This window comes from Brachycentrus maculatus, unplaced genomic scaffold (assembly GCF_059751285.1).
Source record: "Brachycentrus maculatus isolate JH-2025_06_01 unplaced genomic scaffold, ASM5975128v1 h1tg000010l, whole genome shotgun sequence".
Lineage (NCBI taxonomy): Eukaryota > Metazoa > Arthropoda > Insecta > Trichoptera > Brachycentridae > Brachycentrus > Brachycentrus maculatus.
This window is the reverse complement of record NW_028280764.1, coordinates 1,592,091-1,713,986: the sequence shown is the minus strand read 5'-3', so window position 1 is coordinate 1,713,986 and position 121,896 is coordinate 1,592,091. Positions and strand designations below refer to the sequence as shown.

Below are 121,896 nucleotides of genomic sequence, written 5' to 3'. Positions count from 1 at the left end.
TTTTGCAGACACCCATCAAGCCACCTTATGTGTATTGCCTACTCTTAATATTGTCAAGTTACAACTATGTTAATATCATCAGACAAATGAAAAAGTTTGAGTGAAGTAAAATCCTCGAGGTTCAACCCTGAACAGAAAAATATATTTGGGTAGGTATCTACCATAAATATATTATACACAATAGGTAGGTATTGGTTATATGCGCTCCGGCGCTAGGCGCCCGCTACCTACTACACACAACCCATCGCCCCACTGTGCGGCCAGTTTCAGTCTTGCCATAGTTCTGTTTAGTTCTACGACGGTGCTGACGGTGGTAGGGTCGTTTGCCGCGCTTTTCACTTCCCGCGCAGTGCATGTTCCGAATTTGAATCGACCTGTCATTTGAAAAAATCATAATAACTGATCAATTTTCGCTAAAAACGTAACTGAGTGCCTACCTACTCAATATTATTTATTATTCATCAAAAATAAAACTTGATACATCACAGAGCTGTAATATATTATATAAAAACAAGTTTAATATTACAGTGTAAAAAAACGCGATTATAAATAATCTAAACAAACAAAAATATAAAAATATATTTTTTAAATATTTTATTGTAATTTCAGGCTCTGCTATGAGTAAAAGAGGCCCACTATAATAAAAGTTTAACTGTGCAAAATTAATGATAAAGTTATGTATTATTTGTGTATGTACTGAAGTATAATTTTTGCAAGTGCGTATCGAGGAGGCTTATCATAGCCTTGTAATTTGATCGTAAGGATAATTAGAAGACGGACAAAGTGTAAGCCGATCAGGGAAGTGAAAATGAATTACTTACGTACTTCTCAGGCTTCCTTATACGATTAAGTTATCCAATAAAACTTAGGGAAGCTTAGCTCACAGCTAAAAAAGGAATAACAGTCATGGGGCAGCCAAGTATAGTCTCGAAATGTTCCCTTCAGCGGGCCGGAAAATGCGTTCGGGAAATGCGTGTGTTCACTTTGGTGCCTTAAAAGCGATGTGTTCAGTTCACGTTGTTGTAGTTGTGATAAGGTTATTTCGCCAGTGGGTTATGTGAAATAGTAAAATGAGTGCGGGTGCGAGCCCGACAAGGACAACCAGCGATTGTTGCACTTCTCCCTCCAGATGGCTGGTACTGTGGTGTCTGGTCCTCGGGGTCTGCAATATTGCTATCTGCGGTTACATCGGTATGTACGAGTATGATATAACCGCGTTACCTGTCTCATCGTGCTCATTACTGGATACTGTATCCTATTTTCTTGTATCTGATACCGATTCGAAAAGGGATAATAGAGCCTACTGGTCAACCAATGTATTTACGTACAAATGAATAAATGGTTTTGCTACTAATAAATGAACGAGTGAATTATAAAATGAAACTTTAAAAAATAATTTTCATAAAAAAACAATTCCATTGTGATGTAATACCTGAAGTCATGGAGCTTACAATTGCTAAGAAAATGAAATAAAAATGGTTGAAGAGAAAAAAGAGATGTTTATACACACACACACACACACACACACACACACATATATATATATATATATATATACATATATATATATATATATATATATATATATATATATACATATATATATATATATATATATATATATATATATATATATATATATATATATATATATATATATATATATATATATATATATATATATATATATATATATATATATATATAAATTGTCCAGTTTTGCATTTACAAATGCCAAAATGAAAAAAAATCAACAATTAAAAAAAACATCAAGAAGTTGTATATATAACGTGCATATATATTATTTGTATTCTTAATTTGTATCAATCGATTGTAAAGTTTTATTTATAAATATAAGTTTTTCTTCCTAAAGTTTATTCATACTTTGCTTAGATTCATGTTTAAAAGTATAGCTTACGATTAGCTGAATTGTAATACAAAATTGAAGAAAATTAATGAAAAGCAAAGAAACTCGATAATACTCGTAACAAAAAATATATATGTCATTTTGTAACTATCAATTTTCATACACACATGTGTTTTAAATACGTCCATTTATTATAATTTAATAATAATAATTCTAGAGACTATAATGCTTGCATAACATATGTATTAGAGTACACGTGTTTTGTATCGAATATAGAGATCGTATCTGTGAGTTATGGAGCGCATTAATGGTTTTGTGTAGACATTTCGGGCATTCCCTGATTGCGTTTTGCTGCATTATATCCGTATGTAGATATCTGTAGTGGGGTTCTACAAACAGCCAGGAGGTGTGTGTGTATCTGTATTCCGTAGTTATGGCAACAAGCACTGGGGGGTTGAAATTATCCACCCCTTGCGATAAAGACCGTTTAGTTCCTCCCTCAAACTCCCGCGCAAAATTTGTGACATTCATTTCAGTTTTATGGTTATTCGCTGAATATACTCAGTGTTAACTTTAAATTAATGATATCGTCTGGCTACATTTTACACATTATTCGGAAATAGGCTGTATGTTCTAAACAATTTTCTGAGATACATATATATTGTGCTCTACTTTGTAAAGAAATAATTAATTTTCTTCAGTATAAAGTAGATTGCTAGGTAACTAATACACATCCAACATTTTGTAAACATGTTATTTAACATGAATTTACATGAGACAATGCCACGAATTAGACCTATAGTAGTCCACCATGCTTTATTGGAGAGCTCCTTTGATGTACTACAATTGTTACCATCGCAGTTCGTCTTAAATATTCGAGTAAAATATTAAAATAAAAAATAAGAATAATAAATTTGTATTAACGTTTTTCACATTAGTACTTATAAAAAATCCTTTTTGTATTGAATTTTATTATTATTATTGACGAAATACTAGAAGATTTGTCATTTGATTTTCATAAAAAAATCTCGCTTACATTTAATATAAATTAAGGCGCAGATTCAGCGAAAGAATAATTGACATTTGTTTAAAAAATGAAAAAAAATGTACACATACAAATATTAAAGAAATGCAAAATACGAATGATACACAAAATACATAAAATGGGTCAAATTTGTAACTTGAGATTCTGTAATTCTACGACCACACGTTGTCAATTTGGAAGCAAAATATTTTATTTTATGTCATATTCATAGTAATAGATACCTATCAGAATCTATGAAGGTGCGTCAAATAAGTATTATGAATTTTAGTTCGATTTTGAGTATGTTATTAATAAAAATATGTATGAAATCATTTAAAAATGTGCATATAATAATATCCATGTAATGATTTTATGACACCGATGTTTTGATTATAAAAATGGGTCTCTACGTGTATTTTTTTACTATGTTGTGTGTTAGTTACTTTTTGTATGTCTTTACTTTTATCTATCTTTTTCATACAGCTTTCTTCCACATTTTATAATGTTTCTGTTTATTATGTATTACTATCCTACTATGCAACATATTATTCTCAAATAACGTTTTATTTTCTTGATAAACTGGCTGTGGCCTTAAAATAACATAAGTATGGAAAAAATGTGGTAATAATATTTAGTGTCAACTTTCGTGTTGAATTCAAGAAATAAAATAAAATGAACAACTTATTTATGGATTCAAAATCCCTAAATAAGTTTTCCATTATAAAAATGGGGCTGAGATAACCGATTTTTTTTTCATTCTTTCTTTTAATTTACAATAATCAGAATATAAAATGGAAGACATTCGAAATTTAATTTAATATCGTGATAGTGAAATCAACATTTTATGTTTTACCCTTAAAGATCGGGGTAGTACTTAATATTATGCATATATATATATAACTAACACTAATAATATAACTACATATAAATAATATAACACATACAAAAATTTGGTTTGAAAAGAAGTGCTTCGCATACGCTATTATTTCGAATAAAACTACTGTTCAGCGGGAGTTCAAATATGTCTTTGGTATTTTTACAAATAAAAAGAGATAATAATTAATACCCTTTTTATATTCTGAATTGTTTCTTTCAAACATAAAAAAACCCTTATCCACACCAAATGGTGCATAGGGCACTGCTTCATATAAACGCAGTGTTATCTTGATCGTTTACACATGAAGGAAAGGTGATAAGCCCTCCGCTTCAGGTACCAGTCCAGGGTAATATTAAATAAATATTACAGTGAAAAAAAGTGTCCGCCTCCGTAGTGTAATGGTCAGCACGCTCGCCTACCGTTCTGGAGGTCCTGGCTTCGATTCCCAGGGGGGTAAAATAAATATAAGTGATTTTTTCACTGTAATATTTATCAAACATAAATTGATATATTTAATTTAAAAAATATTGTGGATTAAATATGAAATAAAATTTAACATGATCGCGTAGGAATTTTCGACTTGTATCTCTCCGTATGTATGAATCCAATGTGAAATACATACCTTCTAGAAGCTTATATTTTTAATTATATAATATATTCTAGACGTGGGTAACCTGAATTCAAATTTAAATTGGGTTTCAAATGCAAAGGGGAGTTTGATCTTTTGGACGCCCTTCCTCTCTCCTCTCTCCAAACCCTCTTCACTCTCTCAGCCTTTTAATCAATGGAACCAACCAAAGTTCAGCGAGGTACTCCGATGCACCTCTTTGTGTTACTTGAATATATCGGGTTGTCGAACAAAGAGGTGGTCGACGTCTTCCTGATTTTAGATATAGGGGACAGGGACAGGATACTAATAGGAGATAACACACGAGTTGAGAGGTGATGCGCATTACTTGTGGGAACACAACTAGTGCTTACCAATAGGGCTATTCATATTACGCAGGAGAATGGACGACTTCCATTTCTCTTTTCATATTCATATTTTTATTGACAGAAGGCCATTACCCTCAGAGGGTGGCCCATTCAAAAAATAATTATATTGTTAGGTTTTAATCTAGGTACATAAATGCCATCCACTCCTATATTCCATTCTTATTATAATGTAATATCAGTAATATTTTGAAATAATTTACAAAACGCCATTTTCGTAAAATAAGGGTGTATATCTAAGAAGTGCATGATAACATTACCTTCATGTAATCAGTGATCAAGTTAACACTGGCCAGGTCCGGTACAGTGCCCAATTCACCATCTGGCTGCGGATGTTTAAGAAAAAAGAAAAAGATGGTACATACCATATTTAAAATACATGAATCTGTAGAAAAAGTTTACTTTTAAAACTTAATAAAATAATATTTTTAATAGTTTTGTTAATGATTACTGTTAATTTTATAATTTCAGTAAGATATATACTTTTTACATCTATAAAATAGCATGCGTCAACAAAAACATTTAGTTTAGAACAACGTATAAACATAAAAATACTTTTACAATTTGTTAGCAGTGTTTACAAATTAATCAGCATCACTTGATTACATTTTGCGCTTTGATACAACAGTTTACATTCAGCAATCTTCAATCAATCGCCGATTGATGGGTAACTGATCCAATATTATCTGAACTGGATCTATAAGTAATTTTTTAACTAACTTTTAGACAAGAAAATAGTATGTCGATCTTTTAAGTAAAAATTATATTTCACAGTTATTGTATCAAGGTAATATGTAATATTATAACACCCGATGAAAAGTAGAAGACAAGTGAAGCTATAAGATAAAATCGACTTTGACTCGTGTATAACTAAATGCTTTTATATTATTCTAGCTGTATCCGGCCATGTGTTCTTGTGGCTCAGTCTGGTTAAATGGAAAAGAAAGAAAGTAGAATACATACATTTATAATATGTTTAATTTCATGATGCAAGTAAATCTATGAATATACATATGTATTAAAATCTATGAGACAACAATGCAATCAAAAACGTTAAAATGCATAAGAAATCGCGCTGCTATTTGAGTAAAAAAAGTATTTGAAAAAGAAACATATTTTTACCTGTCACATGTAAAAACACGGCCGTATTTTAATGCAACGTTGTGTCAAATTTTCAAAGGAATCGGATGATAAATTGAGGAGATTTGAGATTATGAACAAACTAACACCAACATTTTATTATTTATATAGATATACGATATATCTATAGGTTTTAATTTAAATTTTTAAGGAATCCAACATTCAAATATGCATGTCAATGTCTGTAGATTTTTTTAAAACGTCCTGTCGTGGCTCTGAATAATCATTGTATATTGTACACCTACATTAATGCAAAGCACAATGCATAATAGAGCTTTGAGCTTTAATGTCCATGACTTGTTGACATTAAAGCCAAGCTTCCGAAAGTGAATGATGGATGCTTTTCTGCGGTATTGTGTAAAGCTTTTATCCCAAGATCGAATGCGCAACAATTCGTTTTTATGTTGTAAATATGAATAGGCATTTATCTACATATGAAAATAAAATGGTAATATGCGTAAAATGCATAACATAAAACTCGTGGGAAATAACACAGATAATTTATATATATATATATATATATATATATATATATATATATATATATATATATATATATATATATATATATATATATATATATATATATATATATATATATATATATATATATATATATATATATATATATATATATATATATATATATATATATATATGTATATATATATAAAATACAGATTATGTTGGTTCAATTGAATATATTGTGAAATTAATGGAATTGTTTTCATTTCTTTTACAGGAGTATGTCATTATCCCTGATTTCCTTCAGTTACATCAACTGTATCCAATAAAATAAATTCCACTCCTTACATTTCAGAATTTTGAGTGGATAACTGATTACCCAGCCTTGATCAGTAGACCAAAAAAATGATCATCACGAACATCCAAAGCGGTGCCTTTTGCACCACTGATAAGGGAAATAATGAATGAATTATTTCCAAAAAATATAATAAGAATACTTTACTTAAATATAAAAAGTAATGAAAATGAGATTAGTATTATTTAAGTTTTCTTAAGCTCAGAGTACATTACCGACATTCTAGCCATGATGTGTGCATGGTTGTGAAATTAATACATTATTTTACGGAATAATCATTATTCGTTTGAATGAACAAAAGCCCTACAAATTTTAAATCTAGGATAATATAACATAACACTATTTATTGTAGTACTCGCATACTCGCATATGTACCACGTATTACCTTTTTACACCCTATCAATTTTGTTGAGTATCAATGTGACTATACGAGTATAAAAAAGACAGCTTTGCGGCCACTTTGCGGTTTAGAAATGAATTGTATTGTGAAATCAATATGTAGGTACATATACGAGTATGTATTCTATACTTTTGAAGTATAACTGTACAGTAAGTATCAAAACATTTTTTTTTTAAATATACGGAGATAACTATTCATATTGATATGATACATACCAGAAAAAATGTACTGTGAAAATGTGTATTTTTGCCAATTAAAAAAAAGTTTTTCTAATTAAATCCTAAAAATTCATGTCATGTACTTTTATATATAGTGTTTACTTCCCTTATGTAGTTGTCTCATATTATTTGAAAATAAAAATTGATTTCCAACTGAATAACGTTATTTACAAAAAAAACTGGTATAATTTTTTTATCATAAAGTATGATATTGGGTTAGACTTAATTTTTTAGTGTTTTAGAAATAAAAGATTAATTGTCGATATCAAAATCGTTCATGATCTATTTGACTTGATTAGTATTGGTGGGATTTTAATTTCATCATTATAACATTTTCTGTACAAAAATGACTACATTAAATTACTGTCAATTTTATAACAATATATTTTGCATAGTATTAATTTCTTGTGTATTGTATATGGTTAAATAATGTATATATATTTATATATATATATATATATATAAATATTTATATAAATATATATATATATATATATATATATGTATATATATATATATATATATATATATATATATATATATATATATATATATATATATATATATATATATATATATATATATATATATATATATATATATATATATATATATATATATATATATATATATATATAAATATATATATATATATATATATATATATATATATATATATATATATATATATATATATATATATATATATATATATATATATATATATATATATATATAAATATATATATATTAACATACATATTGTGGAGTTATTAAAATTATTAAATTATTTCCAAAGTGGACGATATCTTTCCCTTGGTTACGTTAAAGGGATCCTACAAGACAATTGTGAAAATTTGCAGTAAAATCAGAGATATCTAGTGCTACAATACATATCGACTAAAAACCTTTGAAAATATGTAAATTAAATATATTATTGTCAACATTTCTATCGAAACTAATTTTAGAATAGTCGCGTCATAATAAAGTTTTGCGAACACCAAAAGCTAAAGTACTTAATGCCTAATACAAAATTTCCACTGATGTGTTTTGAATAGGAACGGTGGCTATTGTGACATTGACACGATTCGACCATGGAGCCTATAGCCCACACTCTACTTTGTGTATGTAATACAAATTAGCGTAAAACAGAACACGGTTGAGTGCCCACAGATCTGATAATATTTGTGGCAGAGTTTGTAACCCGAGAGATTTGACATTTTGAGTTATTTATTAATCATAACACGTAGAACCTGCCTGATCTAATAATACTTTCATCGTCCTGTATCAATACTCCGATACTAGGGCATTATTCGTTGGTCCACGAGAGTTCTTTTGGTATATACTAGTATACTACGTGAAGATCAATATAATCTTTTCCTGGTATTCAATAGAACGGTGAATCCGAAAAATCAAGAATGATATAATATGTAAACCAATCACTTCAGGAAATACAAAACAAAACATTTAAATATCTAAGATAAAAAATTTCTTGTTTTTTATGTTTATAATTAAAGATCAAGATTGACACGGTAATTCTAAAATGATATGATACAATTTTGTATTCTACTTTTTCATACGCTATCTAACTATTATACATTATTTAAAAAAAAACAACACAATCAATATAATATATTAATAAGCAGTGATAAGATTTTAAAAAAATATAATCCCTTATATTCAACTAACACCCCTTATATTCAACTAACACTTAACTTGGATAAGAAAAAATTGAGAAAAAAAGCTTTTGAAAACCATTGGATCTAAATTTCCAGGAAAAAGTTTCATCCAAAATAGTTTTTTTGTATTGTTTTCAGAAAAGGAGGTAAGGAATATGAACCGTTTCGAATCCAAATGATACTTTCCTTGAAATGGTTTTTAAGGTAATCGTTCTTTTATTGATGCAGTTATGGCTCGTGACTTGAATTCTGTTTGATGAAATTCGGATAAAGTTCTTGATTTGAAATAATAAAATAGGAAATATATTTGGCTGAAAATCGTACGTAGTAGGAACAAAAAAACTTATTATATCACGTGTTATGTAAAAACCTGCCAAAATCCTTAATATTATATGTATTAAATTATAATATAGTAAAAGCAGAATATTATAAGTATTAAAACATGAATATTATATTATCACAATTCACAGGGTGCTTTAGAAACATATTTTAATCTGAGAAGAACCTAAAGATGTCGATGAAAAGAATCCCAATACTTTCCGCAAATATTTGTGGTCTTATTGAAAATCGTAGACCGTAGGCGATGAAATACTGATCCGACCCGTTCGACTTCTTCAAAAGATTTATACTACCCCGATCGGACATTACGTGCTTATTACTATTCCGTACATTTATATCTAAATTTAGGTAATTAAAAATAGAAAACACAGAGAACACTGAAGTGCAAAGTTGATATCTGCCGATAAGCTGCCGCTTGTAGGAAGATTTCACACTAAATAATGATCCTTCACATGAAGGAGATAAGTAGCAAATGTTCTACTTCTTCTTCTTCAAACCCTTATCCGTACCCCTAATGGTGCATAGGGCAGTGCATCATATAAACGCAGTGTTATCTTGATCGTTAACACATGAAGAAAAGGTTATCAGCCTTCCGCTTCACGTACCAGTCCAGGGTAGTATTGAATACATATTAGAGTGAAAAAATCACATATATTTATGTTACCCTTCCTGGGAATCGAACCCGGGACCTCCAGTACGGTAGCCGAGGTGGACAAATTATTACCTATTTTATATTATTTATTGATTCGGCATTAACTTTGTAGAATGACACGTTGATTGTTAAAAAAATAAATAAACACTTGTGTAATACCACTTCATGAGTTTTACTTTTTTACCCTCGACTAGTTTCGAAAACTACAGATGTTTTCATCTACTAGTATAGGTGAAAAGTAAAACTAACGAGCAAAAAAATATTTAGGTATACTTATATAGAGGTTCCTTAACCGCCTTCTCTATTACCCTACCAACTTCTATATAAACCTAAAAAAAAATTGCTCTTTAGTTTTCCTTTTCACCTATAGATGAAAACATTTGTAGTTCTCGAAACAAGTCGTATGTAATGAAATAAAACTCACTGAGTGGTTTATTTCAAGTGTTTAATTAAAAAAATACCCATTTTAATGTTATTATGACATGAGATTAAATACCCCACTAGATAAAAATTCTTATACGAATTTCCTTTAAAGTATATATCCTTGCTTTTCTTTTCACATCATCCGACCGAAGAAAAGCTTTTAGTTTACAAAGTTTCCGTGTTAGCTTTATCTCACTAAATGTTAATGTTCTGTCGCTAAATTCTCATGCATGTAATGCCAAAAGTTTTCATCTAAATTTATTCAAATTCATTTACTTTATTTTCTCCTCTTTATACAATTTATATATAAAGTTTTTCGCAAACTGATTATAGCTTCGTCTCTGTGAGTTATATAAAAAAAATGGTAACAATCTTTTCGAAAATAAATTCGGTATTTGTGATTTGGACACGTTGAACATATTAGGGATTTATTTTAATACATATGTACTAGCTTTTATAAGCAATCGGTGAGTGAGGTACATTCGGGATTTAATATTTTGAACCAACAAAAATTTACGTTTTTAAGAGTATTTAAATGCAATGATCAACATATTTACAGATACGAAGTAATTAGAATATAAAACTAGGAATTTTAACGTTTTTTCGTCGAATAAATTAAAATAAAAAATACGAAATTCTCTATGAGAATAGTTCTTGTTAGATTTATTATATATTTAATATGAATCTTAATATGAATATGAGTTTCTCGATTCGAACCCACTCTACCACAATTTGATACCTATTTCTAATAATGAGACGCTTAGGCTCACAGAAATAGTATGAAATTGAAATAATTAAATAAATAATAAAATCTCAAATATATTTTTTAAAATAAAATATAAATATAATAAATACCACTTTTACTTAAAATCTATTGTATCAAACGTATTTGAAAATGATGCGGAATGCATCGAAACACGTGTCACAATAGATATTAAGAAATAGTGGTATATACTGAGTAAAACTTTAATTATAAATGTTAGGTTACCTGGGTTTAAAGAAAATTAAGTTGTGATTTATCGTATATTGGGCCTTGACATATTTTTTTATATTTTTTTAACGAATGTAAGTTCAAATTATAACGCACATTTTTACCTTTCACAGAAATAGTAGAGCAGCAAGCCTGTCATGACAACGAGTTTCGTCTGACGTGTCCGTCACTGGATACTCACCTCGCCATCCTGGAAGCCACCTTCACCCCGGAGAACTCCACGGACTTGGGAAACTCGAGCCAGGACTCCCTGGAGTCCAACTTCTCCACACCGTGCAGCATCAGCTACTCGCTACTCAGCTACCCTCACACGACTGCAGAGAAGTACACGTTTCCTAGAAAGATAGTAGCCGCAGATCGAAGCGACGAAAGGAATATAAGAGGACCCATTAGCCACAGGTGATAAAAAAATTAAGATCTTATTCGCAATCCCATACTTCAATAAGCTTCCGGCAGCGTTAGAAGCCTCACGTGTTTTCGTTCCCATTTAAAAAAAAATGTATTTTAATTTTGATAAAGGTAAGACTGAGATAAAACATGGCACGATCAGGTATACCAAATACTTGAAAGTGGTCAGGTTAGGAGTCGTAACAATCGGCGGGTATGTATGAGGAGATGCATGAACGTGGAAGAGGCGAAGAAAGTTTGCAAAGACAGTGTGGTGTGGCGTTCTATTCTCTCTGCCTACCCCTGCGGAGAAGCGGCGTGATGGTTAGTTAGTTAGTTTATTTTTTTTTTTTCAAAGAATATATGTTGAATTTTTTAACTCCTTACCTTTCAATATCTCTTTTATTATAAAACCATATATTTATTTCGAAAAAAAACTTGTTATTTCAATTCGAAAACGGTATTTTAAGAACAAAATTTAATTACATTTATTGTGTGCTGGGTTAGAAGAAAATTAATTTGCGCGTTTTTGATTACTGGGCCTTAGTAAAAAGTATTTTTGGGCAATTGTTATGTTTGTCGTTAATTATGATAAAAATAAATCATGTAAAAATAGTAGTAAAATGAAAAATCTAACTAACCATCACAGGGGTGGGCAGAGAGAATAAAACGCCACACCACTCTGTATCTGTTGACCCGACCGCTTTCAAGTATTTGGCATGCCTGATCATGACAAGTTTTCCTCGGTCTTCCTCTGCTCCTTTTTCCAACTATATTTGTAATATATAAATATGTTTTACGGTTATTTCTTCATTCGTTCCATACGTCCTAACCATCTTAAAACAACGTTTCTTATTTTTATCGATAATACTTAATACTATCTCAGCTTTGCATTCTTTCTTTATCACCGTTCAATCATCTATCATACATCGTTTTGCCGCACATTCGTCTAAGGGATTGTATTTAAACTGCATTCAGTCTACTCACATCCTTCTTTTGCCAACTCCATGCTTAACTTCCAAACATAGGTTTGGAACCAGTACTCCGTTGTGTACTGCAAGTTGAGCTTTCACTGATGGGTTTTTATTTGCCATAACTGATTTCAGTGCACCATTCACTCTGATTCCAGCATTCATCCTCCTTTCTATACTTTATAAATTTTTCCATCCTTAGAAAACATTCTTTCCAAATATACGAAATCATTAAGCTGTTCCACAATTTCCCCATTTACCAAAAACCTGGTAGTAAAATGTATCTTTCTAAAACTTATTTATAAATTTTATCGAACGACAAAATGAATGAGATTATATAAAATATTTAATAAAGTGTTTTACGCGTTAATTTTTCATTCTAGATTGCTTTCAAAATCCGTATTCGTAACATTGAATTAATTCACTAACATCGATAGTAAAATTTTGACGTCGATAAAATACATGAAATATGAGTTGATATTTTTATTTGTGGTTTTCAGTAGGCATTCGGTATATTTTGGCGAGCGTGGTTTCACCTCGTACGTCAAACAGTGCAGAAAATACGTGCTAGATAGTAAAAAACGTTATTTTTAAGTAATATTTATGCAAAAATAACATTTCTATACTATTTTCAAATGCGGTTTATTACACTACGTTAAAAAATACGAAGTAAGCTCTAAATCGAATCTCGAACCTCATATCTTAAATATTTTATTACTAAACCTGTTTTAATTCTAATACCATAACAAAGCCAAAGACTAGATATCTTATAAAAATATTTATCAGATATCTATAACACCCTTATCCGCACCCCAATGGTGCATAGGGCACTGCGTCATATAAACGCAGTGTTATCTTGATCGTTTACACATAAAGGAAAGGTGATCAGCCCTCCGCTTCAGGTACCAGTCCAGGGTAATATTGAATAAATATGACAGTGAAAAAAATCACTCATATTTATTTTACCCCCTTTGGGAATCGAACCCGGGACCTCCAGAACGGTAGCCGAGCATGCTGACCATTACACTACGGAGGCGGACAGATATCTAGTCTATATATAATTATATTTATAACTTTTAATATTTTTTGGTTAAAAAAGCACACACCGCGATAGATGTAGGGAGTTTTTAAATAATCGCTCTTCGTAAACTTATGAAAACTACATGGTTTATATTTCATACTTACTACATAAATTTCTATGATTTCACTCTCATTTCCAAGGACTGGGTGTCTTAGAAAGATAGTATGTCACACAAGTCACACCTACCCCAAGATAACGTCCGAGGGTTGATTCCAAGGGAAAGTGAATGCGTTGACTGCGTAGTGTACATAAATTTGATTTTACTTGTATTCTGTAAAAAAACTCAATCTTGAATAATATTTGTTTCGTAACCGTAACTTCTTGATAAAGTAGAATTACGACCGAATTATAAATGTCTCCGTTGTTAGAAATAAACATCCAGAAAAAACAACATTTCGTCCAAATTAAAACTTTTAATCATATTTTCAAGCGTTTCCCTGTGGGTAAAAAAATCAAGTTAGGATCTTGCATGCATCTAAATTAAAAAGTTTCTGCTAAATAAAAGCTTTCTCAACCAACCATGGATGGCACTAGTGAACTCACACATAAAGCGTATTGCATATATGTAGGAGTTTCAAAAAATGATAAGTGTGGTTGTCAATCACGGGTAGAATATTACACGTGTGTAAATTGATCACTTTACCATCCTATGATATGACATTTGACTTTCAAATTATCCTTCGTCTATGATGAGATACCAAATTCCAGAAGTAAGTTTAAAGTTATCTACATACAAAACGTAGTTGATGCAATGTCTTTTATTATAATATAATATCACTTTATACATATTCAAATATGGTACATATTCAAATATGTACTACTACTACTACTACTACCATCACGCCGTTTCTCCGCAGGGGTAGGCAGAGAGGATGGAACGCCACACTCTTCTGTCCTGACATACACTCCTATAGTCATACATGCCCTCCGATTACGCAGACTTTTGACACCGCCAGATTTTAGGTTCTGATTGATCTGATCGTGCCAAGTCTTTTTCGGTCGTCCACGTTCTGTTTTCCCTCTCACATTCGCCACATATATTTTCTTAGTCATTCTCTCGCTATCCATTCGCTCCACATGTCCATACCACCGCAAAGAACTCTTCCTAATCTTTTCAATTATTCCTCGTTCAGCCTTACATTCCTTTCTTATATCGTCGTTTTTAATTCTGTCATACAATGATTTTCCACACATTCGTCTGAGGGAGCGCATTTCAACAGCGTTCACTCTGCTTTCATCCTTCCTTTGCCAGTTCCATGTTTCGCTTCCAAACATTAGTGTCGGTACTAGCACGGTACAGCACAGTAAATATGTATAATATATACATTTAAATACGGTACACTTTTTTCATAGGTATATGGTATTTTCGTATTAGATTTTGGTATTACATATAAATATACATGTAAAAAAATAAATTATTTTCTGTATTTTAATACAATATTCACCCACACAGTATTAATTAACCTTCATATCAAGTCTCCTATAAAATATTGAAGGGAACATGTTTCCCAAGTGTTTTCTTTCAATTTCAAAATGACGCCTGTTTTCTTTTATCTGTTTTCCCAAATTGACAGAACATTACCAAAGTATCGCTTCAGGCGTGAAATAGAGCCGCGTTACGGATTCCGTAAATATATCAGAGTAGTTCTTGGGCCATAACATCCAAAACGATTGACCGGGTAAGATGGGAAGAGAAATATAAACAAACATTTGGATCGAATAAAAATATAGTGTAATGACGTCATGAACATATTATTTATATACAATCCTAATATTATTGGTACTTTGAAAAGCAAAAGTAATAAATATTTATAAAAAATAATAATTTATACGAATTACGTATGATGAAAGCATTAATATTTTAATTAACTGAACGTTACCCAAATAGATGAATTCTAATAAATAGTATATGTGTAAATGTGTATATGTATATATGTGTATATATATATATATATATATATATATATATATATATATATATATATATATATATGTATAAATATATATATGTATATATATATATATATATATATATATATATATATATATATATATATATATATATATATATATATATATATATATATACATACATACATATATCAAATATAATATAATAATTTTACAAGTCCAGCATCTCAGTTTTCGTTATGTATTGATTGGCAAATTAGATGGATTTATGGAACATAGAATATTTTCAGAAAAAAATATGAAATGACTACGTGAATAACTAGATAAATCTTTTAAATATAATTATGGATGAGATAAAGATTCCTCAATTCACTTTGGGGTCCCACATATAATATTTTATGTGCAGTATATAAAAAAAATCGTCAGTCTGAATTATAATACTCATTTCGTGAGTCCAGTAAATACACACACGGTAGTAAATTTTCAAAATTATATTTTACGATACTTTACAAATTTAGATGTAAATAAATTATTATTATTTTTTGACATCTCATCAAAGATGAAGAAGAATATGGAAGTCTGGGCATTTACGGGGCTGACGACCGTCATAGGCTGGTTTAAGTGCTCACTTTACACACGTGTAACATTCACCAATTCTACTTAATTCTTAAACCAGCCTATGACGGTCATCAGCCCTGTAAATGCCAAGACTTCCATATTTTTCTTTATCTTTGATGAAAAAATTATACGAAAATAATTCCTATAATTGGAGATAATCCAGATTTTGTGAACAAGTATTTGGACACACTCAAAATGTTGTAAATAAATTCTTTTCAATGGGTTAACAAATAAAGGATTTCCCGATTCCCGCCAATTACCAGTCTGTATCCATCTCACATCGAGTAGGTAATTGAATGCGGTCGGTCCAGTTTATTAGCAGAACAATATCAGTTCCACAATAGGAGTACAATGCAAAGTGGAACGCGGTTACAATAAGAGGTATTTGTACCTAATACACGTCGACGCTTACAGTGTTTGACCAATTTATCGTAATCTCTTTTTTCATTATGATCCGACATATCGCTCACTCCTTTGACAACGTCATATATCAGTAAACACGATTTTTCAGGAGATCGTTTTTAAAGTTTAAAAATATAATTAAATGTATTAAAATAAATATCAAGACACTTATTGAACTTTTTACTGAGCAACACATATTTTTTGGTAAAACCTGAATATTTTTTCTCCATTTGAAGAACATTTAGTTAGTATAAAAAAATGTTAAATAATACCTTTTCTTCAAAATGCAAAAACAAAACTTTCTGCCCTGTAGCGGGTAAATATTAAGTTTAAAATATGTCGCTTTTGCTGGGATAAAGTACATTTTATGGGCATTTCGTAAACATGCACAACTGAAAATTGACGATTTTTAAATATGTATGACCTTGTTGAAAAGAGTGAGCAATATCGTCATCATTTGGCTAAAGTCAATACGAATGACAGTATAAAATCCATACCCCCCGTATCAACGCTCAAGTTGTAAGATTCTCTACCAAAATATTAATACTCATTTGTCAAAAAAAGGGAAAATGGACTTTAACTAGAGGATAGGCCTAGAATTCTCCTTTTGTATGGAGTTACGTTACAAGGTTAAATTTTAACAGAACTTGTGAATACCGATGTAAGTATATTTGTAAAATTGAGACAAGAAAATTTTAATAAAAACATTTTCCAAAACAGAAAAAAACTTTTTAGCCGTCTTGTCTTAGCCGTAATATCTTCAAAATAAATCTTATGAACAAAATCATATTTCTAGATCGATTTATATTTTAAACGTCTTCTGTTACAAAAGGTAGTTTGTAGATGTTTAATATTTTTTTCCTATGTCGAATTTCATCATCCATATAGCTCATATATTCTTAGTCTCAGAAATTAATAATTATACTACTTGCAAAGTACCTGCTTACTTTGTATGCTGTTACTGAAATATGTGTCAAAGTTTTAGTATGGATTATTTGAACTTTCGTAATTCCACATTATTTTTGCAAACATTACGCACGTATTCTAACAATCTAAAAATGCCTAAAACATTTCACGTGGTAGGTAACATTACGGAGGCTGAATCTACGGCAATTTTTTGCTTTTACATTTAAGCCTTGCGATAATGTTAATAATAAATAATAGAAAAATGGCCAGAGTCTGTAGTTATAGCGTATAACAGTTAGTATACGGTTCAGGTTTGGAGAGAAATTATGTCTCGGCGCCACACTCATCCCTTCGGTTATAGTTTTGTTCACCAAAGGGGGTTGATTGGTAACCCCTTGCCATATGCTCTCTCGCAAGGCCAAAATCAATATTAGGGGAGCTCTTTTTCTTATTTGCGAACGACACGAATTATTTAAAATTAGGGGTGAGATTGAGTGGTATCAAGTGCAAGTGAAGTCGGTGAATTGGGGCTACTGGGTTACGCGATCGATATCTTTTTTCTAAATGTTAAAATAATATTTTGTTTGCGTAGGGTACGCGTTTCATTTTTTTTATATTTTATCTTTGTAAATCAAATATAAATGATTGTTAATAATCCATTTACAAATATCTTGCAAAATTAATGAAAATATTGATCTTAATATAATATAAAGGATTTTGGCGTGTTTATTTTAATTCCATCAATAAAACTGTCTAGGGTTTTTACTGAAGTTATTTATTAAATTATTATTTTGTTTTTAACTAATTCTGACAATCCTGACCGTGAAAATTTTAAAATTCAAGTTATTGTATGTTACGAATTGTGCATTAATTAAAATTATGAGTTAATGCGCAAATTCATACATTTAGAAAAGTTTCAAAAGCGTTTATGTTTAGATCGCTAAATATTTGTGATTTTGTAAAATAAATATTCGTTCTTTTTAATATTCAACAGAATAATGTACAAAAAGTTTAAAAAGGCTATATGTACGTCATTACTGATAAATCGTTTGAACTTACCTTTTTTATATTAGTTTTAATATGCACTCTGCACTGGTTTCATAGAAAAACTATGCATTTATTTAATCTGTAAATTCTACGTGATTTAGGTACCTACTATTTTTTTATTCAAAATAATTCAGCGTTTTCGAGTAGTTCTATATTGAAAATTCCGACGTGTAGTTAAATTAACACCCATGTTTATTTTTTCTTCGTTTTATTTAACATTTTTGCGAATAACTTTCATAGATTAACCCATAAAACGTTCATGATTTAATAAATGCAATCGTTGGCGAAAGTACGAGGGGTAAATATTTACCGAAGTATTTTAGACTCCAGAAGCTCTAGAAGCTTCAGAAAGTATGCAAATTTTGTATTCAGAGCAGATCCGGTGTCACGTGGTGCGCCACGGGGACAAGGAATTATATTAAGAGGGGAGACTTGCTCAGTCGTTTACCAAAAACAAGATGGGAAAATACAAAAATGGTCTAAAAGTAGATATTCAATGAAATATTGGATGCATTAAGATAATATGAGGACAATATTTTTAAACGATGGACGTATTTTTATTACTTCGACAGATTAGAAATAAAAAATTGATAACGTGTTTGCTGTTGTTTGTTTTTAAATATATGAAAATGCAAATGAACCTATTTCTAAAATTGTTAACAAAGACAGCTTTTATTTGTTTCCAAAGAGAAGTATTGACGACAAAAATAGAAAAAATACTAAAAAAATGCACGTGGTCGTTTGGTTATTATAAAATCAGATAATTAAAAAAAGGAAATATTTGGTTAGTTATTTTTACAGTAAAGTTTTAACAAAAATTTTCCATGTGGACTTACCTCTTAAGTATCTACTTGTGTATTTCAATGGGACGTTGAAATTTTATGTAAATATATATTTTAAGTGATTTAAAAACATTTATATCTTGATAAAAAAGGACAATAGACTGTAGAATAAGAAATAGGTTGGGGGAAAAAGCTGAAAATAAGGAATTCAGTTCCTTTGTCAGACGTGATTTGATAATGTCGAAAACAACGCAAAATCTTCAATATATATTTTATGTTAACTTGAGATTATTGTTGTTGTCCAATGAATTAATTTCAGGATCATATTTAAGATACTAAATATTCAAAATGCTTAGTTATCACTTTTTATTACATTACAAAAAAAAACGTTGTCAGTTTATTGAAAACTTTTAACTGAAAGAAGTACTTTAAATACATCTTCTAACATCAAAGACATTATCAATGTCTATTTTCGCAAAATAAACAAATTGATTCGATTTTATTAAAACAACATGTTGTTTCGCGAGATCTCCATTTCTTTAAATCCTTTTTACGACGTAATAACAATAATCATTCGGATTGTTTTTAATACGTAGATGAAAATAGTGCCAAAATGTGTTTAATTTAAGAAATGGAAAATGTTTATTTAGAACTAATCACCTTCCTAAAATCCGGGCACGAGTCAGAAACGTATGTATTATATGGGTTCTAAAAAAAACTCATAAAATACTTTATTTGAAGTTTGAAAAAAAATGAGTAGAGTACAGGGCGTTAAATTTTTAGGTAAGTATAATAATCAAGAAACAACGACTGAAAATATGTTATAATGAATCAACACGCCACGCTATTAAATTCGTAGTACCTAACAAAAACTGTGTCTTTCTCCAAGGAACCAAAAAAAGATAATGTGGACTGTATTAAGTGGTGTTTGTATTTTATTGAAATAGTGATGTGAAAAAAACTCAGAATAATGTATTGTATATAATGTAATCATTTCGAACTTTTCACAGAGGAAATAGTGGGTTTTCGTATTCTAAGGATGCATTAATTTAAAGTTGTATAAAGTTATAAATAGGAGAGTGATTTAGTGATAGTTGTTTTACAACATTTTGAGTGTGCCCAAATACTTGTTCACAAAATCTGGATTGTCTCCAATTACAGGAGTTATTTTCATATCATTTTTTGACATCTCATCAAAGATGAAGAAGATTATGGAAGTCTGGGCATTTACGGGGCTGACGACAGTCATAGAAAAGAATTAGTTGTTTTAGATTAGAAATGTTTATCGATTTACTACTAATATCAATATTAATAATACACACACAGCAACACACATTTAAGTACCAATTACATGTATGTTATATATTTAAATATACTATACATATATATATATATATATATATATATATATATATATATATATATATATATATATATATATATATATATATATATTTATTTATATATATATATATATATATATATATACATATATATATATCTATATATATATATATATATATATATATATATATATATATATATTTATATATATATATATATATATATATATATATATATATATTTATATATATATATATATATATATATATATATATATATATATTTATATATATATATATATATATATATATATATATATATATATATATATATATATATATATATATATATATATATATATATATATATATATATATATATATATATATATATATATATATATATATATATATATATATATATATATATATATATATATATATATATATATATATATATATATATATATATATATATATATATATATATATATATATATATATATATATATATATATATATATATATATATATATATATATATATATATATATATATATATATATATATATATATATATATATATATATATATATATATAAATATATATATATGTACATATATACATATATTAATAAAATAAAAAAAAATTTGACCAAAAATACTAGTAATTCTGTGAAAAAAAATATATATACGAACCTACTTATAAGTTTCTGTTCGTGTACGTGTCTAATATTTTATTTCACTTCGTTTTACGACAAATTTCTAGTCCAGCATTACTTTTTATCTAAATACACTCATATCTACGTGCCCTGAAACTGGAATTTAGTATCTAAGGTTAGTTTTAGTAAACAAGGACAAAGGCAGAATGATGAAAAAAGTTATTATGCTAATTCTAAATGGAAATATTATTCCAACTATTTTTTATTGCAGCCTTCACTTTTATTCCAAAAAAATAGTATCCATACAGATCGATTATCCATGTAATATATTTTTACACATATTATACATACGAACGTTAAAATTCAAACCGATGTCGTTTAAAAAATAAGAACACGAGTTTTTTTATTGGGGGAAAGTTCTTAGTGTTTTTTGACATTATCAAAGATAAAGAAGAATATGGAAGCTGGGCATTTACGTAAATGTCCAGACTTCCATATTCCTCTTCACCTTTGATGAGATGTCAAAAAATAATAATATTATTATAGTATACTTTGAAAGAGGAAGACTTTAAATATCTTAACCAAGTCTTGATTGATGGTCTTATGCTTATAAAGTTATCATTATGATAATATGTCCAGTATAAATTTCATGTGATCTTGGTGCTTTGTGTAATTTCCTGTGAGTATAAATACAATATATCGGTACTAGTAATACCGCTTTGCAGTCGATCACAAAATTTGTAATTTATGTTTTTAGTGTGTCGCATCAGTACGAATGACTGATGCACTTCGATTGGGGAAATTAGCAAACACGTGTTGTAGTATCGGCCCCCAGATAATAGAGCCCTATTATTCGATAAATTATTAGGGTAACACGCGGTGTAAAGCGCCCATGCATGACGTTCGTACCGATCATTATTTTCACCAAAATTTTAACCGCACTGCATGATCGAATCAATAAGCAGAGTAGTTGAATAATGTATGTATGTTGTGAAAATGGAAGTAATAAAATATCCTTACTGTAGTTTTTATCGTTGTCGAATATTCACGCTGAATAAGTTTGAACTTTTATTGTTTCTAATGAGCTATGATCCTGTGATCATGGATAGTTATCTGCTACCTTAGTGTACTAGTAAGAGTGTTTAGCTACTGTGTTTTAGGTCTCGGGTAAATAAATATTAGTGATTTTACACTCTTTTAATATTTATTTCAAATAACTCTGGACTGGAAGCGCAGGAGAGATCGCCCTGCCAAGTAACAGTATTGTGAAAAACGATTAAGATAACACTGCGTCAATACGATGCAGTGCCCTATACACTATTGGGTGCGGATATGGGTTAGGTGAAGATCTACAATTAAATTAAATGTCATTTAAATGTAATGATTCGGTAAAAAACTTACTTATAATGATTATTAAAATTTTGATCGGTATATAAAAAAAGTTTTTACGTAACAATCTGGAAAAAATGTTCTTCGTCTTCTTCTTGGTGTAGGCCTAGTGGCCTGTTTTAAAGAGGGATTAGCCTCACGGGATGTCGATTCCCAGAAAAGAAATTGAAAAAATATTGTATGTAAATATTTTTACGTAGGTACTTGGCATGAAGTTTCACCATTGTAGGTGACTCAATTTCAAGAAACCTTTTGGAAAATATTTTTATATATCCGTACGAAAAGCATGTTGTCAGCGCTCCATCAGTTTAGGAAAAATAATCCGTCAGTACGATGACAGATTATGATTAATTGGAAATCGAAGATGCTATAATTTATTATTTATTTGATATTATTGATATGCTTACGTTATCTCATTATTTGAGGTTCAAATGACCTGCAAAATATTTATATAAACAATAATTATTTACGAATACAAAAACGAAAGAACAATGAATGACATGGGTGTGTTTTTTAATGATTATGTCTCGACGCATGGGTTTGTATTCGAATGCATTATGCAATATACTCGTAGTTAGACTGTTTTATTTCCATTGATACATTTATCGATGTATAGTTTAATTGGTCCGCGTGGGATACTAAAACAATTAGAAACACACGACACATGGCTGGTAGCTTTGTGTTTCCTTGTACTGTAAAAATATACAAGGGGCATAAAACCCCACCGCTTGGGACATAAAAATAAATTTGATTGCAAACTATAAAAAAGTGTGTGGATCTGCCCTTCTATATATTGAAATATGCCCGACTTTCACACGCTTCAGTGGCAATTTCCTTATAATAGTATGGTGCGTATTGCGAACACCTTTGAGGTTTTTTATTACACAATATTTATTATGTTTTATAAGCTATGATTATTTATTAGTTTTTTATATCACGAATTTATATGTTTTCGTCGGTATATCAGCTAATCATAAATCAAGTAGGTAATATATTTTTCTTTCCTTTTTTATCTCCATATTATAGTGTATGGGTCATTGCTTTGTATAAATATATTAATACATTATTATTTTTATCGTAAATAAACACAGTTATTTACACCATATGAGCCAGAAAAAATAAGCTGCTCTGGCTTGAACCCATGAGTCCAGTTAAACAGATAATTATGTGATATAAAGCTTGCAATATATTGTAGAATTGTAGAAAAATAATTATGTATTTTAAGAATTGTTTTAAGATACTATGTATAGATAACTTACCATCACGCCGCTCACCCGTAGGGGTAGGCAGAGAAAAAACGCCACACCAATCTGTCTTTGTACACAATCTTCGGTTCATCCACGTTCACACATCTTCTCATACACACATGCCGATTATTCCGACTCCTGACCTGACCACTTTCAAGTATTCTAAATAATTGGTCATGTCAAGTTTACTTCCTCTGCTTGGAAGAGGTCTTCCTCTGCTTCTATTGCCAACCACATTCGCCTCATAAATTTATTTTTAACTATCCTTTCTTCACTCATTCGATTCACATGCCTTAACCATCCCAACATAACTTTCTTTATTGTACCGATAATGCTTATCTCATCCTTGCATTATTTCCTTATATCACAATTCGAACATCTATCATACGACGTTTTGCCACTCATTTTTTTGAGAGAACGCATTTCGACTGCATTCAGTCTACTTTCATCCTTTTGCCTACCCCATGCTTCTATTCCATGCATTATACGTAAAAATTAAGTAAAATTTGTAAAGGGACCCACGGAGAACGCAACGATAAAAATAATGAATTTTATAAAAAAAAGGTACCTGCACAAAACGGAGGCACGTGTGTTTTTTGAAATCCTATAGATTTTACGCTCGAGTGAATAATGGCGTATAAATATAACAACATAAAAATACACAAAACAAATTCATACTGTTTTTGTATACATTCGGTAAATATTTTTCCAAATTAGCTCCAACCGTGAAGGCCCCATTTACTGGTGAATCGTTTTAGATACAAAAAGATAAGTTGAGAAAAAAGAAAATGTATTTTTTGGCGTTTCGTGCAGGGGCGTAATATCATTATGGCTACGCGGTTCAAAGCAGGTACTTCCGAGGTCTATTCTGTACGCTTAGGTTAAAAATTGCCGTTAATAAAACCAAATGATGAAAGGAAAAAATATCACAATGAAAATCACGTAATTACAATAAAAAGACCGTTAATAAATAAATGAGAGTTACGTACAAATTCGGTTTGTATTTCAACATTTTTTATCACCCTACAGGAATTATCCTATTAATACATAAACATGGACTTTAATATTTTTTTAAAGTTTCGTGCTGACATTCCTTGGTGGAATTGCATTTTATATAATAAAATAACAATATAGATTTAAGTTTTGTACTGCCATTTCTTAGTGGAACTGTATTTGTAGAATAAAATTACAACTACATACTTGTATAGTTTTTTCCACATAAATTAAATTATAAGATTGTTAGTTTAGACGTAAAAACAAGTTCCTAATATAAAATTTCAATCAATGTTGGTATACTTATTTAACGTACGTGAGATGAGTGATAACGTAGAATTTAGTTTAAAAATATTGTAGATTCATGAACGATTATTAAGGCACATAATTGATGTTTTCAAAATAAATCAGAAAGTCTACAAAAGAAGAATATGTAGAATGTTTTTTTTCATAATTGTTGAAAAATGTCTGTGAATGTTTTATTTTTGTTAAGTTTTGGAATCCTAAGCGTAGCTATAGAATATTCACTATCCACATAAATAAGCCTATAATTTGGTTAGCCATTTATGTTCCCATATCGAACATTGTATTCATTGTAATTTAAGCTTACGTTGAAATGGAAAGCTTTTCAAATGGTGCCATAGCCCTAATCCGGGAAGTGTGTTTCTGAACAAAGCACGGCCTAATTCTTATTTATGAGGCTTCTTTATAATACAAGCTACCGTACAATTATGCGATTGTTTTTATCCATTGAAATAAACGATAAAAAAATATAATACGTACGCCTTTTATTGGTACACAAAAATCTACAGTCTGAACTAGGTTATTGACCCTCTATTTTTTTTCACGAAAATTGAACCTAGGTAATGTAGTGATTTAATTTATGAAGGAGACAGCAAAAAATTTGAAGAATAATTCTCTTCAGTCTCAATTTTTTTTGGAAATTCTATGTATAATTTTTTCATAAAACATGTATTTCGTATAGACTAGAGGTTCCCAAACTCTTTTGGCCCACGGACCCCTTTTCATAGTCAAAACTTGCCCATGGACCCTGGGTGAAATACTACTGACTACTTTACCTGCTACAAAGTCGGTTTACATAGCTCGCAAACTATTGTTTCAATAAATGTCCTCTTGTGCCGAAATTGAAAAATAGTCCTTAAAACACGTTTCGGGAGGCTTATTTTTCAATTTCTGCCCGTTTGATGTCGTACTGTTATGATGTTTTGATGTCCAGATTAAAAATAATATAAATAGTTAAAAGATGGATCATTACTGTTCACAAAATTCATTTTAAAATTAGCTAATAATTTATTCCATTTTATTTATAAGTTCTATATTAGTAAAAATATGTCACAATTTTTTTTTATTTCGAACAAAACCTTGCGCGGAACCCCTGACGTTATTCAGGGACCGCCTGAATGATCCCGGGGACTCTTTTGGGGACCACTTTGAGAACCACTGGTGTAGGCGAACCTTTGAATGTTGTCTCACTGAAGAGGTGGGGGGTGCGGGGCAAGGAATGTTGCACACTAATATTCAATGAATTTCTTTACAGTGTATTATTCTTATTAATTTTCTTATAAAAGGGTACGATTTTTGCCAAATACAAAATATTAGTATTTATTTATAGTCACAATCAAGAGCATCTTGGAAACTTTTGGGGTCTTCCCCTGAAACACGGTGTATAGAAATCCATATGAAGAAAATTGGTATTTATTACAAATATTTAATGTTCATAAATACAAGATGGAATTTCATAAATATTTTTTCATTTTCGGTTTTTTGTACCTACTTTAATTTTTGTAAAGAATAAATAATATATCGTATAAAATACATAAATCAATATATAAGCATCTTAATCCTTTTTTTAAAATATTGCCATGCTCAATTTTCAAAAAAGTCAAAACTGCGTACATTTTTTTGGTATATATTTAGCTGATGAGAAAATTGTTCGACACAGAATAAAAGTGATCACATGTAGCTTACGAAAATCGAAAGAAATAAAAGGGGAGTGAGAGATAGTAACCAGGAAAAATTCTAGAACCGCATTCATGTGTCGCGCGTCGTTGTTTTGATATTATTTTAAAATTTATTATCATGATAATAGAATAACACGTAATTCAGAGCTTATTTATACGTCTATTGCACTGCAAATTTTACATTTCAATTATGAGACTATCACCCCAGTCGGTAATTAAAGCCACGCAGTTCTTTTGTTGGAAGATTCCATCCCCCTAGCGACAGAAGTGTTTCATATTTATTTCTCTATTGAAGGTACACTCGGTACGCCGACAGTGGCTGCCACATCCAGGGTGCCAGTTTTTCACAATGACTGCACAATTTATTTAATGTTCTTCCATCGCTTACTATTATTATTTGTCACTGCTGTTTGTAACTGCTACAGGCTACAGTTCGCGTGATCCAAAGCTGTTTTGATGAATGGTCCGGGCGATAGCGGGCTTAGGGTAGAATAGGAGATGTCGTTTTGTTTAGTATACAGGGGTTGACATACTGAATACAGACGCGGATGTTTGTTATAGAATAATGCACCGAGGGTGTTAATGTGAGGTGTTGGAGATGAAATGGCTAACGCGTAATGGCAGTGTTAAAACAGTCAACAAACCGTATTCGTGGCAACTAATTATTACCTTTTGTTTTCTATTTCTAATACGCATTTCCGTAATGTGATCTAATCTCTCTTGATGCCTGTCCGGAATGCCATGTGTTATGTTAGGTGTACTCAAATAATAAGTCAATTTTAATTAATTAGGAATTGACATCCGCTATAAGTAATTATTAAATTATTCTACGTAATGTTTCTTCACCCCATCACAAGTTCAAGTTCCACAAAATCAAGGTGTTTTAAATACTTGTGTTCAGCACAAATTTCTTCGTGGGTGTAACGCTAATAGTAGAAAACTAAATGTTCTTTTATTTTTGATCAAAGGGGTCCCAAAAATTGTATACTGAATACGAAAATTTACAAAAATGGCACAATTCGCATGTATGTACCGATTTGTGCAATGTATGACCAACTTTTTTTTTCAGTTTATACTGAAACGTTTAAAAAATTCATGAATTTTTTATGTAACTTGAAAAAAAAAAGTTATAAGCAATCAAAATGAAATAATTAGAGGGTAAATTTTCACAGAAATGAGTAAGTCCTCATGGGGGTTGGGTTCCATTATGTCCATTACACTTATCTGATGGAAATAAATGTTTTGAATCGCATTGCATGCTACATGATACTTACAATAATACCTTTAAAATTTAACATTGTTGTAATACTTATTCTCTGATTTCAGTGAATGAAATGGTTAAGGCTGCGTTGAGAGCCGGACGTTATTTCTCGGCCGATTTTTTTTCGAATAAAGATTGGATTTTTTTGTTGTTTTTAGAACATATATTGAAAAAATATTTGTATGTATCTTTTAACTCCTTACTTGTCAATGACATTTTTCTTTTCAAAACCATGCATTTGTTTCGAAGAAAAACTTTTTTTCCAATAAACGGTGCTTTAAGAAAAAAAAAATCAAATACAACAATTGTAACCTGGGTTTAAAGATAATTAAGTTATCGTATGTTGGGCCTCAATGTATAGGAAAACAATCTTATATTCGGAACTCGTAGTATAAGGAATAATACGAAAAATGTCACAATATTTTTGTATGAAGCTTAAAAATATAAGATTATTGGTACCGAATAAAATCACAAGATGGCGCTACTTACGTTCCCAGTGCGGTCACAGATGGGCACCAACATTATGATAAAGAGCCAGAGTTACGAATGCTCGGTAGGACTGTACTTCACAGGATCATTTCTGTAGTACTTCCTCCCTCGTAACGTGTACACTCTACCAGAGTGACATTCCGCGATGAGGAGACGTGGCGCGGCCCCTTGAGCGTGAGGCAGGTCTCGAGTAAGCCCTTGTGGCGGACTCCCGACCATCGATGATCGTTCGCTGCACGTGGTTTACCACGGCAGTTAGGGGGTCGTCGCTATCTGAGCGGCCCTTGTCTTTCATTTTAATTTTTATCTTTCGCCATTCGAGTTTCTATAGATAGACAAGAAACGAACTCCTAGATCCATCTTGGTACTTCATCATTGGTTAATTTTTACATGCAAATTTTATATTCGTGAGTTCTTTAATGTTTTGATCTATGACTTGGCTAAGTTTAACTTTTATTTTAAGTTTGGTTTTTTGTTTTGTTTTTCGGCTATTGTTTGTATTTGATCTTTTGGTTTAAAGCTTGGTTGCTAAGCTTATCGTTATTTTTTTTTTGTTTTTTCGAAGCCAATTTCAGGATTATTATGAAATTCAAAAAATATTGACAGTTGAGAGCGAGTTTTCCAACAAGGAACTGACTTTTTGTTGATGTTTTTTCATCGTTTTCTCGATTTCAGGATGAAAGTCTACCCTTTCTTAGGGAGGCAAATCAAACGAAATTTCTGGTCTACCGAGTTTTATTCTATCTTTATGGCAATACTGCTTTTGAGTAAAGTACTGTACCTATTCGTTGCTTTCGCATGGCAAAAAGTACTTGTTATATCCGATTATGATAAACGAATATTTTTTTAAATGTGAGAACTTGATAAAGTAGCCTTTTCACAAGCCAGTCTGTATTTTTATTTACTATCCTGAGTAATCGGACTCCAGATGTTCGAGAGTTTTTAGTGATAATATTTTGCTAATTTTTTTCCTTCTTTTTTCTAGATGTTCTGGTGTCAACCACTGCAGTTTCATCCTTAATGTGGACCACGAGGAATCAATTTCATGGGGACCTGGATTTATTTATATGAAATATGCGTGTATGGATGGTAGGTTCACCATAATATATGCATGATAGCTTAGGCTTAATTAATATTGCACCTTCTTATGGATATGTTACTAAAAAAATTATATAAAAAAGTTTATTTTTGTTAAGAAATTTACTAAGAAATTATAGAAAACCAAAATACGAATAAATCTTAAATTGGCGTCTTTTAAGCTTAATACAATTTATGTTATGCTTAGACCAATGGTAGGTAAAAGCCTGTTTATGGGCAGAATATAAAATTATTTGGCCTGCTACAATTTTTATTTTTATTTCGATCATTATCAAATAAAACATGAATTAATATTTAATTTTAAATAAAGTTAACAAGAATTAATATTTAACATGAAATATACTTTTTACTGTGCAACAGGTCTTTTTAGGTAAAACCTGAATGTTTTTTCTCCATTTGAAAAATATTAACTAAATTTAAAAAAATAATTATATAAAACATTCTTCTTCAAAATGCAAAAACAACGCTTTCTGCCATGTAGCGGGTAAATATTAAGTTAAAAATATGCCGCTTTTGCTGCGATATAGTACATTTTCTAGGCATTCCGAAAACATGCACAACTCAAATTGTTGATTTTTAATATATGAAGTTGTTGAAAGAAGTGAGCGTTATGTAAGTCACTCATTCAATCAACCAAGCTACGTTTATATTTTTGGCTTTAGCTTTGCTTCACGAACCGACGGTTCAAGAAATAAGAAATAATCAATCAATCACCTGCCCTCTGAAATAATTCTATACCCCTGGCATGTTGTTATAATATTCTATATATTATTACTATCCAGCATAATGTTTGTGAAAAAACCACTAAATGAATAATTATAGTTATTTAAGTGGCTGAGGAATTTAATATAGGTGGAACCGTCATAATTCAAGGCAGAAAAATAATTGAACGAATAAGAATAATGTGATTAATAACTCAATTAAAACCAAAGTTTCATTTCAAGACTTTAATAGCATTCTGGCATTACTTCGAGATAAAAATACTAAATAAAATACAGTAATTATTTTATTCGTGTGGAAATGTATATTTTATACGAGCATTACAGGTTCTTCTTACGGCCACTTTTACAGTATTGCGTGACTAATAAAGATTTCTTTATTTTCAAGTGTTCGAATTCCGGATTAGAGACATTTACATAATGTCACAATGAAACGGTAGATAGAGTTTCCGTGGGGTGAGTTGCGAAACCGTGACCTTCCTCCGTAGATGATTAATGACGTATTTTCAGTAACACGTGAATGTTGCTCGTTACAATTTTGTGAATAATCATGTTTTACATTGTGGCAGACATACCATGCATTAAGATTAATAGCGGGCGCTGAAAAAGTTTTTTTTTCAGAAAATGTTTGTTATTTATCTCAGGCATGTTCGTCCTTTAAATATTTTATATTAAGATTTATTATTTTGTTCATATTCCTTACATCGTTCTGAGAATGTTTTTTTAATGGATAAGATCCCAGTATTCAAGACATGAAAAAAAAAATTTCAGGTGTAATATTTTTTAACAAGCTTTATCCGCACCCAATGGTGCATAGGGCACTGAATCGTATTGAAGCAGTGTTATATTGATCGTTATTTACATAAAGGCAGGGTTATCATTCCTGTGCTTCAGGAACCAGTCCAGGGTAATATTAAATAAATTTACAGTGTAAAATCTCCAATATTTATTTTCACCCCCTCCTCTAGGAATCGAACACGGGATCTTCCGCACGGTATCTCAACACGCTAACCATTCAGCACGGTATCTAAACACCCCGGAGGCGGTACATAATAGTTAAGTTTTAAGAAACGCTAAGAAGATTTTAAGATTCATTTTAGGGATATAGTATGTATTTTTTTAGTAGAAAGTCGTATTCGTTAGAAAATAATATTTATTAAATAATTTTTAATTCTTTGGCATTTCACAACTTAATATAAGTACAAGTACAAAAAAATATATAAATACAAAAAAAAATCCCACGAAGGCATGGCCTGTGTGTGGGTATACATTATATTTTAGGTCATAGTAAAAGGGTACTGGCAAGAATACAATAGATATTATTAGAAGAAAAATTAAAAATAAATGAGTTAATATAAACTACAAATACTTGATTTTAACAGAAAACAAAAAATAAAAAAATAAAAAAGATTAAAAAGAAAAAAGTTAACAAACATGTAATACATGAATGATATGAGTGATATACTCGTAAATCAACTTATTTCGTAAATTTAGAAAAGTTTACTCATATCTGAGTAAGATTTAAAACTGTAATTATATTTCAACTCAGTCAGAATTAAGATGAAGGTAGTAAGTGAAAAATAGAAGTGGAAACGATCATTTTTAATATAAAATTAAACAACCTAGGACAAGTGCGCTGTTGAAGACCTGATAAAATTTCGTTCGTGGATGAAACAAAATTACTTCACGTAAGAAACTCGAACGCAAGGATCGTCGGCGGTAAATGTCTCAACTTAGTTTATAGACGGCATTAGCGTCTATCCTCTATCGAATTAGTGGGGAGGTCACGGCTTTGCAATTCCAAAAATGTCAGGAACTTGATATTACGTCCGATAGACGTAATTTATGTGTGGCTTTAGGGCTAAGGTCGGATAAGGTGTCTTTTCTGAGGCACGCCCAAAGTTTAACGTTTTTATTTTATTTCACGTGGTGCCTTCACAAATTAAGATTCGTCTACCGTACACCACTCATGTAAAAGACATTTATTTGAGCACTAACATAATACATTTTGACATTCTACCAACTTATGAGATTACAAATACAATGCTTCAAATAATGTTTAAAACGACTCACAGCAACACCATACCGATTTTTAACAATCATAAAACACGAGGAAACAAAATACACGTGGAGCCGATAAACACTACTAAATTTGGAGTAAGATCCTCAAATTATATTGCCAATACCCATATTAACCAGCTGCCTGACATATCGCTCACTCCTTTCAAGAACGTCAAAAATAAAACTTGATTTTTCAGGAGAACGTTTTTAAAGTATGAAAATATAACACAATGTATTAAAAATAAATATTAAGCCACTTATTGAACGTTTTACTGTGCAACAGATTTTTTAGGTAAAACCTGAAGGTTTTTTCTCCATTTGAAAAATATTAAGTTTATTTAAGAAAATAATTAAACAATACATTTTCTTAAAAATGCAAAAACAACATTTTATGCCCTGTAGCGGGTAAATATTAAGTTAAAAATATGCCTCTTTTGCTGGGATATAGTATATTTTTTGGGCATTCCGAAAACATGCACAAGTGAAAATTGACAAATTTTGATTTATGACGTTCTTGAAAGGAGTGAGCGATATATAAAATTAAACCCATTCGGGGATCCAAAATAAATGATCTGAGAAGGTACTTTATGAAAAGATATATATGTAGTGATTAGTCATATTTTCTTTTTTTGTTTTTACCTTATGTTTTTTTATATTTTCTCGTTTGTTATATTTTCTCATTTGTTTATTTTGAATATGATTCTTACTTTGTGTTTACTCATTAATTTATTTTAAATATGCTTCATGTGCCTATTTATTATACCTGTTAATTGTTTTAATATTTTGCCATGTATTAGATATAGTAAAGATAGTTTTGGTTATTTAAAAGAAATCTTTTTTGTAACTTTATTATTTGTGTTCCAGTCTTGTTAACCTTAATCCTATGTCCCAAAATGAGAAATAGAAATTACTCATTGGGAATATTATATGTATATATGATTTATGTATGTAATATGTTTTAAAAAAAATATATAAATGTAAATATACAGATCACTTTTAATTTAAAATGCCCATAGAACAGTCGTTTGAATATTTACACATCTTAGAACTGAAAAAAAATATCAGAGAAAGCTAAACTGGCATTACTCAATGGAGTCCTAGTTCTAAATTCTAACATCTAAACCCAATGTATGGAAGTGAAGCAAGGAGTTGGCAAAAGAATGATGAAAGTGGACTGAATGCAGTCGAAATGCATTCTCTCAGACGAATGTGTGGCAAAACGTTGGTTGATATATGTTAGAATGGTGATAGAAGGAAAGAATTCGAAGTTGAGATAAGCATTGTCGATAAAACTAAGACAGGTGTGTTGAGATGGTTTAGGCATGTGAATCAGATGAGTGAATAAGGGTTAGTCAGAGAGATTTATGAGGCGAATGTAGTTAGTAATAGAATCAGAGGAAGACCGAGAATAAATTGGCATGATCAAACATTGCGAATACTTGAAAGTAGTCAGATCAGGAGTCGGAATAATCGGCGTGTATGTATGAGGAGATGTATGAATGTGTAAGAGACGAAGATTGTGTGCAAAGACAGATTGATGTAGTGTTCTATTCTCTCTGTCTACCCCTGCGGGGAAGCGTCGTGATGCTTAGTTAGTTAGTTTTTCTTAAGGACCAATAAATTGTTTAACTCAAATTTAAAGTGAGTAATTCATGCGGTTAGAAACTGCATAGGATGCATAATAGATCCTTAATGATAATATAATAGAATCATTCGTTTAGATTTTTTTCTCTCTTCATTTTGAAGGTTATGATTGTTTTGGATATTCCTACATTATTTTCATTACATTGATTTTAAGAAAGTTTATATAAAATGAGTATAAAAGGGATAAAAAAAACTAGATTTCAGAGTCTCTTGGACGTTAGGTAATTAAAAAAAAATAAAAATGTCAATTGCATTATTGCTCAGAATCTCGGGTGACCAAGTTCTGCAATGAAGAGATCCTGGCTGGCGAGGGCTTCGTGCAAACCCCCGGTTACCCTCGGTACTACGTGGGGGACGGCTCCTGCCGCTGGCTGCTCCGCGCGCCACGCGGTCAGTCTCTGAGTCTCTCCATTCTAGACCTGTCGCTCAGAAGTAAGTACCAACGTTTGCTTTTATTTTTCCTGCCCGAATTTCATTTGGGATGGATCTATGTATATGATTGGTAGAGATTTAATGTACAATTATTTCGGGCTACTCGCCAACGACCATACCATGTTGAATGCACCGGTTCTCGTCCGATCACCGAAGTTAAGCAACATTGGGCGCGGTCAGTACTTGGATGGGTGACCGCTTGGGAACACCGCGTGCCGTTGGCCCCTTTTTTGTTTTATATCTTTTTAAATTCTCATTATTTCATTATGAAGGAAAATCTCCCTACTCCACTCGCCAACGACCATACCATGTTGAACGCACCGGTTCTCGTCCGATCACCGAAGTTAAGCAACATTGGGCGCGGTCAGTACTTGGATGGGTGACCGCTTGGGAACACCGCGTGCCGTTGGCCCCTTTTTTGTTTTATATCTTTTTAAATTCTCATTATTTCATTATGAAGGAAAATCTCCCTACTCCACTCGCCAACGACCATACCATGTTGAACGCACCGGTTCTCGTCCGATCACCGAAGTTAAGCAACATTGGGCGCGGTCAGTACTTGGATGGGTGACCGCTTGGGAACACCGCGTGCCGTTGGCCCTCTTTTTTTGGTTAAAATTTTATTTTGATGAAAATAATGAGAAGGTGAAATCCTCCATATCAGTGTGAAAGGTCTACCATATTTTCATGAATAAATCATGATTTCGAAATCGAAACGTAAAACGCCAGTTATCCGTATCCATTGAATAAGTCTAACGCTTAAGATGGTATGGACATGTGATAATGACATGTCGCTCACTCCTTTCAAGAACGTCATAAATCAAAATACTTGATTTCTCAGGAGAACGATTTTAAAGTTTAAAAATATAACACAATGTATTAAAAATAAATATCAAGCCACTTATTGAACTTTTTACTGTGCAACAAATCTTTTTAGGTAAAACCTGAAGGTTTTTTCTACATTTGAAAAATATTTAATTTATTTCTAAAAATAATTAAACATTACATTTTCTTCAAAATGCAAAAACAACATTTTCTGCCCTGTAGCGGGTAAATATTAAGTTTAAAATATGCCTCTTTTGCTGGGATATAGTACATTTTCTGGGCATTCTGAAAACATACACAACTGAAAATTGACGATTTTTGATTTATGACGTTCTTGAAAGGAGTGAGCGATGTGGTATGGATACGGATATGATATGGATATAAGTGAGCCTACGGTGAGCCGGAAAAGACTTTTCACTATCGCTAATTAGTAGTCAACCAATGAAAAAAAAAAATGGTTACATTTTGTGATGATTTTATTATATTTTGATAATTTAAAAAATAATTACAAAAATCATTTAAAATGATTACATTCTGTGTTGATTTAAAACTTTTTTTTTCATTGAAAAAAATTATTCACACCAAAGAAATTTAAAAATTTGTAAAATCTTTCAAGATAATCGACCGTTTCAAAATCAGCCTAGCAGATACATATTGTATAATCGGTCAATTTCAAACTCGATAATATTTTTTAATTCAGTTTTAAAATAATTGTAACTTTTATTTATTACTTTTATAATTATGTTTTATTGTTATTACTCTTTTTTCACGACCACATTTCTATTCATTCATTATATATATATATATATATATATATATATATATATATATATATATATATATATATATATATATATATATATATATATATATTTATATATATATATGTATATATATATATATATATATATATATATATATATATATATATATATATATATATATATATATATATATATATACATATATATGCATATATATATATATATATATATATATATATATATATATATATATAAATATATATTTATATATATATATATATATATATATATATATATATATATATATATATATATATATATATATATATATTTTTATTTTTTTTTTAACCTGTGCTTTTGCTTGTTTCTGTAAGTTTGTTGTGTTCTCATCTTATTAATGAAAAACATTTAAACGATTTGTATTGCACTATATTTCATTTCATGTTATGTGTTTTTCATTGTTTGCGAACCATACATAAATAAACAAATAAATACGATAAAAGTAACGAGCGTGACTTAAAAATTCTTATCATTCTATCGCAAGATTCGATAAATATTTCATACCAAGGCCATATCGGCGCCGACGCCAGTATCGCCGTCGTGGCGCCATAAATAATAAATTTCGTGTAGGCATTTTGTTACCGACTTGTACCTAACATAGTTATAGCAAAATTCTATAGATGCCGCTAGTCGACAAAACAATTATGTTTTTTGAAGTACACATTATTATGTGATAAAATACTATACTTAACTAAAATACAAATTCATTAATTATTATTTTATGAAATATATGGAATTGTTAAGGTTAATTCATAATGTTTTTGCATGTGGCTTAGGGTTAAATTTAAGGCATATTAAAAGTCTTAATACCTTTCCGGGATGGGGTGTACAATGTTAGGTGTACTCAAATAAAAAGTCAAATAATACCTACTTTATTTAGTTAGAATTGACATCCGCTTTAAGTCCAAAAAAACAAGGTGGTTTTAATACTTGTTTTCAGTACATGTCACAGTGTCACGCTCAAAGTAGAAAAATAAATATTCTTTTAATTTTTGATCAAAGGGTCCCAAAAAATATATTTTCACGTGAGCTTCAGGGTTAAAAACAGTATTCAAACCCTTATTCGTTACCCCTATGGTGCATAGGGCACTGCACCATATAAACGCAGTGTTATCTTGATCGTTGTTAACACACGAAGGAAAGGTGATCAGCCTTCCGCTACAGGTAATATTGAATACATATTAGAGTGACAAAAAATCTCTAAGTGTTCAGGGGTAAGGTCTCTAAGTCCCTGAAAAAGTTTGGAAAAATACTTATGCTTATTGTGTTTCAGGTGTAGGGCCGTACGAGGAGGACTGCGTGGACCGGCTCAGCATCCAGGACGGCTGGAGCGGGCAGCAGATCCTGTCCACGTGCGAGCAGGTCGAGCAGCCGCTCGTGCTGCACTCCGAGGGGGAGACCCTAGACATCCTAGTCAGGACCAAGTCCAAGAAGATGTATCCCAAGCGGGGAATCCTGCTGCATTATAAAGGTTATAAGCTTATTTCGTATATTCTAATATTTTGCTAGACGAAGAATCTTATTTCATCTCCGCTAACGGGCTAGTAATGGAGGTATGTATAATAACCATGGCAAATAAATAGGTATGTAGTAACCCCTTTGATGTAATATATTTTTTTTAAAAACTTAAAAAATCTTAATATTTATTACGATTCGGTTAAAATAATGAGGGCATTTTTTTTTGTTTTCAAACCATTTTATAACTAGCTATTTATTCCTTGATTAGCTATTGATCAGGGGCTCCCAAAGTGCGCGCCGTAGAAAGTAAAGAGGGGAGCTGTGAGTCGATCCTCATTCTCCGAACCTTGCTGAAACCAAATATTCTTGGGTACCTAGACTTCTTTCGACTATAATATTATATATATATATATATATATATATATATATATATATATATATATATATATATATATATATATATATATATATATATACATATATATATATATATATATATATATATATATATATATATATATATATATATATATATATATATATATATATATATATATATATATATATATATATATATATTTATATACATATATATATATATATATATATATGTATATTTTTTAGTTATTCTACAATGTAAAAACTAGGGATTATCTAGTTGTATGTATTATGAAATGTTACATTATACTTATTTATTTTTTTACAAAAATGTTAATAAAATTAGTATAAAACCACTCAACTCGGTGAGTGGTTATATACTAATTTTATTAACATTTTTGTAAAAAAATAAATAAGTAAAAATGACTAACCACAAAGTAAATGCTTTAAATATTAATAATATTGAGAATGTTACATTATATTATTATGTATTATGCGATATATTCCTACTTTGGAGTGTCAGCGCTTGTTAAGATAATAACATGTACCTACATATCGCTCACTACTTTCAAGAACGTCATAAATCAAAAACGTAAATTTTCAGTTATGCATGTTTTCGTAATGCCCAGAAAATGTACTGTATCCCAGCAAAAGAGGCATATTTTAAACTCAATATTTACCCGCTACAGGGCAGAAAGTGTTGTTTTTGCATTTTGAAGAAAAGGTATTGTTTAATTATTTTTTTAAAAATAAACTAGTTATTTTTCAAATGGTGAAAAAACCTTCAAGTTTAACCTAAAAAGATCGGTTGCGCAGTAAAAAGTTAAATAAGCGGCTTGATATCTATTTTAATAAATTGTTTTATATTTTTAAACTTTAAAAACGTTCTCCTGAAAAATCACTTTTTGATTTATGACGTTCTTGAAAGGAGTGAGCGATATGTTACGTTAAAGTTATAAAAAAAAGAAAACCACTACAATAGGTTTGTTTTATGTTAGGTTAATATTTTATGATCCTCATATTTTCGGATATTAAAAAAGCTAATTTTTAACGTTTAATTAAAAAAAATCAACATCATATTTATTTTAGCATAGGGTGTGGATATAGAAAATACGTGGTTGTACCTTTGCATAAATTCGTAAAATTTAAAATATAATACAGGGTGGCACAAAATTAATCACCCTACCGGAAAATGTTATATGTTATAATTTTTGCAATACGCATTTTTCATTTTGCATTTTCCTGTAGGGTGATCATAATTTGTGCCACCCTGTACATATTTCGGTATTAGATTACTCCGGTTTGCGTATCAGGCATAACTTAATAACAAACTACATGTCTTAGTATGTAATATGCACGTGTAGGTTTATGTTTATTCATAGACTTCTAGCAGTATCTTGTGTAAGTTCTTAATGCTATCGTGGAGAATGGTTTGTAATAACGCGCTACACAGAATAAACCATCGCTCGGGGTTTATGGAATATGCACATTGTGCATTACTTAAGATACCATGGAATGTATTGCAAGTTGTGGGTGCTTAAATGTACATGTAAATGGGAAATAGTTTCTATGTTACACATAGTTATACATAGCTGTATTTCAATGTTACACGAGCTTATACATATAACAGTATAAGGTCCCCGTAAAGTATGAATAAATGTCATTTAATACTAAACAATTACTACTACTACTTACCTTTTCCGTATCCAATGGTGTAAAGGTTACTGAAAACAATTGATGTGGTGTTAATTATATGATGGTAAATTTATATTATCCACTGACACTTCGTGATGGAATTGCATTTTTAATATATTATTAGATTAAAACCAATATTTTTAACTTTTCCACTTTATTTTTATTTGATTAGCGACCGGGTTTCATCGTTACCGACATCATCAGACTGGTCTGATGATGACCAGACCAGTCTGATGATGTCGGTAACGATGAAACCCGGTCGCTGGTCAAATAAAAATAAAGTGGAAAAGTTAAAAATATTGGTTTTAATCTAATAATATATATGATGGTAAGGTAATCAGTCCTGCGCTTCGGTACCAGTCCAGAGTAGGTAATATTAAATAAATATTACAGAGAACAAAACTCTTTTATTATGACCCCCCTGTGAATCGAACCTGGGACCTCAAATATGCTAAGCACTATATTGTAAGGGCGGACTAAGAAATGGCTGATCTATATGTCTCAATTGTTTTTGGCACTATTGTATTATTTCCCATTTCAAGACCAGAATTAATGCATAGGTATCCACTAATTAAAAAAAAGGGTGATTTACTCAAAAAAAATATCATGGGCCAAAATGTAAGTTAAACAATGTTGTAATACAAATCAGTCTATATTTTAATACATTTTCATTTTTAAGAAAATGGTTTTATTTCTACCTGATTAATATTTTAAAAGTCTAACCTCCATACGAAAATAATGGACTGTAAAACACAATAGAATTTTTAATTCTAATTTCAAATTTAATTCCGCTTCGGTCTCTGTATTTTTTTCCAGAGCACAAAAAATGCCTAGAGTAAAGATAGCACAAGGGGAGGGGGAGTTACATTAATTATTCAGGTTAAGAGAACACTTAGCGTTGTTTCAGTCAGCTTCTTATATTCCCAGGAATCTACCCTACCTTTCTACTTTTACCCTCAGGAGAAAGTGCCAAATTTCAAGTGTTTTTTTTCTTCATCTTATCGTTTTAATTTTTCTACAATCAAATTAAGGGATGCCTTATTTAAAGAAATTATTCAAAGTTTTATAATTGAATTTTTAGAGGGTTGTTTTAGACGCTCAAGAAATATAAAAATACCAAAAATACTAAAGCGAATTGATGTTCAAAAATCAAAATCGGAAATATGTTTCAAAGCATCGATTTGTTTAAATACTCATTGGTAATTTAAAAAATATGGGTTATATCTATATAATATTCGCCTCCGTAGCGTAGTGGTCAGCGCGTTTAAGTACCATGTTGGAAGTCCTCGGTTCGATTCACAGGGGGTGAGAATAATTATAAATGATTTTTCATTCTAATATTTATTTGGTATTACCCTGACTGGTACCTGAAGCGCAGGGCTCATCACCTTCATGTATTTAACGTTAAAGATAGAACTGTTAAAAAACGATGCAGTGCCCTATGTACTATTGAGTGTAGATAAGGTTTATCAAGAAGATGAAAAAATTAAGAACATTATTTTTATGTTTTCAAAAATTACTACCTTCAAATTTTAAACACTTCCTCAAATAAACGATAAATTATTCAATTCTTGTAATATTCTTTCATTATATTTATCTTATCTCCATCAATATAATTTAAAAGAAATCATCTTGAGATGTTATATGTACCTAAATGCTGGGTAACGATGTTTTTGTTTTTGTTTTAAATGTAAAATAATAATAAAAAAAGCGATATTAGTTCGAAATGTAACTTTGTTTTAAAATCACCATAATAATATTTATAGTGATTTTAAAACAATGTTATATTTCAATCATAAATAGAAAATCACAATGTTAGTGCTTCAAATATAAATTATATAAAAAAACATTAGTTTACTTGAATAGGAAAGGAACAGATATATTTTATTACAATAATTTGTTTGCTTATCCTAATGTTAGGAAGACCTTCGTCCTTTCTTTCTGAGGGTAGAAGTTCAGATTTTACAATGATTATTAAAAGTTACGATTCTGCTAAAGATTGTGTAGTTAAGTACTTACCGTTAGGACACGGTTCGGTAAGTTAGCCTTCTGACCTACTTGCTATCTAACCCAGTGCTTACCATTAAGCTCGGTACTTTTCTAAAGATTAGGATTAAGTAGCCACTTCAAATTTGGCTTGAAGTTTGAGCACCATTATAATACCATAGTGATTTGGTTAAAGTTTTTCGAGGAAGATGATAGACATCAGAAGGTGTATTCACTGAAATAATTTTAGGATTTTTTTAAAAATAAAAGCAGTATACTGGAAAAAATTAAGCCTAAATTTTATTCTGTGTCTTTTAAAAAAATTAAGCCTAAATTTTTTTCTGTGTCTTTGTGATATTTATACAATACAGGTTGATTTTTTATTGGATCTAATCTCCATATAATTTTATATCGAGTATTATAATGTGTTGGGTTTATCCCTTTAAATATTTTCTATAAAATATTACGTTATAACATGATAAATATGAAATAATACATATGATGAATAATTTATAACTACAGAGAGTGTAATTAATATTACATAAATAAAGTAATAGGTAATAAATTATTTTAAATGAGATAATTTCTACTTTTTTGTGAGTTTAAAAGAGTTCTATTCAAACCCCAAACAACAAAGGTACACCCAACATAAAGGAGGGAAGAATTATATTTTTAACAAGCATATTCCCATCCTTTTTAAGAATATGACAAGGCACTAGATTCTGCTCTTTTTCTACTAATACAGCTTTTATTTGAATTATGTAAACTATTTCACAATCGGTTATTGAGAAATTATAGATTAGGTAAATAATTCCTATCGGATTTTTTTTACATTAATTGAAAGTCACAATAAAAAACAATATAACTGCATTATTTCAACGATTTATCAAATATTACTTTAAAAAAATCTGTTTATGTATTTAGTAGTTTACAAAAAAAAAAAAAAAAGTAATTCTGTGCATTACAAACGTCATTCTCTTTAGTTGTATCTATTTGATCAATATTATCCAACATATAAAATTCAGATTTTCATGAAAAATGTTTTAAAAACAATCGGTTTGAAGTTACCGTTATCGAATATAAAAAAATCCTCTTATAACATATTTAATGTAATAATGATTGTTATTTAATGAGGTAATACGCTGTTGTTGTCTGATCATCTAGTCATGGTAAGATCGTTAAATTTTTAAAAAATAATGGTTCTGAATTTCAGGTTTTTTAACGGTTTCAGATTTGTAAATGGCGGCAAAACTGACGTTTCATATTTTTTTGTTGGCAGCACTGGGTTGCGTGACGCCGGCAGCGCCGCGGGACGGCTATCTCGTGTACCGCGATGGCGGCCGCGCGCATTACATGTGTTGTGTTGGGCACGTTTTTCCAGACACCAAGAGGCGGGAGAGATCTCTTCGTTGCTTGAGGCACAATACTTGGGACGACAGCCTGCCGGACTGCATCAGTGAGTTTTAAACGCTACCATATCAATCCATTTTATTATTAGGATTTATTCACACACGTTTAAGTAAATATTATTTTTGTTTTATTTTGAGGCAAGTCATATGAATGCTCCGCGCCAAAATCTAAAATCAACCGTGTTGTGAAAAACTATTTCTGTATCTTACACAATCCACATTTTTACTATTTGTCTTTTCTACTTGATGTCAAAATGTACCATTTTTAAAAAATATGAGCAAAATTGGCGCCATGAATTTATTGCTCCACATTTATAGAAAGAATAGTGTAAACATTTTTCATCGTATATAGGTATAGGAATGCAATAATTTATTGATATATATATTTTTAATTTAAGCTATATAGGACTTTTCAAGCTTCTTGCAGCCATTCCCCTCTATTTGTCAAAAACTCCCCTTTGCAATAATAATAAGACCGTACTGTCTCGTATCGGGCTCGACTTTCAGTAGGTAGTTTTATGAAATCCAATGAAATTTTTGCCGCTAGTCAAAAATTCCTCACACAATTTGATTTTTTACATCGAATTCAGTTTTCAGTTGGAGTACAAATATTTTAATATATTCTTTTTTATATTTGCACTTCATCTTGGTAGTAATATGGAGAGATATAAAATTGGTAGTAAATGGCAATATATTATATGTTCTGATTTTTATTTAATCATTATTTTTTGTTTCAAAATCCTAGAAAACGTGTAAAAGGTTTTTAAAAGTATTTATTCCTTTTAAATCAGATTATTTATAAAATATTTTCATATTATCTAGGTGTGTTTTATAAAATTTATTTAAAAATATGTAATGTTTTTTTCAAATCTAAGAAAATATAAACTATATAATTTTGATACTGGTTTTGTGTGGCACAGTCAGTCAACATTTTAGTGTTACTCCATGTATAAAATCTGTTGCTTTTTTGTCTTATTATTGAGTGATTTGTAAGTTTTTTCTTCTTCAAATATATACTTATTTTTGCAACAAATAATTGGAATATTTTTTACGATAAATAATAGTATTTTTTCCTTCCTAAGACTACACTTTTCTTTCTTTCTTCAAAGATCATTTCTACCTTTTTTCGAACTATCATTAAAAATCTTCTAAAGTCTTCATCTTCATTTCTCGTTTATCTTCATTAAAGTCTTCAGGTAGTTTCCCGTACCCATAAATCGTAATCATAATTTTTATGATGTACAACCCCGCTCAACCATTCAATGCGTAGATTAAGTACATACCAAACATTTATTTATTTAAATTAAATTCCTTTAATTACGCAAAATTTATGTCTGCAAATTCATCAGACATCTTTTTCGACTCGGTGCCCGCCACCAGCTCTAGCCCTCGCCTCCTGCGGGATAGGTCTTTTGTCTCGCCGATTGTTGCTCTCCTGGTTCCGTAGAGGCAGGACGTGTCTGATCAGAATACTTTTGTCTGCGCTGTCTGGTGAGTTAAATTATTGCACATATTAATTCTTTTCATTTCGGTACTAATAACTGATAACAATTTATCTACAAAGTGTCACGTACAACTGATTTAAATGAAAGATTTCTATAAAAATACTTATATACCGGGACAAAAGTTGTGTCCAGACGCACAAAAGTAAATCTGATATGAATTAAATAAATTATTTATTTATAATCCTTTTATACAACTTTTGATGATCTTGAATCAATTTAAATCCTCTATTAGATTTTGAGAAAAAGCTCATCAAACCCACGATAGTAGATAATTATTGTTTTAAGCCATGGAAAAATTTATTTTTCATGTTTATATTTATTAAATTATTTGAAAATATTGGGTATGTGTTATAATTCATTTGGTTAGATCTGCAAAATATTAGAACATATTTTTTCTTATCTTTACAAATGTGGCCTGTTGGCTATTAATATATTTAAAAAAAAATATGTGTATAAATGTTTTCGTTTGTAATTCGTGATTAATTTATTTATATTTATATCAACAAATGTATACATATTATAATTAGAGGTATGCGAAAAAAAAACAACGTAAAAACGTTATAGGGATGTGTCCTCATCGAAATATGCCGTGCTGGGGATTTCCCGTGTTTGAGATATCCCCCTTTGCTCGGGATATTTACGTGCATATGTAACGTTTTTAGTAAAGGGGATTTTTTGTTAAAATATGAGACGAATTCCTCAACACAGCATTTATTGTTCTTTACCACGTGTTTCGAATGTTGAGTATACATAAAAATACACACATAATGCATTGACAACAAAAAGTATTTTTATCACCATCTGTATTTCAATGTGAGGTCATAACCATCGCACCCGTCTTATCTTTTATCGAGAACCACATCCATTTCAGCGTGAAATACTAGGGTTGTCCGAATTCACGTAAATTTGAATTAAAATAATTCAAACTGAACATTTTGTGTACTAAAAATAGGATTGTTATTATTTCATGTATTATATTTATTTAAAGCATTAGTCATTTAAAAAAATCAGCATAAGTCATCACTTTTTTTTATATATTGGCGTAATATTCACATTTTTTTCCAAATATCTGGATATGTGTCGGTATTTATAGACATTTCGCTCACTCCTTTCAACAACGTCATAAATAAAAAACTAGATTTTTCAGGAGATCGTTTTCAAAGCTTAAAAATATAATACAATGTATTAAAAATAAATATCAAGCCACTTATTGAACTTTTTACTGTGCAACAGATCTTTTAGGGCTTATAATTTATTTAACCTGAATGTTTTTTCTCCATTTTAAGAATATTTAGTATATTTAAAAAACTAACAATATATTTTCTTCAAAATGCAAAAACAACATTTTCTGCCCTGTAGCGGGCAAATATTAAGTTATTGGCGCTTTTGCTGGGATATAGTACATTTTCTGGGCATTCCGAAAATATGCACAGCTGAAAATTTGAAAGGAATGAGATGAAATAACAATGAAAATAGGCGGAATCCTTTAAAAACCGGCTCTTTTGTCAATATATAGTTAAAAATAGACATTGTTTAAGATGTCAACTGATAATGTAAACGTGTTGTAGTCCCGAAAAAATAGATTTAGACTCCTAATGACTCAACGATTATAAATGAAAAAAAAAATGCCGTGTTTAAACAATGCAATTTCAGTATGCCGTGCTAAATATAGATGCGGTATTAAAAATGTGCAATATTTTTTTTAACGTTATAATAATGTATTATATATTATATACAGTTATTTTATTTTTATTTGTTTATTTGATATCAATAATATCAAAAGTGTTTAGTTCGTCATGATTTAACTTTGCCTTGTAATTTTTCTTAGCAAATTGGTGAAATTTCTAAACTAGATATTTTCATGTTATTACCGAATTTCTATTGAATCGAAATTAATCTTTACCCTTCTACAAGTTAAATTACGTACCTTCTATATAATTTACAAGGAAATTGAAATATTTATACGGATCAATACTTTTTTGTAACAAAAGTAAACTTGTTCCAACTTTCATCGCCTCGAAATAACAGATAATCAATATCCGATGTACGTCAGCACCATACTGAACATAAATTTAGAAATTTTAACTATACTCCTGTGTACATAAATTTTGAACTTGGGTAATAATACAAGTATTTTATCGAAGCGTAATTAGGTCTGCTGATTGAAGCTTTTATTTTATGTACAACCTCATTATTTTTTAAATATTTCATTCTTTGTTTTTGGATTTTTAAAATTACAGTTTTCTTTATTTTTTGCAATAACACTACAGTGTACTACTACGCAGTACAGTACGTAATTATAATATGATAATGATTTCGGTAAATTTCATTTAAAATTAGAGGAATTAATTTAGTATCACAAAACATTAAAACTAATTTATTTTTGTGTCATTTTTCACCCGGATATTTGATGTAATAAGTAATCATATTTAGTTGGTTGTAATATTTTTTGAGTGACTTATTATTGGCAGATATAAATTCCGATTGATAACGTTTCCACCCGATAGCGATTTACAAACTTTTTTAAAGGTTCAAAGGAAACCTTTCGTATTTGTACTAACAACAAAATTAACATCTAATTTATAGATTCCCATTGGATTATCCTAACGCGTGAATCCAATTAGGTATTCAAATGAAGCTTATAATTTATTTACACAGTCACTTTATACAGGTTCATAGGAGGTGGGATCTAAGGATTTACACCGTGCCTTGTTCGTTCCTAATTACGCTGAAAGTTCGCCTTTTCAGGAGAACCAGCATGAAAAAGAACTGCCACATAGCCCGTTGGTATGCAAATGATTTGTTTTTTACTGCGAGGGTTCTTTCAGAATAGAGAATTCACTTCGTTTGTTTAGGATTTGGTGTACCGAATGGAGTAAATGAATAACCTATTGAATCGAAAGATTACTCGTGAAATCGAAGGTTTAATAAAATTAATGAAATACTATTTATTTATCTATTCAAATAAATAGTATTTCCTTAATCGATTCGGCAGTCACTTGTGGTAATATCTATCTATTTTTAATTTAACTTTTGCGTGGTAAATACGACTGTTTATTAAAATGTATTGTGACACGTGTTTCTAGGCATTCCGCACGATTTTCAAACACCGTATGTGAAGCTTAGTCTGAATTTTAGAGTCCTTAGAATGTTGAAGGATGATTACATTGCGATTGAAACAATAGAAATTCGTTAAAATTTAAATTATAATAAACCTATAATTAATAATATGACAATGGCTAAAGCCTCTCTTCTATTGTACATGTTTCCACTGATAAAAAGAAACGGCTTCTACCCCCTCTTCATCCTTTAACGTCCCAAGGACACAACTCTAAAATTTAGACGTTGCTGCGCATACGGTGTGAAACACGTGTAACAATACATTTTACGAAATAGTGGTATTTACCAAGTAAAACATTAATTAAAAATTGATAGATTACCACAAAGTGACAATTAAGAAAATACTATTTATTAAAAAATATTAAAATATTTAATTATCTTCACCATTTCCCTGTAGGTACCTAGTATTTTTTTAAATTTAATTTAATTAATATGTATTATATATTATTTACTTTCCAAACATTTCCTTGAAGTAATAAAAATACTAGAAGGTAACATTCTCAATAATATTTTATTCTCACATTAATCAAAACTGTAAGGGTAAGCTTATTATATCTCACCTATAACTTATCGCAAGTGATATGCTTCGCAATAAACTAAGGGTGCCTAAATAAGCATTATTCCTCAAATATTTTCATTTAATGAGGATAAATTTCTTTACTTACTAAAATATTATTATATTTCTAATAATTACTAGGCACATGAAGTACAATAAAATGAACACCGTTGACTTAATTAAATAAGATTATGATGCGAATGTATTTGAAATTAGGAGTAGAGGAAGACCGAGGAAAACTTGGTATGATTGAGTATTTTAAATACTTGAAATTGGTCAGGACGGAAGTCGGAATAATTGGCGGGTATATAGAAGAGAAGCTTCTATGTGGAAGAGGCGAAGAACGTTTATTGGTGGTTTTGCGTTGTATTGCGTGGGCGATGGTTAGTAAGTTAGTTATATTATTATTTGAAAAAAATTAAATCTGATTTCAATATTTAAGGATAAATAATAACTAAGTACCCTTTACCACGTTTATTTTATTTGACCAGCAACCGGGTTTCGTCATCACCGCCATCACCAGACTAGTGAAAGGCAAATTTCATTGCATATACGAAACAACGCAGGGGATTAGAACCATAATTTTATCCAAAATTATCTATTGTAAAATTATAGTTTAAACTTTTCCTCCCCCCAGTCTGATGATGTCGGTTATGACGAAACCCGGTTGCTGGTCACGAGAATAGAAGCGAAAAAGGGTGTTTTTCAATGTTTTATTCTCATATAAAATGAAGTTCTACCAAGATATGTCGGTTAAAAACATAAATTTAATATCAATATAGGTGTATAAATATTGAGAAAAAAACCTTTTCATGTGGTATCTAAAAATTTTTTTTTTCATTTTGTCTAAATTTTAATTATGATAGTAATTGGGGAAAATTTTGCCTAGTCTCATTTTATAAATGAGTTTTTAATTACCCCGAATGTAATTTAATCGGGCTGAAATGTTTTCAGATGGGGGAATGGAATATTTTTTTTGATGAAAAATTTACAGGGCGTTCCAACGTTACTACTGACTGAGATATTGATTCTGTAAATTTATTGTTGAACCTCTCAAAAGTGTATTTTACTTAATTAAAATGGGGCTTAATGGACGCCCAGGGCCCCCCTCATTTGAATGTGACATATTTTTATGTGTACCATAAAAAGTGTTACACTTAAGAGTTCACTTAACATAATATTTATATAATCTCTTAAGTTCACTTAAGAGTTCATATTCCTGTATTTACAGTTAAAATCTCAAACTGAACGAGGACACAACATTGTAAATTTAAAACTGTTATTTTGTGTATGATAAAATGAATAAATAAAATTTTATGAAGGCATGATAATATTTTCCGCTTCCGTAGGAAAATGGTTAGCGCGTGTGGCTCGGATGCTTGAGGTACCGAGATCGATTCCAAGAGGGGTTCATAATAAATTGTGTTTTCCACATTAATATTTATTTAATATTTCCATGATTGGTGCTTGAAGCGCAGGAGATACCATTGCCTTCATCTAATAAAACGATAGATAAATAATGCACCAATTTGACGCAGTGCCTTATGCACCATTAAGTACGGAGAAAGGTCGGTAGTAGTATTTTTTTTACAAAAACAAATTTCGCATTGTTCATCAAAAACATTTTTCAAAATTTTGTTACATTAACATCCATAACATTCTTTTACACTCGTAAAATGCTTTGGTTTTTCTTTTGTATGTAGGCGTTATTTACGAATTATGGTTTACGCGCATAAATTATTCTCTGTGTGGGCTTTATCGATTTGTTTAACAAAAAGGCTTCACTAAATGGAATTGAAATATTACGATTGATGATTTTTGTTGATATTTTTCGGCGAAACCATAATAATATTAAATAAACACCAATGTGTAGGATGTGAGAATTTTATTTTCAATATATTTTTCTTAAGAATATTACTTGTTTGCATTTTTATTCTCATTTGGAATTTTTCCTTTTTAAAAAGGACTTAAAAACAAATCTTTTACTATTATTTAGTACTAGCTTATGTACTACATGATAAAAATACAGGTATCTGTATTTCACACAGTGTTGAGTGGATAAATGTAATGGAAATTAAAATTTCTTACCCAAAAAGCTTTTATGTAAACATTTCTACTAAGCCAATCATGAAAATTTGCAAATGGATTTTACATGACTTTTTATTCTACTTACATATTTAACGGTTGGAATGTATTTTATCTCAATTTGTCCTCATTTGCGTGCATTTTCTAATAAATAAAATAATAAAATATTTAAAGTTATGCTTTTTGGGGTTGAAAATTTAAAAGTGCAATATATTGTATGATGTAATGTATGTGTAATGTATTATGTCCGCCTCCGTAGTGTAATGGTCAGCACGCTCGGCTACCGTTCTGGAGGTCCCGGGTTCGATTCCCAAGGGGGGTAAAATAAATATAAGTGATTTTTTTACTGTAATATTTATTCAATATTACTATGGACTGGTACCTGAAGCGGAGGGCTGATCACCCTTCCTTCATGTGTAAACGATCAAGATAACACTGCGTTTATATGACACAGTGCCCTATGCACCATTGGGGTGCGGATAAGGGTTTTATAATATTATTATATAATGTATTACACATTATTATTATAATGTAGATTAAAAATATTTTTAGTTTTTAATTATTTAAATATGAAATACATACATGCATATTCATGACTATAAAACCATATTTAACTCTTATTCGCACAAATTATAGTTCATAGGGCATTTAATTGGCTCGACACGGTGTCAATATAATAATGAATTATTATTTACTGTAAGTTCTACACACCAGGAATAGTGTACGCCATATATTGTTTTACGAATATTTTGTTGTATCATTTTTTTTGCAAGCGCAGCTGCGGTTCGATGTTTATGTGAGGAAGTTTTGGAATCGGATTTCTACGATGTATTTTTTTTCAAATACACCTTTTTTAAATATATTTTACTTAAGTGTACGAAGTTTCAGATCGATTCAATGGAGGGAAAAAGATTAAAATCGCGACAATTTTTGTATCCAATAAGTAATCGTCTTATTAAAAGGTATAAAAACGATGTTTAAAATCTATAAAAAAACGTTACTCCGGTTCTAGAATTTGAATAGTGAGTCAGATTTTCAAACAAAAATACAATCAAGGTTTAAAAAAATCACTTTGATGTAGTAGCGAATGCATCATTGGTTTGAATAAATAGCGGTAGAGGAAATTTAAAGAGCTTAATATAAATAATAAAATTCTTTCGGCTTAGCGTTATTTGAGCCGAAAGTTAAATATGGCTTCATTCTATATTTACCTGCGTATTTCCCGTCTGGAGTCCCTTCCTACCTGTATGTACGTCCTGTAAATATGTACGGAGGGAGGTTTTTCCTGGGGTAGCTCACCCACACGTGCCCTCTGCTGGCTGACTAGTCTACCTACACTCGTGGGAAATCCCCGGATCGTGTCCGTTACATTCATAAATGATTAAAATAAAGGAAGCATCCCTGTCGAATTTCCTCTCGCCTTTCTGTGTATTGTCAAATATTCATTCCCGTTTTCCTTTGGCGGGTGTTTGGTGTTCAGCTACGGACCTGCCATTACGAGTATAGTGTGTACATAAATAATAATACTCACACGTCAAACAGCTGTGTTTATTTCTTAAACACGTAACAACAATTAAAATAACTCATGGAAATGGAGTGAAATTCCCTACAGTATGCTTTTAGTTCTATTGTTTACTTTATATCATTCGCCAGGAAACGGACAATGACATCATAAAAAACGGAATTATTTGAATACTGTTCAATATTTTACGAGACGTGCTAAAACTACTCCTGCTTCAAGTTGTTTATGGTGTTGACTATTTATTTTTTGCAATACTAAGTAACCGAGAGATCTTTGTAAATACTTGGCTATTTTTTTCCTTAACTAACTAACTAACTCACCATCACGCCACACCACTCTTGTCTTTGCAAACATTCTTCGCCTCTTTCACGTTCATCTCCTGATACATACTCGCCGATTGTTTCGACTCTTAACCTTACCGATTTCAAGTATTTGGCATACCTGATCGTGCCAAGTTTTTCTCGGTCTTCCTCTGCTCCTTTTTACAATAACATTCGCCTCATATTTTTTTTACGGTTCTTTCCTCACTCATTCATTACATACATGTCCAAACCATCTCGACACACCTTTCTTAATTTTATCGATAATACTTATCACAGTTTTGCATTCTTTCCTTATTTCACTATTCGAACAACTATCATACATCGTTCTGTCGCACATTCTTCTGAGAGATCACATTCCAACTGCATTCAGTCTACTTTCATCCTTCTTTTGCCAACTTATAGAGTTACTTGACTAAAATTAATATTTTCATTTAATTGATTCGTCCGGTTAAATATATGTATTATACATTGATGCTCGGTATCAATAGTTTGTTTATTTTTACTCATTCCATTTGATAACATCCACTTCTAACAGCTTGATTATCATTTTTTATTTGCTATCATTCACCACATTTCCATATGTAACTTCAGGAAAACGAATAAAATTCGCGTATGCACGCGCCATTCCTCCGCTTTCGACCGTAAATCCTTCTACTCAACTTGTTCCTCAATTTTATCCACCCAGTACAAGACGGTACCGCGAAATAATACTCAAATTTATACTCGGCTTCCATTCCACTTGCTTTATATAATTTATGTATATTTTCCACTTGAGCAAGTAGTTCTCTAAAATATGTTTATAAATACAGGGCGTTCCTTTAGGAAAGGGTGGTTTGGTTATTGCGAGAGTAACCCCGAGTGAAACGACGGTTTCGAGTGCAGATTAACTGCGGCTCTAATTAGAGAGAAAATTGAATTATGAGAACCATACAGTGCTATTAATTCAATATTAAACCAGTCTGGAGCTTAAAATTATTTGGAATTCATTTGGAAACTTAGTATCTCATACCAAGAAATAATTAATGTAAATACGCGGATACTATAAGTATTGGAATCGATAGACAGTGGAGTCTTTGTTTAGAAATTAAATTTGTAATTTCTTGAAACTGGGTGTTATAGTTTGGTTGATATTAATGGTTGATAGTTCTAATTTTACGACCTATTGCATTCCTCAATTTCGTTAAGGTCAAAGTGCGCATGAGATGTATCAATTGATGCTTCAGAGTGTGGTAGTCAATAATATGTAGTCAGATGTATCCTGGTCTATTAAGTAATTGAATCTTCCCGCCTGTTTTATTACAAATAGAATCTGAACATTTATGTATCAATACAAAGGATTTTATTTCCTCCATTAAAATACCCTTTTCTTTGTATTAAAATTTATATAACCAGCATTAAATTTTCATTTATAAGGAGCATAGTATATTATAGTTTGTGTTGAAGTTTTTGAGTCGGGTGGTAATATCGCTTACTTTGAGATTGGACTCCTATTTTTAAATACAAGCCGCATAGCTTTACGTGAATATATTATTGAATGGAAATGTTTCAGTATAACATAATAACTCAATTTTCCTTTCTTCAAAAATTGTAGAAAAGTGTTGTATATCGAACAAGACCTAAGCTTGGGAATTTAAATAAAGGTCTCCGGATATGGTTTTGAATTGGGTCGATATTTTTATATGCGAATGAATCTATTATACGAGTGTTTTTGCAAATGTTAGAGTTTTTTATAGCATATATGCAAATATATAATTGCTAACGTTCAGTCAGCGGATTCAGCAATTTAGCAAAATAATTTTGCTATTGATTTGGAAACATATTACCGAGAATTTTACGCATGACATATCGCTCACTCCTTTCAAGAACGTCATAAATCAAAAATCGTCAATTTTCAGTTGTGCATGTTTTCGGAATGCCCAGAAAATGTACTATATCCCAGCAAAAGCGGCATATTTTAAACTTAATATTTACCCGCTACAGGTAAGAAAGTTTATTTTTGCATTTTGAAGAAAAGGTATTGTTTATTTATTTTTTTTAAATATACTAAATATTTTTCAAATGGAGAAAAAACCTTCAGATTTACCTAAAGAGATCTGTTGCATAATAAAAGGTTCAATAAGTGTCTTGATATTTATTTTTTAAAACATTGTATTATATTTTTAAACTTTAAAAACGTTCTCCTGAGAAATCAAGTTTTTTGATTTATGACGTTCTTGAAAGGAGTGAGCGATATGTAGTCGACATTTATAAATTTATTTCGATATGATTCTATATATTATATATCACTGACATTATAGCATAGTTTTTTTTACTCCCGTAATTACAACATTTAAAATTATTATTTCACATTCTTTGATTAAATGAACGACTTATTTCAAATAATATTTAAAATACCTTAATTTACCTCGAGCCATTTTGAAATATTTGAACAAATTACAAAATGGATAAGCTGGAGGCTAAAAATATTTTTTACCTTTCTCATTAATTAAAAAAAAGTCCCACTAATCCCAGGGGCTGTTACACCATGTAACCAGAATTTCATGAAATTTTGTTTTACCTAGTTCGTAATTTCTAGAATTTATATTTCTGTGAGCCCATGGTAGTGACAATTTATTTTTGTAATGCCTCCGGAAGAATTAAATATTTGATAAAGTTAGATAATTGTGAATATAAAGTTATCTAATTTTTTGACATCTCATCAAAGATGAAGAAGAATATAGAATTTCATTAATTGATTCGGCAGTCACTTTGTGGTAAAATCTATCCATTTTTAATTAATGTTTCACTTAGTAAATACCACTATTTCTTAAAATCTACTGTGATAAAATCTACTTAAAATCTACATACGGTGTTTGAAAATGATGCGGAATGCATCGAAACACGTGTCACAGTAGATTTTAAGAAATAATTGTATTTACTAAGTAAAACATTATTTAAAAAAAAGAATATAGAAGTCTGGGTATTTATGGGGCTGACGACCGTCATAGGCTGGTTCAAGTGATCACTTTACACACGTGTAACATTCACCAATTCTACTCATTATTGACAACCACACTACTCAAATTCTTGGAAGTTCCATTTACATGAACCAATTTAGAAACCTTGTTCTTGAATCGCTAGAACTTCACTAGAGACATGTGTATATACATATATACTCACAAAGCTTTAAAATCGGAAAGTTTTATCCGTATCAGAATTGCACTTTTGTGCATGACATTCTAGCATGTGTTCTGTAAAATAATCATAATATTATCGCTTATCATATGTAAATAAATATTAATGCATCAATGTTTATAATAACTTAACAATGGCACTAAACTTAATCACAATAGGTATTAAATTGTATTATTGCATACCGATCTGTAAACATTTACACTGTAAAACGCTTCACTAGAAAATCGGTTAGCAAGAAAAAATAGAAATATTCTATTAATTATTCCCAATGTAATTTTTATCCTCCTCCATAGTGTAGTGCTACCATGCTGGTGGTTCCGGGTTCGATTCCCGAGAGGGTCAAAATAAATATTAGAGGTTTTTCAGTCTAATATTTATTTATTATCACCCTGGACGCAACCTAAAGCGCAAGGCTAATCACCTTTCCTTGGCGTATTAAACAATCAAGATGACACTCCTTCCATACGATGCAGTGCCCTATGCACCATTGGGTGCGGATGAGGGTTAGAATAGAATAATTGTAATTCGATGCGATCTCGTCAAATGTTTCATAGTTTAAAAAAAATAGCTTTCAGGATTATAGTTTAATTCTTTTATTTCCATATAGAGAAGATTAGTTATTCTTTAAATTTGCAAAGTACGTAGTACAAAAAATTTCGATCCATTATGGTAATAAAGAAATGAAATATTTAAGGGCTGTACGGCTGAAATCTCGGACAGTATTATCTAATGTGACACGGATTAACTAATTTATCCCAAGCACGTTCGTGAGCATCTCCCCTAGCACCATTAGGTACATAATTTAACAGACATACGTAACTTCATTCCATGTCACTGTATTTAGCATATCATGTGAGAACTTCATACTCGTATATGAATTATTATCCGCTAGAAAACGATATATTTGGTCGCTATTTTTACTGCAGTTAACTAAAAAATACAGTAAATTTCAAGTTATTTCACAGACAGGCGCCGTGGCGTAGTTGGGTAGACGCTCGACTGCGAAACTGGCGTCGCGGGTTCGATTCTCGCCAATTGCAAAATAAATTCAAGAAAGATATCTTTTCAATTGGTCTGGGTATTTGTGATGTGTTTTTCACATTCGCCTTTCCTATCCTTACTTTCCTACCTGCTGACTTGAAAAGTAGAGGCTTTGCGGGTTATTCTTTAAAAAAAAATCCGATCAGATTTCACACCTACTCAAATATATTATACCAGGGTTCTCAGATTAGTAGGGAAGTATATTCAGACTACAGTTTTATTGAGGGGTGTTTTTTTCCAATTACTGGGATACTTTTAAATAGTAAAAAAACGTTTGATTCTGATATTCTAAAAAAAATTCGCAGAGCTATCGTGAAATATTTTACTACCAAAATAAGACGAATGCTTTTGAACCGAATCACTAGACTTTTTTAGTTACCGTTTCATTAGGGTATATACCATATGTATACAAGGCACATTTATGACCGACACCGTACCTACTGACTTTACGCATTCCGTTTGTACAAGTCACGTAAGGTGGCAGTGTCTATAACGAAACGTGCAGTGTAGGCTCATTTGAGTCCACACTAAGTTACAAAGTGTCCGGTTTAAATCGGTCGCCCGGTTAATACCAGACATCTGACAACCCTGATACATATGGTATATATTATAATAGAGTATCGTCACTTTTCTCGTCTGGTGGTACAGACACTAAAGTAGTATGTGTACTGAACGTAATACGAGTATTATGTAGGCGGGCTGAAAGGGGATGAAGAACGGTCACCCCGACGTAGAGGTGATAAAGACACAAGTTCGACGAACTCTCTGATACAGCAAAATGTCTAAAGAGATTTATGTAAAAAAAGTACATTGGGTTTTAAATATCAATGAATGCAGCAGATTTTTTATAGACTTATTTTTGTTGTGGTCCATTTTTCAGATAAAAAAAGACGGATTTCTGAGAGACGCAAAGCATTGGTATAAAAAAAAACGATACATGTTTTAAACTGTCAAACTAAATCATTTTATGCGCGTCCACGTGGCTTGTTACATTGTTTTATATAACCGATTTCTGTGTATTTCATACAATTTGAGATATATATTTAGAGCGATTTATGAACCCTCCGGGAAACAGGAAATTGCCGAGCGACAGCTAGATGAAACGGAAATTACAGGCAATCATATACCGTACGAAAAATAACTTTCTAAATTGTCGATTTCTCGTTCTTTATTCGGTAACATGAATACATTTACTATCGATATCAAATGAGCAAAAAAGTCAACTTGTCCCATATTACAATAAATTGTTGATTTATTTTAAACGCTTTGTAAACAATTTTATGTACCTACCTTAGCTGTTTTGAAATTGAATTCTTTCAGATATTAAAGAAAGTGTAAAGTTCGTTTTTAAATTTTATCATAGAATAAAAACATGAACAATACCAATGTCTCGCATAAAACCAGAATATAGAAGAAAATTTCTTACTGTAGTAATTCAAGTCAAGTTTATACTTCTTACTGATATTTAAAACCGTATTTCTTCGTCTAATCTAGGCCGATGATCAACCAATTAGCCAATTTGCAATTTCGTGATTTCAGCTCTCGACTGTCTAATGTCTGATCAGTAAGCGGAAGAGTCGAGGAGTAATGTTATTGACACCAAATATGACAAAAAGTGTTCTATAGCTTCGCCTGAAAGTAGCCTTAGTAATTTCTAGAGTCCTGAGAAACCCGATTTATTTTTGTATTAAACGGTACTATGTTCTATCAAAATCGGCATTATTCTAGTTATTGTAAAAGTGTAAAATTTTAATCTATGTACATTAAAAACGATGGCCAATTCTTATTTTCCCGTTCGGAAAAACCACACCCCTTTTGGCGCCTTTTGCCAAATGCATATACTTATTCCGTACATATTGTATGTATGTACATACCTAACATACATGGGTGTAAATCTACCGTGACGCCGCCATGTTGGCGCCATAATAAATACCTATTCTTGGAATTCTACTTCCCTAAGAATACCTTACATTATCAAGATTTAAACAAAAAAATACGAAACTAATTACCACGAGACAAAACTCCGCTGGTTCAGAGAAAACGAGCTTGCAACATTTTTTTTGCAACTAATTAAAAAATAAATGGATTTTGCATAAGATCTACGATACATGAATTGATTCTTATAAAATTGAATGGTTTAAAACGGGAATTGGTTTAGAAACGTGCTGAAATTTTATTTACAACATTTTGAGAGTGTCCAAATACTTGTTCACAAAATCTGGATTATCTCCAATTACAGGAGTTATTTTCATATTATTTTTTGACATCTCATCAAAGATGATGAAAATATGGAAGTCTGGGCATTTACGGGGCTGACGACCGTCATAGGCTGGTTTAAGTGATCACTTTACACACGTGTAACATTCACCAATTCTACCCATTATTGACAACCACACTACTCAAATTCTCGGAAGCTCAATATATATGAACTAATTTAGAAACCTAAATTGGTACATATATATGTCAAAAAATAATATGATTTTTTTTTAATGTATGATTGCCGAGACTATAATGTAGACCTATAATGGTCACATTATTCAAATATCTACTTAAGAGTTGAGGTTTTTTAAAATAATAATTTAAATTTGTATGTGTGAGGGAAAACGAGATTTTGGTAGATACGAACTCTGTATTAAGTATATACATATGTATTATAGAAATATAAATATTACAGCTTTGGACGCTTTAGAAAAACGAGAGTGTGTTTTTTTGTCAGAGTTGACTCTGCGTAGACAAAGTTTAATATATGTTGTATTTCTTGTATACCTACCAATTTATACTAAGCACTATCGCTTTGAATTTTCACCCTAGATTACATTTTATTAGAAATGGTTCACTTTAATGAAAACCAATAAGTTGCTTGAGACTCTTCTTTCTCTCTCCCTCCCTCTCTCGGAAGCGAATTCTCAGTGAAAAATAACATAATGAAGTATGGCAGACTGGGGGAATTCAATACCAGTCAATATTCCTCGATAAATATTAAGAAACTTTATTGCTTTCTGTGTTGCTTATTTGTACGATTCCTGAAAAAGATTAATGTTAGTTCAAAATTTATTACGGTTTTTTCTTATTTTATATTTTATTATGAAAAAAAACTACTTTTTACTTTTTATTTTTATTTTGCACCGTAACAAACCATTAAAAAATTAACCATGTGTTATATTCACATCATCATTTTCATGATGGAGAGTGACGGAGCAGTAATTTATACAAAAAAAAATCAATATTTTTCTCGCCAGTACAAGTTATCAGGTCTAGAATAATGAACTGAATAATTAAATATGTAGGTACTTCAAATATGATTTTTTAAAAGAAAAAAAGCACATATAAATTTACCAAGTTTAATTTTTTTGTAGTTACGATTTCAAAGCACTAAATGAAATGCGAGTGATAAAAATGTTGAAACAATTACTTGGTTGGGATATAAAAGATGACTACCAACCTCTACACACTGATCGGGCATGATACAAATATTGATTATGAATAAATAAATAGCAGTTCCTGATATCAACTGAACAATGAAGCCAATATATATATGATTTAGGTTTGACAATAAAGGAAATCGAATCGGTTCATTGATTGTCCAGAAAACAATGCTATTTAAAATGATTTAATGGCAATATTACACGATACTTATAAGCTTGATTTTAGCAAAAGCAAAGGTTTTCCTTTTCTGTCGTTCGTTCTTTCTTTTAACTACTCTGCTAGATGTTTATAACTTACGGTAGTTTTAGATAATCTTTTACTCGACATGGGCGATCGAATTTAAAAAAAATACTGAGTTAAATGACGACTTTTTAAAAAGAAAATATCATCATTTCGGTTTTTGGATTCGATGATTTAAAGCTTCTTACGCCAATTAGTGGACAAATTTTGTTTCGTATTACGTATTACTAGCTCTTGGTGCATTTCACAATTTTACATAAAAAATTTAAGCTTGAAAGAAATACAAACAGAGAAAAATTAACGAATACCATCCTAATCGGTCACACGAAATACTAACACTTGCCATTAGTCACATCTCTAATTTATACTCGTATACTGTAGGCGTTTCTAGATTAGTAAAATTTCACAACATGTTTTGAAGTTTGAAAATCGCCATTTTACCTTTAAAGCTTTAAAAAATTACGTAACTGCTTATTGTTGGTTTAAAAAAAAACTAATATTTCATAAATCCACATTCACATTGTTAAAAATCACATATAAGTACTAGTTAGTATTTATAATATTATTTTGGAATCTTATATGACTTTCCACAGTCTAAATAAATGATTTTTATTTGATTAACGATTAGCTATCTGTCAATAATATACGAAAGGAACTAATGTGTAAAGTTATACTGTTTTTTTTAAATTTTATTAAAACATTATTTTTATCCATTTTCTTATGGTCCTTATAATTACACAGAAAATATCAAAATTGAGTTCAAATAATTTGGGCAAATACCTATTTTTGATTTTAATGCAAAGATCATTAATCCAAGAATCATAGCCAACAGATCAATACATTTTTGAATTTTAATCGAAATTTAAGAAAAGCTTCCTTTAAATGGCATTTCTTTTTTAATCGAAATTTAAGAAAAGCTTCCTTTAAATGGCATTTCATTTTTTCTAACTTTTGACAGCCAAGGGTTGAATTTGTATCTTAGAATATCCCAAGCTACTTTTAAATGGTCTGAAAATTTTATAGAATGGCCACGTATGCCATTTGTTTTCGTTAAATTTCAGTTTCAGATCAAAATTAATGTTCATTAAAGTTGAGAAATATGCACATAAATATTACGAATTCCATGTTGCTGAAATATTATAAACGTTTAGCCCGAAAATTATTCATGAAAAATCTTAATCTTTCTTCATTCCTTGTTTCTTAATGTCTCTACCGTAATTTTATCGTGATATTTTATTTTCTGGAAGCAAAAAATTATAATAAATTTATCAAATTATGCACGCTATTAATGTTATTATATAATTTATTATTCGTTTATTTAAGAAAGTAAGTAGATGATTCTATTTTCTTTTCCACTCAGTTAAATATTTTTCTAAGGCTAACTCATTTTTATTTATCTTCTCGAGTCCCCCGTAACTAATACAAAACGGTAACTTTTGTTTTTTGTTTGTTTAAAAGCATTTAATTTTAAAAGTATTTAAAAAAATATTTGGGGAAGATAAGTCGATTTAAAAAGGAACGCGTTGAAAAATGTCATATTGACATATTTATTCTTGAAGTGGATTAAAAAAAAATGGAAATCCGTGCCTTTTTTTTAGATGATGAGGAACAAAAATGTAAAATAATTACAAATAGTACGAGAGGGATTGCCTTATTGTAATTTATCAGTTTTTTTTTAGGTACATACTCGTATATAGATTTTCAAATACACGTATGTAAATTATTTTTATTCACATGCTAGCTGTACCCGTCCACGCGTTCTTGTAGCTCAGTCTGATTAAATGGAATAGAAAAAAAATAAAGCACACATTACAGAAATGTTCCATTCAAAGCTTGTGGAGCAATGAAAATATTGAATATGTTTGCAGTATACTCCGTATTCATGAGACAACCCTTATATTAAGCGTAATTTGTAAGTAGTTAGTACAAAAACCAAATGTTTCTAAGTTGCTCGAGCTTATCCGCCTGTTAAATCTTCATTGAATTTGGGTAAAGAGAGAGATAAATGATCAATGTACATAGGTACTTATGGTATCACCAGGGTTGGCTGGAGATTGCTTAAAAGAGTTTCTTTTGAAAATTAAGTTTGATTGGCGATCCTCTCATGAAATGAAAGTAAATATATATATTTTTAAATTGTCATGTCAGTATTAAAAAAATAACATACTTAAATTAAGAAATAACTTTGTGCCAGAACAACACATTTATACTATTTTTCCTAATTAAATAATAATATTTTTAAAAAAAGTAATATTTTTATTACAATAAATCACTTGTATTAGACCACTTTTTTGAGTTTATTGATATGAATACGACTAGTTTTGAGAACTTTATAAGTTCCCTATCGACTGGTGAATACACAAAACTGTTTTATATTTTCTTATGTTAATAAGAATATCTGTAGTTCTCGAAACTAGTAATGCCTACATTAACAAACTCAAAAAACTGGTCTTACGCAAGTGTTTTATTTTTATATTTAAATCATGTTACATATACCACAAATTTAATACCAAATAATTAAAAAAAAAAATTAAATGGTAATTTAGCTTTTATTTGACGAATTAAAAAATTATTCTTACTGTAAGAAAATGTACCTTCAGATATACATTTCCTTAACTTAGATATATTTTCACATATGCCTTTCCTTCTCTAACTATCCTACCTGCCGACAAGCCTCTTAAATAGAGGCTTTGGTGGTTATTCCTTAAAATAAACATATTTTGATCTTTGATCTAAGGATTTTACATATTTTCATTATTTAATATAATTTTTGCATTTTGGAAAATAATAATTTTTTACCACCAACCCCTCTCTCTCCACCCCTTGTGAGCCCATTGTTAAAACATTGTTAGTCCACCCCTGCTTATCTCCCAAGTTATCTCAAGCTGTCTTAAAAGAGGTTTAGAAGGAGATGGATGGTAGAACAGTGACATGATACCACGGGGTCTATTCCAAATGGATGATAACGTGTTAACTACGGACCGTAGATAACTTCAAATTCCGTTTGGTGTACCTATCTATTCTTCTTCTATTCTTATCTTTATTCGCGCCCAATGGTGCATAGGGCACTGCATCGCATTGACGCAGTAATATCTTTATCGTTATTTACATAAAGGCAAGGTGATCATTCCTGCGCTTCAGAGACCAGTTCAGGGTAATATTAAATAAATATTCGAGTGTTAACTCACTAATATTTATTTTCGAACCCGGTACCTACAGCACGATAGACACGCTAACCATTACACCACGGTAGCAAACACCTACAGTTTTATTCTGTAACAATAATTTCTGACAATACGGATCAACAACCGGTTTCAAAAGGACAGGCGCAGGCGCCTCGGCGTACTTGGGTAGACGCTCGGCTGCGAAACTGGCGCCGCGGGTTCGATACCCGCCAATTGCAAAATGAATTCAAGAAAGATTTATTTTCAATTAGTCTGGGTGTTTGTGATGTATTTTTCACATTTACCTTCCCTATCCTTACTATCCTACCTGCAGACAACCATCTAAAATAGACGCTTTGCGGGTTATTCCTGAATAATAATAAAAAAGTCGTTAGTAATAAAAGTTATGTTGAATTATGTACAATACGTTTATAACGCGTTATATTTACTTTGGGGCAATCATTGATGATATCTTTTACAAATAGGAGATAGATAATAGGCCAAGCTTCTATAACAACCCTTCAAATTGACCAATCCATTTTAAGTGAAATCGAAGAATTTCAAATTTGATTATATAATTGGTGCCAAAAATGATTTCAATTAAGTAATACCACTCGAAAATATTTATTTTAATGCTTGTAACTACCCCATATTCTATTATCTATTGATTAAGCATTAACTTTATGGAATGACATGTTGATTATTTAAAAAAATTAGCACTTGTATGATACCATTTAATGATATGGTATTATACAAGTATTACGTTATTTAAAAAAAAATATCCCATTTTGAACCCGAAAATAGTGTTCTACTTAGTATTCCAGGACTCGTTTTTGTAAATTTAAATATTATCAATGTTTTATTCTTAACTTTAATTTTCAGGAAATCGATATTATAACGTTAATATTATTATTACATTGGCCATAAGATGGCAACTACTAATTAACAATGGTTGTAAAATGACCTTTGCGTATTGAATTCTCCCTCATTTCGTGTTCCGTTCATGTTCTGTCTATATTTCCGAACGTTTTTAATGAAAATAAACATCAGTTTCGTTCAAATATGGTTCATATTAAATTATTTTGTTATCAAAATCAAATTTAGGGGATGGAATTAGAATCTTATACCTTTTAGCTTATGATATAACCTTGTCTCACCCTCGTTTAATATCAATCTGAAGTCATGTTAAATAATTTATTGTTTATCCTATAACAGCTTGACAGCTAGCACATGAATAGTGGTTTCCTTGACCTACAGCTTAGGGTTGTATACGCAATTAACTTACGACACAGTATGTTGATTGGCTAATGTTATAATAGGGAAAGGGATGAAGGGCACAGGTCAGAGAAATTGACCTCATCGCAGTAAAAAAATCCAAGGATACTTATCGACACAAAAGCTAATTGCTAAAGTAAAATTATAGCCATTTGAAACACAACATTTTAAATAGGGTGTTTTTTTAGGTTTAGTTTTTAAACAGGCAAAATTGTTTTCTACAGACTGTCAATTTTACAGTTGATTTGTAGTCAGTACGTTTTGCTATTTCACCATGAATAGATAAAATGACCATTATACGCGTCGTAGGTTCGATGAATGAGCCGAAAACAATATTCGTTTTGATCCTCTTTTTCAACGCAAAATTTTGTTCACCGATGAGGCACATGACGATGGATGCCGACAGAATGTTATAGTCAATGGAGAGCGCTACAGAACCATGATTACTGACTTCTTCGTAACTCAATAGAATGGCATTGATGTGATAGAGCTGTGGTTTCAACAATATGGCGCAACATGCCACACGGCGGGAGCCACCATCAATTTATTGCGGAAAATTTGAATTTGTATACCTCTAAAAATAACACCCTTTACTTTGCTTAAGCAGGATAAAACACAACGAATAATTTAATATTCTAATCACCCGTATTTGCTGCCCGTATTCGAGTAAAACCTATGACTTGTTTCCAGAATATCCAAGTTGACTCGAAACAATATTGTTGACCTTTATGTATTCAAAGCTCTAAGTCTATTGAAGCTCAAACAATAATAATTACTGTTGAAAGCTCTATTTACTCGCCAGTTATTTGAGGGTCGTAGTTTTTTTCTTTTCTTATTTGTACTTTATTAGTTCCCTTGACCAAGTATTGGGAAATGTTCTTTATTTTGTTGTATTATTATTTACCTTTTCCCCATGAAAGTTGATTGATTTTTTTAAAAGGTTTTCAATGACTTTGATAAATTGAAAAAGTTACCTTAATGCCATTCCGCTAAAAGAAAATATCCACGCCTAATGTGAAAGAAAATTATTTTTTAAAGAATGTTAAATTTTCGCACTATGTATTATAAGTTCCTATAATAGAAACAACATTTTCTGATTTATTTAGGAATCAAGCGTTTTTTTAAAAAAAAATTGTTGCAATTCGAAAAAACTGTCAAATCATTTCTTAAGAATATGAACCGTTTTGAATGTGATTGAAATATTTACTAACTAACTAACTATCACGTAGCTTCCTCGCAAGGGTAGGCAGAGCTAATAGAATGCCACACCCCTCTGTATTTTCAAACATTCTTCACCTCTTCCACATTCATGCGTCATACATACCCGCCGATTATTTCAACTCCTGACCCAGCCGGTTTCAAATATTTGACATATCTGATCGTGCCAAGTTTTCCTCGGATTTCCTCTGCTTCATTTTTACACCTTTCTTAATTTATTTATACACGATTTACAAACGAAATTATTATTTTGCAATGTTCTGATTTGCAATATACTCTTTTATTTTTATTTTGGTATAATTTTTTTTTCCCTATTTTTTCGGATAACTTAGTTTATTTATATTATTATTTCAGTTACTGCTTTTTATTTTCTACTTGCAAAACTTAAATTTTGTTTTTATCTTTCAATTTTTAATTTGTACTTTTAATCTTTAAAATATAAATAAATGTTTATACTTTTTACCTTTGAATTTAAAATGCTTAAGGCTTGTTCGTCATTTTAATGTAATGGTGGGGACTGGACGGAGCCATCTATTTTGGATATTTCACATAAAAATCTATGTTATATTAACCAAATAGTAAATTAAACACCTTTTATGGTAAATATATTGATTTCTCCATCGCATATTCCGATTACATTTTCTCTTTAGAAATATGTTTAATGTGATAGCTCGTAATTTGTGGTTTATCCACGTTTAATGTAACGCAACTAGTATAATTTGTGAATATAAAGGGAAAGAAGGTAAGTAACCCTTTCCAAGATGCGAATAAAAAGAAATGTTCACAAGCACAAATATGCTAAATGGCTCTCATAACGGAATAACTCCTTGGATTATTGTTACGAGCACGAAAGGGATTAATGCTCCTACGTTTTGCTGTCATATACCTGATTTAATTCAACATTCCATTGTCATTCCGTCTTGAATAGTTGTGACATGAGCTTTTGTTATTTTGTATTTCTAATTATTTGACAGTAATGCCAAATATTTAATGCTCTCAGCTTATTGTGTTTACCCGTTTCTTACGCTGATGAGACTTGCTTTATTAATTTCCAGACATTTCTCGACATAACAGACTTTATTCCTTTATATTAACGTAATACCTGTGCATATTTAATATCAAAATATCACATATCGCTCACTCCTTTCAACAACGTCATATATAAAAAAATCGTCAATTTTCAGTTGTGCATGTTTTCGATGCCCAGCAATGTACTTTATCCCAGCAAAAGTGGCTATGTTTTTAACTTAATATTTACCCGCTACAGGGCAGAAAGTGTTGTTTTCCATTTTGAAGAAAAGGTATTGTTTAATTATTTTTTTAAATATACTAAATATTTTTCAAATGGAGAAAAAACATTAAGGTTTTACCTAAAAAGATCTGTTGGCCAGTAAAAAGTTCAATAAGTGGCTTGATATTTATTTTTAACACATTTTATTAAATTTTTAAACTTTAAAAACGATCTCCTGACGTTGTTGAAAGGAATGAGCGATATATTTCTGGACATATTCTTATTGTTTATTATAAAATAGAGTAATCTATACTTTGGGAAATTAATTGAATATGAAATGAATCTCAGGTTTATTACGAAATACCCGATTCTTATATTTCGATTCCTTCTGATTTCAATTATATTTGGTTTAGATTAGTTGCCGACAATCACTGTGGTGACTTTTTCTGTTCATTTCACACTAGTGTATTTTTTTGTTTGAACGTGAACTTCCACAATTATGTTGACTATTATATTATAATCTGATTGTGATTATATTGAGAACGTAAAACCACATTTTTTGGGATTTTAATTTTTTAAAAATTAGTCTTATTGAATGTTGTTTAAACAGGAATACCATATATCAGGTTACTTAGAAGCTAGTATAAAGTCCTGTGGGTTAAAGTGGACTCCGATGGGTTACATGGAGTTTCTCGAACCTAATAATGTTTTCCCACCTTAAAACGTATTCAAAACTTTCCTCTAATTGCGCATAACTTTTCCAACTTGAGAAGGTTTTATTGCTAAGTGTTCTTCAGCATCTTTTTCCATTAGCCTGAGTAAAATATTTTATTTAAAGAATGAAATATTTCTTTCCAACATTTACGCGTATACCTCGAACCAATTTTTCAAAGAAAAATAAACCACAGGCTTTGATTCCTTTTTTCCGATATCACCGATATAGTTTTTTTTGTATTTTCTGTATTTTCTGTAAACCCTTTGACGTAATTTATCAATCTCAAACACTATATAATCGAATCCCGAAGCATTGTCCATATGTTCATATTGTCCAATATACAATAATGGTAATTGTATACAATATAGTCCGTCAAAAGATAAACTAGGTACATTTTCCGGCAGTTATCATATTTTTATTTTATTATTTACTATTTTTTTTAACTAAAGATATTTCTTATTGTATTTTTATGATTATAAACTAGTCTATGGTAGTTATTTTGTATTATATTATATCCCTTTTAAATTTTCTTAATGAGTTCATTTTAGACCTTAATAATGATGTCAAAATAAATTCAAAAAAGTATATTTGTTGTAACTACCTACTATATATATAGACTAACTGTCATCGGTGTTTTAAACCAAATTATGTATTTACACAACCCCAATATAAATATTTTATATGTTGGAATTATTATTATCATAATTACTAAATAACAAATTTCGGCTAAATTTGACTATAAAAATCGTTTGTATGTTTGTAGGAAGAAATATAAAGGATGATTTAAAAAAAAAAATTATACTCGTTTATATTAGTTGGTAAGATGGCTGTCGATAGAAGTATGGGTACATTCTTTAAAAAAAGTCAAATTAGAAATTCGTTAGTAAAGCTGTTGAAGTGTTCTGTAATGAAACTAATTATTTTTCAATCTAAATCCGATTAATTGGAGATTTGGTGAAGTTGTACTCAAGATGGCGTAGATTAATAATTAATGTTGAGTACGTACGACTACAGATTAATAACTAGGTTAAGTACGTCGTTGAGGGTAATGTAGGCTTCGCGGGGTGAATAAAGGTTTATGGCTAGTTGAGATGCCTGTACTGGGATCGGCGTGAAGGGTGGGATTGGAAACAAAGTAACCTAAGATAATCGTAAAAAATAATTAATGACCAATTTATAAACCGCCATTAAAAGAAATACGCCAAGGGTGCAAGCCTATTATATTAGCCTGTCACCAATTAAATTAAGTGGGTTGAAATTAGCTTCAGAAAGTCTTTTTCGTGAAAATAGGGGCTTGCTTTCTATGCTCTTATGCCTTATCAGTTGGTACATTTATCATATGAAATTACCAACAGCAGTTTGTTTTCGTAAAATAACGAAGAATTATAATTTTTCTATGACCCCTATCCGCCTCCAAATGGTGCATAAGCCACTGAATTAGATTGTTGCGATGTTAACTCGACTATTAAGTATACCAAGGCAACATCTCACGCTGCAGATACTGATACAGATGCGCGAGTGAAGGACACGACTGATATATTGGAAAGGAACTTGAGATTGATTGATTTATTGCAGGTAGGACAAGGAGAATAGTAAAATGCTTTGGTTACTCGGGGTTGCATACGAATAATTATAAAATTATATATTTTTAAAACACGTGGTCGAAGTTGGTCTGCTCTAGATGTGAAACTTGGAAGCTGTTTTACCTTTATAGTTTTTCTCGTTTCGTATAACGAATTATGTCAAATATATACACTTGTTCATTCTTTACAAAACGATTTCCTGGTCGGAAGTTTATTTTTGTCCCTTCGTCTCGCCCGGTACGTTTTTTCAAGTGACTATTTTTGCTGACGTATTTGTATTGAATATGTTTGCGTAGAAACATCAATGTGTTTATCAATATATGTAAAAAACCTTCGTGTTATTGATTGGTCAAATATTTAATAAATACGGTTTTTTATAGTAAAATATTATTTGCGACTAGCAAATTATACGAGTAATAAAATAATTAAAAAGACTGCTTAAAATACAAAAAGTATTTTTTTAAACTTGAATATCATTTTGATGTATAATAGCTAGAAATGTCGTATCAAATGTACAAGATGTACGAGGCATGAATTTTTGTTTATTTGTGTTTTTACTGCTTATTTCGTTAAAAATATTTAGATTCGTAAGAAAGAAAAAAAATGTCGCTTCAGAAAAAGTGAATCGAAATTATTTACTGAATAATCTTTGTTAGTATGTATGTGGATACTATCTTTCACCTATCGGGAAAAAGAAGGAAAAATCTAGATGAATTAACATCCGTCGAAAATTGACAGAACTTATTTTTTAATCGAAGAGCACACGTTTGCTGCTTTTATTATTTAACATTAGTAAACACTGATAAATATATTTGTAGATACTACGCCAGATTTTTAAAATATTTTTCCAATTTCGATAAAATATTTTTCCATTTTTTTGTCCACGCTCAGCACGCTCGGCTACCGTTCTGGAGGTCCCGGGTTCGATTCCCAGGGGGGTTCAAATAAAAACAAGTGATTTTTGCACTGTAATATTTATTCAATATTACCCTGGACTGGTACCTGAAGCGGAGGGCTGATTACCTTTCCTTCATGTGTAAACGATCAAGATAACACTGCGTTTGTATGATGCAGTGCCCTATGCACTATTGGGGTGCGGATAAGGGCTTTATTATATTATTATTAAACACTGATAAATAAATTTGTAGATACAACGCCAGATTTTGAAAATGTTTTTCCAATTTCGATAAAGCTTCGAAAACATCAAATTTCTCTCATACACTCGCATAGTATTTCCAGTGTTTTTGCAGATACGACTTTATTTGTCGATTTGTTTATGACGTCATTTATTTACGTTGTTCATTGGTCCGTGGTCCGAAGTAATCGTTATCATAATAAAGCAATTCCCTTATTCCGAGTTTAAATTATCTTCAGTTATCACTCCCATTGTTTTGTCGTTTCAACATGGAGTCGAATTCACCCTTGCCAGTTACCAGTAACCTACCCCGGGGTGGTATCGTCAGAATACGAGCAAAAGGCGCCGGAAAAAACCCTTCTAGGTCTAAAATATGTGAGAATAAAATTATAACGATATTTTTCAGACGACTTCCAGACTTTTCGTACGAAATGTTAAAGCCGTGATGGGGTGTTGAAAGTTTGAAACAGTTTATTTTTTTTGACGATTTCAGTTTATTTTCTTGAGAAAAGAAAATAATAATATACCACTGAAATTTATTTTAGAAACTTTAGGGCTCACGTCAACTTGAGTACTTTATCAGAAATAGGATACTGCTAAACAAAAACTTAAAGTTGTTTATGTTTTCTGTAAAAAAATATATTTTGTCAAAATATATTTTAATATTATGTGAACAAAACTTTATAATATATTTTTTCGAATATCATCAATTTGTCCACCTCCGTAGTTTAATGGCCAGCACTCTTGGCTACCGTACTGGAGGTCCCGAGTTCGATTCCCAGGGGGGGAGGCAAATAAAAATAAGTTTTTTTTCACTCTAATATTTATTCAATATTACCCTGGATTGGTACCCGAAGCGGAGGGCTGATCACCTTTCCTTCATATCTAATGATCAAGTTAACGCTGCGTTTATATGATACAGTACCCTATGCACCATCGTGTGCGGATAAGGGTTTGAATGAATCATCACGAAGGTTTATTTACGTCATCCTTATTGTATTTAATTTTTTACTTCTTTCTTAATATTTAATTAAATTATTTTCATTGAAAAAAAAATCAATTCTATAAAATCTCTTTTATTTAATTTTTATCATCTTTGATTTAACGATAATATTAACATTATGTTTTTAACAATCGGTTTTCCATCAACAGCTTCAAGAAAAATCGCGATAGTGTTTTTAAAATTTAAATCTTATATCTTAATAACACTTAATCAAACACGTAACGAGCTACATATTATGATTATATAAATTATAGAAATATGTTTGCTAGAAAACAACCGGTTTTGAAATTGTAATTTTTCAATTTAATTTTCATCAGTAAATTTTTGCTTTATTCAAACAGATAACCGATCGAAGATATGTACATAAAATTATTAATTTTCTTAGCCGAGCTTCGTTGCAAACAAAAGAATTAAACATATGAAAATTTGGACATAATATTTATGTGGTGTTTTCATTATTTTCAGAAATAAGCTCCAAAATTTGGGACGGAAACGGAACCTACGTGGTGGATAACACCCCTAAATATTCAGAAGGCAACAAAATATCCAACAAAATGATTGTCGGTGAGTACTTACAATAAAATATTTTTATTTAAACTTTATACTCTTTCTAAATGAGCTTTTAATTAGTTTTAAGTTACCAATTAACTTAATTTTTTTCGTTAATTTGTTGTTATAGTTAAAAGTAGTTTGCATTCCATCCTCTCTGCTTACCCCTCGGTGAAGCGGCCTGATGTTGTTAGTCTAGGTCTTCAGTTATAGGCCATGGTTATAATATTCTACTGCATGTCATTTATATAGATTTTTGTTTTTTCAGATGTGGTCATACCTTCCTTGATCATAGCAGCTCTGTTCATAGGAAATGCTTTCATAGTGCTCATCATATTCAAATACAGGAAAAGGTATGGTTCATTTAAAAACAAAATAATAATTTAGAGATATATTTTTTTATATCTTTCTAAAAGCTAACTTGATTTCTCAGCTTCTATTGTTTAACATTTAATTAAATTATTGTAAAATAAATACTAGTGGATTCTCTAATTACTCATTTATTGATTTTGTTAGACATTTTTTGAGAATTTCAAGTAGAAGGAGAAACAAGAAATTGTCTCATTTCCCCTCATTAGATAGAATTCACACCCACACCTGCAATATGGTATTCATTGAATTGAATGGTAATCATTCGACAAGGCAATCAATATTATCTGTGTAATCTTATAGTCCCTTCATAAAACAGCTATTAGCATGATTGGTTCAACGTGTAGCAGGTTCAAGATTTGATCCCGTTTCAAACATAATCCATAGTATTTTATAATAATGACTGGATTTTAATAATGACTGAATTTGCTGAAGCCAGAAGCGTTCTTTAATGATTGAAATTTCTTTCAATAATAAAAAACCCTTGCCGAAAATTTTCATAAGTTTGATGGTATACTATATTATATATATATATGTATATTTATTTTTACAAGGTTTCAATATTCTTTTTTAAGATAAGAGCAGTTAAAGGATGTGCAACTTTTTATTGATGAGAATAACTAAATCACTAGTAAATATTTAATATTTTTCAAAGGATACAAATAATCAGTTGGTTATACCAGTACATGTTTGTAACCCCTTTGTCCTTGCCTTGCTTTGTGTCCTTGCCATTGCTGAAATTCTCTTTTTCCTCTTCTAAATTAAAAGTAACTTCTATTTCTCTTACCTTTCATTTCCCATAGAGTGATCTCCTTCAACCTGAACTCAACCAATTGCAAATTAGCATCCTGTTAAATATATTCCACTCTTAGGGTGCTTGTCCACTACCCAGAATTCCGTGTAATTTCACCGTCCGGCACGTCAGTTAGCGTTTTAAAACGACGATTGGCTTGGATTGGCACAAGCTTTTGTCCATCTTTCTTCAGATTGGAGCTCTTGATCGGTGCGTAAACACGTTGCGCGTAAATTCAATGACGCTAAACTGTCGTAGTCGTTTTCATTTTTCAAAACCGGACTGCCGGACGGTGAAATCCCGTGTAGTGGACAAACGCCCTTAGAGTTGAGAATCTTGAGTGTAAGACTGATTATGTATTGCTTTAATATAATTTAGAGCCAAGTAAACCTATGCACCATTAGTGTGGATAGGGATGAGATAATGATTTGCTAGTTTATTTATTTTTATGGCTTTATTTCCAGAAAAGACCAGGAGTTGGAAGAAAATGATGAGTTTTCCACTTTAACGAGAGATATTTCTCTAAAGAACGGAAGAGCGACTCGCGAATTGAATGATGATGCTACAGATGCTGTATAACCAAAGATTTTTTTTTATAATGTTGAAGTTTTCCAGACATTCTTTACAGATTAACATTTAACGGTGGAATTTATACAATGAAAACTGCACTTAATTAAATTATAAAAGTATTTTTTAAGTAAATTTGATAATGTATACCTGTTATTTTGTTACTTTGTATTTTTTTTCGCACTTTTGAACAATTATTATCTCTAAGTGTAAATAATTGAAATGTATCATCTCATATGATTATTTACCAACGTTCTTGCATATTTATGTATTTTTATGAATAAATATTCTTAAAGTAATATGTGTTGTCATATTCATTTATCATTCTACAATGTGGTTTTGAACACATATATTGCAACCTTAGTAACAAAGAAATTCTAACCAAATAAAAAAATTCAGATGAAATCTAAAAATTCATATTGCCACTTAACACATTTCGGCCGGGTGTTTTTTACCCCCACGAACTGCTGGCGACGGGATTTGATAATTATTTACATGTGGTTAAGATCTTAACTAAGAGATTGGTATGTACATAATATTCGTATATAAACAATGAATATGTAATTCCTTCTTTTCTTAGTTTGAAATGGGGCCGGTGCAGAAGGTAAAAATACTCTTTCCGTCCTAAAGCATCAATCGACTGAAGGGGTAGAAATATATTTCCTGTCCATAGTGTGTTAAGAAGAGATAAAAAAAAACATGCCATATTGCCAAGGGAGTTATCGAATATGCTGGTCAATGCAGAAGATAACTAAGAAACATTTGGTGTATTTATCTCCATTATTTAGTTATTAAAAAATACTTCATCATGTTGTCGCTTAACTAGTTCCCTGACTTGTCCAAGCGCGACTCAGGCAAGGAGTTTGTATTGCATTTGAGGAGTCCAAGCACTGCTTGGATAAATCGTATTCCGACTCGTTAGTCCTGCTTTACCAGAGTCAAATATTGACCTATTTGTTTTTATTGAATGACCCAAGCGGTGTTCAGTCTTGTTTCAACTTCTTGGTGTCAATTTCTTGCACTGGCAAATTTTATCACCAAAATTCGTCAGTTAAGTGGTTAAGCAGGGTTAAGGGTTCCTATTTGTCCTGATACATCAGGATATGTCACCCCTTTTGAGGGTGGCTTCCCGACCACCAAAAAACATTCTGACATTTGAAAATTTTAGAACCTGAATGTATCCGTTTAGGAAATTTGAAATAAATTTCAATATACATATAATACAAACATGTTTTTTAACCTAAAAAATTTGTGAGTTAAATCTTGCTACCTCAATGACAAAAAATGGGTCCTGAATACAAAATTAATTGGTTCTTTTAGTAAAAATATTTCAATGGGATATCCGGTAAACTTAGTAACCACATACCTAAGCAATATCACTGGGTAATTACTACTACAAGGCAACTCTTAAACAAGCTTTGTTGGTATACTGAAATAAAAGATTATGAGCAGTTTTTTATAAAATAAATAGTAAGTGAAACTGCAGCTTTTGTTCAAGACTCAAACCAAAAATATGCATTTGTCCCGCACAAAGGATTAAAACATTAGACTTATTAGAAAAAATATTCTTCTTCTTTCCATGTTCACTCCCTAGGTGGAGCATATGGCCAACACGAGACGTCTCCAAGTCACTCTGTCACACGCCATCTCCTTGGCTTCCTCCCAGGTCAGTCTGGCGTCTCGAAGTTCCGCTGAGTATAGCAGTGAATGGTCGTCAGCGGCCTTCTGGGGCGCCGGAATCCTCGGGGTTGGAAGAAGAGTCATGAGGGGTTGATGCACTCAGGTGGCATTCTAAGGAGATGTCCCAACAATGTCCACCTTCTCCTCTTTAGGACTTCCAGTTTGAGGGGCTGTTGAGTTCTTCTCCTCACATCGTCATTCCTGACAAAGTCAGCCACAGTAGAAAAAAACTACACTTCAATAAACTTTCCGTAGAATAATCAAAAATGGAAATAACTTATTTCAGAAAATTTATGTAGATTTTTGCATGCCTTTGTATTGTAAATAAAAATTAAATACAATTTGTTGTAGGATTTTATTTAAAAAAAAATACAGTATGTAATTAGTTACAAAACATGCTTATGTAACTACATACATATGAAAATAAACATAGTGAGAATGGGAAGTATAAAAGCAAAAATGTCTCTACAATAAATTCTGTATGATGCATCATATTACAAAAATTATCAAATCATCAACTCGAAAATATTAATTATTGCAAAGTGACCATTTTTGTTTTGTTTTTATACCCCTAAAATGTATATTCTTACCTAAGTATTTTTTTAGTCTCAAGTTTTAGATTCTCTTTAGTATAACAAATCACAAATCGAAGACTAGTAGATAAAAGTATTTTTTTAATTAGATAAAAATTAAATAATCTAAGTAATGATTATAGAGAATATATTATATGAAAATAACAAATTTGGCACTATTCCAAGTAATAGATAACATAAATGTTTAAAAATATATCACTGATAATAATAATGTAAGAATATATAATAAGATAAGCCATAACAGGGATTTTTTTATTTTATTTAGAGAAGTGAAAATAGAAAGAAAAAATTTATGGGTCTTTTTTTTTGAGGATTGTGAAACCTGAGTTGGAGTTAAGTGGATTTTATTATTGTACACAATTTCTATAAAAAAATTGTCACTCCTGCTAAATTTTTATTTATTATTTTTGCTTAAGTTTTATGTCAAAAGTTCTCCATGTTAGAGTACAACTAGTTTCCCTGCATCACTTATCGCTTACAATGTTCTATATCTATATATTAAAAGCAAAATTGAAAATATAATGAACTGGAAGTGATGTATACGTTTATATCTTTATTTTTAAGTAGAGCGTTTTTTAAGGGACTAAGAAACTGAACAGTGTGTGCAGATTGTTTATGTCCATCTTGAGCCCTGTTTATTAACCGCCCTACACATACGAAAGTACGTGATAAGCGCGGTTTTTCTTCGCCGTTCCGTGCTAACCCGTATGACCTACGCGTGAGAAAAGATATATGTTCCAAAAATATTTCATGTGTACCGGATACACTGACAAATTTTTGTCAGGTTTCATTCCTGACAATATTTTGTGACAACAAACGTTGTGATTTTTTTGTTTGTTTATAAAAAAAATATGCCTGAAAATAACCCGAAGGTAGGATGGTTAATCGGAATATAAGACCTAAAATAGCCTCAATGCTTCATAAAATTAAAATTAAATTACGTATTCTTTGGAAAACCTTTAGTTATTACTAAGCCTGACAGATTAATTGACTCATTGTCACGTTTTTTTTTTTTAAAGTGAAATTTATTTCTGAATACTTGGAAAGGTAGGTTGGTTTATTCATAATTTTTTCACCAATATATCGACTTCTGTTGCAGACATTACATTTTTTTTACATTGAAACACAGACACACGCCACAGCGTAGTTGCGTACAGGCTCAATTGCAAAACTGTCATCACAGGTTCGATTCTCGCTAATTGCAAAATGCAAACAAGATTTTTTTTATTTGGTCTGGGTATTTTGCATATCTACCTTCCCTAACCTTACTACCCCCTACCTAAAGAAAAGTCCTTAAAATATAAATTTGCTGGGTTTCCTTAAAAAAAAAAAACGACAACATTAACTAGAAATGCCCCTGAAATGAAGGTTAAAACATTGGAGAGTAAAAAGAAGTTAAACATTTGGGTAACCATTTTGCAAAAGGCTGTTATTAATATATAATTTGATTAATAAAACGGATGGAAAGAAAGGAACAACATTAATTCTAATTCAAAGGCAGAGAGACAGATGACTGTTTGTAAAATACTTTGTAATAAAAAACATAATATTGTAACAATTATTGAAACATTTAAAAACAATGTATCTAAAATAGCCTTGTAGGTTTTGATAAGCTTGAACAATTTCATATTGCTCATTGAAATTCAACAACAAACAACTAAGGAACATTTATTTTCATCAGTATAATTATTCAGGTAAGGATTTCATATAAATGTTAGTAAAGATACTAATGCAATTTTAATGCCAAAAGCATGAATATGGAGAAATTAGTTTTTTAATTATCGTCATGTGTAAATGATTCTAAAATCTACCATTTACAAAGCACCAGACCTCTTGTTGTAACAAAGAATATAAGAATCACATTATGTATCTCAAATTAGTTGACAAAATACAGAGTTTCAATGTAGAAAACTTCTCAAGGGTTCGAATTTACGATAGAGATACCGAAAATGTAGTTCCGATACGAATTCATAGATGGAAATCAACATAAAAAATTTGTAATCAAAATTAATTTGTGGTATCTATACTACAATAAATAAAATAAAATGAATGGATCATGACTGCATGTTTAAATTAAATGAAGAGATATGGTATAAATACATTTATACAATTTAAAAAATGTATAACTATTAAAATTCTAAAAACTGGGTTAGTACCGAAACCGATAATTTAATTAGATTCAAAATATGTACATACATATTTTTTATGATGAAAAGTATAATTTTTCAGTGCCTATAGTGGCTCATAAAAAATTACAATTATTGAACACAAGAGGTTAGAATTATACAAACTGGATAAATTTAAGGCGGCAAAATAAAGTAGATATCATTTCAAACATTTTCATGTTCCAACATAATTTTTTTTTATTGATTGATGATCTATTACCAACCATGAAAATAATTTTCTTCTTGGTAAGATTTAATATTAATTTTTATAATACATATATCTGTAATTGTTATAAAATACCTATATTTATAAACATATTTATATATACCTGTATAAAATAAAGGGAAAAAACCCCTATTAACTATAGTAATATAATTGTCAACATAAAATTACATATAAAATTATAAAAAAAATAATTTGGAACACTGTAAATTGATTTAAGAATAATATTTACAAGCACAAAAACTATTACTTACTTATTTACAACCGTGAAACAATTATTTCTGAATACAATTGGTCATAATATGAATGCGTGATGCATGATGCAGTTAATCCAAATATGGAAGAATATAATCATCTACAATAGATTCATTCTTGTGCCACATGAAGTGATCTACCCCAGGAACTGTAATAATGTGAAGTTTTCCCTTTTTATCCAATGTTTGTAAGCCGATGAGATCCTTTGTATAAATATCTTGAGATTTGAGTTCAACGACTGTTTCATTGAGATCGTAGTATCCAAAGTGACTGAAATTCAAAACAAAATCATTATTTATGTGAAAATAGTGAAACATGATAACATGAGGTAATGAACTGAATGAGAAACTACACTAGACAGTATAACTGAATTAGTCATACCCAATATGTAAAATCTATAGCAAATAATATTTACAAACATGTACATATTTTTAAATATACATACCTACACTTGAATGTAAATTAAGTACAAACAATGATCTAGATCAGGTATGTCAAACTGGCCGCATGCGGCGGAGTATTTTTTTGCGGCCTGCGGGTAAATATTTTTTATTTAATTAATTTTTTCATTGAAATCTTTTTTTGTAAAACGATTTCAACGAATAATGTTCAGTGTGTTGGCAATAGCTTAATATAGTCGCTGTAGTAAGTATGCTAATTAATTAAAAATAGTACAAAATGATACCGATTTTTGAGTTTTTGATGTGGCCCGCCGGCGTACCCAAAATATCTTATGCGGCCCTTGGTGCCTTTGGGGGTTTGACATCCCTGATCTAGATATTTCTATTGACTAGTAAATTCAATTTAGGTTAAAAAAAATGATAGTCTAGCAAATAATGGATGCCGATTTTCAGACCAACCCCAGGAATCAACAGTCAAGATGAGTATTTAGAAAAAAGTTATGCAGTGGAACCTTGAGATACAAAATGAATTCTTTCCATAAGACAATCTGAACCCAAAACAATTTATCCCATAAGAATCAAAGTAAGTTGGATAAATTCATTCTCAACCTTACAAATGACTCTTCATGATAGTATTCCATGGTGAAAATCCTATACAATTTGATGAAAAATTATATGAAAAAAACTATTGACATTCTTTCTCCCTTTATTTGTGTCAACCTATTATTCTGCTTATTATAAAACTATTTGAGTTTTTTGTGGTAATGTCGTTGAGATCTGCCTTCATGGTGTAACGGTTAGCGTGTTTAGCTACCGTACTGAAGGTTCCGGGTTCGATTCCCAAGGTAGGGGGGGTGAAAATAAATATTAGTGGTCTTACACACTTTATTTCTTAAATATATCCCTGGACTGGACCTTGAAGCGCAGGAGTGATCACCTTGTCTTTATATAAGAAACGATTAAGATAACACTGTGTCAATATGATGCAGTGCCGTATGCACCATTGGGTGCAGATAAGGGTTAGAAGAATGTAGTTGAGATATCAGTCAGCGGTGCATTTGAATCTGTATTCCGAAATTCTGTTGACAGACCGATGCATTTATTATTTAAAAAAAAAGTCATTCATATTCCTGGGAATTCGAAGATCCACACTTTTAGAAAAAATAACCAAAACACACCTGCTTTGCCAGGGAGTAATCACTTGATCATCGGGTCCACCGATCAAAACCATATTTTTCAGTTTTAACAAGCCTTCTTTGAATTGATCGGATTTATCAGATCTACAAAAAAAAAATGTTAATGTATTTCAGAGGAAACATGTACATATTAGTTTATACAGATAGAAATATAATTTGTCATTTATTTATTGAGAATAAGAGCTGATTAAATTTAGAACTAAAAAATGATTATTTATTTATATCATATAGAAGCAACCTGCATAACAATGCATTATTTGATCCCACAATAATTTTACATGATTAAGGATTTACTGTTTTGAATTTTGAAACTATTGGTCGAATAATAAGAGGATATGTATGTAGTGATAACTGTATAATGCTAATAGTCCTATGCCAAATGCTATGTTGTGAGTTTTGCTTTTATATTCAATATTGTTGTACTACTATAAAATGGAGGTCAATACATACAATATAGCGTTGTTAACATATGGTAAGAAGACACTATAGTCGTAAAACAGCTTCTGATGCCTTGGATCATTCCAGTAATTTCCAACTGCTGTGTGTTGTCCAACTCTTGAGTAAAACAATTCGAATGCTGTCTCACGAACTAACCCCGGGAAGAATAAATGTAGGAAAGCAGCTGGAAGATAAAAAATACACACTTAATGCCAAATAACATATGTAATAATAAATATTTGTTATAAATCACCTTGTAGTTTTAACATGGAAAAGATGCAGTCACTGAATTCTCACAAATAGTATACATACAACATTTTGAGTGTGTCCTAATAATTGTTCACAAAATCTGGATTATCTCCAATTACAGGAGTTATTTTCATATTATTTTTTGACATCTCATCGAAGATGAAAAAGAATATTGAAGTCTGGTCAGCCTATGACGGTCGTCAGCCCCGTAAATGCCCAGACTTCCAAATTCTTCTTCATCTTTGATGAGATGTCAAAAAATAATAGTATACATAATAATAATAATAATAATAAAACCCTTATCCGCACCCCAATGGTGCATAGGGGCACTGCTTTATATAAACGCAGTGTTATCTCGATTGTTTACACATGAAGGAAAGGTGATCAGCCCTCCACTTCAGGTACCAGTCCAGGGTAATATTGAATAAATATTACAGTGAAAAAATCACTTATATTTATTTGACCCCCCCTGGAAATCGAACCCGGGACCTCCAGAACGGTAGCCGAGCATGCTGACCATTACACTACTGAGGCGGATTATACATAACGGAGTATACATAACTGTTACTTTTATTTGACTGTTTTTGATAATACATATTTTGCTGCATCAACTCAACCTCGCTGATATGTAATTCACTTCTTTCAAACATTCAAAAACACGAGTTGTATTGAGATTAAAAAAAGCATTTGTATAACAAATTATAACAACTTCAAAATACGGAGTCAAAACACCGGATTTTGAAGCTTTAACATTCTAAATGCCATTCGAAAAGTTGGCATTTATCTCGATACATTGACATGACATCATTGTTAACAGTGGTGTCTTAATAACCCAGGGAATGTCTGAGTATTGAGTCGAAATGCAGTTAATTAATTTTAATCAGTTGTCAATTGTCATATAAGAGGTAAACCAAAACAGAAGATTTTTGAGGAGAGAAGTACGGTCTCTCCTCTTCCCCACAGATGAAAAAAAAATGTGGAGAAACATCTCCTCTTTGGTGGAATTATTTCCGTTCCTTAAAAATAGAAAATAAAATTTTAGGGGCTTACGATTCTTTATTTTGGTCATTGATAAACATAATGTTGGATCGTTTAGTCTAAATGACCTTACAGAGTCTTGGGAAACATCAACTACTTAGTGTTAACAATGATGATGTATAGTGTATCGTGGCAACCCTACCTTGTGTACTACACCATCTTTTCAAAAATTAAAATTTTTTACATCATCCGATTACTTAAAATTATTGTGAAATGAATAATAGAATTTGGGTTATTTATTCTTTTAGCATTCACTTTGTGGTAAAATATGATGAAATTATAAATAAAATATGTTTTTTACCACTTCAGTATGTGTATATTGCTACAGCCAGTTTTGCCATAATAGATGCTTCCATCTACAGGTATCAGTACAGTTAATTATTTATTCTTATTAATGCTTTAGTTTATATTTGAACTTGTAGCTGGAAGCATCTGTAGTTTTCAAAACTAGTAGTAATATATACTCAAGTGAAGTGAGTGGTAAAACACATGTGTTTTATTTATAATTTAAATAGAATTTGGGTATGTGTAAGGATTCAATAAGCCAATTTTATTTGTCGTCATAGATTGCAGGTTAAGTAATATTGCATTCAAAGTTAAGACTCGACAAAAATATTGTGCATGTGTGTTAAAGATTAAAGAATCAATATTCAAGTTGACATTATATATAGAAAATAGCATACTTTAGCACATTAAGGAAGCCCTTTAAATGTAAAATAAACGTAATTTTTATAAATAGTAAAATACAGAATTGTTGGGTAATATATCCAAAATTAAACAAGGTTATTGGATCGAATTCTACTTTTATTTACATATATTTGATAATATGTGATGCGTTTCGTCTTACAGACATTATCAATTCGAGTGTTTGATAATGTCTTAATAAGACGAAACGCGTCACATATTATCATATATATGTAAATAAAAGTAGAATTCAATCCAATAACCGTGTTTAATTTTGGATATATTGCCCAACAATTCAATATGGAATTCTACCGACTGTCTGCAGTTACAATAAATAAATAAAATACAGTATTGATTACCTCCATATTGTCCTCCTTGCGGCGAACTTAGAGAAATAAAGTTATTCACCGTATGGTTTGTAAAGGTTTCTAGAATAACTCGACTGACCAGCCCTCCTTGAGAATATCCTGAAATGATATTCAAATCACATTAAAGAATTTGGGAAACAAAGACAAAGTCCACAACAAAGACAATAATAGTTTGGAATCCCTTGCTATTATTATAGACAGACAAGAATTATAATTATTTTCCATCAAATTATATTAAGAACAACATTTACATATTGTGAGAAAATAAATTTATTTATAATATTAAATTTTAAATATTACATAAAGTTTTTATGAATTTTTGGAATTTGCCTTATTTCAAAACAGTAGACTAATCATTTCTTTTTCTCTTGTATTGACCATGCTTCTAATTTTTGTTTTGTGATCTAAATTCTATTGTCATTTAACATTTTCAACACAAATACGAATGTATTATAGAAGTCTATTTGCTTATTATAAATTGCAATACAACACATTAAGGACACGCATTTTGAAGTAAAATTATACCAGGAGAGCATAGATATTTGTATCTATACGCGTTGAAGCCAATTGAATAATTATTTTTTAATGATAAAAACTTGCAAACCACACACTAATACTACTTTATTTGACATCCTTGTTTATATCAATTTATAGTTTGTTGAATATTCAAACTTCAATATTGAAATTTTGAGTGCCAAGGGCACATTAAACAATACTTACTTGTGAACTTATTGAAAGAAAAGTGGAAGAACAGTGGAATATACACAAGTGTGTACCGTGAGACATCTATAATAAAACTTTGATACAAATTGTCTTTTTATAAAAAAATTACACACATACATATACATATAAGTGTATATTAATTAATATTTATATATTGCAAATAATTTAGGCTAACAAGCGTAATATTATTTCTCATGACATATTGTTGACAAATAAAATACAAATATTATTATCTCAACGAGATAAATAAACAACGAAATTCGCGTCATCAAGAGTGATACCAATATATATATATATTATATATATATATATATATATATATATATATATATATATATATATATATATATATATATATATATATATATATATATATATATATATATATATATATATATATATATATATATATATATATATATATATATATATTTATATATATACATATATATATATATATATATATATATATATATATATATATATATATATATATATATATATATATATATATATATATATATATATATATATATATATATATTTGGAACATTTATAAATATTATTTTTAATATTAATAATGGGGCTACAAAGATACAAGATCCAAAGTGATAAATACATTTTATCATGGTCATTTTCTTTGTGACTGTAAGCATGGAATAAAATAAAGTGATCATAATAAATCATAATTAAAAAAAACTTAAAAATAATTTATATTTTAAAAAATTAATGAGGAATATTTGTTTTGAATACATAAGATACATCATACATTACAAAAATATATGAGATAAAAATATATAATTGTATTTGCTGTTTTTTTATTATTTCAACAATGTGAGAGTTCATACAAATCTCATTATTTAGATTACTTTAGTGCAGTGACTTAAAAATACATTAATTTTAAATAATTTACAAATACAAAACCTTTGTCTATATAAAATACTGGTTAATTTACATCAACGCTAAACACAAATTTAGAAAATAAATTGCAATGATAAGGTTTTAGATAATATTATGTATTTCAATAAAGACTTTATCATTCAACTAACACTATCAACTAAGCATGACTAATAAACAATACCAGAAGATATATTAGACATTAATCATACTACGTATTTAATAATTCCTAATCACATTTTAGCTCTTTTTTCGTTCTTCTATATTTCCTTCAAATTATTTTCCTGATTCTGTTTTCTTTAACTTTCTTTGATAAATGGCATAATATAAATAAATTTATTATTTTGGTACTTATTTAAATATTAAGTCATTGTATTACTTTCATTGCATAAAAAAAATATTTAAAAATGAATATGTATGTAAGAGAATGTTTAAGTCTAATTTATTTATTTAAGTACATAGTACTTTTAACACTCCCAAGATTTAAATTGATTACTTACCTAATAAATGAATTCCGTCAGGATGGATTGCAGAAATATTTGCCAAGTCTTTTCCCATTTCTTGAACTTGGTGCCACATTGGTTCCAGACTCGACCATCCTCCAAATCTATCAAAGTTATATATAATAGTTCCCGGATGTGCCTAAAATGTTATGTAAAATTTAGATTTAGCCCTTGTGACAAATATATGGCTCTGAATGGATCACAGCAATTGCTATGGGTTTCGAGATTTTTTCAAATATAGTTGTCTGTTCTACACAGTCACAGACTATGTTGGTTTAATAAGGTCTACAGTTTTGCAAATAATCATTTTGTTTTACGTTTAACACATTGCTTGCGGGAAACGCTTAAAAGCATCTTATATATGGTAGGCAGCGGGAGACGCTTATAAGCGTTCTATTTTCTTATTTTTTAATGAGCACAAGAGACACCATAAAACATTGTGATCAGAATTGGGTTTACAGTTGCTTGAGATAAGTATTCGGATTCTCCAGTTCTTTGAACACGTTGCGTGTGGCAACGGGGATAGCCTGGAACGACTAGTTGTGATCGGTAGCCTGGAGGGAAAGAAAGGGAGAGGAAGATCCCCCACACGATGGACCGATCAAATTAAGGCAGCAGCAGGCACCTCAGTGGTTGGAGCGCTACGTGCAGCGCAGTCAAGGGATAACTGGAGAAGAGTCATTGCTTCTGCAAGGGTCACAACCCTCAGCAATGATGAATAAGACGGAGAAGAAAAGAGATAAGTATACTGAGGGCGGTACTGAGTATCATGCGGCAGACTGTCTGAGTATAATTAGGGTCGAGGTTGATGACCGCCCGACATCAACGTGTTAATAGCCACAGTACACTTTGAAAAATATGTTTTCTTTGATAGTCTCCTAAATGTTTGCATCTGGCGATTTACATCATTAGATCAAGAAGCTAAAAACAGATTTTGCTACTGATAGCATTTTTGGGTTGTTATGCCCTGTATGGTTCGAGCTACGGACCATATTGAAGCATTCATTATTTAGACAGATAACCAAGTAAAATGTTCTCAACTATTGAACATCAGGATTTAAAAATGATTGAAATTTAGATTTCATTTGTAGTTATATGTTTTCCAGCCTCCGTTTTAGACAATTTGATTTATGAAGTTTATACTTTGAAGCCAAGATAATAAGCATTCTATCGGTTTTAATTTATTTATAGTATTCTTATTTCACGTAATTATTAAATATTATAGTATTAAATAGAAAAAAGGTTTAACAGAATGATGAAATTAATATATACTGGATGTGATGTCGTTGAATACAATTTGACCTTTGTCAATTGTCATCTTATTCAAAACTCAATATGATCAATAAATAATGTACACACAGATAATTTAATGGGTGATTATGTAAACATAACCTGGCAAATAGGAAATGTTAATGGAAAGTTTACAAGTAAATATGAAGTCAAGGTAGCAATTACTTGATAAATACATAGCTGTTTAATAAAATAAAGATAAACCTTAACCTTTTGAATCCTATTAGCGATTAGCACCATACTTTCAGCTCCGGTCAGAACTCCGTGTAAAATAACAACGGGTTTGTAGGTATCTCCATAAGAAAGAATATGGAGAAAACAAAGTATTAAAGAACTTATGCGCATTCTTTTAGAAAACATTCTATAATGAGAACTTTGAGATCAACGGAACGACTATGCTGGTAGGCTCTTTGTTCACTTATAAAGTTGTTTATTCATTTGACTTTGACATTTGACAGATACGTCAAATATTAGGTGTTGGGTTGCCAGTCGATAAATAAAAATATTGAAGATCGCGGGAAATTCAAAATTCATTTGTTCATCGTGATTTGGGGTGAATAGAAGTCATATGGAAGTAAATATTTTTTTTGTAAAAAATAAACAATATTATATTCTCTTCATGCTGATAATACCAAATACAGTAATCGATCTTACAATACCGGAATTGATGAGTGAAAAGTTCCAAAAATCTATGCAAACATTTGTTTGTGTAGATTTGATCGCGGTCGGTCACAAAAAACACAAAGAACTGGAAATTAATTAAAAATGGAAAAATACAAAATATATTTAAACCATAAAATACAATCAGAGGCCTTGAGAATAAATTAATAAAAGCTCATTATGTTTTGTTGGCGCGAAGAGCCATTTTTTTGGTTTGTTTGTCCCATTAGTTCAAAGGCAATCTATGTTGACCTGAAAGAATTACCTTTGTTGGCCTGAAATATATTTTTTTATTGACGAAAAGCCTCCTTATTTTTAAATTTTATCGAAAACAAGCAAAATAATACATCGATACAAATATAAAATGGCAAAATAGCCGGACTTGAATCCTTAATATATTCATTTTCTCCATTCAAGTTTTCATAAAAATTACAATATTTATAGGCATTGTTCGGTGTTCAAAATAAGCTTATTGTAAGAATGTTTAAAAAAAATTACAGGTACAAATCACGGACATGGCTCTATATAGACTTACAAACCAGATGCATTATATTTGTTAGACCATATTGGTTGAAAGGCGTTTTCAGCACTCATTTGAAAACATTTTCGCAATCAATTAAATTAATATAATTACCTGGATTTTTAAAGAAATTAATAAATAAAAACAATTTGCTTAAATGTCAGACAGCCGTTATCGCGCATCGCCTAAAAAGTGGTAAACTACGCTATCTCCAAATTACCGAGTGATTTGATTCCCCCGGGCAGACAAGGTTTGGCTCTCCTTAACAAATGACCCCCAGAAGGGCGTCACGTCACGTGACAGGTCGACCATTTCGAGTTCATAATATCGAAGGTGTAATTAATTAATCAAAATGGCGATAAGTCCGCCGGGATTACGAATGAAAAGTTGATAAGCAACCCTTTTCTGTTAATTTATCGGGGGAATGGTAGAGACTGCGCCACGAATGGGTTTGGTCCTTCCAATTTGATTGAAATTTTGTATAAAAATCGAATAAACTATTTTAAGTAACGCTAAGAGAATAATTTAAAACACCTCCGTATGGGAATTTGACAATATTTTTTGTGTAATGGTTTTGAGTTCTGTAAACACCTTTAAATTTTCGTATTTGAAACTCTTATTTTTAATAATAGAAATAGTAAATTTTGCTATTACGTGTCGGGTGTATAATATTTATACTATATGTATTTTCATTTGCAGGGAGCTCAGAAATAATTAGCGATCATCTTCAATGAAAATGATTCTCAGACGAAAGTTCTCATGAACTCGGATGAAAGTTCATATGAGTTGTATAAATCGTCATGAGTGTGTAGGTTAGGGGTTAGTACACCTGACAGGACATCAGAAGACAACAGTTGAAATCCAGTTATAAGACAATTATTTTTTCTGTAATATGATGAATTTATATTGTAATATCGATTTTGTCCTCTTCGTTTAAGTAATCATAGTGTTTATTCTAACGGGTGAGGAAAATTTGCCTTACTAATGTCATCGTACCATGTATATTGTTCTTGATCTCGTTGTAATAAATAGTTCTTAAACCAATTCAATATTGTCTGCAAACCGGTCTTAAAATGGGTGATTAAGTTCCTAATTATGTTTGTACTAGAATCTGCTGAAGCATTAAAATAATCCTTGTTATGTAACAATAGATAGTCGGAAAACAATGAAATCCAACCATTTTGACCCGTGTTATTGTATTGAGTAGATATCGCTCACTCCTTTCAACAACGCCATATATAAAAAACGTCAACTTTCAGTTGTGCATGTTTTCGGAGTGCCCAGAAAATGTTCTATATCCTAGCAAAAGCGGCATATTTTTAACTTAATATTTACCCGCCACAGGGCAGAAAATGCTGTTTTTGCATTTTGAAGAAAAGGTATTGTTTAATATTTTTTTTAATGTACTAAATATTTTTCAAATGGAGAAAAAACCTTCAGTTTTTACCTAAAAAGATCTGTTTCACAGTAAAAAGTTCAATAAGTGCCTTGATGTTTATTTTAATACATTTTATTATATTCTTAAACTTAAAAAACGATCTCCTGAAAAATCAAGTTTTTTGATTTATGACGTTGTTGAAAGGATTGAGAGATATGTGTACCCTGAATAAAATTCTTTGTAATCTGCGAAATTAAATTAAGCAGTGGACGGCCTGGGCGGCCTGAATCTGGTGTCTTGTAAAAGAGGTAAGCTTGATTTAGGCTCTCGGCAGGCATGCGAAGTTCATGGCCTAGCCAACTGAATCAAACAATCTTCATATTTTCTTTTTGTTTATTTTTTTACAACTTATCCTTTTTGTAGACTGTCGGGGTCAGCTGTCTTCATCCTTAGGTTGTAAGTCTTTCTATCTCGGGCAACGTTATTTAGGCCAGGCCTTCCAATTATGTTATCCTTCTGCAGCATACAAGAGTTCTTTGGTCTTTCTCTATATGTTATTTCTTCCTCCAGATTACCTGGTTTAATCACCCAATCTTTTTGTATTTTTAATTTATAATAAAGCCAAGTTATTCCGTTATACGTATATGCATATAATATTCATTAGACAATAATTCATTGGATATAATAATAATAAGTGTTTTAAAATTGTGTTAATGTGTTTCTAGAACAAATTGAAAGAAGTATCGATAAATCAATAAATTTTGAAATCATTGTACTTACAACCGAAAAATCATTAATCTTCTTGGAATTTTTCCATCAATTATACGACCTGAAGCTAGTAACTGATAATGTCATTTTCAGTTTTCAGTAAGGGTAAGTTATAATGAAAACATAATGTCCTACATAATGTTTCATAACAACTCATGTCAGAAAGTTGCAAATGATTAACTACTAGGTACAACGGGAATCATCTCCCTGGAGGCAACAAATGATGGCTTGTAGTTATTAATTAGCTTGTTTTTTATTAAAATTACACAAACAAGGTTTTTCTATTCAGGTTCTGGGAATTACGACGTGCATATATGGATGAATAAGCATTTTGAGGGCGGATACTAATCTCACTATAGAGGGGTGTTGAAAAAATATCATTCAGAAGTAATTATTCAATACTTATTATTACAGTATCATTAATAAGGGGAGGAGGTACATATTCAAGTAATTTGTTATTACATTTTATTATTGTTTTAAGTGATATGTAAATATCTGGGGTAACACAAATTTAACAAGTTCTGACTGTTTTTTTTTACTTGTGTTTATAGTTTTTAAGTCTGTTCCATTCATAAAAGATCACCTTTAAATTCTGTCCTTGAAGAAAATTAAAAAGCTGTAAACAAACTAACATATGAACTTGGTTATATTTCAATAAAGAAATTTAAAAAATAGAAAATATAAATATTCTTTTGGAAAAAAAAATATGCCAATTACAAATAAATCTTGAACAAATATATTGTATATAAAAAAGACTATTTTATAAAACATTAAACCATGAGTGTAAGTCCCTCTCCAAGCACAAGAGCTCTGTCTCTTTTTTGGAGTGGCACAGCGAATCTAAAACTAAAAGTTTGCCATATGTATAAATGTATAGAAAATGTTTTAAGTAGTACTTAAAATGTAACTATAAAAATAAATAAAAAATGTTTTATTAATGTTATTTTTTCTCCAAACGAACATCTGTATCTAAAAACATTTATAACGAGAATTATTTTGTTTGCTTTGTGAATCTTAGAAATTTACTTGAGATATACTACTAATATAAATACTCTATATATATAAATTCAAATGTATAATAATAATTCATACTATGGTGTTAGCGTGTCAGCGTGACACTTGGCTGACGGCACTTAGCCGACGGACGGTTGGGCGACGGATATTTGTCTCATGAAAATTTGGCTGACAGACATCTAACCTCCGAATATTTGGTCGACGAACGTTGGGCGGGTAATTCCTTTAATTATTTGATAATATTTTTATAAAAAAGGGATATGAAAAAATGTACCACGTATATTAAAAAATGAAAATAAAAATCCAGTCAATTTTAGAGAAGCGTTACAAAATTATCTCTATGTAACACACTCTTCTCCTTTTTAAACCATTACCCCCACATGCATAGGGCACTTCAATAAATCGATGCATCTCCTAAATCAATTCATGTTTTAAAAAAACTTTTGTTGGTTGTGAATGGAAATGTATAAAAAGCAGACAAATTGGCGTCTAGGTATTCTCGTATTACAATTTAGTATATCGAAGATTATTCCTAATTGTTGGAAGATTTTATTTAATCTTAACAATTTGTGATAATAATAATTTAGTGATCACGACCCCAAAAAAGCTTGGTTGTGTTTTTAAACAGAAGCTCTTGTAATTATACTTTTATAAAAATGTTTAACCGAATATGTGTATTAAAAATATATAGTTTTCAAAACTTCCTTTCGGGAATCGATATTTCAGGTCTAAAATATGACGTAAATTATTCTGTCAATCATGATTAAGTTATGTAGATATAATGTTTTACGTGTCCGTGAGGGTGGGGGGACGGAGGAAAGGGGAGAGTGGCGAGAGGAGAGGGGAGAGAAGGGAGGGAAGACAGGGAAGACAGGGACCTTACCTTGGCAGATAAAAAGATAAAAACCATCATTTCGCAAATGTTCCTGTCGAGAGATGATATCTGAATATCATGTTGACACCGCAAGTAGAAAGGCGGCCGGCATTATATGGACTTCGTACGTGGTTTTTGAAAACCTTTTAAAGTTATTGAATATCTAATGGCTACCTACCATCGCCTGGGCTAACCAACCGATGGACACGATATTATTATTAAAGTTGGGGTAAGAAAATATAGCGGATAAAATTATTAGATTACCAAGGACTCGATTAGCAAAAAAGGTGTATTCCAAAAAAGATTTATACGACTATTTTTTTTGTACGGAATTATCGACTGAGAAAAGTTTTATCGTGTTTCAAAAATGTATTAAAATAAATTATATAGAAGTTTTGCTGAAATCTATGCACTATTTTTAAATATTCTGTAGCGTATTAACAGAACTAGTAATTAAACTTAATAGTAAATGTTTATTATATAATAAGAATATAAAAACATCTTTGCCATCTAAAACGTACGCATATAATTTAAAAGTATGAGTAAAAAATCTATATTTTATCAATTAACGATCAATAAATTGTCATTTTCATTAAAATTTTTACAATTATTTTCCAGGTAATAAAATTTTAATCTTTTTGTATTATGATTTGGAAATATGAGTATTTTGTCTTTGTAAATGATTCTCATTTATGAATCAGTCATTTATAGTGAACCTAAACAAAAAAGATTTTTTGAGGATTGGGTTACGTTTTGAAAACTCACAATTTTTTTAAAATTTTCTATTACCTACCGTAAAACATATGAATCGCATTGGAGTCGACTGGTCTTCTATTTTAAACAGAAAAATTATGTCGTGCATTCGAAAATACTGGGGAGCAAAATTTGATATCCCTGATTGGGATATCTTGGGCAGATATCACATCAAATTCGGTAAAATGGCAGTCCTGTGCTGTCGATTCTACCCACTTCCGCCGCAGCTGAAACGGTCGGAGGAGAGGGGCAGAGCAGGACCGGCGCAGGATATTGCCTAGGTAGGTACTTTAAAGAACGCGACAGTATCGGCTGTCTGCGAAATATAGATGGAAAGTTTGGATGCACGCTGCATTTTAAATAAGGATGAAATAGAACCTACTTGGTTGGGCTTACCAATACAATGAACACATTATGACCTTGCTTTCATTTCTACCATGCTTAATGGTACATGGTCTGAATAGTAGGTAGTAGAGAGTAGGTACAATGCTATCAAAAATTGTTCACTTTTTTCCTATGCCATAAATATTTGCTACTTAAGGCCCTGTATTCGTATTTTTTTTTATAAAACACGCTTTTTTTTGCATTGTGAAAATAAATTTTTCTTCGAATTGATTGTATGGTTTTGAAAAGAAATGAGTTATTGAAATGTAAGGAATTAAAAAATTCTTTTCTTTTTGTATTCTAAAAAAATAAAAAGTATCTAATATACATTCTTTAAAAAAATCGGGCTTGAAGAGACGTGTAACCTCTAATGGTCGGCCGGTGATTGAATTCTGTGTTAGCGAGTAAGGCCTTAAAAATATAATCAAACTTACGATCGACCCTACAAATTTAATAAAGAAATCAATTACTAGACTTAATTTTGGTTTCAGTAAGAAAATCAAGGGATTTAATACGTTTTTATTTATTGTATATTGTAAAAATCGTAAGAAATTGTCGGGAAAATTAAAACCTAAGTAAACAATATTTAAAAAAAGTGACCGCAGTAGTTTCCAAATTTGAAAGCCGAGTTGTATTCATGTTTTTAAAATAAATTTGAGGAAATGTTATGACGAAATTTGATAACTGAAAAATTAACAAGGAAAATTCATCTCATTGCAAATGTACCCGAGTCGGAGGTGTAAATAAAAATATTCCCCGAACTGAGACAGCGGATAAGCACTTAAGTATGCCCCGAAGAATCATGCGGTAACACGATACCCTCAGGACGGACGCCGACGCGGACGCGGACGCGCAATGCTCTCTACCGCTTATATTTTTCCTTGTCAATATTTAATGTGTTAAACACCGAACCACCCTCACTTCTAACACAAATATTTATATATGGTTTTACATATACTTACTCTTGTCGGGTCCTCAAGAACGAATATACTTATCCTTATTATATAGCATTATGTTTGTACCTACTGTGCATTGGAATATTACTTTTTACTTTAGTTTTGATTGATACTTTATGAAAAAAAACAAACATATTCAAGTGTGGCATGTCACAAATCAATATGGTTTAATAATCATTAAATTGAGGTATTGAAACTCATGGAAGGCCCTTTATGCTGATAATAACGTTAAATTGAATTTTATGAACTCTGTATATAATGATAATATGTATAATACACTTTTTTCTTAGTCTTCCTTATACTAGTTTGCATTGTAATATAAAAATAAATAGCAAGTCGTTTCTTGTAAGATCTCATGTTCGTCATGTACATTTTCCCTGTATGAAAAATAGTGCTATTAATCGTTCTCAGCTGAGTTCTTTTAATTGCTGGATAAATGTGCGAATCAGTAATCTGGCAATAATATTACGTCACAGATAAAAGCGGGGCATTATTAACCATTTAAATATTCGCATTCATACTTCTAATTATAGTGATTGAAGCGCAGTTAAATTGAATAAAGTAAAATACATTATCCACAAAGGAATAATCTAGGAAGACATTACAAGATTTCCACCCTCATAAAAGTTCCGTTAACTGGCGGGTCACTTGACGGGGTGAAGTTATTACCAGAAGAACAAATAGTGGAGCGGGGTAACAAATGGGGAATGGACGTTTCCGCAGCGTTATAACAACCCTAAGATCGTATTTATTCATAAAAGGCGGGGGAAGAACGTCGCAAAACGATTTGTCCTTCTGTCAACTGTCACAATATTGCAATGGTCGGAGAGAAATATTCTTCTGTAGCTTGTAACAATTGGCTGGCGACACCCTTTCCTTAAACTTCTCAGAGCTTTTAATTTGACACGTTTAAAAGGCAGGATTAATTTTCGGAAAAAAGATTTTTCTCTTCTCTTTTAATCACGTCTGAAAAACTTCATCGGTTACAAATGATCCTCTTAACAAGTTTTCAACAAAATTTTCACAACAGAAAACCATATTGGGCTTTCGTTGAGGTGACGTAATTTAAACAGTAATTATGTTTGAACTGTTATTCTAAGACGCATTTTCATTTAGTTCCAATGTGGAAACGAAACATTTATAAGAAGCATGATAAAAAAGGAAGATTTATACTCTTTCAACTTTAAAAAATTAATATTGCGTGGCTAATATTACATAAAAGCAAAAACCGCAATATATTGATATGTCGAATTAGAAGTCATTTATAAATTAAGCCTCTTTTTTTACAGTATGTCTGCAGGTAGGAAGTAGGATAGTCAGTAAAGGGAAGGAAGTTTAAATATACCTCCGACTCCAGTTAATATACAAATTTGAATCGAACCCATGACGCTAGTTGTAGAGTCGAGGGTCTATCCCAACTACAGCAGGGTTCGAAGCCTGCGCCATCAGTACGGAGGTATGTCATTCATCTGCCATCTCAAATTTTAATTTTAATAACATATTACCGACACCATTATTGCGTGCTATAACCAAATAGTTATAAATTAAGGTTAAGTCGAACAGATCCGGGATCCTGGAAAACTATAAATAAAGGATTAGTGTCTGGGAATAGCGAGGATTCAAACCCGACACGAGCAGGAGTAGATGGTGGAGTTTTCCCTTGAGTGCAATCAGTCTCGGGTCCGTGTATACTGCGACATCTCACGGCATATCACGCTACTAAACCCTGGCACAACTTACATATAACGTACAACACAACATATCGGAAAACTTCAATAAACAACTCGCATGCCATCTTGAGCAGCTTTCGTGACCAATCTTAATCCAAGAATTACTATTTTATTGCTAATCAATAATAAAATAGATTTACAAAAGAAAAACAATTAATTTGAAATATTAAGAGAAAAAAATTCCTGAACATATTATTATTATCATCTACAATACACTAAAGAATGTTTAATTATATACTAATACCATATATATATATATATATATATATATATATATATATATATATATATATATATATATATATATATATATATATATATATATATATATATATATATATATATATATATATATATATATATATATATATACAAATATATATATATATATAAATATATATATATATATATATATATATATATATATATATATATATATATATATATATATATATATATATATATATATATATAAACATATATATATATAAGAATATTAATTGATTCATAATTCCCGATTATAAATGAGTTTTCATAAGGTTTTTTATCCATTATGCTTAGATAGTATTAATTTAGCTATTTAAACAATAAAACAAAACACTTTGTGAATGTGTAATTTTGCTTTCAACAGTCTAAAAAAAGCACAAGCCAAGGCAAGGGTTTGCTCCCTACTGTAGAAAACGTAATGATTTCTTGGTTTAAATATACAAAGGATAAAGAGTTTGCAGAGCGAATCACTTCCTTAAGACTCCGGTATAGTGGAATATAAGATTAGTCGTGTGGGTTTCATGCAGATGACTTAGGGATGTCTCGCCTTACTTATTCAGGTCCAAACCACCTCCGACCACCTCCAACTAAGCCCTCTCACCAAACCCGAGTAATGCCAGAGTGGGTAAGTTTTTACTGCCGTTGTGTTCAGCATTTGAATTGTCCCGCTGTTTAAGAAAACACCAATTCTAAAACAGACCCGGAATTTGAACTCAGCACGCAAGCCTCAAAGCTGCTGATAATAGTACAGTCTGGAGCCAAATCAGCGAAGGTGGAGAGATTTTATAGTTTGCCCCGAAAAGATTCTGGACCGAGCTCATAAAGATCTGTTCAAACTAAAACGGTACTTGCATCGGGATTGGGTTCGCAGTACTATTGTTCTTAAGAAGGCGGGTGTTGTCGTCACTAGAATAATTAAATTGAAAACAAATTCTCCAAAAACTTAAGTAATAAAAGTTGAGTAGGATTAATGTAAATAGTGAAACATTACAGACATTACGAATGTGAAAGAATTCAAAAACATTTTTTATACGTAATCACTATGAACTGATCAATAAATCCACTTAAAAAATTGTTTCATTAACCGTTTTAAATATAAATAGTAAAATATACTCCAATAACTGCGCAGGATGACTTATAACGTTTTTTTTTATTAGGGTTAGTTTTGCCTCAATTATTTTCTTCAAATGCGCCAGTTACGCCATATAATTGCTATTGACGCGCCACGCGCATCTTAGAACCTTAACAGGTGACTTTTGTATTTTAAGTCGCTTCGGAAGGCTTGGCTTGGAAGGTCGCCAGTTGCTGTCGCCTCAGAATATTATCTATCATGATACATGTTTTAGTCATTGTAACATGCCGCAAAAAATATTTCTTACACCTCCAAAACAAGCGCTTCAAATTATCGACGTGTTTTGCTTTTAATTGACTGTGATCAAATGCGGTACCTACTTCAAACAGAGATTTTACATGGATAAATGTTGATGGCAACCCGGTGATTAAACTGCCTTTTAATATCTTTTAGGTGTCCTAGCTATTGCACAAAACTCGAATTAAAGATCGACCAAAACTAATGTGTTGATCTTTTAAAATGTTTTCTACTGACATTTCTTGTCGGAACTGCATTTTGATATAATAAAATAACAACAATGTAGTTTTTCCACATATTTTTTATTTGACCATTGACCAAGTTTCGTCGTAATCAGACTGGTTTCAGACCAATATGTACCATAAAACCCGGTTACTGGTCAAATAAAATATGTATGGAAAAAAACTAGTAATTTTATTACACATATTTTGTTGACTGTTGAAGTGTATCGAGTAGTTATATTCTTTTATTCTATCCTTGTACATTTCGGATTCATATCGTTATTTCAAGGAAAAAAAATATCTCGGCATTCACATGCACAGTTTAAAAAAAGTTGCAAACGCCTGAGGTACATGCTTACATATCGCGATAAAAGACGAAGCAGAATGGGGTTTAAAAGATTCAAGCGCGTCGGCGAAGTATAAGATTTTCTCAGAACTTCACATAAATTACATTGCCTAGTAAAAACAGGTTTACGCGATCTTGAGATTGGACAATAAAAGCTTTCTATTTCTATAAAAGAAGCCGACTACCCCAGACGAGAGCTGTAGAAGGGCTAACCTATGAATAACTGTAAGTTCATCACACTAAAAGTTATACGTATATTTTGAGATGAACAGTTGCAATTCTATTTGGTCTTTTTTTTCATCGATTGGAATATTTATTTATATGTATTTAAAATAACGTATATTTTTCAGATCTTAGTTGATACCTATAATATGCCGAAATTATGCTAATCTTAAGTGTAGATATAGACTAGCAGTCTAAAGCAGACGGGGTCGACTGCGTCAAGCCGCCGGAGAAGGGCAATCAAAATTTTTAATAAAAAAATATTATCGTGTGCGTTAAGGCGGAATAATCAATAGCCCGCACCTTAATTTTCTTTAAACTTAGATAAAATTTAACGTAATTGCATTTTTTTTGCTAAGAACACCGTTTTTGTAATGAAAAAATTAGTTGTTTTTCGAAATAAATAAATGGGTTTGAAAAGAAAAGAGTTGTTGAAAGGTAAGAAGTAGAAGAATCAAATATTTATTCGCCGACTTCCAATATAGAAAAAAAATGTGCGAGGACAACTCGTGCAGCCGGGCGCTTACTGAGTTTGTATATTTGAGAGTACTCCCTTAAATGATATTCTCTTGATGAAATTTCTGGTTGCTCAACTGTGGCAGCTTGTTGCAGTAAACCCTGATCATTCAAGCTGCTAGTCTCATTCCACACTATGTAACTCATGAAGCGACAAAATATACAATATTTAAAAAATGTTCAACGTACGAAGTTTTGCACAGTGTTAAACAATTTTGATTGTTTAAATATAACGTAAATAATGTGAAAATAAAAACACAATAAGAAAGAACACAGTCTAGAAAAAGAAAAGTAGTTATATCGATTGAAATGCTCAATTTGTCAGCATTAAAATTAACAGTTTCGTTGAAATCGCTTATAAAAACTCTAAATAGGCTATTCGTCAGTTGACAGCATTAATGCAAAGTTTGTACAAAGCGTTTCATTAGACTGATTTAATTTCACCTCCGCATACTGCGATGACACCGACTCATCAGCATACCAATCACACCCTCTCACCTCCGACACAGTCATAAATCATCAGCCTTCATCCATCCCCTCGGAGCCTCGCCATCATCCCCCTACCCACCCCGGGTGAGGGAGGGGTGACAAATAGTATGCGAAAATATACCCCCGTTGGGAAACAATACCTCTCGGCTGGGAATTTCAAGTCTCATATCAAATGAGTGCTATTAAATATAGTTAATTAAATAATTACCAGAAGGGTAAAAACATTTTATATGATGATGAAATTATTAAGTGCCTGTTGGAGAGGTATTCATTTTAAATTACGAAGAGTTACTGTACTGAGACATTTATAAAATTAAAATGTTTTCAAATAGATAATTTTGGAAATCACCAATTAATAATTAGAATTTATAAATAATGTATTTGTAAACTATTGAGTGGATTATGGGAATTCAGAATAGATAACTACATTTTTTTTAATTAAACTACTTTTCGAAATAAGTGGATTATGTTAATTTAATACATGCAACTACATTTTCTGAAATTAAACTATATTTCAAAATAAGTTAATTATGTGACCACCATAGCACTACTATTCACACACGTACAACAAATAAACAAAATGTTTATCATATGTGATTTTGGTCAATGCGAGGACCAACATGCACTTGAGGTTGGTGAACTAACATGCATTAAGTTCTTAATGCATATTGGTTCTGCAACCCTTAGTGCATGTTGGTCCTCGGGTCGACCAAAATCGCATGTGATAAACATTTTGTATAGTTGTAAGTGTGTGAATAGTGCTATGGTGGTGACGTGTAGTATTGTTTGCATACTGTGTAGTGATTGTCCTGACGAAGAGACGGGTACATCTCGAAACCGGTGGACATAAAAAACCTTGGTGAAAGCTTAAATTCCTAATATTACTAACATTTTTGTAAAAAAAATATAAAAGTAAAAATGACCAACCACGAAGTACTATAAATGCTTTAAATATTAATAACATTGAGAATACACGACTATGTGAATTAAAAGTAGGTGACTTCATTTTATTAAATTAAACTTTATTTCAAAATAAGTGGATAATGTAAATTTAAGACATGTAACTGCATTTTCTTAAATTTAACTATTATGTATATATTTCTAAATAAGTGGATTGTGTGAATTATATGTAACTAGATTTTCTTATATTAAATATTATTTTATAAATTAAATATGCGAGTAATATATGCATAGGTGAATAGTAAGTGCAATTAACTTCATTACTTTTATTATCTTTAGTAATATCGTCTAGTTTAATGATAATATCAAAAATAACAGTTATCATTGCCGAAATTCCAATTCCAATGGTATTATAGCCCTCGCAGTTACTCGTGCAGTCATGCAGAATAATGTGGAGTCATAAATCAAGGACTTGATATTGGACCATTGTATCGCATACCGAGGTATGTTTGTAGCTATAGACAGATTTAATATATTATGGCCAAACGTAGTTAATTGGTAGACAGCAACTATTTCAATATGCATTTGGTAGTAAATTAATATCAATTAATTATTTTTTACCTACCCAAAGAGATTATTATAATATGTACTAAATGTTCGAGTAAATCATTCAAAACATATCGTAAAATAAGCGTTTAAATTAATTTATTTCTCCAACAAGATTCTCTTTCATTCATTATTTAACAAATATTCCATTTCTTTTAAGAAGAATATGGAATATTTGTTCTCATATACATGAATTTATTACTAGGAATATCCCGATGATTTCTACATACATTTTCTACATTCATATATTTTTGTTGTTTGTGTCACAAGTAAAATTTTTGTTGACAATTCAACATAAATGAAGAAGAATATGGAAGTCTGGAAGTATTTTCAGGGCTTACGATCTGTCATAAGGTGATTTAAGCGATCACTTTATACACGTATAACATTCAAAATTCTACCCAGAATACCCTAAAAGATGATTATACTAAAAACACAAAAATTTGAGTAAATCGGTTAAAATAAATGGTAAAATAATTATTTTATTCATCATTCTTACCCATGATTTACAACCACACTTCTCAGATTTCGTTATATTTACCAAAGTTATATTTACCAAATGCTTCAATTGACACCTTCTTGCACATGCTACTTCTTTGGCACCATCTACATTACATCTATGTTTGAGTGGTGGCATTTAAATGCCCAGACTTTCATATTCTTCATCATCTTTGATGAGATGTCAAAAAAAAAAAGAAAATAACTCCTGTAATTGGAGATAATCCAGATTTTGTGATCAAGTATTTGGACACACTCAAAATGTCGAAAATAAATTATCTGGTCAAATAATAAGCTTAAATAATTTAAATGAAAATGATATTTTCTGGCGATTATCATGTCTGTGATTAAAATCCAGGATTCGGACCTCACATACTAATAAAAGAGTTTTTGCCCTGTTAAAAGCTTCTTTTTATCTCACCAATAGATGTCTCTAGATAGTGAAGATCTAGTGATTCAAGAACAATGTTTCAAAATTGGTTCATATATATAAAACTTACAAGAATTTGAGTAGTGTGATTGTCAATGATGGGTAGAATTGGTGAATGTAACACGTGTGTAAAGTGATCACTTAAACCAGCCTATGACGGTCGTCAGCCCCGTAAATACCCAGACTTCCATATTCTTCTTCATCTTTGATGAGATGTCAAAAAATAATATAGAAATTCATCGGTTGCGAATGAAAGTCACGACCTTTTTATGGTTCGCTCGCAGTTTCGGGGGTCGCTTTAGTCTGCCGGAGCCCAATGCCCGCTCCATCCCCGAACCCCGGTCCGCTCGGAACGCGGGGTTATTTATGTACACTCACTGAGCTATGTAATAATCTGAGGCCGGATTTAATTTGGCGGACTGATTTCACACTGCCGCCCATCAGACTGCTCGGGTTAGCGCTGGAGAGGGACGGCGAGACGCGGCGACCAAGGGAGAGACAGGGCCGGGAACAGCTCTCGTTACGGGTGCCGGTTTAATATATCACGGTAATGACCCATTCCAGGCCGCTCCCGAATGTTCAGACCTATTAGAACAGCAGTTGACAGATGATGGCGGATTCCTGCTTGAATATTTGAAATGAAGAACGATTAATAGTGCAGGATCCAGTTAGTCCCCATCTCCTACCTTCCGCAAGTGTAATCTCGGAACACGATGGTGACCTCGCATTTATCTCGTATATTGTTTTCCAAGTTACTACAAAGAAAACACTAAATACGACATTCAATAATAGATTCAACTTTTAAGTAACAGTTAAAAATCAACTATAATTGTTCTTAAATAATTTAATAGGAAATAAAAATGATGCCTCCGTAGTGTAATGGTCACCACGCTAAGCTACCTACTTCGATATTTCCAGGGGGAGGGGGGTACAAATAAAAATAATAATAAATGAATATTTTTTCTCCTTAATATTTATTTAATTTCCCTGGACTGGTAGGTACCTGAAGCGGAGGGTTGATCACCATCCCTTCATGTGTTAACGATCAAGATTACACGTTTATATGATACAGTGCCCTATGCACCATCGGGTATGGATAAGGGTTTGAATGAATGACTGAAAAAAAGTGCATTTGTAATTCACCATAAATCAATTAATTTAATCAAAGAAGTACTTTTGATTTTAAGGAAATATGGAGTTCAGGAAATTTCCTACCCTTTCCATATCCATCTTGAGAATCAAATTTACTTTTTGGGTAAAAAGATTTGGAGATACCTAAAATAATGTAAAACTACCTATTCATGTTATTTATTAAAACGAAATGAAGGAATGTTTCCTTGCATTTCAGTAGATCTAAAAAACATTACTCGGTACATCAATAATTCATCAAACATGCCGAATTGGTTACATTTTATGAACAATTAAATTGCCCTGAAAATGGGTCAACCCTAGCGAGTTAAATTATAACATGTCCTCGATCCTTCATTACACATGTTAATATTTCTCCCATAACGTTATTTGCCGAGAAAATATAAGGAATGAATAACACATACAATTCGTGATCTGAGGGTTGAAGCCGTTACCCAGTTTAGTGGCGGCTCGGCTCAGCTAAATAACAGATAACAGGATATATGAAGGATTACAATCCGCCGCACATTAATCCGGACACATCCTATAAACAGGCTTGCTAATCACAATATTGAACCTGCATTTACACGACGGACAATAATGTATGATTACTAAGTAGGGGTGATTTGGAACCATATTGGGGTGCACATAATACCCGCACAATACGGGACCCGTTGGATCAGCTCGCCGTGTTGACTTAACCTGCCCATATCCATATTTGCTCAGTTTATGTAGACCACAAGTTAAATAGACAAATCAATTATGCAAAGTGTTTGAATAAATTTTAGCTCTTGAATATAGATGTTTTTACCATTCAATTTATTACCGAAACTCAAATGATTCGACTCCAAAAAATCGTTTCGAAACTGAAGTACCATTTCATTTGTTATTATCTTATTAGTAGCCACTCAATAAGATTTAAGATAGACCATGTTTAATATGAATGAATAATTAAATAAAATGGACTCAATTTACCATGTGTCAGAATTCTGCACAATTCAATAAATTTATGATCGTATACTTACTCTATTCACTGGTTTTCATGATTTTTAGATTAGTATTATGAGACACGTAAAACTAATGTTAAAATCATTATGTCAAACTACCTCATTTAATCCTCCGAAATCTACAAATAAATTATTTCCATTTTTTATTATTTACACTGTCCGTCTCCGTGGCGTAGTAGTTTAGCTTTTGGTCATTGTGCTGTAGATCCTGGGTTTAATCTCCAGGAGGGTTTATATAAATACGTGATTTTTCAGTGTTATATTTATTTTAAATCAACTTGGATTTAAAACTGAAGGGGTGACTGATCGCCTTGATGGGTTTGACGATCAAGATAACACTGCTTCGATAAGATGCAGTGGCACATGCACCGTTTGGTGCATATAAAGCTTTGGAAAAAGAATTCACAAATTTTAATACACCATCCTTTAAGATGATTTTTAAATTAAGCTAAAACTCTAGATAAAGTTAAACTTTTATAATTGAGAAAATAACATATGTATAAAAAAATTGCTGTCAAAAATATATAAACTATGAAAAAGGACTTATTTTAAAATAGGATAAACGTAATTTTTAAGGAACAAAAAGTGCAATAGTTTCAGCGAGTATACGAAACATACTCTTATATGTAAGTATGTATGTATGTATGTATGTTTTGGATCTACCCCATTTTAACATACAAAGGTACTAGAACCTCGAACCGCTACTTTTTGCGCCCTTTGTCCCGCATTTTGGGACATAAAAGACTACGAAATGGTCTCTGATATTGCAATCTAAACTTGAAATTGTCTCTTTTTCGCCCACGCGCTCTATTTTCAAACAATTTGCATAGATATTTTGAAATTTTCCCTCGCGCGGGAACATATTTCGCGTAAAGTGGAAAAGTTACAAGGGCGGGCAATCGCTTCGCGGCCGGAATGGCGATTGGAAGTGCGGCCTTTGAAGTGCTGCATAATGAGAGCTGCAACTTTGCGCGGCCAATTTAAGAATATTGGCTATAGCGAGAAATGAACGTAAAGCTATATACGGTATACGAACATATACGAGTACTTATATAAAATAAAAGTAATTTATTTTTAACCACTTTTTATTTGTACTCTTTTTCTCCAACCGGTTTCGACAAGAACCTTGTCATCATCAGGGTTAAACATATTCTAACCCTGATGATTGCATGGTACTCTTTTTCTCCAACCGGTTTCGACAAGAACCTTGTCATCATCAGGGTTAAACATATTCTTACCCTGATGATTGCATGGTACTCTTTTTCTCCAACCGGTTTCGACAAGAACCTTGTCATCATCAGGGTTAAACATGTTCTAACCCTGATGATTACAATGTTTCTGTCGAAACCAGTCGAAAAAAAAGTGCCAATAAAAAGTTGTTAAAAACAAAGTTGTTTTATTTTATACAATGTTTAAAAAATGTGTTACAAAGTATCTGCGAAAAGTTTTATGGTAGTATTTTTAAGTAAATACACATACCTACAGATATAAGTAAAAACTGTTTCTAATGTTCAAATGTTCAAATAATTAATAATTGAGGATTTTGCATTTATACAAATAAAGGGTCTCTGCTATATAAAAGCTTTCTCAATCCAACATTGATGGCTGTTGTGAACCTATATGTACTGTTTCATAAAATCAAAAATATATCTAGGTGTTCCTAAAAAATAGTAGTATGGTTGTCAATCATGGGTAAAATGATGAATGATGCACATGTGTAAAGCGATCACTTAACCACCCTTTGACAGATCATAAGCCGTGTAATTACTCAGACTTCCATATTGTTCTTCATCTTTGTTGAGATTTTCATTTTTTTAAAAGGCTACTTGTGACATAAACAACAAAATATGAATGTAGAAAATGTATATAGAAAACATTGGAATATTCTAAATTGGATTTCAATTCTGATTATCCATTCCGAGTAATAAATTCAAGTTTATGAGACCAAATTTTAGATATAAAAATATTTTAAGAAGAAATCTAGTAGGTATTTGACTTTAGCTAACCGATTTTTGTTGGTAGGTAGGTACTTTCGGCTATCCATTACGATGTTCATATTTTTTGTCATATGTGTACATTTTAAGAGCATGCGTGCATCTTATTCTGCATAAAAAAGTAATGTCTGAAAATGTCGAAGCAAACGCAGACGATACGGCTGTAAGAGGTAAGAGTATCGCATCCCGGGGGTGCCGTAACTTGGGGGGTCGTAATTACAGATCGCGTGACCGTTAACGCCCGTAAACAGAAACCCGTAAACCGGAGGTCCCAAATAACGGAGCTATCGGGGTACTTGCCATGGAAGGGGTGCATAAACAACAGATCAAAAGATACATTTTATATTAAGCACTCCCATCCTATTGGGATTTCAACGATACTGATTAATTGAAGAAGCGTTATTTTCTAAATTTTTAGAGAAATAGGCATTTCAACTTTTTAAATGGTCACAAATAAAACAAATGCAATGTTAACAATAAAAAACAATATAAACGAGCTTATTCTAAGCTCTTAAAGACACTTTAAGATATTACACCGCCACAAAGCTCCGCTCTTTCCTCTTTAATTTTTTATTTTATTATTGGATGATTTGAACTTTTTTGCCCTATTTTAGGTGAATTGTTCATAATAATATCAAATGCAAGCTAATTCAGCGAAGCGTTGTCATATCATTCTATGTAGGTACTAAGTTCTCAAAAAGTAACTTTACCTAACCTGCCTTTTACTAACTTCATATCAATTACTGAATTTAAGGAAGAACAGAGGTTATCAACGTCCTATAAATTCACGTACAATATTTGAATAATTTAAAAGACGTGGGCGAATTTTGGTATTCGATTAAACGATTAATTTTTAACATCCCGAAAAAACTTATAAACGTATTCTTGCACTCCCATTCGATTCCAGCTATCAAGCTGTCATTTTTCTTGTGTTGCGTAAAGGCTGTCAATGTTTGCTGTTTTGGTAGAAAAAAATTGTCGAATATTTGTCGGAAATCGAAAAACGGTAAAAAATTAATGACCATTCGATAATATCAGAAGGATAAAAGTATTTTTTTGTGATATTTGCGTGCCAAATGCTTTTTGACAGACAAACAATACAAAATACTGAATTTATGGCCTTTCTGTGCGTAAAATGACGTAATCTTGAATTCACTACTAGAAAAGCACCTTAAAAGAACAGAAAATCAAAAACCTATCTTATAAATTGTAATAGAATATCTCGTTGAAAAAAATAATTATTATTAGAATATACATTGAAAAGATACGTTGGGTCAATTTTTTAAGTACACGTTAATTTACTAAAAAAATAATGAGAATAATACCAGGGGGTGAAGATCTTCTAAATCTCTGTTTTGGTCAAAATTTTAACATTTATTGAATGCATAAGTTTTTTAATGATGTCTGTGCTTACATATGCGTATATATAACATCAAACATTATATTCATGACTGAATAAGTAAATTACTCAAATTTCGCAATTGCCTATATGGTAATATATCTCTTTCACATTCACATTTCCCATTTCACTTATAATTTTAAGTGCTGCCATCTATGTCAACAATAACTTCTTGAGATGTCAATATACAGTGCTTACCTAATTCATTATATGTATATTATTTTAACGGAATATATTTTTTTGAAAATCGCATTCGTATAGTTACATCGCTAAATCTACCGACTCATAAGTGTCATTGAGAGGATTTTTCATACAAACGATCCAATATTATAAACATCATTATCGATGCACATAATTAATATATTGATATCATAAAAAAATATACTTACTCTACAATTTTTCGACCAGCGATGGATATTCTTGGGTATAAGAAGGAAGATAGGACATTTGGAGAGTAAACTTTTTCGTGACTTTTCCGATAAATGTATTCGCATGAAGGTAGCAGTTAAGAAAGTGAAGTAGTTAAAACGTAACTAACCGGCAGTTAAAGCTGAACGGCATCACATGTCGTTAACTTCGACATGTTTTACTGCCAAAATTTATTTTCTATTTTATTCCACCGCTGCGTGCTTATCGATAGGTTGAATAAATCATTCCCAGTTATTGGAACCTTTCGTAAATACTACAGGTATTTAAAACATCTGCCTGTGAGTTATACCAACATGAAGTTAAACCATTGCGCGCTTAAAATCATTTAAAACACTTATTTCCAAATCTGCTTATACGGCTGCTATAGGTCCTTGTACCATGTCTCACAGTCGTTTATATATATATATATATATATATATATATATATATATATATATATATATATATATATATATATATATATATATATATATATATATATATACATACTTTGCCAATTTCAGCAAATCAAGTACGGTGGAATAACAACCTTCCATTATTTGAGATGATCAAAAGTTTATTTCACATTAAAAGGAACGCTGATACTTAAATCTTTCCCCATAATTTCAGTGAAATGTTCCAGTAAAAATGCACAGATATAATAAAATTACAGCAAAATTGTTTTTAATACGGGGAGCCGGATAGTGATAAAACGGAATATTTGAGTAAGAGAGGTAAATAATATTATTTCCTGATGTCTCCACACGGAGGGCCTAAGTGTATTATGGGTAAAGAAGGATGCTGTGTTTGCGTCAATATTCATGATTGAATTTTTCATGGATCGCTGTAAAGAGGGAAAGGGTACACGAGAGACCAGAAATGCTAATAATAAGTATATCATCTCGGAGTATAAAGCGTTTGACGTTTTATCTGGGAGATGATAGATGCCTGTGGATTGGACATGCGTCACAAACCTTTGGTGTAGGAAATGTTTTGAATGTTAACAAATAAATAATGCGCGCCTCACATTACATTTTTCGTTACTGTAAAATATGTAATTTATGACTTTTACTACCTTATCTAGATGGAATTGCATTATGATGAAATTTACTTGTGGAATAATATAATACAAATAAATATCATAATTTAAAAAAAAAGTATTTTTATCGTTGAAATAATTGGGTACATGCGTCAATTTTGAATAGTAGAAAAAAATTTCGATTTTAATAGAAAAGAGTAAATGGTGTCTAATCTCTTAAAAATCCATTTATGACGATAAATTAATCCAGATTACTCTGGAGAATCCTGAATAAATATTCCATTAGATATTATAAATAATGTCGTACTAGGTTGCAATGTAATTTTACTTTATGTTTAATGTAATTTTTTGAAAGATAAAAGGAGTTAATAAAGTGGAACATAAGGCTTTGTTTAAGAAGTATTCATTGCGATTAGTAAGTTCGTACTTTTTTTCATTAGAATGACCTCTTTCAAAAAATATTTTGAAAACAACCTTGAAATCCTCCAAGTGAAAATATCTATAAATTATGAGTTAAACCTTGATCAATTTCTAAAATATATATTTTTAATTGAACGTCTGTTAAATCGTTATAAATGAGGAAAAAATAATTGTGGTTTTGTTCTCTGATTAGTAAAAAATGAATAAATTTTGAAATACTGAAACGATATTGAGAATTTCCCTTGCGCACGTATTCAAGTAATTTATTAAAAGTAAAAAAAAGTTTTGTGCTCTGAAATAAAGTCAGTGGATATTATGGTAGAATCGTGGAATCGAATTGAATACTTTATTTTGAGTACCACCTGAAGCTGAAGGTTTGTCTCCCGTTTGTCGTCATAAATTGATCGAATTGCTCGTTAAATTTTGATAGTGCCATATAATAACATTTGTCCCAAAGCAGAGGCGGCTTCCCGCTCACGGTAATTTCCATACCAACCAAGAGATAGCACTATTCCATTCCTTCTTCAACGTAAAACTGCCTAAAGTGAGGTTACGAGCGCTTTCCATAAATTGTATGAGCGTTGTGCCAATATTGCGGAATATTGGGAAAATAGCTTACATTATTTTTTGTATATTATTGTACAAACCGCTGAATTTGTAACACATTAAATGAAATGAAATGATTATATGAAATAATATATTTTTATAGCCTTAGTAAAAATAATTGAAAATTTTATACATATACATATATATATATATATATATATATATATATATATATATATATATATATATATATATATATATATATATATATATATATATATATATATATATATATATGTATATGTATAAAATTATATATATATATATATATATATATATATATATATATATATATATATATATATATATATATATATATATACATATATAAATTGTATGATTTTTTTATAATTTATTTAATTATTATTTAAAAACATAGGTTTTTATATACGTACGACAGGCACCTTGGGGTAGTTGGGTATACGCTCGACTGTGAAACAGACGTCGCGGGTTGTATTGCCACTTACATATAGCAAAATGAATTTAAGAAATATTCATTTTCCATTAGGCTGAGTGTACGGGATGTATTTTTTTATATCCTACTTACCTATTGTTACTATCCTACCTGCAGATAAGCTCCTAACAATAGAGGCTTTTACGATTATTCCTTTAATAAATACATCGGCAAATTGTATCAGTTTTAGAATAAAAAGTAGTTTAATATAAATTCAAATATTTGATGTATTCACATGTGTATGTTTATTGTTATTATACGTAAAAACATCTTCAAAATATCACATTTGGCAAAAACAATTATATTATTTACATTCTTCATTGGAAATATTTATTTAATTAAAACTATTTGTTGTTTTTAAAAAAAAAATCACCAAGCGTATTTTTTTATTTTATTTTAATTTTAATGTTTTCTTAATTTATTTTGTGTAATTTTAAATGAACAACTTGCCGTACAGTTTCCATAGAAGTACTGTTAACAATAGGTACTGAATGAGAGTGAAAAACAAAGAATTTGAAAGTGGCAACAGAGTAATAATGTTTACCTTTCTTAATTTGCCAGATTTACGTTTAAATTATTAATCCATTTAACAGGGCAAAATAACAAAGAAGAAAAATAAAACGCAATGAAAATACTATATTTTTTGATGAAAAGGAAGACAGATTGTAAAAATATATTTACATAATAAAGTTAAATTAAAATTCAGCAAGAGTATTACCACCCTCTTTTCACATTGCACACTACAAAATGTAATCTACCCTTACATCGATGGTTTGTAGATAGTCAGTACGCCTTACACATTAGGGTGTGTTATAAGTGTAAGCATTCAAATCCATAATTTTTATCTTAAGCTCTTCTTTCAAATTTACTGCCGATAATCAGGTATAATGTTTTCAAAGAGTTAAATATATTTGTCCAATAGGAATATTTTGTTCATTTTATGTTTGCCTTATCTGCAGTAATTTTTATTGGTGGCATTATTTTTATTTGATTTCATATTTTATTTTATTTCGTCCGCCTTCGTAGTATGATGGTCAGCACGCTCGCCTACCTTACTGGTGGTCCCGGATACGATTCCCAAGAGAGGGGGGGAGGGTTTAAATAAATATAAGTGATTTTTTCACCATAATATTTATTCAATATTACCCTTGACTCTATTTCAGCGCGGAGGGCTGATCACCTTTCCGTCATGTGTTAACAATCAAGATAGCTCTGCGTTTATATGATGCAGTGCCCTATGCACCATCGGGAGCGGATAAAAGTTCGAAGAAGAAAATGAGTTTTTGTTAATTTATTATTTGATATCTCATACTTTAAAAATCTACATCATTAAATAAAATAACATGAAAACATCTAATATTTTTTTTATTATTCAGACCTGTAATGTGGTAATTTTCCAAATTTGGATTTGATATTTGACTCACTACTTTCAAGAACGTCATGAATCGAAAATCGTTAATTTTCAGTAGAGCATGTTATCGGAATGCCCAAAAAATGTACTATATCCCAGCAAAAGCGGCATATTTTTAACTTAATATTTACCCGCTACAGGGCAGAAAATGTTTTTGCATTTCGAAGAAAAGGTATTGTTTAATTATTTTTTTAAATATAGTTAATATTTTTCAAATGGAGAAAAAACCTTCAGGTCTTACCTAAAAAGATCTGTTGCACAATAAAAAGTTCAATAAGTGGCTTGATATTTATTTTTAATACATTGTATTATATTTTTAAACTTTAAGAACGTTTTCCTGAAAAGTCAAGTATTTTGATTTATGACGATCTTGAAAGGAGTGAGCGATTGTCAGCTAAACTGGATGTAAAAAATCCTTTGTTTTGGTTTTTTTTTTAAATAAAAAAAGAGTTTTTTTTTTACATTTTACGATGAAGGGTGACACAGCCTAGTACACATGCGTCAGCGTCAGATCGCGTCGCGAGAAGCTTCTCCCCCGAGGAATGCGTTTATCCAATAAGCGTAACGTATCGGTACTCGCGAGCGATGTGTCGCATGCGACATGTCACACCGCTCATCGTGTATAGGTAGCTTTTCTATTTGATACGTGATTACCTTTAGTAATATAGAAGATATGTAGATGAATACTCATTTTCATATAGATGGCGATTGATTTGACGATAAGGTGTTATCACTAGAGAGGTATGACAGATTTAACCTTTAATAATATAGTAGATATGTAGATGAATACTCATTTTCGTATAGATGGCGATTGATTTGACGTATAAAGATGTTAATTGATTGGTCGGGCTGTGGTCCCGTGGTTAGTGTCGTGGACTCTAAAGTCAAGAGTAACTTCTACTACAATTTCATACCTATTTCTAATAATGAGCCGCTTAGGCTCACAAAAATAGTATGAAATTGAAATATTTGTGTAAATTATAAAAACACAAATATTTATCTTTTTTAAAAAAAGGTATTATCACAAGAGCAGAATACCGAATTTATTTTAACATTCTATGTATCAAAGGATTTTTAATGAAACATTATAAAAATTTAATAATAAATAACTGCACTTATCATTTTTATTTACGATATTCGCTTAAGGAAAAAAATATCCTTTTACTATGTATACTGCATGATTAAGCGAACCTACATATATTTATCCTCCCTGAGATCGAACCCGGAACTTCCGACACGGTAGCCAAATGCCCTAACTACTATGTTATTTATTTTTTAGGCACTTTGTGGTGAGATATTATTTGATTATAAATAAAACACTTGTTTTTTACCACTTCAATATTGTAATTTATTTTTAACGACTAGTGTCAGAAGCTTCACACGCTTCCGTCTACGGTTATTAGTTTATATTTAAACCCGTAGATGGAAGCATCTGTAGCTTTCAAAACAAGTCATTAAAAAATAAATTATTATACTTAAGTGGTAAAGAAAAAGTGTTTTATTTATAATTTACCCTAACCACTATACTGAGGCGGAAAAGTAAGTTACCAAGCAAATTATTATTTTGTTAATGAAAATAATAAATATACAACCCGAGATCTTTTTATTTGTACTTATATTTCGTTTCCAAAACCGTACGAGCATCCGAAGATCAAGCGTTATAATGCGAATTTAAAATTCTCGTTGATGATTTGATTTCGTCGTAAGTTAGCGTTTCCATCTTCGAGTAAGGTGACGTCTAACTTAGTTTGAAGTGGGCGGCTTCAGTTTGCCGCGAGGGCGGGAGCGGGGGATGCTAATGTCTTCCCTCCCTCTCCGCCCGCCGCCCCCGCCCTTCCCGTACTTCCAGCCCCCAACTCCGAGGATCCAATTCCCAAGTATACTCCCAGAGGGGATCGGACTTGTGTGTCAACTTAGTGACAAACTCCTCCTTAACAATACTCTTCTCTGAAATCAACTGCTGCTTGAATACATAAAATAAGACAAAGAAAGAAATATGAAGATGTTTTATAAAGATAATGTAAAAATCAGTGTAAAGAATCGGTATTACGGTTTTTTTTAAATATATTTATTTATTTACGCTAAAGATACAAAAAGTTGCAAAAAATACAACAAAACTATGCTATATTTCTTTATTTCCCAACATAACGATATTAATCAAAGATTATTATAATTAAAGATGAAGATATTTTATAAAGATAATGTAGGAATCACTACAAAGAATCGGTATCATAGAGGGATTGAATTGTTTATTTTTATTAAATATATTTATTTATTTACGCTAAAGATGCAAAAAATTGCAAAAAATACAATAAAACTGATCGTGGAAGAGGCGAAGAATGTTTGCAAAGACAGTGGTGTGGCGTTCTATTTTCTCTGTCTACCCCTGCGGGGAAGTGGTGTGATGGTTAGTTAGTAAGTTTTTATATTTTTTTATTTCCCAACTTAATGATATTAATTTAAATAGAAAAAATAGCGATACAAAGTATTTATACAAAACGTTGAGCTTGGCGAAGTAGTGAACTTTTAGTTTTGGTATTAAATTAAACTAAAGAAAAAATGTTTTATAGAATTATTTAAAATCTTACTTAAAACTATGGATTAGCTTCGGTTAGCAGCTATGTACATACATACATATATAGCACATGATCGAGAGACAAATGCTGTAAAACAAAATATTAGGAAGTTATAACGAAATAAAAAACTAATTTCCGGGAAGATTTCACATGAAGTTTAAGAAAAAGTGTGTCAATTGTAGTTAAAAATGTGCATAATCATATAGCAATGACATTAAAAAAAAATATTGTCGTTCCAACAAATGAACAAAACGTCACCGTTCGAACTCCCAAATTCCGTGTAAATCCACTTTTCGTGATGAAAACTAGATTAAGGCCCAGTATTTATTTAAATTATTTTGGACGAGATATATTAGGTAAAAATTCTGTTTTAAAGAAACAGAGTAAGTAAAAAATGTAGCAATAAATCCTTAGAAATAACCTAAGCACAACACCAAGGGTTGTTCGAGAAGGGTGATGACTAAAGAGAACGATAAATAAAATAAGTTTTCGTTTTAAATATTGAAGTAGGTACCTGAACCCTACAACCAAAACTAAACATATCAAAATGCGAATTGTAGGTATACTTTGATGTTGTTTATAATAAAATTACAATACAGACTTGTAAATTTTTACAATATTCGTAGGATAAGCAAAATAGTACTGAAGACAATTAAATATAACGTTGGATTATTATATTGTCCGACGGTGTAAATAAATGTTTTATTATGCAATATTTAAAGGAATGTACAAAAACGTACGTGTGAATTGTGTGTGTATATTTCATATATGTTTAGTGATACCATTTATATTAAAATATAAAATGATTCTTTTATTTTTTTATTGAGCTTTTTGTTTTAGAAAGTTTATCTTAGTAGATAACTTTATTTGCGAAGGCAATGGATTGATACGATCCCAAATGATTGAGCATAAAACAATCTTGTTGAATTTTTTATAACATTATCTGCAGTACTCGGAATATATGATAAATCAATTTATAAAGCATTCGATCACTCAAACCCTTTGGGCTTGTGTGAAAATTCAATTTAATAGAATTATTTTCCTATAATGTAAATATGAACAGTTATGTTTACATATAAATACGTAAAATATATATATCACATCGACATGTCATGTATGAGGTTAACATATTTAGGATGTATGTACATATAATAAAAATATAAAATAGTATATCAATCAATAGGTTCTTTGGTTAGTCAAAGGTGATTAGTAGATTATTGTAAAAAAGGATTACTCGATTTTATTAAAAGCTGTCCCACCGCATTCCCAGATCTGATACGGAAGCATCTAGGCTTCCTGACAGATCTGCTCTTGCAAATATTTTTTTAAAATTTAGTTGTGAAATTTATTGAAAATGTGAAACAATATAAAAGTTATCCCGATTTTATTGTGAATTTATGTACATTTAAAAGCTTTCAATATCCCTGTCACTGCCAATCAAAATAAATACAAGTTTGTAAATACATCACCAAATTTTCTAGAAGTACCCCGGTGTAGACAATAAAAGGGATAAGTATTTAGTTCAGTTAGGATGACTCGATTCAAGGAATATGTATAGTTAGTATTACTTATCAAAAAAATTGAAACAGCAGTAATGGTTAGAGAACTATGAATCTCATTGCCGTACTCATATAAGCTTGTGTAAGTTTGACAAGCACTACTTTTTTTTACGAATCAGATATGATTAAATTTATTCAAGTAGAGAAATATAATAGTATTGGCAATGAGAAGGTTACCGTTATGTGATCCAAAAGAAACTTGTGGAATTTTAGTAATAACTTGTATTATCAATTATATTACGAAAATATGTGTAAAAAAACGCAATTAATTTGGGGTTTCATCAGGTTCGGATACAATACATTAATATGATAAGTTTGAAAGAGCCATACAAATCCAATCCGCCCTTCGCTGAACCCTTTGTTTTTAAAACCTGCGGGAAAAAATAGCTTTCTAATGAAGAGTAAATTTCGTAATTTATTTTCACTCTCATATTTATTCAATATTACCCTGGATTGATCACCTTTCCTTTATGTCAGTACCTCTTAGTTATTTTAACTTGAAAACTGAAATGATCAATATTTTACTTATATATTTCTTTTTTCAATTGTTAAACAAAAAAAATGTATTTGAATAGTGAGCATAAATGTATCAGTGACTTGTATAAACAGTGTTAAGGGATGGGATGAGAGACGCGAAGGGTGAATAGAAAATAATGAAAGAGGGATGAGACGTGAGCGAGTTGTCAAATATCAATGAAGAACAATACAATTTGAATAAATTTGATATCCACATTCGTTTAAGACGAACGGTATATCGTTTTGCGAAGGAAATAATATTATTATACAGTTTTTCGATTTATGGACCCCGCCAACACATGTCTTCATAATATGATTGTATTAAAATAAAAATGAAAAAAAAGGTTAGTATCTTGAATACATCTAAATAAAAGAGTCTCTGCTACATAAAAGCTTACTCGAACCAACGATGAATGGCAACCTTGAACTAAAAAATAGAAGCATAATGAGATTTATAATACTTATATGCAGGAGTTCCGAAAATTTGAGTAATGTGGTTGTCAATCAGGGGTAGAATGTTGCACGTGTGTCAAGTGATCATTTAATCTGACTAAGACAGGTCATAAGCCCTACAAATACCAAGACTTCCAAATTTGTTTTCATAACAATAAAAAATATATTAAAAAAGAACTCCACCGACACACACACACAAGGTGGCTTGGTGGGTCTCTACAAAAAAATTGTTTTAAGTATGTTTAAAATTGTGATTTAAATAAATGTTTACAATTTATGTTAATAAAATATAAAAAAAATTTAAAATCTTCAAATATGGAAATGTCGAAACTGTTTTAATTTCAAGTTAAACCAACTTATGAAAAACAACTATCGATATAAAATCTTAGACAAGTAGGGAAAAAAAATACAACACAATTATATTCATCATAATAAAATAAGTACTTGGTACACAGTATTTCAACATAATTTTGAGTTGTTATTGATAATTTGATATTTTACTCTAGATGGCGTTTTCTTTAATTCTACTTAAAATATACTCGTTGATTATAAGTAATATCACTCAACTTATCATTCTCGCATGGTAGCTGAATTGAAATTGAATACGTGTTTGAGATGAAAAAATGTATCGTTTTGTATTTACATGTACATAATGTATTTCCCTATATCACGTATGACTTTAAATGATTTCAAACAAAACAATTAAATAAATAATATCTCAATGAATAGTGTATCCGGTGTGAAATTTTGTACGTGTTTGGATTAATTCATTGGAGTCGCATTTAAATTGTGAATGGGAGGTTATCTATAGGAATTCGATTTCGATTAAATTGATATAATTCACTCTGGAGAGGAATTTCCGAGACGTCGCGAACATTGAGGGAACTACTTCCTTAGGGGTGTCTGTTATTTATTGGTGCAGGTGGCCGTAACCATTGAATGCTGCATTTTTTTGGGAAGTAAATTGACAATATTGTTCCCCGATTTTTTTCGCTTAACAAAAGCTGCTTATCGCAATAAAAAATAAAATAATTTAAACACGTTATAAAAGTTTTTTATAAATTATGGATTGGTGCTCACGTGAACGATATTCTTATTGACATTCTCATATCAAAGAAAAAGACTTTGCATCTCTCGAGACATAGTTAAAATTCCAGAATTATTGCTTTCCCATTTGTCTGGGTAATATGATGTGTTTTTGGAACCTTTTTTACCCATTTTTTTTAAACTTCAGACAAACCTTCCTTAAAGGGAATTTGAGGGTTATTCATTAACACATCAGAATCCATTCAATTTTATACACTTAAAAATAATATTTTCAGCACAATTATGAAATATTCTGTAGTAATATACAAAAAAAATCTATACTTTATATCGCAAATAGTTTTCAGCTTCATGGAGGCACAATTTAGGGGTTAAGACAGCCACGCAATGCGTAATCTATGCCGATCTATGTGATTTTTTCACTCTTATATTTAATCAATATTACCTTGGACTGGTACCGGAAGCGGAGGGCTGATCACCTTTCCTTCATGTATTAACGATCAAGGTAACACTGTGTTTATATGATGCAGTGCCCTATGCACCATTGGGGTGAGGATAAGGGTTTGAATGAATTTATTTTTGATAAATATGTAAATTGTAAGTTTAATATATATTTTTCACTATACCAATTTTGAGCACCGCTTATTTGTGAAAAACTTCAACAGACATCCGTTGTGTATTCCGGCTGGGATGATTTGACTTTTTGAATATGCACAGCGCGAGCTCGGGGGGAGTGTTGGTAGCCTAACACACCCACCCTGTACAGATAACTCACCCCGGGGACGTCTCACTCCACGCCCGGGCCGCCCGCACCCTCTACACACTCTTGCCAACTTTATAAGAGAGTTAGACCGTTTAGCCTAAATCAATTTGTCGCGATACTCTACACTTGAAAAATCAACGACACTTCTTGCTTGCGAATAGAAATGCCGAACGGATCACTTAATTGGTTTTAAAAGTTTGAGGGCAAAACTTTGACAAAATTATTTTGTAACATTGATAGGGGATTACAATTTGAATATCTTTGAATAATGTAACGTGATATAAACATAGTTTTAACTAATCTCCTCAAAAAACATTTTGGGAATAAAAAATATCAATCTTAGTGTTTTAGTTAGCGCAAGTGACTACGAGGCTGAGAGACCTAGGTTTGATTAACTTGGGGTATTATTTTTTTTGTATTTTAAAAGCATTGTTAACTTTTTGGTATGGTAATAAAACACTCTTCATATCATCGACACTTCTTGCCTGCGAATTGAAACGCCGAACGGATCACTTAATTGGTTTCAAAAGTTTCAGGGCAAAACTTTGACAAAATTATTTTGTAACATTGATGGGGGATTACAATTAGAATATCTTTGGATAATGTAACGTGATATAAACATAGTTTTAACTAATCTCTTTAAAAATACATATTGTGAATTTAAAATGTCTGTCTCTAAAGTGTAGTAGTTAGCGCAAGTGACTACTAGGCTGATGGACTGAGTTTGATTCAGGTGTCAAAATAAATGTGATTAATTTATGAAATGAAACTTTAGGCGCAGGACTGATCACATTGCCTTTATCAGAGATCAAGACAACACTGTAAAGTAAAAAAAGTAAAAAAATACATATAACGTGGTAATATTTTCCTTTTAAAAATTAAGTGTAAATAATATGTAAAGTGGGTGTATAATAATAAAATAAACAATGTGTTGCTTTGTAATTAAAGTTTATTCTTAATTTATCTTTATAATAATTTTATATCTATCTATCTATCTATCTATCTGATTCTGACAGTTAATAATATTATCGGAAGTCTTTTGTTTTATTCTGAGCGACGCATGCGGCATCTGGTGGTAGAACTGTTTTATGTAGGTACTATTTATAAGTACTTAATAAAATGTATAGGTAGGTACCTAGTTATTTTATTACATACATATAAAGTAAAAAAAGTTGACATTTAAAATATACTTTGATATATATATATATATATATATATATATATATATATATATATATATATATATATATATATATATATATATATATATATATATATATATATATATATATATATATATATATATATATATATATATATATATATATATATATATATATATATATATATATATATATATTATATATATATATATATATATATATATATATATATATATATATATATATATATAAATATATATATATATATATATATATATATATATATATATATATATATATATATATATATATAAATATATATATATATATATATATAAATATATATATGTATATATATATAATATATATATATATATAAATATATTTATATATATATATATATATATATATATATATATATATATATATATATATATATATATATATATATATATATATAAATATATATATATATATATATATATATATATATATATATATATATATATATATATATATATATATATATATATATATATATATATATATAAATATATATATATATATATATATATATATATATATATATATATATATATATATATATATATATTATATATATATATATATATATATATATATATATATATATATATATATATATATATATATATATATATATATATATATATATATATATATATATATATATATATATATATGGTAAAAATAAATATAAGTGATTTCGCACTCTAATATTCATTTAATATTACCCTGGGCTGTCCCTGAAGCGCAAGAGTGATCTCCTTGCCTTTGAGTAAGTAACAATCAAGATAACACTGCGTCAATACGATTAAGTGCTCTTTACCTCATTGGGTGCGGATAAAGATGAGAAGAAGAAAAATTGTTTTAGTAACATATATTAGAGGCACAAACATCTTTTTCAACACGAAGGTATACGTACAAAAATAAATCCATCGACATTTCAATATTGCGTATGCGAGTTAGGGTCAGTTCACACAGGGGCAATGTTGCGGCGGATAAGTGATGTGATCCTCTAAATCTCGTGTTGAGATGTAATAATAGGTGAGCGGCCGCCTGGTCATCCTCCCGCAGCCGCCCCGCCCCCGCCCGCGCCTACCGCTACTGCCGCCGCCCTTCATCAATAATTCAGGCTACTGATTGCGTCCGAGACATGCTCCTACCGAGTGCATGAATAATATATTGACTTATCTCATATTTAATTGGCGCGGACTGGGAGACAATAAAAAATGCTTTAAACTTTTAGATTCCTTAAAAATACTTTTTTTATCCAATAGAACAATCTCCAAATCTAAAAAATGCTTGCTTAAACATATTTATTTATGTTTTAATTTTAGATAATTAAATAATAATAATAATAATAATAATATAAAATGTTTAAACATGTTAGTATTTCGGCTCAACACAGGCCATGCCTAAAGAACCGCAATACATATAGTAAATGTATCTATGAAATAAATATGTATCTATGAATGTATCTATGTATCTATGAAGTAAATAAAGAAATAAGTAAAAAAAGGAAAGAAAGATCAAACACAGATTTTTTGGGTCTACTAAGGTTTTTGAGTCTACTACTTAGTAGACTCGAAAAATCTGTGTTTGATTTAAAATTAATACATAAATTAAAATGGAGTTCTACAAATTAAACGCCAAATCAATAAATATTTATTTATTGTCATTTAACACATATTCAAAATGTCTAATTTACACTAATATGTCACTACTGGATTTTCCCTTGTGAATCTTTTCATTATAATATTATGTGATTAATAATTTGTCTACCATAAGTCATACAATCATGTATGACGTGGCCGAATGATACGATCTATTTCACTTCCATTGTCCAATTATGAATAGATTTTTTTATACGTAGGTACTTTAGTTAATTAATGAGTTTTATGGATAATGAAAGCATGTTATAAAGCTTTATTGCGTAATATCCAAAGTTCCTTTTACCAAAAGAGGTATGTGTTTGATTTTATTTGATGTGTTACGGTGTTTTTGATCTTGTAATTCTATGAATGTTCTCATTAGCGTTTTATTGGTGATTTTTATGTTCTTTCTCATGATTTATGTGAGTAATTCTTAAATACGCATGTAATGATTATTTTAGCGTATAGTTGGTTAACTGTTATGAGTCGTAATTTGTTGCACATTTCATCTGTGGAAGTCTGTCTCGGAACTTTAAATATTATTTAATGTGACAGTTCGCTTTTAAATTTTAATATTCAAAAAAGTTTTTTATTTCTACAAACTTTTTAAGTACTTCAATTTATGAATTATAAAAAATATT

The 121,896-nt window shown here is 30.6% G+C and overlaps 2 protein-coding genes and 4 non-coding genes across 6 annotated transcripts; 5 read left to right on the top strand and 1 right to left on the bottom strand.

Moving 5' to 3' along the window:
• The first annotated feature begins 289 nt into the window (after window positions 1-289).
• Window positions 290-74,316, top strand: LOC148313548 (uncharacterized). The gene is made up of 9 exons (XM_088262008.1): window positions 290-1,191; window positions 11,537-11,822; window positions 29,880-29,983; window positions 34,681-34,848; window positions 37,771-37,968; window positions 43,294-43,470; window positions 72,205-72,303; window positions 72,557-72,641; window positions 73,915-74,316. The coding sequence occupies exons 1-9, from the start codon at window positions 1,071-1,073 to the stop codon at window positions 74,027-74,029; spliced, it is 1,353 nt and encodes a 450-aa protein (XP_088118134.1). The 5' UTR covers window positions 290-1,070; the 3' UTR covers window positions 74,030-74,316.
• Window positions 28,961-29,176, top strand: LOC148313552 (small nucleolar RNA U3). The gene has a single exon (XR_015837704.1). It is a non-coding gene; the product is annotated as a small nucleolar RNA U3 (small nucleolar RNA).
• On the top strand, window positions 34,954-35,072 carry LOC148313551 (5S ribosomal RNA). The gene has a single exon (XR_015837701.1). It is a non-coding gene; the product is annotated as a 5S ribosomal RNA (ribosomal RNA).
• LOC148313550 (5S ribosomal RNA) lies at window positions 35,142-35,260 on the top strand. The gene has a single exon (XR_015837703.1). It is a non-coding gene; the product is annotated as a 5S ribosomal RNA (ribosomal RNA).
• Window positions 35,330-35,448, top strand: LOC148313549 (5S ribosomal RNA). The gene has a single exon (XR_015837702.1). It is a non-coding gene; the product is annotated as a 5S ribosomal RNA (ribosomal RNA).
• Window positions 74,317-78,813: 4,497 nt separating the features above from the next.
• On the bottom strand, window positions 78,814-87,176 carry Ppt2 (palmitoyl-protein thioesterase 2). The gene is made up of 6 exons (XM_088261672.1): window positions 86,931-87,176; window positions 85,428-85,569; window positions 83,299-83,406; window positions 80,981-81,152; window positions 80,513-80,614; window positions 78,814-79,203 (listed from the first exon to the last, which is right to left on the bottom strand). Exons 1-6 carry the CDS (start codon window positions 87,078-87,080, stop codon window positions 79,005-79,007), a joined length of 873 nt encoding a protein of 290 aa, XP_088117798.1. The 5' UTR covers window positions 87,081-87,176; the 3' UTR covers window positions 78,814-79,004.
• Between the last annotated feature and the right edge of the window lie 34,720 nt (window positions 87,177-121,896).

What these genes read in the sequence shown, in the direction of transcription:
- Ppt2 (XM_088261672.1), bottom strand. Translation starts at nt 87,080, where the DNA reads ATGTTTTCTAAAAGAATGCGCATAAGTTCTTTAATACTTTGTTTTCTC. An exon ending in TGACGGAATTCATTTATTAG is followed by an intron (nt 83,407 to 85,427) that starts GTAAGTAATCAA and finishes ATATCATTTCAG; the next exon opens with GATATTCTCAAGGAGGGCTG. An exon ending in TATGTTAACAACGCTATATT is followed by an intron (nt 80,615 to 80,980) that starts GTATGTATTGAC and finishes TTTTTTTTGTAG; the next exon opens with ATCTGATAAATCCGATCAAT.
- LOC148313548 (XM_088262008.1), top strand. Translation starts at nt 1,071, where the DNA reads ATGAGTGCGGGTGCGAGCCCGACAAGGACAACCAGCGATTGTTGCACT. An exon ending in GAAATATGCGTGTATGGATG is followed by an intron (nt 29,984 to 34,680) that starts GTAGGTTCACCA and finishes ATTATTGCTCAG; the next exon opens with AATCTCGGGTGACCAAGTTC. An exon ending in AATCCTGCTGCATTATAAAG is followed by an intron (nt 37,969 to 43,293) that starts GTTATAAGCTTA and finishes TTTTGTTGGCAG; the next exon opens with CACTGGGTTGCGTGACGCCG.